Source organism: Cyrtonyx montezumae, unplaced genomic scaffold, assembly GCF_038088225.1.
Source record: "Cyrtonyx montezumae isolate F1298 unplaced genomic scaffold, pur_monq_1.0 scaffold_10, whole genome shotgun sequence".
NCBI lineage: Eukaryota > Metazoa > Chordata > Aves > Galliformes > Odontophoridae > Cyrtonyx > Cyrtonyx montezumae.
This window is the reverse complement of record NW_027071826.1, coordinates 55,071,430-55,196,556: the sequence shown is the minus strand read 5'-3', so window position 1 is coordinate 55,196,556 and position 125,127 is coordinate 55,071,430. Positions and strand designations below refer to the sequence as shown.

General features: G+C 41.5%; 3 protein-coding genes across 3 annotated transcripts; all 3 read left to right on the top strand.

Moving 5' to 3' along the window:
- The first annotated feature begins 18,355 nt into the window (after positions 1 to 18,355).
- LIN7C (lin-7 homolog C, crumbs cell polarity complex component) lies at positions 18,356 to 27,150 on the top strand. Its single transcript, XM_065755428.1, has 5 exons — positions 18,356 to 18,421; positions 22,600 to 22,718; positions 23,713 to 23,784; positions 24,165 to 24,374; positions 26,895 to 27,150. Exons 1-5 carry the CDS (start codon positions 18,385 to 18,387, stop codon positions 27,048 to 27,050), a joined length of 594 nt encoding a protein of 197 aa, XP_065611500.1. The 5' UTR covers positions 18,356 to 18,384; the 3' UTR covers positions 27,051 to 27,150.
- A 5,578-nt stretch (positions 27,151 to 32,728) lies between these two features.
- LGR4 (leucine rich repeat containing G protein-coupled receptor 4) lies at positions 32,729 to 89,200 on the top strand. The gene is made up of 18 exons (XM_065755421.1): positions 32,729 to 32,993; positions 52,730 to 52,801; positions 64,789 to 64,860; positions 66,162 to 66,233; positions 74,455 to 74,670; positions 75,569 to 75,640; positions 76,404 to 76,472; positions 77,060 to 77,131; positions 77,218 to 77,289; positions 77,964 to 78,032; positions 78,187 to 78,258; positions 78,799 to 78,864; positions 80,059 to 80,130; positions 81,053 to 81,124; positions 81,407 to 81,532; positions 82,565 to 82,686; positions 83,309 to 83,383; positions 86,283 to 89,200. The coding sequence occupies exons 1-18, from the start codon at positions 32,809 to 32,811 to the stop codon at positions 87,557 to 87,559; spliced, it is 2,853 nt and encodes a 950-aa protein (XP_065611493.1). The 5' UTR covers positions 32,729 to 32,808; the 3' UTR covers positions 87,560 to 89,200.
- A 3,675-nt stretch (positions 89,201 to 92,875) lies between these two features.
- On the top strand, positions 92,876 to 111,487 carry CCDC34 (coiled-coil domain containing 34). Its single transcript, XM_065755429.1, is given in 7 exon segments — positions 92,876 to 93,085; positions 94,937 to 95,069; positions 97,436 to 97,543; positions 107,899 to 108,057; positions 109,360 to 109,501; positions 111,122 to 111,288; positions 111,290 to 111,487. Coding segments are annotated over 7 exon segments (921 nt in total). The 5' UTR covers positions 92,876 to 92,915; the 3' UTR covers positions 111,332 to 111,487.
- The last annotated feature ends 13,640 nt before the right edge of the window (positions 111,488 to 125,127 follow it).

Here is a 125,127-nt window from a genome sequence, read left to right as displayed (position 1 = left end):
GCCTCCACTCGGGCTTGTTCATGCTTGTGCAGCGCCTGGAATGGAGGCACCGCGGCGAGGAGCAGATGTCTCCCTGAACAGCTGTTACAACATCTCCTGGGCGCTGTGTGCAAGCTGCCTGTCCCCACCCTCACCCCCACGCTGGGTGCCATCCCCAGTGTGCAGTTATGCAATGGTGTTTGCACCGCTTCTGAAAATCTGAGATATCTACAGAAACTGGGGTGGGGGGGTCGGAGAAGGTGGCTGCTGGTATAGGAGAATTGACATTTCTGGTTCTTTGGGTGCTTGGCAACATGTATTGCTTAAAAACCCAAGGTGGAGTTCCCAATGTGCTGATCTCCTGCTGGCTGGTTTCTTCTAACCTGGCTGTGGGGCTGCTTTGTAGGCTCACTCAGCTGTCCCCCTGCTGAGCACAGCACAATGAGGCATGTGCCCATATCTCTTCCCATTTCTCCCAGCCTGACCTACCTTCAGACCCAGGATGCTCAGCAACTAAAGGCATCAGGGTGGCAAAGTGACACCAGTAACATTGTTCCCTTAAGCCCTGAGCAAACGTTGCTTTCATGAGCTCTATGACCAGATATGAAAACCTTTTTGGAGGGCCCTGATGCATGCAAACAAAGGATCGATATGGCAATCAATTAAAACTGATGGTGGAGGTGTTGTACAGGTGTTATTTATGCTACATCCAGCTGCAAAGTGAAAAACCAAGCCTGTGGGGTTTAGGTGGTGCGTGCTGTAATTGATGGCTCAGTTACAGCGTACCTGAGGCATGACACTGATCTGTTCCATTTTTCTGGAAAGGTCTGTCTCAGTTTCTCATTGATCACCCAAGAATTAATGTCCTGTGTAAGCACTGTGGTACGTGGTAGGGCATTGCTTCAGCCCTAACAATGTTTTCAGGAAAATGAAGAAAAGATGCATGTTTGTTTTTCCTAATGGATTAGTTGGCCTTTTTAAGAGATTATTTTTTTCTGCTTTTCTTATTTAACTGTGTGGTCGTGTGGGATTCACTGCAGTTTCTCATGTTTTTGCCTCCAGCATTTGAGTGGGGTTGCTGGCCCTTCCTAATTGCTGCTGCAAGGTGTTGAGCAAGGAAAGAGGAAAGCCCTGCTCTCATTTTGGCAGATGTCTGCATATTGCCTAGGTTACTGCCAACTGGGAAAGGGAAGAGCTCACAGCTGTGGCATCCTAGGTCTTCCCCAGCCAGATGATGGGCTGTGGAAAGCACAAAATGCAGAGGAAAGCATCAATAAATCACAATGCTCCTCTCTGTTTGAGCAGTTGACCCCCTGCACTCCCAAATTAGTTGTTCCCAGGATACTGCTGTGGGGTTGATTGGGTGAGCTCATGTGGAGCATTGAGAGGTTTGTTCAAGTCTCACTGTGAAGCAGTGACAGAATTGTCTGTGTTCCATTTCTTTTCCAGACTGGCCTATCATCTTTAAATTTTAAATCCCATCTCCCTTTTCCTGTGTCGCAGTAAGAAAATATGGTGGCTGCAAGGGAAGTGCCACAGGCAGTCAGCACTGTCCACAGTCAGGAGTCAGTGAAAGCAATGTGGTCACCTCTGCAGAGTAGGCCAAAGCAACTTTAGCCTCCTGGTGCTCATCACAGGCATGCAGGATCCTTTCCCGCTGCGTTTAGCCCTACTGGAAGTCCCCACTGCCAATGGGATGGGAGCTACCAGCCTGGCAGAGAGAGCAGGGGAACTGGTGGGCCTGGTGCTCTAGAACTTCTGCACCATGGAGGGCCACGTGTTGTAATTCAGGCTGCATGTGGTGCCCTGTGTGTACCCGCTGTGCTGCCTGGGATGCTCTTGCAGTCCTCTCTCTCCTGATGCTGCATTAGGGTTCTCACATAAAATAGTCAACAGGGTCACAGCCCGGGCATGTGGAGAAGGCTGGGGACACCCACCTGCAGCTTGGGGCAGGGATCCCATAGGTGGGTGCTCAGGTGAAGGAGGTGAGCCCCTCAGCAAACAGCAGTATTTTCTCCCATGGTTTCTCACTTGTGGTTATGGGTGCCTGATTCATGGAGACGAATCTCCACTCTTTTTTTTTTATTATTATTATTTTTATTATTTCTTGGTGCTCAAGTATCAAAGCAAGTACCTTTGCTTCAGGAGTCTCTGGAATTGGCATTTTCTCTGTAGCCATCAGAGATGGAAACCTTTATTTCCCTAATAAAACCTGAGATTTTTACCTAATAACACGATTCTGGTAACCAGAGCTTTAAGGAAAAGGTCAGATAACATGACACTTGCAATAAAAGCTCAAGATTTGACAAAGCTGTATTTAGTGCAGTTCCCAGCTGAACGTGGTTTTGCCATTATGTGTTCAGTATAAAGTACACTTACATTTATTCCAGGAAAGTTCTAATGCAACCTGCTCCTATTAGCTAAATAAAAGATTAACTTAATGCTGCCACTTATTTTTAAATTTACTGACAGTATTGGAAGAGAAAGAAAAGTGGAGGAGATTTCTGTAGATGAGTTGCTATAGAAATACGTGATGTTGGCAAAACTACTGCTCGGTGTTATTCATTAATATTCACAGTCTACTTCACTAATTATAGTCTGAAGCCATGCTTCCTTGTCTTCTGTTTTTTTGCTTTTGGTAGTTTCATGGAATTTCTCTTGCTTTATCAGTCTGTGTGCGTGCATCTCTCTTCATCAGAGCTGCTCAGTTGATGTGCAGCATGAGCTTTGGGGTCTGGAGGGGGACATGCACCCAAGGGTCAGCAGGATCTTGACTGGCTTCTGGGGGACATTGTCTTCCCTGTGTGGGAACTTGTCAAACTCCCCTTTTCCCAGCTTGGTTCTGGCTATAGGTGGGATGCCTGCCACCAGCTTCCATGGTCTGAGTGCCACCAACACAAGCTTGCACAGAAAATGAATGCAAGTTCTGGCAAGGGACTGTCCTTGTCCCATCTTGGATTAGGAGATTTTCTGTGCTTTATAACAGATGCAAGGCTTTGGTTTCTGTGGTACAGGGCATTGATGGACATGTGGATTAAAATGGCTCAGGAATAATCCTTTTTTTTTTTTTAGCTAAACTGTAACTTTCACCTCAAAAGACTTCACAAGAGCACCAATAACTCTTTATCTAAAGAAGAGGATTCTGCTCCATGTTCCATGCCTTTAAGAAAAACAGAGAAACATGTCAAAATCAGTCAAAAATAAGATGTGCAAATCATACTAATATTGTAAATGGGAGTGCGAAACCATTTGGGACCAAATTTATGTGTGCTATATTCACAGTCTCTTCTGAGGGGATGCTTTGTTCCACTTTCCCTTATTTCACTACTGAATGAGGTCTCAGTGCTTCTTAAACCCACATGCTTGCTTTTTACCATCAGTGCTGAAATGTAATGTAATTTCACATATTCTCGCTATTGTTTACCAAAATGTCTTTAAATGATTGAATCCAGTCCTGTATTAGCCTTTCAGCGTGGGCTTCATTAGGCAGGAATATCACAGGATCTGGCTTGAGCCTCTGCTCCTTCCTTTTTGTTTGCTAATTAAGAAGTTTCATGCCATTGATCAAATTTTGATGGCGAAAGGCTGTTTTCCTGTATTCTGAAAATGCAGGAAGAAGCGTTGCTGTAAAGGTCTGGTGTGCAGGGAAGGAGTGATTAGTGGCTACAGCTAGCATCTAGAGTAGAGTAGCATCTACTGGAAATTAAATGAAATGACAGCTCAGAAATGAGAAGTGCAACCCAGTCTTGGAAGTACAGAGGTGTCTGCACCTCCTCCTAGGCCCAAGCTTTCTGCAGCCTGCAGGGCAGTGTGATGAGCTGCAAAGCAAGCTGGATCTGCTCCCCTAGCAAGTCTCTTTGGCACATTCATCAGTTACGTTTTAACGAGGTGCTCTAACGGTGGGACATGGTCTCACAGATAGGGGTAATCTCTTCTCCTACTTTGACCAAGATCTTGTGTAAGGAGGAGAAGGCTCTGCGCAGAGGTGATGTGCAGCCTGTTTCTGCTGGCACTGTTTCATATCATTTCACACAGGTAGCCCAAACCACACGAGGGAGCAAAGGAGGGAAAGTACTTCCACTAAGTGGGCTGCTATTGATTTTCAGATTTTCATTGGTATTAGGGAGGAAAAAGAGCTGTTCAATCATCTAGTCAGTATAATCAGGGCAGAACTACTCCCTGCTGGACAGTTACTAGTGGTTTGTCAACTCTAGTTCAGGAAATTGAGTTGTAGTGTTCAATATAATGGATTCTAAATTTCCATTTAATATCAGTTCTCTTTGGTTTCTGCTTTTACATTAATGCATTGATGCGCTTTATATTGATTGACTTTTCTTAGCCTAATGAGGACAAAATGCCACTTATCGTTTAAGTCATTTAACTCAAACTAGCAAGCTATCAAGCTCGCTTCTCCCAGGAGAAACCTATAATGGCTATAGCAGAGCCATGTCGATACAGAAGTGTTGGTAAGATGGATAATTCTACAAATGTTTTAATTTATTTCAAAACATGGGTAGAGTTATACAGCTGAATACAGCATCAGAAACTACTCCAGCAGTGAGTTAATTCCTTAGCACCAATCTTGTTGGTCCTAAATGCCTTCTGCTTCCTAATGATTCCATGTATCCTATGAGCTCAACTGCTTTTTCACAGGTAGAGAACCTCTTCACAAGCAGGTAAAACTATGCCAACGTAGAGTTAACTTGAGGATAGGCACTATTACTGGGTTTCATCTGCTAAACCACAGGGCTCAGCTAGAGAAGGACTGAAGGAAGAAGAGGAGCTCCATTGCCCTTCCTCCCCTCATTCAGTGAAGCAGATGCTGCTCGCAGAGGGCTTCTCAGATGCTTCAGCATCGCAGCAGACATAGCATGAGAACAAATGACAGAAGTAGGTTTTGGCCCTCGCATACGGGTTGCTGGAAAGATGCTGTGATTACTGCCGTGCTACATGAACAGAAATATATATATTGTTACTCAACATGAAAAATATTACACCTCTCTGGAACCAGGCTGTTACAACCGCGTTCTGGATTTTAAACCCCCACCAATCTGTTCTGCAAATGCTGCCAAACGGTTACCGCTGGAAGAAAGCTCTGCACTTAAACATCTGCACAGCACAGATGTGGAGCAGCATGAAGTGTAATCCAAAACTGCCAGAAGGCAATTAAAGTGTTCCTGTTCTTAGTAACACATCACTGGACTTACTTAGAGCATTAATTCTGTATACGGGGTAACAGCTTTCCCTGTGTGTTGTGGAAAAGTTGTATTCCTGCGATGCATTCCTTGCACTAGATTTGTATAAGTTTGGGGTAAAGAACTAAAGCAGATGATGGAGTGTTTTCACAGAATGATGCAGTCTTTTTTTAATTATGAATCTGTGGGGGAGATATGAGGAGGAAAAAGCATCCAGATCCTCTCTTCCTCTCTTTGGTGTGTTGTCTGCCATCACTTACTGTACGACATCTCGCCCGGAGCGTGCAATTATTGGCAGAAGCTCAGCTCTTAGGCGATGTTTCTCTGAGGTGTTCTAATCCAGCCTGAAAACAGAAAAGCCTTGAGACTGCTTTTGAATGTTAACAGATCTGTTCTCATTCTTTGCCAAGAAAAGAAAAAGGAAAAGTTAATTAGCGATAGACTGTTTGGAGAGAATCTGAAGTGCACTCAGAGAAAACAGGCTGCTGTCAGTGATGCTCTGCAGAAGGTGGAGAATCGGAAAATTTCCCATGACTTGAGGCTGTTTCCCTGGAAAGGTGACAAAGACTGAACAGAGGAGAAGGTGGTTGGGAGCACAACTAAGTCACTCTTCATTTCCAGAACTAATTATTCTGGTTGCTCATGGCTGCTCTCCAAGGAAAACAATCTATCCATGCTTTCTCCATCCGTCTTACGTCATTCCAGAAGTTGCTTTTGAATCGTCCCCCACAGTCTTATGAACAAAATTGAAAGGGAACATCAGAGCAGTCAGGAGGAGTGGCCTGACTCCAGCGATGGCATGAGCAGGCTACAAGAAATAAGAACAGAGCAAGGAAGTGTTGTTTCCACAGCGGCTTCCCTGGTAATGTCTTGTTCAGATTAGGGAGTTTCAGGAACTGGTTCTGGCTTAGCCTCCTGCTGGCCATTGATGCTGCCATCGTCCTTGGGCAGGCAGTGCTGGGGTGTTCTGGGGGCTGCCAGTTGTCTGTGCTTTGCACACTTCCGCATCCTTCTTGCCCTCTCAATGCTTTCAATAGAAGATCAGTGGCTCTGCCCTGCTCCCTGCTTCCAAGATTTGGGGCTCCTCCTTAACCATCCTGTCTCCAGATGGAATAGTCTTAGCCTATTGTATTCTTTCTTTCCCATATGTGATCATGCTTGTTGGTGCATCTTGACTTCTTTTCTCCAGAAGACCGTGCCAAATGAGAACATCTCATCCATGCTAACAGGGTAAGCTGATTAGGATAGCAGCATTAACCTCGGGACTAAGAGAGAAAATTACTTTTCTCTTCTTATTCTTTGTGAAGCAAGGACACCATCCATGCAATCAGAAGCAGCACCAGAGCTGTAGAGCAGCAGTGCTGAGAAGCAATCTTAATGTGTAGTCCTGCCCATCCATCACTGGGCTCCTTCTTAAATAACAAGGACTTTCTGCTCCCGTTTTTTCATCTTTATTCCTGTTAAGAATCTTTTTCGTGACCTTCTTTTTGGGTTAGAAACTTATTTTCTTCAATTTTGGCCTAACTTCATTTGTACTCAATCTTATGTTGCTTTTGATTAGAATGCTACACTGAATGAAGCCCTGGGCTTTCTTTTGCTGGCTGGTCAAATCCTGAGAAAAAGTTCCAACTCTCATGAAAGCACTTCAAAATATATGTAAAGTTGGCAAACTACTCTATCTTTTCTATTTGATAAGCCAAGTGTCAGTCATTCTTCCAATGGCAGGAAATCCAGTTTCGGAGTTGGTGATCTCCTGAAAAGGTTACACATTGGTTTTGCAAGAAACTCATTAGCAAGAGTGCTGTGTGTGAGCTGTCACTCTTAGATGTGGAAAAACACCAGGAAGAGTGCTGAAAATAAGTTAGTCATTTGTCTCACTGACTTGTTCTCTGCTCCTGGGTTGCTGCTTGGGTTTCGGACCTTACCACTTGGCTTGTCTACTCAAGCACGCTGACTTTATTTTTCCTTTAAAAGAGAAATAGTTTGTAGAACACTTTGGTAGGCATGATTCTTGGGGCTAAACATAAATGGTGGATTCATCTGTACACATAAATGAGAAATAAATTAATGCTTTATTGAGCTGAGCATATTTGGAGTAGGAACCTTAGAAAAGTCTTTATCACTAAGCTGCTGGGCTCAAGTGAGAATTTCCAGACAAAACGAGGTATGAGAAAGAGGGGAGATGATCAAGCCATTCCAGACCAAGCAATATCCTGCTGCTTACGTTATTCACCTGGAAATAGGTCGCTTAGAATCCTAATTTGGAACTGGAGCTGGTTGGGGGCTATAGATATTCATATGATTTATGTAACTGATGGTACACTTACTTCTTTCTTTGAATGGAACTGTTTAATTTTGCATGGGTGCATCAATATTCATTGAGCCAGAGAATGCAAGTTACTCAATCCCAGATAGTTATTTTCAAAAAAAAAAAAAAAAAGAAAAAAAAAGAAAAGAAAAAGAAACCTGAAGTTCTCATAGCTGACTTCACTGCACTGAAACTGAAGCAAACATTTAAAGGGGGAAAAACTACAAAGGGACAAAAGGAGGCGTCATTTAGGTGTTTAAAATTCCAGTTTTTCTGACTGAGCCTTCTCCTGGGCATTTACTTGTAAGTGCAACAGGCTGTTGCTGGAGTGACAGGCAGGTTCTGGTTTTACTGCTTTTTCCCTTTCACCTAGAAAATCCTTCACACTTAAGCACCATGCAACCTTTTAATCCTTCTCTTGGCATTTGAAGCATCTTACATAACCTTGAATAAAAGGTGGCTATAGAACTCCACATGGCACTGCTGTTTTTGTGGGTGACTGCATGGGCTGGGATTTCCCATGGTTCTGCTCTGCAACAGCTCTAAGGCAAGCACAACATAAAGCAAGCCTTTGCATTTGTGAGATTTCTACCAGGAAAACAGGAAAATTCAGCAAACAATTGCTACTAATTTGGCACGACAGTTCATTGGCCAGGTCAACATCAGCGAGTAGGCTGTGAACAAGGGAAATTGAATGAGTTTACATAGATAGTGTCTCTGGCTGAACATTGCCATGTAGAATGTGCTCTAAAATCAATGCTCTCCTTTAATGGCATGCATTAGCTTTAACAAGGCGTTTCTCTCAGCTGTAGAGGAAAGCAGGGGCAATTGGACACACCTAGCTGCCCCCAACTTCAAGTTCTGTGTTCTTACTTTAGTTTTCTTGTGCAGCACAGTGCAAAATCTCATTTTATTTCTGGCTGTGCCAAAGTGTCAGAGTGTGGAGGAGGGGCACTGTGTTTGTACTCTGGAGGACGAGAGCTGGCTGGACTCCTCCTGAACCACTGGCTCCATTACTGGGAGCACAGCAGTGAAGGTTACTCGTACTCCTCCCTGCACAGTTTTTATCTCTTTTTTTTTTTTTTTTTCTTTTTTACTGGGACATTAGGTCCCTGGATTTGTCATCATGATACTCATGCCACCCGAGTAAGGTGGACAAAGCCTGGATCTCATCAGGGCTTTTATATGTTCATTCAGTGTGTTTGCCAAAATAATCCTAGGGGTAGGATGTCTTTGGGCTCTGGATCCATTCAAAGTTCCAGGTCAGATCACCAACTAATTTGCTTGCATTTTTCTCTTCTGCTCTGTTTTGAATGAAAGCATTTTGCTATGATTTCTCTCTTGACTTTTAAGTGTGTTTACTAAGCATACTTTCTGAATTTGTGAGCCCAAAGCAGACAATATGACAAATTTGAACGTTAAGTCCTCATAGGTCTTCCTGAAGAATAGAAATAATTGAATTGATTTCAATATATGCCTATCTTCCAAAGTCACTGAAAGTTGTCGTGGCAGCATGAGCAGCTTTGATGTCATAAAAAAAAAAAGGAGTTAAAATGCAGACAGCAGTCCTGAAGCTCTATTTCTTGGAGGCACTGGAGCAGGTAATCCAACCTCTTGCTATTTCAGAAACAGTGTTAGAACTGCCTTCAGAAATGAGCTGCTCTTCCTTCTAAAGAACTGTTTCTGGGTGGTTTTGTGGTGATTGGTTTGTTTGTTTGTTTTCCTTGTTTTGTATGCAAAGCTTCTTCAGAATCTGATTTTGTGACTAGTGGGGAGCCTGTTCCCAGTTCCTAATTTTGCTACACTCTAAATTGTATCTAACTGTCGTCATAGTAAGGTTGCTGTCCATCAACACCCAGCATGTATTACTCAAAGAAGGTAAATCTCTTCTCCCCACTCGTTATAAGATAGGCCCTCCCCTCCCATAATCACCCAAGCAGTCTTTCTTCCCATCTGTTACAAATCACCAGTTTTAATGTTTGACAGATCAAGAGACAGTAGAGGTTGGGTTGGGTGTTGTTTTTTTTTCCCCTAAGGCAGGAGGAATCTAGTTTCCTTGCTGTTATGGAAACTCAAATCTCAGCTTCTGGCATTAGAATCTGATTTGGCAGCTTGTTAATGCAGAAACTCTTCACATAGGTGCACCTCAAAAGGTCAGTGTCATACGGATATATTTTCACTGAATTGTGAGGCTAAAACCAATGAGACAAACATCACTGAAAATGCAAAACAAAGAGGACTTAAGGAACATAGTCCCAGCCTGTAAGCAGTTACCATTCTGGCTAAAGTACTTAAGTTCAAAGGTGCAGAAAAATGCAAATGTACTTCGGAAATGCCTGAGTCACCAAATCTTACGGTCTTGCATCACGACTTAGGTTCCTCTGTCACTTATTTGCTTTTGGTTTTACCTGAAGTTCTGCACTTCATGAATTTACAACCTGCCATGGAAATTCCCTTTCTCATACGGGGAAAATAAGTAGCATTCGAATGTACTCATAAACCCCTTTTATTGGCTTCCTACACAAATTTAATTTCAGTTTTTTGGTTGAAATGTAAAACACAAGGAAGTTCACTTGAAGAAAACTAAAATCCCTTGTTAATAAAATACGCTCATACAAGCAAATAAATGTTTCAGATTTCATTCTGTACTTCACACTGAAATAGAACTTGACAAATCAGTGCAAATTCTTTTGCTTCTTCCACTTTTTAACTGTAATAATAATAATAATACAGTGTTGAATCAGACATAATCTTCTATTCCTTGAGCCTGGAGAGCGCTCTCATTACCAGTTTACCAAATATTTTCCCATGTGCATCTTGCTCTCCCCATACAGGTAACTACAAAGCAGATGAGAAGGAAACACGAAAAGAGAAGTGTCTTATTTGTCTTATTCTCCGTTGAAAATGCAATCCTAAATGCAGAATCTGGAATAATTAGCAGGCTTTTATACTAAGAAACAATTTAAATATAAATTACATTGTAACTTGGGGCCCAAGCCTGCAAGCATTAAAGAGTATGAGGTTATTTTATGCATGTGAGTAATTCCTCTTGAGAACATTTGCAAGATTAGAAACCGGAGCAACATGATAAAAGTGTATGAGAAGAGATTGTATTACATCTGTACAGGCTGTACCAGTTCAATACCACAAACATAGTCTAGTTAATATTTGTCAAATTCACTTCCTTCTTAAAGATAACAACCTAGATGGATTTTGCATGTTAAAATATCTACCTGTAGCACTATCAGGTTGGCACCTGTGACTGGGACTAGAAAGACCAGCTAAAGATTCTGTTTTGGGGCACAATCTATATATCTCATAGAATCACAGTCGTTAAGGTTAGAAAAGACCTCCAAGATCACCAAGTCCAACACCAAGCCACCCCCACCATGCCCCCATGAGTCACCTCCACATCTATTGAACATCTACAGTGATGGTGTCTCCACCTCCTCCCAGATTCCTCTCTCAATCTTTTTCTCTCTCCTCTCCTTCAATACGGAGAAAATAATCTCTCAAATTCTTTACTGATGCGGAGAAAATGCAGAATGCTGCGCACATGAAGAGGCAGCATCCTGACCTGCTGTCTGTTCAGGTTGGTCCAGTCCTGCTACTATTGCAATTAACAGAAAAACTCCTGGGATCAAAGCAACCGAACTGTGCTTACACTGCTACTACAGCAATGGGTAGCACAGAGCTAGATGCTTGGAGAAAATAGGCTTGTGTAGAGCTGCATCAGCAAGTCATCTGGTCCTACACAAGTCTACTGGAAAGTAATTGTAATGCTTTAAGATTCAAATTTTTTAAAAGGGAGTTTAACATATGCACTTGAGATGGTTTTCTCTGAGTTTAAAGTGCAATGACGTGCTGTGTGTTAGAACGATTCAGTGATGTTACTGAAAATGCAGTCAACATCTTTGGAACATGATGTACATTCTGTACAAAAGAACCTCGGATGCTGGATGCATTTCTGTAAGCATAAACAGTTTGACAGTAATTCCATTTCAGTGTTATGTTAGCAGCTTGTTTTATCACGGTCAGACCTTTGCAAAATGATACTTAGGAAACGTGTGGTCAGAAGCAATGGAGAAAAGTCTCTTTACAAAACCAGAAGGTTGTTACCCATCACACAGCCAAATCCATCTGCTCTTTAGTTCAAAAGACCTATTTTAATTGTATTCAGATTTTTTCCCTTGCACAGGAGGAGAGCAAGAGCTACCTTAATAAAGTTGAATGCTCTTCTGGGATTTAGTCCAACTCCCATGTAGGTCAATGGGACACATTTAATGACTTAAGTAGAGGAATACAAGTTTGTGCTATACTGGATGTAACAGAACAACTTCAGATCATAGTCAAACCAGTGTTTCCCAGATCCCACTGAGATTTCCTCTGAGATGGCTGATCTAAAATCATGAAATCATGCATAGCAAGAGGACAAGCCAAGGAACACTGGAGTCACTGAGCGACTCATACGTAGCCTCAGACAGCATAGAAGTTACCACAATGCAGGGGAAAGAGCCAAAAGGTGAAATTACATTCCAGGCCAAACACTTACAAGGTCCTGACCTGCACAGATGCTGGCTCTGTGCTGTGACCCTTGCTGATCATAGCAGTTCATCTGCTCAGGATAGATGAGAAATAGCAAACTTTGTATTGCCTGGTGAAGACATACAATGCAAAAGTTCATATAACTCTAATGAATTTTGGATCTTGCTCAACTGTGTTCTCTCTCACTCTTTTTTTTGTTTTTTTGTTTTTTTTGTTTTTTGTAAAAAGGAAAATCTTTCATACATTCTGTAGGAAAAAAAATACAGTAAGTCTGGCCAACATAGAGACTGTTCTGTTTTACAAAACATGAAATAATTACATATAACCAGCGACTGTCTAATAAGTAGTAAAAATATTTTGTTATGATTATTTTGCAAGTATAATTTTATTATTTTTCATGGTAATTGGGATCTGGAAAGTTTTCCTTAAGTCTCTTTAATAAAGTCTTTGCAGACATTTTTATTACGTTTTAAGGGGAAACTATGAACTACTCCCTTACAGCACGGTCTAAATTCAATAAAAACGGATCCTTGGAATGCACCGTTAACTCCTGTCTGTATGTATGCAGGGCACACAGTGAATTTTCAGCTTTCACCCCTTGCCTACTCAGAACGCCTTGCCAAGTTACAGGGAGAAGAGGAGTACACTAGTGAGGCAGAGTTTCTCCTTTTGACCACCCTCCCCCAGGCGGAGGCGCTGATATTGATGAAAGCAGAAGGAGGCTCAGCGTGTTTATTTTCCTGTATCAAAAGGCTATTCTGACAAATCCATTTTGGGTAGTTTTAGTTCAATGGTCCTTTTTTAAAGTACACTCAAACATTTAAAGGTTCAAACAACATTTTATAAAGTAAAGCGAGATTTTTCTGTCATCATATGTTTGCACATCCCTTTTTCTTTTAGGATACTTTAAAAGGACATTAAGCGAAGCACTTGAAAGGCAGGTAAGTGTTGCTAACACAGCCTTTACTCTTGGACTGCACAGAACAGCACAACTTGACAGCAGTCTTCTTAAAAACATCCCCATCCCATTCAAAGCGCTTCTTCTGAAATTCACTGATTAGCACAGTTACATTCCCTGAATGACTTCAATTGTGTACCAAGGAAAATGAGCTTGTAGGTCAGCACTCTGATAGCTTAATGATTATACCATCACCACTTGTATAGGAGAAGTGCTAAACACTGTCCTATTAGGGTTTGAAAGAGTCATTTTGTTTTGTATGAAACAACAAAGGGCTCAAAGAGCTGGAGCACCTCTCCTATGAAGAAAGGTTGAGGGAGTTGGGCTTTTTCAGCTTGGAGAAGGATGCTCAGGGGACTGACAGAGGTGACAGCCAAGCCACTTTCTGTCATCTATCAGCGTTCCTGGTCAACCAGAGAGGTCCCAGAGGGTTGGAGGCTTGCCAGCATGACTCCCTCTACAAGAAAGTTTGTTGACAAGGACGTGGGGAACTACAGACCTGTCAGCCTGAGCTCGGTGCTAGGTAAAGTTCTGGAGCCAACCTACTTGAGAAAAATCAACACAGCATGTGTGGGACAACTGGAGGATCAGGCCCAGCCAGCATGGGTTCATTAAAAGCAGGTCCTGCTTAACCAACCTGATCTCTTTCTATAATCAGGATACCTTCCTGCCTGGTGGATGAGGGAAAAGCAGTTGATTTGTCTACCTAGACTTCAGCAAAGCCTTTCACACTGTTTCCCACAGTATTCTCCTGGAGATGCTGACAGCCCATGGCTCGGACAGGTATGCTCTTCACTGGCTAAAGAACTGGCTGGATGGCCGGGCCCAGAGAGTGGTGGTGTATCAGGTTAAATCCAGCTGTTGACCTGTCATGAGTGATGCTCCCCAGGGGTTGGTATTGGGGCCTGTCCTTTTCAATATCTTTATTGATAACCTGGATGAGGGCATTGAGTGCACCCTCAATAAGTTTGTAGATGACACCAAGCTGGCAGGAAGTGTCAATCTGCCTGGGGGTAGGAAGGCCCTTCAAAGGGATCTGAACAGACTGGATAGCTGGGCTGAGGCCAGTATATATTGTCAGTAAATAGCATTTCCACCTACAGAAAATGCCAAGAGGGGAGAGGAGGATGATAATGATCATTTTTCAATACATGCAGAATAACAGGCAGTACTTTCTGCCTGTTACGTGCTCCTACATTTGTCAGGAGTGACTACAAGAATTCTGAGACTACTCACGTAGTCTAGCTTTATGTGGAAAAAATAATTGGCATGGAGGTTAGGCAGCACTTAGCAAAAATCTGGACTCTTTCTACATGTTATTCAAGCGGTGTGCGAGATAATAATCAAAATGCATAGTCTGCAATAAGTAACAAAGGAAAAATCTGTCATAGGAAGACAGAAAAAAAGTGCAAGTATGCGCATGACCAAAAATGTACCAGGTTCTTCAATATGTATAAAACCCTGAATTTTTGACAGGGACAACAGCAATCAATCACACTGTGTGGCAAACCATGAAACTCGCTCTGGACTAGCCAATGAATCAAAGTTCAGATGAAACTGCAAATACTAATGCAACTGTCAAAGATGTAAAGTGATTAAATTCAGTGGTATTAAAGCAATAAAGTTGCTTTAACGTGACAGACCTGAGGCAAAAGGATGTCTTAAAAAACATGAAAATTGAATTTGCACTTTCTTCACTGCCCTGAATCATAAACAGCAGTCATGGTTAATTCCACCTCTCTGGTTTCAAGGGCAGACATTGTTCCTTACGGACAAGAGATTCCTTTGCAAATTTTCGAAGTGTATCCTGCATCCTGATACACAGTTTTAGCCATTTTTTTTTTTCACTCCACCTTAGTCTACTGTGTTACATGATTGCTGTTTCTCCCTTAAAAGTATCTGGATGCATACATACTTCCTATAGCAACTAGCTAGGTGGCTATGTAAATTTAAAAAATCCTTTCACTTTGGACCTAATAATGCTAAATATATATATACACATATATAAATAATAGTGCTTCGAGATGATTCTGGACCACATGCATGTGAAAATGCAAATATAAATGCTGCAGGTTTGTGATGTGTATTAACTGTGTATGAAAAGAATGTGCTGCTTAGCTCTGTGACACTTTTAAAGATGCCAGGGGTACCATGAAATATTAGAAAATGGTATAACGGAGTTTTTAATATACATTTCTGTAAAGAATCTTATCATCCCTCTTTGTGACTAAATCAACGTTAGCAGGATGAGAAGGAAAATACTACCTAGCTGCAAGACCACGACTGACTAGTCCAGTTAACATGGGAACTATGTGTACATATTTGTCATACACATGAAAAGTAACTATTTAATATAAGACAGAAGTTTATATATAGAAGTGCACCTAGACAAAGCTATCTGCAATCCACGTGCATTTTCTTACTCTTCTAATGGCTATTTTTGGCTTAGTCCATCCAGGAAAGTATAAGCTGAATCAAATGAAGCTATTTTTGTGCAAAAAGGTCCACAAGAGAAGTTGATGAGTACGACTGCTTGCACAGTTGTAAATAGTGTTTCTTTCTCACAGGAATCTTCAGCCTGAACCTTGTGCCCAACAGAAAGTGAACAAAAGTTTCTTGAACCGCTCTTCTTCCTGCACTTTCCCTAGCAAGTCATAGGGTATGTCCTGTCATATTTGCATTCCCCCTCCACCTATGGCTAATGTCTAGAATAGAAGGGCTGGCTGTTAGAATCAATCTCATAAAAATATGGAGTCCTTACTAATTTATAAAGAAAGCTCATCTTATTTGGTTATGGATTAAATTCTTACAGACTGAAACCTCTGAACTGAAATAAACTGTACGTTCATTCCAAGTTAGCTTATGCTGGAGATTGATTTCCATTTTCTCTTGGACTGCCAATGCAACTGTTTTCCAATGAGGACTTAAGCTATATCACTTGATTATTGATAATCCTTCAACACTCGTGCCACTGCATACATAACAGACCTGCAGGAAGTGCTTGCTCCCAGAGGTGCTTCTGACATATACTGTGGAGTCTAGCACCATCTTTCATGTGGTGTTAAAGTGCAGCTGCTAATGCCTAGGCTAATTCATCAACAAAGACATAAGTAAAGTAAGTCTGGTACAAGCTTTCATAAGCTTGACCGATGCAGACAGTGGGGTCTAGATTAATAATTTCATTGTATTTAGCAGAATATAACATTTGAAGTTTAACGGTTAGATTTTCCATGCTCCTCAGCCACCACTGTGCACTCCATGAGTTATTTGGGAGAAGCACCCTCTACTTCTGGGACCTGTTTTTGTTCCAAACACTTACCAGAATAAGTGCTTGACTAGGATGGCACAAACAGATTATCTTGTTCATATGGAAGCTGTCAGCATGCGTTTATGCTTTTCATCTGTCTTGAGAAAACCATGCCTTGCTACAGACTCAGCAGTTCTTTTTTTTGGGGGGGTGTGGGGCAGGGGATCAGGCATTTCTAACTTACACAGCAGCTGTTTCATTGATTCAAATATGTTTTTTCTATTTTCAAAGACAAAAATGCACTAAAGTACCTCCATCATAGAAACACCTAACGTTGTAACTAAGACCTCACTGCTAAAATACAGCACTATGCTAACAGTGCTACTTCAGAAAGGAAAAATTAAGTGGGCATGCAACCTTTTTCTGTGTCATCTGTAGCCTTATTTTCTTTCTCTCCTCGGTGGTCCTGCACTGGAATTCTATTTCTTCTGCTTAATGACTTAAGTAGTTCAGGGGAACAAAAAACTGACAGGCTTGTCAGTTTTTTGTTCTCCTGAAGGACAAAGAAAAGGTGCAACATGTCATCCTCTAGGGTTTTTTTTTTTTGTGTTTTTTTTTTTTTTTCACCAGAAAGGACAGCTCTGTCAAATTCATACTGAAGTTTTCTTTCTCTCATATTTTTTCTTCCATAGGTGTTGTGAGAAAGAAAACAGTAAAAAGAATGAGCAAAAAGAGGTTGCTTCGACCCCATTTTTTTTTTTGTAAAATTATAACTCCACTACTTTTTCTGCTAAACACAGAACTTATGGTGTAGGAAAGACCAAGTTTTCTTGCATAAAACATAATCAGAGAAAGTAAGTTCCCTTCTCTCTGGTACTTCTCAGTCTTTCTTGAAACGAGGAGCCCACAAATTAACACAGTATTTGAGATCTGGCCTCACTGGGACAGACAAGTATAAATCACAGCATATTCCTGGAGCACTATAGTTTAAGCGTAACATTGTTATGAAGCAGACAGTGGAAGTACTATATCAAATTAGTTTTTCTGATTTTCTTAATCTCATCATGTCATATTTTAGAATGGAGAGAGGTCTGAGTGAAAGTCCATTGTGCAGCTCATTAGTATAAGAGGAAACTGCTCCAATTTCTGAACCTCTGCTCTTTATGGAAGTCCAAATAATACTACACTAAAGATACGTTCAAACTTGTATTCCTACCAAGGCTATATTTTTGAAATATTGCCTGATACTCTGTTTTATTTTTTTTTCCCACAGTCTCATCTGTCTGAAGTCAGGGCAGGCAACTTACAGTTTCAATCACTGGTAACAGAGCAGCCGCTCCTGCTCCAGTGCGATGGAAACATCTGGGTTTTATTCCAGAAACACTCTGTGCTTCCAGCTGCTCAAACATTTCTTCTCGCAGGAAACAAGCCCGTGAGGATTTAATTTTGTTCACCTGCGGAATTCCATTCGTATGACCTTTTCATTGAAATGCACACACGACATCCTTCAAACTGAGAGGAGCTGGCATTAAAATGAATTGCAGCGGGGAGGGAGTACATCACTGTCACCTTAGCTGACACTTGGAGGCCTGTTGAGAACCCTTCTCTTTCAGAGCTGCAAACACCAGGCACAGACAAAATCAAAGCCAAACGGGCAGACCTACCCCTTAGAATAAATTAGCGTAGAAATAAATGTGCTGGTCTCCTACTCTCTTCCAGAAAAAGCCTGAGCGCGTCATTTATCTCCAATTTAATACAGACGTTACGTGCAGTGTGAGCCCCACACGTAGATAAAGCTGGTGCCAAGCAGACACGCAAACCACATGCTCCACATTTGCCGCGGCCAGAAGCACGTTTACATCTAATTCCGTCTCCAGGGGCACTCATGGCGCATGAACAGATACACGCTCCGTAGGCGGTGCTTCTCGTGTGTTAATGGGGAGTAGGAGTGGATAGAGCGCGTCGCAGTGACAGAACACGACCAACGTCAGCTATTTCAGTCCACATTTGCTTTCTTTATCGCCCACCCTGGCGGGCCCGGGCGGGCGACACCATGGCAACAGCGGGGCCGCGCCTCGCGCCTTCTTCCGGCCGGGCCGCGCCACTTCTGGTTTGGTTGCGTCACTTCCGGCGGGGCCGCGGCGAGGACAAGATGGCGGCGTTGGGTGAGCCGGTGCGCTTGGAGCGAGGTGAGCGGGGCTGATGCTTTTGCTTTCCTTTTTCTTTTTCCCCGCGTGGACGCGCTCTTCTTCGTTTCCAGCTGTCTCAGATGCTGCTCCGCTCCCGGGGTCGGGCCCGTGTGCGGCCTCAGAGGGCCTCAGGCAGTTGTGGACAGAAGGAGTTCTTCCTCCTGGTGGGGGACACAGCGCAGTGCAGCAGGTGTTTCGTGTCCTTTTCCTTTATTTTTTACTCTTCGCCCCTGATTCTTTCAGTGCCTTAGCTGGGGTCTTTTTTTCTTCTTTTTTATTTCTTTATCGTACTGCTCGCAACATTTTTCTCGGGTTTCAGTCTGTTTCCGTGGGTGCGCCTGCCGTAGAATCAGCTCCTCGTTTCTGCCAGGAGGACGGCTAACTTCATGGCTTTACTTTGCGTTTGTTAGGCTGTGTCTTAGCAGTAGGGCCCAGTTTTGTTTTATAATTGGTGAAGGATGAGTGCAAGGGCCCCACTTTACTTGTTTGAGTTCTGTCCAGCTCCATTATCACCTCACACTCGTTTGTGTCGTTATTGTGGTGTGGCTTGTAACTACAGCCACTAGGGAGACAGGTAAGGCACAAAACCTAGTCCTGTGCTTTTTCTGCGGTGTCTTTAATCAAGGGTTTTTAAGGAAACTGGTAAACCACCTTTAGTGTCTTTGAGAAGCAATGGGGTTACATGGAGTGCAGGTAATTGGATGAGCTGAGTGTTTTCCCATTGCTGTCCCCTCTGGGCCTGCTCCTCAGAGTGTCTTTTTGTAGATGTGTAACCCATTTATACAGCATTGTCACGTGCTGTCTACCACAGAACTCGACTCTTTGTGCCCAGCCCTCCTTCCCACCCTGCAAACAAATCACTTGTGATGCGTGAGAGAAGGCCTCTAAGCAGGGTCTTATGTAAGAACTTTGCTTCCCACTCAGCAGCACATCAACCCACCCAGCTCTAGAGCTTGTTAATTAGGGCAGCTGCTTTGGCAGTGGATTAGTTGTTCTTGCTAGGTCTGCAGAGTTAAACCTCAGGCAGCATCCTCCTCCACCTCATTACCTGTCACTGTGCTCTTGCCGCAAGAACAAACAAATCTATGGAGTTACGTAAGGATCAGTGGAACAAAAGACCTATTAGTCTTAATGCATTTTTTTTCCTTTTAAGAGAAAGGGTCTGCAGTTTAATGGTCTTACAACATGAAGAGCTTTATTTACAGACCTAAACAACTGATGGATAACTATGTAGGGTTGACTGCAGGTAAGCTTAAGTCATTTTTAGCTTGAAAATGAACATCGCTAATGTTGGCATATAGTGTATAAGAAGAGAGACTAGTGTAGAAAATGTGCTGATTTAAAATGGTTACCATATGCTTACCATCAGGGCAATTGAGAATTCTTCCTGACTGTGCCTTCTTCCAAGCTTCACTGCACAAAACCATTCCCCAAATTTCCAGGATTGCAGGGATCTGAGAAGGTTGAACGTTTAGAAATCAGTCCTACAGTTTAGCAGTGATGTGTGGTAAATCTGTGTGTACCTTGGGCTATTTGAACACAAGCAGCAGAATAGGTTCCCCAGGAGTGTTTGTAAAGGACACTGTGTTTTCCTTGTGTTTTGTTTACACATCCAAGCATGGACTGGTGAAAACAACAACAGCAAAAAATAAATAAATAAAAATAAAAAATTGTGAAGAGCTGATCTACAAAGGATAAAAAGTTTAAAAGAAAAATTTTCAATTGTATGAATTCTGGTTTATAATGAGGGTTTTTTGTTGTTGTTTTTTTCTTTAATTGCTTATCTCTTGAGTTATCTATGTCGTTTCTTCTTGAAACCCATCACGGGAACAGATGTCTGTGTGTGGTTCTGATCTGTTGGCTGTACTGTAATGGTAATGCTGTGAGGACAGTGCCATTCAGCTGGTGACATTCTGAGTGCAGCTCACAAGGAAGCAGGCTGTGTCAACAGAATAGTCATCTATCTTCTTTTTTCCTTGCACAGTTGTAAGAACTGCTTTGGGTAGTTCAGTCCTTTGGTCTGACAGCTGGGTTGTTTGATTAGTAGATTGCTGTCACTTTTAATTAGAACACTAAGAAATTTTAATTGTTAGACAACTTCATACACGTTACAGCTTAACATGGTTTGTAGACTGCAGGCATGAGAGCTGCTGTGTAGAATCATGCTCTTCATGTGCCTGGAACAGTCATTTGTCTGCAAACATCTGTGAGTACTTGATAGCTGTATTGCAATTTGCATACTTAGCAGACTTTTCATGAATATATGGAGCGTTGCAGGATTGGAGCTGCTGCTATCAGCAAAGGATGTGAACAGCTTCTGTCTTCCCTTTGTTGATCGTTGTACTTCAAGCTGTTCAGTGAGAGACTTCATTAAATTAGAGAGACTTTGTACCCCTGATGTTGAACATAGGGTTTACTGGGAATGCTTGTGGATTTTCATAACTAAGTTGGAAAAATTAACAATCACACCTACGCTACGTTTCATTACACCAAATGTTTTGTGAGCTAAATACAGTACCAAATGTATGTTAGGAAATCAAAAGCTTTAGAAGTTTTTTTTTTTTCATTTTGTAATTTGTTTGTACAAATAGTGAATATGCAGCACATACTGCAGACTTGGAGCTCTCAATAGCTAGCATTTCAATTGTGGTACTTATTTACCTGATCCTCTTGAACTGTCCTCTGAAGCAATGCATGCAGCTGTGAGATTTGGGTGCTCTTCCATGATTGATTTAGGTCCAGTCCATGGTACAAATACGGTTTTAACTGTGCTAGTGGATGACCAGCTTGTGACGTTACCATGTTTAATTGACTCTACCAGCTGCTCTTAGTGTTTGTGAGATATCTGACTGATAGCTGACAGAAATGGCTAGTGTGAACTGTGGGTTGTCCTCTGTCAGCATACATTAATTTTGAAACATTACAGGATGGACATTGGTTGTTACAACCCCTCCATAAAGTTTGTGGCTGTTGCTTGTCTATTTAGTGGCATGATGGCAGCACGAAAGACATTCCTTGTGAAAAATGATCTCCTGAAGGTTAATTACAGAAAAAGAGAAATAATACATTGGGGTGTAATTGTGTTCCAGACGTCATCATCTTCTAAAATATCTATGCCTTTTTTATGCAGTATATTAATCATTGCTTCTTTGTGTCTTTGTGATAACGAAGGCCATAATGTCTGCTTTTCTGAGAGTCCGTTCTACTTCCATTCAAGGACTTGCATGATCACAAGAATAGTCACTCTAAAAATGCAAGTGAAGAATACTAATCCTTTCTGCTCTTGAGGAGCTGCCTGCAGAATGTCACTGCTTCAGTGTCATGGTTGATGCCTGAATTGATAAAACAATTGATAGCCCATTGTTAGTGGTCTGAAATCCAGTCCTTCAGATTAGATTTGGGTTTCACTGAGCAGCATGTGCATTTGTGTCAATAGTGACAGTGTGATCTTTCAGGAAATTTCAAGAAATGGGAAAAAAAAGTTGGGTTCAGAATTCTTGAATACAGAATACTCAGCAGAGATCATCGAGGAGTTTGGGTTGTTTTTCCCAGCACTTTGATAAATGAGGCACACTACAGGAAAGGAAATAAGAAGGTGTTTTTTAACTGATAAAAGCTGTAATCAAGTTTGGTGATTCCAGCTGCTGTTTGGTGTCCAATTAATACAATCACGGGCTACTGGTGCCTGAATCAGTCTTATCTGTGGGGAAAGCATTGGGTGCATTTTTGGGAAACTAGTTTTTGAATGTAACAGGAGTGTTAGCATAGTTGACAATACTATAGATGACTTTAACTACACGGTAGCCATGCCTTACATAAACTGTGAAATATAATCTGTGTAAAATGCTGCTGGTGTATATCATCCAAGAAGTATTGCAGCCTGATTTCAAGGAAAAATGAAATTATTTGAAATACAGATATGGTTGTGGTGCCTCCAGGTACTTAAAGGGCTGTATTGCTGCCCTTGACTTAAACAGTCTGAAAATAAGGTGCTTTATTGTAATGTTTTGTTAGTATGTAGTGGCATGGAGAAAGTGAAACTATGGATACAGTTTTAAGGTGTACACAAGCACACACAGACTACTCCATTAACTGAATTTAAAAACAAAGTCAAAGCTAGCAGTAAAGTCTCTTCAGGTATTGCATGTTACCATTGTTTTATTTTTTTTTTTCTTCAGACATCTGCAGAGCAATTGAGTTGCTTGAAAAATTACAGAGAAGTGGAGAAGTGCCGCCACAGAAATTACAGGCTTTGCAAAGGGTCCTTCAAAGTGAATTCTGTAATGCTGTAAGGGAGGTAAGTTAACTGCGTGCAAGCAATCAGCTTGCATTACAAATGGCACTTTTTTTTTAAGTGTTCAATGCAATAATCTGTTTTTCTTCATTAAACAGAGTTTGACTTATGAAGCTTAATAGGTGATGACATATTTTTTAAAAGACCAAAAAACTCCAATTTGGGGCAGTATAGGTGTATTGTTTTAAATGATGGCTCAGAAACAAGTTGCTCCTTGATGGTTATTTTGAAAGCTTTCTCTTGCTGGCAGACAACACCCATTATCCCATTGGAAAGTATAAACTGCTGCTGCTTTTAAGCCAGATCAGCATCATAGCTTTGCACTCATCTTCATTCCAGATGCTCTATCAGAGATCTGAGATGACCAAATGTGTCCTCTTATTGTTGCTGCTGATGGTGTTACCATTGCTGTCGACACCTGCAATAATTTGCAAGATCTGTTTGTAAACCTGGAAGTGCTCTTGATGTTTTCATCTTATGAAAGACTGCATTTGTTGGATCAGCATCACTAACCCACTTTAGCATTGGGATTCATATTGTCTGTGTGTTTTCAGTAGCCTTTGCTTGCTTTAGATATTCAGTCAGTTGCATCAGGTGAAGGAAAATATGGGTTTTGGAGGGAGGGCTTGTTTGTTGGGTGAGCTTTGAAGAGCCACCTTGTGTAATTTTTCATACATCCTTATGGAAAAGTCCCAGACTGAACCAAGTATGAGAAGGTAGTCACCCATATCTTGCTGTCAGATGTTGTGGTGAGGTCTGCATGTTCTCTGAGGAAGGAGGGTTGGAGTCGAGACCTAGGACGTGTGGAGTTAAAAGATACTGAGGAGTTAGTTCTTCATAGTGTGGTAGGTTCTCACTTAGTGCCTTGGAGTGCATCAGAGAGTCATTTGTTAGAGGTGATTTTTTTTCCTGTATGCAATTTTAAATTGTAACTGTTATTTTAGCTAAGCAGAAAAATATCTGTTTTCACCTTGCTTAAGCTGTTTTTTTGTTGAAGGTTTATGAACACGTGTATGAAACTGTGGATATCAGCAGTAGCCCAGAAGTGAGAGCTAATGCAACAGCAAAGGTAAGTGCTAAACTCAACTGAATTACAGTAGTTTGTTACTTTAGAAGCAGAGGGAAGGTATTTAAAATTCAGAAGCGTAGTATCTAGATATTAATGAAATGAAATCTGAAATGAATAATGAATGAAATCTAGAATGAAATGGATAAGTGAATGAAATCATTAAAAAGTATAACAAAAGACGTTGTTTGTAAACTTCTTCCACTTATATTTTATTCTGAGTTGTACATTTTTATAGTAATGTTGTTGTCTGGGAAATTAATCTGATTTGTCTTAATATTTTAGCACCTCGAGATAAAAATAATTTTTCAACCTGCACACCGTGTCAAGTTAAGGAGTTTGTATTTAAGTTCATGTAAATAGGAATATTTTATTTCCTACAGGCTACTGTGGCAGCATTTGCTGCTAGTGAAGGTCATTCGCATCCCAGAGTGGTTGAACTGCCAAAAACCGAAGAAGGACTCGGGTTCAACATCATGGGAGGCAAAGAACAAAATTCCCCCATCTATATCTCCCGAATTATCCCCGGTGGTGTAGCTGATAGGCATGGAGGCTTGAAACGTGGAGACCAGCTTCTTTCTGTGAACGGAGTGGTAGGAATTGATTTTCACTTTCTGTAGCAGTAACTCTTTGTCTCCACTTGGGGGCGTGCGTAGAATGTACATGGCGCAAAGCTTGAGGTTGTCTTTTGATCCCGGCAAAATTGCTTCTATTTGTCCTCCCAAGAAGATCTTCCGTAGGTTTCTGAGCCTATTTCTGTGCAGTGAACGTTCTTGGATTATGCCCTGGTTATATTTTTGAACTGGGAACAGCGCTATTTATGTCAGTGTTTCAGTTTATGAGAAGCTGGATAAATCTGGTAGGTGTTATGTTCTGAAATAGTATTAAAATGCCATTATGGCTTCCTGCTTCATCCAAGTTTTATGGTGCAGATTTTAACTTAGTTTTCTGCAGCTTCAAAGGTAAGTAGTAAATTGTGATGCATTATTGTAGACTGAGCAGGAGTTCTTTAGATGTCATTAGCCCAGTGAAATCACTGCTGTGAAATGAAAGCTGCAGTAAGATGGAAAAACAAGGAGGTGTTATCTTTACATAAGTGCTATAAGCTTCAAAACAAAGATTTGTATTTTAAAGAGTACGTATCTGAAGTTCCGTTGTAGCTACTTATTTTTAAGAGGTATCCTCTTTTGCTGAGTTGCAACACAAAAAGCAATGACTGGAAGGAGGAGGCTATGGGCAGGCTTTGATTTACAAGAGCTGCTTGTCAAATGCATGTAAATCTCAAACTTCTGGATTTATTTATAGAAGCTTCTATCATATGCTTTGCATTAATGTTCTCATAACTACATCTGCAAGCTCAGTTTTATTTTAAGACTGAGAGTTGAACTAAATCTTATGCTCTTTAGCCTGAGTGGTTTTTTGATGTATGAAGGGAATGGAGACTGGCTGGTTCTTGGTACTCCAGAAGCTGCCTGCTAGCAAAGAGCTCTATCATGCTTGGCTCCTCACTGTTATGTGGGAGATGTAGGAGAAATCATGGCCTTAGTGGTGCAGCTATCCTTGGCCTGGCCTTCCTGGTACTTGAAAGTATCAAGGGACAGGTCAGCTGTCTATGAAGTGACAGCTGTTCTCGTGTGATGCCCTCCTCACAAAGCAGAAACAACTCCACCCCCAAAACACCCTGATCGTTTGACAGTAATCCCAGCTAACAGCAGCTGTCTTTGTGCATACACGTGTAAGTATATGTAGCTAGTGTAAAAATATAGTAAATGAATAAAATACTGCAAGAAAGCAGGCTTGGAGGAAGAATATTTCGATGTTCACAGGTGAATTACTGTCATCTTGATATGTGATGAATATTCTTGTAATCTAATTGCTAATCTAATACTTAAGAAGTAATTTGCTGCTGCCAAGGTGGCAATTATTGTGTCTTAAAACATGTCTTTTTTCACACTGAGAGATTTGAAGCGTACTCAAGAATTTTAGGTGCTTTGGCACAGCTAGCAATAAAACTTCATAGATTTCTTACTACCTGTTGTTTTGGTTTTTTTTTGGATCCACCATGGCATCCACTAGAATAACAAACATGAAAACATTCAAATGTATGTGTTGTCTGAGTCTGACAGAAGAGAAATAACTTGGGTTTCTTTTTAACTGTTGTCTTTCTTTCTGTAAGTAACTTTGTAGTAACGGGGAAACCCTCCAATCAACAGGTACATCACCTGCCTTCTAGCTTCTAATAGCACCAGTGGGAGGTAGGCTTGGAGTAGTCCCATTGTTGTGTTTGCTAACCTTGGGAGAAATAAGTTGCGCTGATAAAATGTGTGCTGTTGAGCAATGTATATTTGGATAGAGTTGCTGCTTAAATGTTACAATTGGTTGAATCTAGTAATAAATCCTGAGAGTTGGTTTAGTAGAAGGTTGTTGGTTTGTTTTATAATCTGTTTTGTTGGGGGGAATGGGGCTAGACAGTTCTTGATATATTTTTTTTTTTTTACATGAAATTAATCTCAGTACTTTGCACTTCTGATAAGACATGTATGGAGTGCTGAGATAAGCAACATGCTGCATGTTACATGTTCTGTTTCAGGTGTCTATTAGACAGTGCTTTGCTTTGTCGTAGCAGAGGATAACATCAAAAAGGCAGCTATCTTGCAGTTGTCTGAGGGCTCTTGTCCTTAGCTAAATGCAAGATAACCTTAACTAGCTTATTAGGCAAGTTGTGGACAACAGTAAACTATAAAATAGGAGAATATACAATAGGAGAAAAGCAATCTCAGATGATAAGACAGTGCTCTGAATTTGTTGATGTTTGAGTGTTATTTCTAAATTGTTTTTTGTTCTTCTTATTTCCATTATACAATGTGAACGTATGTGAAGACTTAACATAAGCATAAGCACAAGTTTTACACTGCTCTTCTTAATGCTCATCAGTATGTTTACCATCAGTCTTTAGTGATTTGCTGGAGAATAAATCCCAAGCTTGGGTGGCGTCGGTCTTGTGAAGTTATCAAACTAGAATATTTTAGTTGATGATATAGACAGAAAAATGAAAGCAGTATGTTTTCAGCATGTCTTCACTAATATGATACTTAATGGCTTGTGCTTTGCAGAGCGTCGAGGGTGAACACCATGAAAAAGCAGTAGAGCTACTGAAGGCAGCCCAAGGAAAGGTAAAATTAGTTGTACGATATACACCGAAGGTCCTGGAAGAAATGGAGTCAAGATTTGAAAAAATGAGATCGATGAAACGCAGGCAGCAAAACTAACAGTGAACAGAGTAACTTCAAGAAAATACATGCCCTTTACATTTTGTGGTTTGGTTTGATTCCGTTGATGCAATGCTTGGGATAAAAAAGTTACTGTCATTTTCATCGAGTTGCGGAATGATTGAGGTTGCAAAGGATTCTTGGAGATCCTGTAGCACAAGTACCCTGCTCAGAGGATGGTCAGCTAGAGCAGGTTGCCTAGGGCTGTAACGAGTTGGGTCTTGTGCATCTCCAAGGATGAGGATTCCACATGATCTCTGGGCAACCTGTTCTAGTGTTTTGATCTCCCTCATGCTAAAAAGATAAGTTTTTCTGTTTAAATGGAGCTTTTTGTATGACAGTTTATGGCTTTTGCCTCTTAACCTGTCACTAGGTACTGCTGAGAGGAGTCTGTTTTTCTTCTTTTGTTTTAATTCTTCCAAATCGGGCATTTACACATCTTGCTGAGAACACCCCTGAGCCTTCTCCAATCTCAGTTTGTCTCAGCCTCTCCTTGTTTGTCAAATGGTGTATGAGATTGTACCTCTCCAAGTTTAGGACTTGCACTTTTCTTTTGATGAACGTTGAGCTTCTTGATTGTTCATTTCTGCAGCTTTCCAGCATTCATTGGAATGGTGCACAGGGAGTGTGTTCTGTCCCAGCACCCCCCTGTTACTAATGAATCTGTTAAGCACTGTGGACCCCAGTGCTGACCACTGGGGTATGTTAGTAGTGATGTCCAACAAGATTTTGTGCCACCTGCCACAGCCTTTGGCAGTTCAGTCCTCTTTAGAAGGCTTTCTTTTCAGTTTCCTTGCATTTTTCACTGTTTAACAAGAATGTGTCCTTTTAAAATCACCTAGGGTACCCTGAAAAAAAAAAAAACGTTGATTTTTATACTTCTTTTTTACATTTGACCTCTAAGTGTGAAAACAAATTCCCAGGTTTTTCAGAGGCATTTAATAAGAGCTATTTCTACTCTTGATGTCACTTTTTACTTATTTTTTCATTTAACATCTTCAGTTTGCTTGATGGATTATTTTGCAGAAAGGATATTGATGTAGCAGTATTTTGGCACTTCTCTTAAGAACGTGTTATAGACAAATACAAAACCTAGACATGATCTGGTAACAGTTACCAGATCTTGTATTGTTTTGGTGAGTGGGTTATTTTTACACTACTGCTAAATCGTAATTAGATACTCTGGAAATTTTTATTACCTCACCTGTAAATAATTTACAGTTGGTGTTTGTGTGTAAGGACTTTAATAACTCACATTTACAAAATTTGCAACAGTAATTCCTATAACTTCCATTGTTTTGTACTGATTTTCAAGCAAATAAGGGGTGACGACAGAACTGTTTGCAGTTCTGGGTTGACTCTGTATGGACTCTATATGTATTTTTATATTCAGAGACTGAAAATATGTGAATGCTTTCAAAAGAATTCCGGACATTTCCCTGACTTTCTGCTGTTTTTAAGAAGTTCATTTTAATGGCCGTAACTCTTGTGGTTTTAGTATGTCATATTGTAATCATACGTACAGACTAACTGTGCAGGTCTTGGAGTTAGTACTTCAAATCACAGATCATTACATCTGTGAGAGTAAACATCCTGAGGCTTATACGTCAAGGAACCCTGGGGTGAACTTGTGTGAGCTTCATCACTGAACTGCTTCTGATTTAGAGGGCTCGCAGTTGTACAAATGGTTCGGTCAACATCACTCTAAAAGTTTATATGGAATGGTGCTGGGACAGCAATAAGAAGCCTCCAGGTGGAAGTGCTTCATGTCTTTGCTCAGGCATGGTTGATGGTGGCATGCTTTTTGTGTGCTGTTTTGATAAACAGAGGTACACCTCTTGGAACCTACCAGGCTTGACACTCTATGTGTATACTTGATTTTAAAAGCTTCAGTTTTTGATATATATCTATAATTAATTTGATGGTCTACTGGAGTCTGTTCACTTGTATGGCAGCTCTGAGTGCATCCTAATTGATAATGAGCAGTTAAACTGAAAAGTGCAGTTGTGACTGTGCGACCGCTCCTTGGATTTTTCCCACAGAGCGGTGCAGTCCATAGCAAAATAAAGCAAGTGAGAGGTTATGGATCAGGTTGTGGATCTCAACGTGACAGCTTGAGGTTTGTGCATTTTCAGTTCATCTGTTGGAGAAGAAAAAATGTGATTACTACAGGCCAGTGAGAAACATATTTCCTTTCTGCATGTTTGTGAGCATGGAAAGCCTGCAACTACAAGTTGGAATTCTAAAGATACTGGTAGTTCAAAAATGCAGTATAAATATTTAACAGTTAGATGACATTGAGCACTGATTAGCGTGGTTTATTGTCTGTCAGAGGCCTCTATCTCAAGGCCTCGTGGCACCGATAGGACCACGTTGTTGAATTGTATATTTTTATGGAACAGCTAATGTTGAAAGTACTGAGACCAAAATCGCTCGATAGCGCAGTCGTGGATGTGTATTAATTTAATTGTAAAATAGTAGATATTTGTTTTAGAGCTATATAAAAAATATATATATAAATACTAAAGGTATGGATACGAGGCAGGGAGGGGTGTTTCTTTTAGAACCTGTATCCCTTGGTGTTACTGAACAAAGCAGTGGTTTCTGTTACTCTAAGGTAACTTGAGTGTAGCTTGAGCTACGGAATGCAACAGTGTTGTCATTCTGAAGTGTAGCATCTGGAGACAGTTTGACAGTCACTACAAAACCATGGGGAAGGGCACCTGGGCATACCAATTGTAGCATTTAATAAAACGCTTTTTAGTTGCAACGACAACAACAAAACCTGATAAGCAGAAAACCTGTTAACAGTCATCTTTAATACTATGAAAACCTGTAACGTTACGGGTGGATTAAAATGCACCAACGAACTTAATTTCTTTTACTACTGAGCAGTGCCTGTACTGTGATAATAATATGCAGTCCCTACACATTTGATATCTTTGGGTATGCAAACAGTTTAAAAAGAGATGATTTTTGCAGATAACTTCTGCATCTATTGCTGCTGTGAGGGATCTTCGGGTTTTATCAACAGAAAAATAAAAGTTCAATTTCATATGCATTGTTTTTGTGTATTTTTTTTCCTGAGTTTCCATGTTTGGTACTGTTCTCAGACAGCTGTAGTTGGGTGTTTATTATCTCTGGGGTGTAGTGTAAACTGTGTGTGTGGGGGCGTGCAAAGAAAACCTTCCAGTCCTGGTTTTTAAGGTGGTTTTATTTATTTATTTATTTTTGCTTATGCATCTTCCCTTTCCTGTCCTGTGTTTAGTGATTTGTTGGAGAGATGAGAAAATTAGTATGCTGTAAAGCATATGTGGTACCTATGACCTCCTGCATTTTTGAGACCTTCTTAGTTTCAACTGCATGAGTTTACGTGATGCATATTATTCCGAGTCAGATATTATCTTTTAATTGTTTGAAGCAAGTATCTCCGGTAATGAGATGTTAAATGTCTGTAATTCCTTGTGAGGTCTTTAAGAAAAATGTGCCTGAAGTTATGAGCTGAGACAAAGGCAGAAGTGCTTCAGCTGGGAACACACAGGGATTTTTTTTTTCACTTAGGTAGGCTGGACTGCAAATTGGCACTGTGCAGAATTCAAATTAAAAACATACATTTTATATATATATACATATAGGAAATTGATAATGAAACTGGAAATACAACAGCATTTTCAATTTGGTTTTAAAAATGAAATATTTCTGTGATCTGGCTAACTATGTTCTGCTTTAGTATGGTTAGTTTTCTTAGAGAAAAACTGACAAAGCCTGAGTTGTGTATCTGAGGCTGGCTATGTAGTAATGGAAGCTGAAGCAGCTTGATTGCTGTGTTCCCTTTTTTGTCCTCAGCTGTATGCTTGCTCATGCTGGCATTCACTGTTTTTTGATCATGTACGTGTTTTAGATCTAAGGATAGAAAACATCTAAGGATCTAAAACTGGTAAGTTACTCCATGTTTCTGGTTTCACCTTGGTTATCTAGAGACTAAATCTGCAGAGCAATGTGGTGGGATTGGGGGGAGGGAACCCACCACCACTGAAGCATCAGCTACCTGAACACTGTGAGGCTTTGGCTTGTGTGCATCCAAAGGTAAGTACAATACCTGCACGTGGTTCTTATCTAATCGCAGCTCTGCTTCTCTGCTGGAGCAGTGTGGTGGCATTGTCTGAACCCAATCTAATCTGTGATGGAGACAGGCTGGCTAGCAGCAGCACAGTCAGCACGGCTCCCACATGCTTCCAGTGGCAGTGAGTAAAGCATGGAAGTTGGTGATTTATTACACTAGGTGTATTTCAGTAGCATCTGGGAGTTCTGGTTTTGAATCAAGACATGATTATATTTTGCAGTGTACAGACACTGAGCGAACAGTTTGGCTCCAGAGAGCCTGTCTATTGCTGAGAAATTGTAGGGTTTTTGGCTGAAGAAAACTGAAGTGCAAAGTGATCTCAAGCACGTGCCAAATGGACCTGCTAAGAAATTGAGTTTGTGCTTTGTTATAAAGCATTACATGTGTATAATGTGTCTGTCTGAGCTACTGCTGGCACTAGATGTGCCCCACTGCCATTTGGTAACTGTGGAACAACATCTTTTGGGAAATACAGCAGCATCTTGAGAAGAAATATAGAAAACAATTCAAATTAAACAAACAATTCATCTGTGAGTGCTCCACTTATTCTTCCACTCCAAAACTGTATTTGAAGTGTGCCCAGAGCCTTTGGGGAGTGTCAGTGTCATAAGGAATCAAAATATCCATGGTGGCAGCTGTGTGCTGGATGTGGATGTGTTTGATAAAGGGTCTTATTCCTGCCTGGCTCCTTCAGGCGTGGTCCTGTCGCTGGAACGTGCTGTTGGGCCTCTGGCTTTGTGCTGGGGGATGCTTCTTGCAACTGGTGGCACTGAGGGTTATCTCAGACCTGATCTTTCCACCGTGTTCAATTCTGAATCCCTCGGAGTGCCATTTTTATTGCCATTATGTGCAGGCAGTGGAGTGAGCCCATCAGCACCGGGTAAGCACTCAACTGCTGCTGTTTTCCTGCCGGAAAACCGATTGCTTCTTCTAATCTGTTCTGGTTTGCATGTTACGTAGATAGGCGCGTAGAACGTGAGTCCTTTTAAAGCCCCCTCTCCAGTGCTGGCTGTCGGGTGCTCTCTTTTCCCCCCTCCTCCCGGGGCTGTGAACGCGGATGCGGCGCGGTGTCGCTCCGCGTCGAGGCTTTGCCCGTGCCTTGGAGCCGCCCGGCGGCGGCTAGGCCCCGCCCCCTCCCCGCCCGCCTCCGCCCATTGGCCGCTCCCGCACCTCTCTTTGCATATCCGCGGGCCCCGCGCCCTCTTCCCACCAATCGGAGCGCAGGGGCGGCTGCCTCGTTAGCATACGCACCTCGGCGCTGCGCGCAGAGCCGCAGCCGCCGCTCTCAGCGACCGAGGCCGGGAGGGGCGGGGGCGCCGAGCAGCCCCGCTCCGCTCCGCGCTCCGCTCCGTGCCCCGCTCCGTGCCGCGCTCCGCTCCGCCCCGCGGCCCGCCGGCCATGGCCGCCCCCGCGCCTTACCTGCGGCGCTGAGGAGCGGCGGGGCAGGGCGCCGGACGGGGCGGCGGCGGCGACCGGGAGGGCTTTTTGTCCGCCTCAGCGGTGCTTTTCTTTTCTTTTTTTTTTTAAAAGAAAAAATATATCGATTTCTTTTTTGTGTGTGTTTTCATTATTTTTAATTTTTATTTTTTTAATTCTTTTTGTTGGCCGCGCCGCGCTGCGGTGCGGGGCCCGGCGATGCGGTGCCTCGCGCTGCTCGGCCTCGTCGCCTGGGGCCTGGGCGGCTCGGCCGGGCCCAGCGGCGGGGCCTCTCCTTCCCCCTGCCCGGCCTCCTGCAGCTGCGACGGGGACCGAGGGGTGGACTGCTCCGGGCGGGGGCTGGCCGCCGTGCCGCCGGGACTCAGCGCCTTCACGCACGCACTGTGAGTGGGGAGCGGAGGGGGATGGGGACGGGGACGGGGACGGGGACGGGGACGGGGACGGGGTGGGGGTGGGGGTGCGGCGGGCAGCGCCTGCGGAGCTCCGCGAGCTTTCTCGCCGCACGTCCGAAGAGCCGGCAGCCGTGGCGAAAGAAGGCGAAAGTCCCTCCGGCAGCCTTCGTTAAGTTCCTATGGGAGGGCTTCGCGAGAGCGCTTTGCGATGCGTCGCTTCTTCTGCTCGCTCGGAAGCCGAGCGGGCACTGCCTGGCTGTGGTGGTCTGAAGGATGCTCTGGGTCCTCTGCTCGCTTGCTTTCTTTGCGGTTCTTTCCCCCTTATGTACAGCACAGCAGCCTTCGTGGTGTTTCTGCGCACGGAGCGAGCCTCTCGTAGTAAGGCCACTGGAAGTCCAGGACGCGCAAGCAATAGGAAGCTCGTTTCCGATCCTCGCTCCGGCTGTGCCGGGAGAGCTAGGCGAGAATACGCGGTGCGAAGAAAGCGTATGGAATCTTTCCCTCCAGCTGACGCGTCTGCGGCATGGCAAAGCGTCTTAGCGATGTGCAGCTTTTTGTGCTCCGTGTTCAGGCAGCACGGCGACGCGAGGAAATCCCCTTAGCGCTGCTACGGGGCTTGTTGCGATTACAGCAGGGTCTGTAGCACAGAGATGGCTTGGAACAGGTTGGCAGACAGCGTGCTGCGGGCGTGGAGCAAATACGTGGCTGTGTTTTGACACTGGCAGTGGAGAGGTGTTGCTGTTGGGGTGCTGTGGCCTCAGAGCAAGCAGCTCTTTGCTCCTAAGTCAGGAGAGACGGAGCTTGAATCGTGAGAGGTGGAAGGTTTGCTCCCGAATGCAGGGAGATACGAAGGTGTGTCAGCGCTGGACCTGAGCTGTCCGAAGGTCTGGAGGGGGTGGGATGGGTGGAGGAGCACGGAGGGAGTCGGGAGGGTACGGCCGGGACTAATTAGCTGATGCTTCTGCTGTGGGCGGCCATTTGTTCCGTACAATTTAGGCAGGTGTTTATGTAACTCTTAATTAGCGGCTGCTCTGTTCTGTTTAGGAAGGTTGGGATTCTGCTTTGTCGCAATGTAACTGTCACCCAGTGAGCTGATATGCCTGGGTGATAGTGCTGAGGTGTTGGTGGTTTGTCTTGTGTCGTCAGCGCAGCGCGTTGCTGAGCTTTGCTCTGACACTTCACGCCAAAGGTGCTAGAAAGCATTCGTGTTTTTGGAGAGAAGTCACGGTGGGGGCATGCTTGTGGTGCTGCTTTGAGGACTGGCATTCCAGTTTTGGGGCCTAATGCTTGTGTGAGTGTTCTGCAGGAGATAGAAAGCAGAAAGCTATGGGTAATGGCTTCAGGGACATCTGGAATTGGCCTGGCTGCTTCCAGAGGCTTGCAGGACAGCCAGTCCTGCAGTCCCTTCCACTTACATCCTCTGCTCTCCTCCTTTTGTGAACTAACCCCACCATTGCCACTTGCTTTTGATTTAAAACTGTCCAATGATGCCTTCTTCCGTCACCTCCCACAGCATCAGATCTCATTTACCCAGTTTTCTCACAGAGATGGGTGTTGAGGATGAAGCAGCCCTCTTGTCTGCTGGTCTCCATAACCCATGTACCCTACAGTCGGTTGTGGGTTATGCCTGAGCTTAGTGATATGAAGATGTCATAGTGAGGAGGGATCCTGTTTGATCCCGTTGCCATGCAGGTTGTTCCCGCAGCTGCAAAGAGCTGACTGCCTGCTTTTCAGCTCACAGGCAGTGCAGAAATACCTCCCCTGAGTTAATTTCCTGCTGTGTTTATGTATAAATGGCAAAATTATATGGTTCTGTTTGGATTCAGCAGTGTGCATGATTCTTTTCTTTTTCTGATTTCTTTTTTGGCCCTCTGGCACTTGTATTTACAGAACAGTGCAGAAATGCAGTGGGTAGCTGTGAGCTGTTTTCCTTTAACACACCAGGTACCCTCCTGCCGTGTTCCACATCCCCTGGTGTCCAATCTGCACAGTGAGGACCTGGCAGAGGCTCAGGGGATGTTGTCTAGCAGAGTTGTTATGGTGAGAAGAAAGGATGTCCAGACACAGCCCGGGGTCTGGAAAATGTAGCTTAATTGCTGTCCTCCTGAGATAGAGAGGTCTTATCTAATGAGAGGTTTGAAGGTTTTACAGTTACTCTGTTTAGTTTTTCACTTGCCTGTGCGATGTACCAGTGATACACTGGCAAGTAATAAAAAGCTTATTCTGTCTCCCAGAACCAGGGAGTGAAGCTGACCCATTCCCCATTCCTCCTTGGTGAAGTGCTGCAGACAGCCCTCTGTCTCTCTCCTGGTTATCCCTGTGGCCCCTGGTTTGCTGGGAACCCTTCCCCAGCATTCGTCATTGTGTGTCATTTCTTGCTGGCTGCTGACTGGCAGGGGCTTGTAAATGTGACTTGGGGAACAGATACCGAGATAAGTCTGTGACATGGGAAAAAAAAAAAAAAAAAGACTTTAGTGCAAGCAGGTTTGTGCTGGTAAATAATTAGCTCTTGGGTTCTCAAGAGGAATTGGCTGGTAACTCTCCGCCTGAGATGGAAAATATGGAAGCTGTAATGGAAGGGCTCAAAAACAAAACAAAACCCAAAGAAACTTCCTCCGCAAGGATCTTTATTTGTTTTGTATTGTACATCTAAGCCAGCAATTTTTGCAGGACACAGCTCTTATTTACCCAGAGAAAATTGCCGGCCTGGATTTCAGAAGAGCTGAGCACCCTTCCTCCTTTCAAAAGCAATGTGAGAACGGGAGCTCGGTGAGGGTCTCCCCGTGTCTGCTTGTGCTCTTTCCTCCTCTCTGCCGCCCTGGTGCTTGTTCCTAAAGCTCACTCTCGTGCTGAGAACGGGCACGAGCCCATGTGGTGTTTATGGTCTGGAGAATTTGCAAACAGCTCAGGTTTGCCTGCTGCTTGTTTGGCAAATAAGCGAGGCAGCGAGGTGGCTGCGGCCGGTTAGCTTCAGCATTGCTCCATTGGGAGGAGCAGGTTTTGGGCTGCAGCTTGGTGGGTTTGGGGATCTTTGGGATGGAAGAAGGTCCAGAACAGCTGGGGGAAGAGCTGGAGTCATCAGTGTCATGCTAGAAACAGAGACAGAGATGGAAGAAGATGGGCAAAGTAGGGTAAGGCAGGAGAACCGTCCCTACATTTTAAAAATAAACCTGTCAATTCAGGCACTGAAGATTTAGATGTTAGGAGAGCTGTGTAAACAGAGCTTTCAGCAGCATTTCCCACGTTGGAGGTCCTGGCTGTCCTCCCTACCTGGTTGGCTCACCGTCTGCTGCAGCGCTGACCCAGGATTTTGCTATAGGGAAATTCTCTTGGGTAGTTTTTCATACCTGCCTTTCAAGTACTGCTGCAGTTTTCTGATAAGATATTCTCTGACTGTGGTCTGAACTGAGATTTCTGGTCGTGTGATATCAGTTCTTTGCTGTTTCCCACCGTGAAGCTCCTCTACGGGTCCCTTCTGGAAACGTGGTTTGGTCAGGGGAGGGAATGCCCCATCCCTGGGCTGGCTGGAGCTCTGTGCTCCTGCTGGAGCTCTTTGTGTGTCTGTGCACTGCAGGGTGATCTAGGTGATCTCTAAAGCTCCCTTCCAACTTAAACGACTCTGTGATCAAATTGGGGGCACCTTACCTTATAGGTGTTGGTGCCTGGAAAGCATCATTGAATCCTGCAGAAATGACGTGTGATCTACCTGGCGAAAGGGCTGTCCTTGTTTCTAAAAGCACTGAGTTGCTGCAGCTGTCGTTGCCTTGCATCAAAGTAGGAAGTTGCCAGTATTTTCAAATCTTACTTACATCACGTGTTTGTAAATACATAACCAAAATAGCAGAATGTGTTTTATTGTGCTGCTGAGCCATTTGCCTGTCACAGGGCTGTGACAAGGGCACAGCTTCCTGGAAGCAAATTGCAGTGGCTGAAAGATCAAGGTGCAGAAAGGTGGATTTTGGCTTCATCCTGAATTTAGCATCACATTCTGCACGGAGTCAAACTTGATAGTTAAACACTGAATCGGGTGTTTTAAAATATTGAAGACGATTTTCTTGTAAAAAAGATAACCCAAACTATTATGAAACATAGGAAACTTACTACAATAGTGAATCTTATTCCTGTAAGCCCTGCATTAAGAATGCAGGAGGAGCCTCAAGCCACCCGTACGTGGTCTGCAGGAAGGGAGCAGAAGCTGTTCAGAAGGTGCTGTCTTCTGGTCAGGAAAGCTGTGCTAATTCTTTTCTTCTTGAGGAAAAAATGGAGAGAATTTGTGACGTTGTGAAGGGTGCCCTGAGAAATCAGGCCCTCGCAGTGAACAGCTGTGCTCACAGCATTTTCCTATTCAAATATGATGCACCTCTTCCTTTTCTCTCCCCCGACCAATCCAGGAGGAGTGCTGGGTCTCACAAGGACATTCTTCGCTCCAAAAGCTTGGAGAAAAATGCATTTGGGCTTTTAAATGGTGCACAATTAACAGTGAATCATAAATGGATGTGCAATTTCTGAAGTATGCAGGGGAGGCCTAAACCTGTTTAATTCAGCTTAATGATGCTGCAGACACGGTCGTGTATTTTATAACCTCGTCTTGTGAAAATGTGTTTTTGTTTGGGAGTTTTCCCATTACCTTCTTGACATGTGCACGGTTGCACATGAATAGCCTGACCCAGTGCCTCAGCGGGGAGAACGGCATGGCCGTGCTTTCAATAGGCCTGTTACTGACAGGGAAAACATATGGGATGTTTCAGTCCAGATCCTGTGATTCTAACTGGAACGCTTGGGTTTAAGAAGGGGAAAAAAAGCAAGAACGTGGATTTGCTAATATTGACCAAACTGTTAATATTTTACAGAACTAGTGTGACTCTTGCTAGCTGTAGAAAATCCATGTCTTTTCCAAGGGCAAATCTGCTGGTGCTGTGCTGTGTGTTAAGTGGAGACTAAATTTCTTGAATACCCAGCTTCAAGTAATGACCTATTCAGAAGGGACTTGCTCTCACTGCAAATCTCTTTTCCAGAAGTTTCGAGGAGTTTGTTTATGTGTTTGTTTGTTTCTTTTACCATCTTTCCCACAGAACCAGGTCTCCAGGCCAGAAATGTGCAGTTAGAAGTTTTAAGCAGAGTTTTGATTTGCTTTGAGGATAATAAACAGCAGTTGCTCATGGCTTCGGCCACTGCAATTTCACAGCAAAGCCAATGTTTCCTTTTTAGAAAATCTCCTGAGTAGTTGTGCCAGTAAAATAAACCTGAAGTGTGTTTGGAAGAGAACACTGTTGTTTAAACAACGGCGTGTCAGAAATCCTGCTCAAGAGTAGGACTGCCCGTACTGTTGCTGTCTCTTCATTCACACTGGACAATTTTTTGTGCCCTGATAACTAACCACATCAGTGGGAGAAATGCTGCAATGTGCTTTGGGTTGATGCATATATCTAAATACTCTGCATTTTTGTCTAACTGAGTTCATCCCACAGTTCCTTCAGGCAAAGTACATCACCGAGTCTCGGTTGATTTGGTGCCATCAGCAGTGGAAAAAAGTGGAATAATGACAGGAACATCAGAAGTACCCTCCTTAATGCCATTTTTCAGGAACCGAGCTCTGAGGATTTGGTGTCCTGTCAGTGTCTGAGAGATGTCATGTGCAAGTACCGAAGTAATCTCCAAGTTAAGGAATTCTGCCTTAGCTGGGCAATGTGAAATCATCTTCCTCTGTGAGCTTCGGTTGTGCCCAAGGGGAACACACAGTTGGGAATGTCTACACGCTGCCTTCCTCAGCATGGAGTTCCCTGTTTGGTGGGAGTGCAGCTAGCTGTACTCTGAGCTTTTTCCTGTGACCTTGGAGTAGTAGATACTGGTTGTGACTTCCTGTGACCTTGGAGTAGTAGATACTGGTTGTGACAAAAAATGGGATTGTGCTTGCCTACGTGGATCACCTGAACGGTGAACACCCAACATGTACTTTCCTAAACTTTGGGTGCCTTTTTCATCCTGTAACGTTAGTGTTGCGGCGTTCAAGGCCGTCAGCATCACTGGATTATGTGTGTTCTCCAGCTGGTGTGAGCTGAACATGAATTTCCCCATCACTCCCTGAACTTTGTAGGAGCACGTGCTCCATACATGCTTTGTTTTAAAAGAGCTTAGCACCTAGTTTATTTTCATAGAACGTACGTAGATCATCCAAGAAGCTTCAGCAAATAACAGCTGAGTGTTTGTGTAATTAAAAGGGCAAACAAACGTTCTTCGGGTACTGCCTTGCCAGACGAGGCATTGCTCATGCTTTAGAAAGGCTCTTTGCCCCAGATATGCATAGAAGGAGATTCTGTTTCAGCTTCACCATCTTCTCAGGGTTGTGCCAATGACTTTCCTTGGGTTTTTGCACAACAGCCCAAGGCTTTTGAGGAAGGGCTAGATGAGAAGCTCAACCCCCCTGCTCCCCTACATAACAGTCATTTGAACAAGACACTTTGCACCCCATAACAGTGGAAGCTCAGTGTGCACCTCAAACATTGAAAATTTTGGGCGTATTTTAAGCATATTTTTTGGCCGTTGAAAAGATGCTATCTGTGGAGAGATTAATGAGCAATAGGTAAACTATGTTGGATCTGGGCTTGCAGAATGCAGTTTAACTGCTTTAAGTTTCAGCACACTCATTTAATTACTGGGTGACTGCATGTTTTCTCTGGGGGGTGGGAGTGTGTGTGTGTGTGTGTGTGTGTGTGTGTGTGTGTGTGTACGTGTGTCTGGGGGAACCGTATACATTTATACAAAGACTGTGAATGTAGTTTGGGGATGCCGTGTTTGTGTTGCCTAAACAATCAGTCTGCCTTAATTTCCTCTCAAGAAAATTGTAGATAGGTCTTACTATCGCTTACACTTGATTACTTCAGTGTTAACTTCCCCTGTTTGATTTAACGTGCACAAGCTTAATTATTCTTTTCTGGCCTAGGGAGAGATTTCCTTCCAATAATTACCTTCACTGCTCTTTACCCTTCTGCATGATAGTCTGTTTGGAGAAATGGCATTGCTCGGTAAGCAATTCCAAACACAGCAGTGCCTGAAGCTGTCCTGGAACGTAACGTATACCTTTTAGGTTTCGTGTAAAGCTTCAGTTCACTGAAATGCAGCTGCTGGGGTGCATGAAACTACCAAATTTCTCACTTAGTTAAAGGCACTGGGTACTCAGCAGGAAAGCAGTGGTTTGCACCTCACTTTTATGCTGCATGCAAGGTGATTCAGGTAAAAAGGAAATATAAATTAGCAGGTAACTTCCATTAATTCAGCTGTTTCTTTTTATAAGCAACTGCTGTTTAGTCATATGCTATTTAAATGCCAAGAGAACGTGACTCCATATGAGATGAACGTGGTGCAATGTTGCCAGACTGATTGCTCCTCTGATAGCAAAGATATACATATTTAATTTGGTGGAAATTTTCTCAGGATTACATCTTTCTGGTTGCTTCTCATGCTACCCTTCCTAATATGTAGTATGGAGAAAATGATATGAATGGTAAAGACGAGCAAGTATGAATCACCGATTTCTTCCTTAAAATCTCTTTATTTTAAGGCAGTAGTAGCTGGAGAAGAATCATTTCAGTGGGGGAAGGAAGCACAGAATTAGTTCTAACAGCTTTGTCTTCTGCAACTCATATTAATCTGTGTGGTATACAGAATACCACCTGATGTGTCGAAGGGATGAAGATGCTGCCTCCTATGCCATGTAAACGTAATTATTTTGTGGGAAAAAGTTCAGTTTGTGTTGGACCCCTTACATACATGGTGCCTATATTAAGACAAGACAGTTATTTAACTCTGCTATTAATTATAGAACAAATATGTTTATAAAATGGACTAACTTCATATATTTGGGACAGATCAAGTGCTTTGAGTGTGACAAAGCTATGTATGGCTTATCATTGAGCTGCCTTCGTTATATACTGATGGTTGTTTGCAACCAGGCAAAACCAGAGGGATCATATTGAAAACGTTTTCTCACATTTTAAGGATGTTCTGTAAAGTTTTAGTTTCTGCTCTGTTGCAGGATTACTTGGCCCTCCCCTGTGAGTCAATTACTGCATACGCCTTATACTTGTCAGATTTGGTGGTGACTCTAGAGTTGGTGCTCATGTATCCATTAGAATCCAGGTCTTGAGGTCATAACTAGAGTCTGTTTCCTTACTCATTTGCCATCTCTGTTAAGTGAAAGTATGTCCCCTTTTTTTTATGCGGGGGTAGCTGAGGAGACAGAGGATCACAAGTCCATTGCTCTTGCTAGGATTCTTCTGTAAAATGCATGCTGCCCGGAGGATGTCGTGTCTGTCTACAGACAGGTTGGAAATGCAGGTAGATGGCTTTGATTGCCTTCTGTGGGTCTCTTGCTTTTCCTTCACAAGTACATCAGATGTGTTTATATAAAAAATTGATCCCATGTACATGATTAAACTTGACAAGCCTTAATCTCCATTGCAAAGAGTGTGGGCTAGATAGTTCATGTGGTAGGTCTTTGTTTTTCATGTAAATACTTGTGATGTTGGATTTGCATTAAGTATGCAGTTTTTCTCTTTACAGTCTAGTGATAAAAATCTACTTAGGTTTAAATAGAGTAGTCATGTGAGTACTGAAGAACGAGCTTGACCTTTTCAATAAAATTACTGGTAAGAAATGCTGCTTTGGCCTTATTTGTCTATAATGGTGAGCAGTGGCTATCAGATTTAATTTTCTCAGAGAATTTCTGTGACAGATTTCACTCAATTTCATGAATTTTCTTTTGAAGAAATAGAAAGCACATTAACTGTTCTCACTTCCTTAGATTCTTGTGTCAACAGTGGTAAGCATTATTATCTTTGGTTCACATTAGGGAAGAATCCAGAAGGCCAGAGCTCTGCCGCTGACTTTGGTTCATTATGCTATGTTGTGTTAATGGCATTGGTTACTTCCAGTGTAACTTGGAGTCTGTGGTGATAGGACAAGGGGAAACGGTTTCAAACTAAAAGAGGGGAGATTTAGGTTGGACATGAGGGTTAAAGAACCCTTATTGTTTTTTTTTTTTTACAGTAGGACTGGTGAGGCACTGGATCAGGTTGCCCAGAGAGGTGGTGGATGCCCTGTCTTTGTCGATGAGTAAGGTCAGGCTGGACAGAGCTCTGAATACCTGACGGAGCTGTAGGTGTTCCTGTTCATTGCAGGGGAGTTGGGTCAGATGGCCTTTAAGGGTTCCTTCCAGCTCAAACAGTTGTATGATTCTGTATGGTTTGGGAGTTTGTTTTGAAGGGTGTTTGTCAGGTGCTCTCATTAGGATATTTGTGTTGGCACAGCATGAATTTGGATTGTAGCTAATAACACCAAATGCACTCGAGATGACTCTTCATTTCTGAAATTCAAGTTACTTTCCAATACGACAACTTGACAGCTAATTCCTGCTTGATCAATGTTGAAATTCCTGCAAGGTCACTGCTCTAACAAGTCCTAGTGGACAGACTTCCCAGAAATGTACGCTTGGAGTTAAATAATGCATGTATTTTCTATTTATTTATATATTTCTTACGTTGTATCTACATCGTTTTTCTATGTAGCAGGAGGAGGCAAGAACACTGTGTAGAACAGGTGACGGCCCTTTGGTATTTATTGGCTATTAATTCAGTCGTCTCAGTCAAGGCTTAGAGGGATTTTGGTGCCTAATGCTGGTGGACAGTTCCTGAAAGGCTAGTTGCTTCCTGGGCCGTGTAAATACTGACACAAACAGCAGCCGAGAGGAAGCAGAGCGGGTGCCATCGCTGAGCCACTGGCAAGGCCTGGGAGCACCGTGTGCTTTCAGGAGGCCTGCTGGCACCTGCTTGTAACGAAGGGAACACCATGGCTGGTCTTTGGTGGTGCTCCTCCAGCCAGCAGGGATTACCTGAGCGTAGAGAAGTGCCATTTTCAGCCCACACCAATCCTTGGGACCGCTGTCTGACCGCATCCATCCCATCCATTCCATCCATCATCCCGCCATGGGGCTGGGTGAGCCCGTGTCCTTCTGGCACGTGAATGGCTGACTCCGTGTTATTTTTTTTCTCATTAAAATACTAAGAAACTTACAGCCAAGAGGGGACGTGGCAAACTCCTACTTGCTTTTTATTGCCGATAATATTAAAAAACTGAAACGTTAACAGTATTTCGGTGGTGAATACTGGAAATTGTGTGTACTGCTTAATGTGTTTCAGAAATCCCTGTTACTTTTCTTCCTTAAATACAAGAAAACAGGCGTGTAATGCCTCATTGAAAGGAGCCTGTAGGGGTGCTTTGTGAGGGTCTTAATTAAGGGCTTTGAAAGACTAAACAAAAGGAAAAAGAAAATGCTACAGGGTTATTGTTATTCCAGCCCATTGGCTCAGCTAGCTGCCCATCCATTGGTGCCTTCTGTCCATTTGGGAGCTGAATGACACTTTTGTTCGTGGTTAACAGAGGTGAAAGAAGCCAATTATTGGCTGTCTTTTCCACGGGGCAGCTGCAGACGGATTTAACTGCGGGCAAATATGGACTTTTCTGCCACAAGGATGGTTGTGATGACAGTTAGTTTTGTGGAATTGTATGAAAGAAAACAGATTTTTTTTTTTCCCCTCCAGTGACTTGTGTAGATGTTTATTGAAAACTACTGTGAATATGCTGGCTTGGAGTGGTACTGCCTAAGTGGCTGGGTTCCTTACGCTGAGCTTTCTCAACATTTACTCAACGTTTTCTCTGGGTATGTGACAGTGTGGGATTTTTCTAGTTGTTTTTTTTTTTTTTCCCCTCTTTAAAACAGAAAATAATGACTGTAGAGTGTTTTTTTGTTTTTTTTTTTTTATCAACCGGTTTGCAGCGTGCGTTAACCCCGATATAGCATCCAGTTCAGACTGTGCTAGCTGCTGTGTGCCATAGCTGCAGAGTGATGTTTGCAGTTACCAGGAGGGCCCACAGCTGTAAGGTTTAGGGACCTCAGAAAGCATTTGTGAGCTGGAAGCTTGCAACCTCTTCTCTCACATCGCTATGAGTTGATCCAAAACGTTATAATAGCCTTTCTTACAGCCTTTGTTTTTACTTTCCCCTAGAATTTCTTTGTTGGGACCTATGCTTTAAGTTCATGTGAGTGAAAAGGTTCAGCTGATGATGATCCAGGCTTGATCCCAGAGAATTTTGCTCCAGTTTGGCTCAGCTGTAGATAAAGAGCCCTTGTCTTCTTCAGAGGCCATCCATCGTGGTTTGTTGCACCACTGGAACAGGTTGCCCAGAGAGATTTTGGATGCCCCATCCTTGGAGGCACTCAATGCAAGGTTGGATGTGGCTCTGGGCAGCCTGATCTAGTGGTTGGCAACCCTGCCCAAGGCCGGGGGGGGTTAAAACTAGATGATCTTTGGGGTCCTTTTCAACACAGGCCATTCTATAATTCTATGAAAATCCATCTCAGCACACTGGCTGCTCATCTGATGGTGATTTCAGTAGGGTGGGGGGGTCTCTTCTCTAGCCACCCAAAATCTGCATTTAGGCATGGTTTATAATGATTGTGTGTGTGTGTGTGTGTTTATATATATTTGTCATCTGCCGGCTGCTGTCAAGGCAGGGCCCCAGCTCTGCCAAGTTCCTGAAAACATGAGCTGTGTGAGCAACACTCCAAAGTCGTTCATGCAATGTTGGCAGCAATGGCTGCGTGCACAGATGTGCTGGCAGCGAAAGGGGTGACCGGCTGAACCCGGGGCTGATCCCTGAGAGTGTCCTGGCAGGCATTTTGTGAGGCTCTCCTTTGGGTTAGGGTCTAAGGCTCCTTGGGAGGTAAGGGTGGATGTGAACGATGTCTGCGTTTTGCTGTGTGCAGCGAACTTGGCCGTACATCTCAGATCAAAAATGAGGAGCGTAGGTGAAACCAGCATAACCCAACAAGGGTGGGAGGCCTTTTGGTCAAATTGGGAATTACTTGCCTGTTGAAGTGCTGCGCAGTAGCTGGCGACTACAAATTACCAAACCAACTAGCTCACGCGCCATCAGCCAGCTCGAGATGCCTCAGAAAGTGCCATGTGAAAGCACATTTATTTCTATAAAGGCAGCTCCAGGTGCTGCCATGAAATCTATTTTGACACTAGAAAGCAGCACTGTGTGCTTTTTGTTTTCCCACAGCATACAGATAATTATAGGGCTGTACTGCACAAAATGCTTTTTTTTTTTTTTTTTTTTGCCAGAAATAATTTTTAGTTGCATCCAAGTTTTGTGTGTTATGCAAGTGAAAATATTCTCCACAGTTGGCACCATTGTGCATAGGTTTGGTCTGGTTGAAATGTTTATATTTTCTGTTCTGACTTAATCCTATCAGTGACTGTGTTCATACGCTAATTTTGTTTTGCCTTTTTGCTTTGGGCTCCTAAAAATGTCGGGCTTACCCGGAGTTTTGAGGCTCAAGTTGCTTTCTAAACATTGGGTGGGACAGACTAGTGAAACAAAAATAAACCAGCAGAAAAACGAGTAAAAATCGAAATGCTTAGAGTTACTAAAGTTGGCTTTTTTATGCCCTTGGATTCGTAGCCGTTCATGTGCTCTTTTCTAACAGAGCAAAATACGAAGTGAAGGCAGAAGACTTCTGTATGTGTATGTGTGTATAAGGACAGTGCTGCTTTTCTGTCTGTGATTTTAAGTGCCAGGCTCTGTTAGGACAGCTCGGAAACATCCATGGCTGTATCCCCATCTGCCTCGTGAGAGTCGGTGGAGCCCGGCTGTGGCTGTGGCTGGAGGCTGCCAGCTCCTCCAGCAGTGCTGGGCTGGCACTGTTTGTTGTAGGGCTGTTGCTAGGCGGAGGAGATGTGCTGTCCTGGAGTCCAAAGGGTGAGCTGAGCTCTCCAGGTCCTCAGAGGCGTTGGCACTGCGTGGAATTGCCCTTGGAGCTGTATGTGGAACACAGCGCGTGTCGTGCGTGTTTGTGGCTGAGGAGCAGGGACGTGAGAAGGGGAGGTGGGGAGGGAAAAGAAAATAAGACGGGCTTCATCAAGCTGGTTGGGTTACATAGTTCAGTGCTGCTGTTAGTATTTCAGTTCACGAAAGCTTTTGGTAAGGGAGAAGTGCTTGAGAACTCCCTCAGTAGTGGTGTACGTAGCACTGACCCTGTCACGTGTGAAGTGTCTGTGTTGCATTTAGCCTCACATTAAAACTCTGATACATATCCCTAACCTGGGACTGACTTAACTCATTAATGAAAACACAGATTTATAGAGTCGTCGCATGGTTACCTTGATGGTTTACTATGACTCCAAGTTGGTAAGGGCGATCATCCCGTCTGCCAGTACTGCCCTGTTTGAGGCGGGCTGCAAGCATAGTGTTCAACTTCATTTACTTAATGCATGAAAAATGTATTTGTCAAACTCCTTCAGTGAATGTGGTGTTTATTTTGTTGACCACGTAGCTAAGAGTATTGTCTTCTTTGCTTGCCAAGTTCTCATTGTCTTCTTTAGTACCTTCCCTCCTTCCTGTGCCCTGTAAGACCTTGCTGTAGGGAGGAAGGAAAGCAGAAGGGTTATTATTTATATCCAGATGATGGGTCTGATTTTTGTAAATAGTCTGATTACAGCATGCTGCCTGTAAGCAGTTGCACAGTGGAACATAAGCTTTTTTTGTCAGCAAGCATACCTGTAACTGCACCCTGGAGGTGCCGTAGGTTGCAGCCTAAAGCTTACAACCCATTGCTGTCTTCTCTTCTCCCCCACGACAACACTGCACTGGTCAGATCTGTGTGTGGAGGCCTACAGGTTGAGAATTCCTTCTGGTCACCTCTGCTGGCTCCTACAAATCATCCCCAGTTTTGCCAGCAGATTCTGGCTGTCGTGAATAGTTTAGATGCAAGTCCACACTAAGGTGAGTGCAGTGTCCCAGTTGCCTTGGATATTGAAGATGCTTTTTCTTGTATGGTTCTTAAAAACTTGCACGACAGAGAGTAGCTCTGCTAGAACCATGTGGGGAGCTTCCATGCCAAGAGCTGGGGCGGCAGCATGATGTGCAGGACCCCAACCCCATCCTGCAATGTGGCTGGTCCCAGCTCCTATTCTGGATGGTCAGAACTCCCATTCTGCTCTGTCCACACTTCACAGCCTCCTGTGGTCTCGACCCACTATGGATACCCATAAGTGTGTGAAGAGTGTGTTAGTGCAGGGATACCCTCGGGCTGTTTGTCTGCTGTGCCTGGTGCAGTCATGGCCCCGTTTTGATGCTCACTCCCCAGGTCAGAGAGTAAGCAAATACCAAAACCTGAATGATATGTCATTTTGCTCTCTGCTTTAAATAATTTCTACCTCTGTAAGGGAAGTACTCTTACACCAAAAGGCATTTTGTTTACCTCTCCAGCTGAAAATAAGCTCTTCCTTCAGCCCCAAACAAGCACCAAACCTGTGGCTCTTAAAAAATGACTGGAAGAGTGCAGGAACTCGTGGTGTATTTCAATTCCAAACTGCGATCCCTTTCATAATAACGCAGTGGAACTTTCTCTTGGTTAATTCCACACCATGTGTCAACACAGACCATTAATCCTACGTGTGATTGCTTAATGGCTGGCCCAGGGTGACTCAAATACCAGTCCAAAATAGGCCTTTGCATACAAGTATTGTTCCCTCCAGTATCTTGATGATGGCTTGATTGACACATGAATAGGGTACATTAGAGCTAGTTACTGTGTCTGAAAGAAAGCTAAGACATCATGTTGGAGGAAAAAAACAGGTTGATGTGACATGGGAAGGAGAAGGAAGGAGAAATTACTTACAAATATGGTGGGGAAAGAGGGGAATGTTGCTTCTGTTGCAGGAACAGACCTGTCTGGCATTTTTTAGCCTTTCTGTGGCTGTCAGTGAAAATGTTGTAGGTCCTGCTTCAGCAAAATGCCCAAGGCTGACTGGCATCAACAGAATGCATGTGCATTTGTGGTATTTTTCCTGAAGCAGGGCTGCATGTACCTCATTTCTTAGAGCTGCTGAATGCCTCTGTCCCCTCTCAAGCCAAGATTTATGGCTGTTCTGAATGGCGGTGGCTCCCTGAAAAAGAACCGTACGTGCTTCATCCACAAGCGAGCGTTGCATAAAAGCTGCTTGAGTGGCTGAACGTCCAGGTGAGCAGCAATCCTTCCAGGCATGGAATGTCTTCAGCCAAGTGTTTGTCCAGACCCAGTGCAGGGTGACACGTTGAGCCATGCTTCGTGCTGTAGAACAAACAAGAGGTGATAAGGTGCTGTGAGTCTATAGGAAGTGGTGGCGTATTTGCTGGGTGGGAATACAGTGTTGTTAATAGCAGTGCTTTGGTCAGGGAAGGGGTTGACTAAGCCTTGAAGTATTTGGATATTTCCTTTCTTACAAGAATGTTTCTTAGAAGTGGAGAAGGAAACATTTGCATCGATTACATGACTGATAGGCTTACTGTGAGTGCAGAATTAAGTTAGGTGTCCAGAACGTGTTTCTATGCTGTTCAGATGTTGGAGGTCTGTGGTCATTTTGGAGGCAATAGGACCATATATAAGATTGATGAGGGGAAACATCTATTGTAATGCAAAAAATGGCTCCAAACCTTTTGTCTCATTTTATCATTAATAACCTTGTCAGCATTAAAAGGAGTGCTAAATGAAGTCTGGAAGGAGAAAATTGTGCTGAGGCCTTGCAGTAAGGATGGGAGGCTGTGGTTATAGCTGCCCTGTCCCATGGGTGGTTGGGCTGATGCTTGCCTAGCCCTCATCGGAAGCTGGAGAACACAAGTGTTGAGTGCAGTGCCAAACATTGGTGCTGTTACTTTATGCTTGTTAACTAATACTATGGGCTGAGGTAACCAAACCTTACAGTGAGAAATGTATACTGGTGGAGTCATAATTTTTGGAGGTGTTCAAGGACTGTGTAGATTTGGCACTGAGGGACGTGCATGATCAGTGGGCATGGTGGGGGTCAGCTGATGGTTGGACTTAATGATTTTAGTGGTCTTTTCCAACCTTAGTGATTCTGTGGTTCTATTCTTTAATGTGTAAAAGATAAGAAATTAATTAGTTGACCCATGACCTCATCAGTTTTGAAATTCAGATGCTGTTGAGAGGTCACTTTCCAAATGTAGGCTTTTCTGTAAGCATCATCTTTCCTTTGCACGATGTTTGTTTGCCTTTCATTCATGACTTCATCTGCTGGGGCTGACGTGCCTGGGTGTATTAGGCCCACGTATTGTAGTTGCATTAACTGAATTCAGACTCTGGGCAACTGCTGTTCGATGTGGTGGCTGTGAAGTAATGCTTCTGGAAGGTAATTGTTAGCTTCTTGTTATCGGGAAGATTCAGTAAAACAAAACAAAACCCTAACCTTTTCTTTTTAATTGAATGAAAATAATTAAAATTTAATTGCTGACCTTCTAGGCTTTCTGCACTCATGACCTACCAGATATGAGTAAGGCATGCGACAGTGTTAATGCAAGCTTGTATGCACTGTCCCCTGAGCGTTATTATAACATCTCTGAAATTGAGATGGACTTCAGCTCTCAATCTCCACCAAGACTGCCTACTGAGATTGTGTATAAATTGGTTTCATCCGGTGAGCATGCTCCTTTGAGGGATTCAATGCTGGGCACCACAGTGCTGCTTGAACCAGCCTAGGTCACTCAGCTCAGCTTCTGCTCCAGCCCGCTGTCTCTCCGTGGAGCTCCTGACCCATTGCTGTGGATCCACCAAGCACTGATGCTGGTCCAGTGGAAAGAATCCAGTATGGAGTGTGCACAGCCCTCCTGAGAGAGTGTTTCTCTATTTTCACTTTAGAATTTTAATTGCCATTGGAGATGCACAACTAGCAGTAACAAGGTCTTGAGAGAAGTAGCCTTGGGACTTGCACTGACCTGTGCCCTCAGAGCATCAGTGCCCTTTTCAGCAGCTCTGCTGGCTGGACTTGACCTGGATTCTGTTCCAAGCGGTGACAAGTTGCCATACAGCTGCATATTGGACCAATAATTCTTTGTCTCATTATCTGAAAAGGGGGACAGAAACATTACCCCCATTTTAATGTTCCCAGTGATAATGGGCAGCTGGTTGCTGAGTGTTTTCCAGCATCGTGTTGCATTACATATTCAGTGATCTAGTTTATTTAATACTGGTGTTTTTTACAAGTGTTAACAACGGTAGCTTTTCGCAGTACTGCTGAAGCTGGAGTAGTGTTACTACCTGGGGAGTTTTACATAAGAGTAAGACCTTTTACCTAATTGTTTTTGTACAAGTAGGTGGGAGGGCTTTATTCAAATATAGATAACTCTACTTAAATCATTTTGTAAGTGTTATAATTAAATAGTTCAGTGGCAGAGGGCCCAGACCTTGGAAAAGACTGAATGGAGCCTACAGTATTACATGCTATTATCTATCAGCAAACAGGTTAAGCTTGCTCAGAGGGAGTATTTTATAGGATTTTAAAGGTGCCTTGTTGAAACACGATCTTCTTTCCTTCAACAAACACTCCTCTCCCTCCTTTCTCCTTCTAAGCTTCACAAAAGATACGTGGAGGGACAAAAAGTTAGCTGCTTATGAAGCACAGGGGAGTATTTTAGCTTTATTTTTGAAGCAGTCCATGGTGACTGGCTTTGTCTGAGATTTTCCTTTTCAGTACCTAGCTACTGCTGCAGGTCAATGTCCGTCAGTTCAGAGAGCCCAGCGATGTTCTCCTGTTCTGTCCTCATTAGCAGGTGTTGCTGCAACTGCCAGGTGGAGAATTAGGCTCTGCTGTGCCTGGGAGAGCAAAACAATACTGCCCAGTAGGTTTTTGCAAGGCGCTTGTGGTTCATCTTCCTTTTCTGTTTCCCTTCTCTGAAAAGAAGAGTGAAACTCACAGGGTAGGCCGTGGCTGTTGTTCACGTGCGAGCCTGGTTGATGGCTCAGCCACCCAGCAGTCGTGCTGTCGGAGGGAGCACCAGGCTGTTTACTGCTGTTAATCTCTTCTGCCTGCAATGGCGAAACTAATTGTAACGATAGGGCCGTGATTCACGCCATCCCCTCCGTGCAGCTTATTCTTGTGCAAGACGTTGCCACCTTGGGCTGCTCATCGTTGCAGTTTCGGTGCCAGCTCTGTGCCTGATCACGCCCCAACCTGCCCCAGCCGAAGGTGGTGAGCTAGCAGGGATTTACGTGGCTCCTCGGTACAGATAAGCCTAGTTAATCTCTAACTGCTGGGAGCTCCAGCTCCACCTGGCCACACTGCCAGCAGCGTTGGGCCCTGCGATGTGCTGCGCTGGGGAGCACTGATCCCAGCCACAGGTCTGGGGTGCAGACCCACCGCCTTTGAGATACCTAGTCTGGTTTTCAGAGTACCGCTGAACTTGAGGGCAAGCAGGGTGTTTTAATGGTGATCAAACGGTTGCTCTGCTGTTACGTGCAGGTGTTAGTCCAGTAAGAACAAATCCCAGAAGGGATACCCTACGTACCCCTGCTGTGTGTGTTTGACTGTTTGCTGCTGGAGCTTACTTCTGTCGCTTCTCATCGAGGCAACTTGATGAGAAAACCAGCTTTGCAGCAAAGCACCGGTGTAGGTGCACCCTGAGCATTCGTGTCATAGTGCTGACTTGGGAATCACAATACATCTTTTCACCTTATGGTTGGAAATGCAATTTTGCCGAATATGAGTTTTTATAGAGTTTGTAGATATTGTTGATGCTTCTCAATCTTCGTTAGTAAGGCGTTCTGGTCAGTGCTTACATCCAGAGACTCAACTCCCTGTATTGAAACGATAGATGCTAATGCTTGGAGTTACAGGCAAAACATTCTTTGCTAATTTCAGATCCCAAAGAAAGCTGAAATTAGGTAGAATTTGGTTGCCAGCCATGCAAGATGTCTATGTGATTTCCATTGACTCTTTTGACAACTGACCATGAAGTTTCTGAAGATTGGACCTTTCTGGCTCTAGAAGCTTCAAAGCTATTGCTTTCCAATGAGTGGGATTTCATATTTCTGTCCTAAAGAGCAACACATGTTGTATCCACTGTCCCTGACGAGGTGTTATGTGTCCACCTGTGAAGTGCTTTCCAGTGATACCACTACCAGGGAGCATCGCTGACTCTCTCATTAAACTCATTAAATTTATGCTTAAAAAAAGAAGTGTAAAAGTAAGAACTGGTTTTATTTTCTGATTTAGGCTGTTATTGGTTTAATGATCAAGCTGTGAATTGGTTTTGTGCTACTTCTTATACTGAGTAATGGTTTGCTTCAGGAGGAGATGATCTGTAATGGTTACGTAGATATGAACTGAGGTGATGGCACCAAGTTTGCCACTTACTGCTCATTTGGAAAGCAGAAAGTTGAACAGGTCTGCATACCTATCATGTGAGCACTTGCTGCTGGCCTGCCTCTGCTCATGGCCTGCAAGTGAAATCTGCTTAAAACTATTACCTTGAGGATGCCTATAGGTTTTGTAGGAAAAAAAAAATTACTCTGGTGGAGCTGGGACATGTTTCTGCTCTTCTTGTCGGTTGCTGTTTGCCAGAAACAAGCACTCTACCATGCATGTGCACCCTGTAGGTTTCCAGTCTTCTAGTGAGCAGGAAACAGTTTTTACCAACACCCCATGACGAAGGTTTCTGCTGCAACCTTTCTCAAGTTACTGAGCTTTGCAAGTTTAGCTTGGATGTTTCTAGAAACAGTTACTGCAGTTGGATGCTAGAAAGCTTCTGTCAGTTATCAGGCCATCTCCACCTTTTCCTAGAGTGTGAAAATCTCTTACTGTTCCCTGACAAATCTGTGTCTCTTTTTTCCACAGGGATGTCAGCATGAACAATATCACCAGGCTACCAGAGGACGCGTTCAAGAACTTTCCCTACTTGGAAGAGCTGTAAGTGTTTTTGCACGAGTTTGTTCTGCTATGACATCCCGTGGCCGTGTAAAAGTGGAAGGTGGGTAGGGAAACAGTGTTGAGAAAAGCTGTGAACAGAGAAAGCAATTACACCTTAAAAAAAAAAATAATAATAATCCTCTACATGTTTGGAAACCGGAACAGTAAATGCTACTTACAAGGGACTTTTTACAGTAATTATTTTAATCACGGCTAGAGTGATGACACATCCTAATTACAGTGTTATCCAAAGATGATATGAGAGGTGTGTAATTACCATTGTTTCCGATGGAGCTACGGTATAGCTGTTGCATAACTTCCATTAAATATATGTTGTTTCAGTTACTGAGCAGCTTGCTCCCTTTGCCCCCTGTAGGCTGCAGAGGCAGAGCTCGCAAGCACATCCTGACCTGCTTCAGAACCTCAAGTTCTGCAGTACAGGACTTTTTATGGCTCTCCAGCTCTCAGAGCCCACTTCTCGCCTGACCTGCTCTCTTCTTAGCTTTATCCCTAGGTTTTACTTAGGTGGTACCTGCCCTTCTGAACTTTAACCCTTGAGCTGTGCTAGGACTCGTGCCCAGTGTTTTGCTGAACTGAAGCCTTCACTGCTTTTGCAATCAAACCACTCCTTAACAGCATAGCACTAAATGGGATTGGATTTGAGAGCTGTTTTCAGCATTGATAAATAAGGGCAAGGCTTTGACTTACTGTTTCAGTAAGTAGTGACAAGTGACTTCTGTCTGCCTTACTTTCTTTATCTGTAAAGTAGGATAATGGTTCAACCTCTGCCAGAGAAGGCTGAGAACCTCCAACAATAAGCAGCAGGGAAGGCAAAACCACTTCTTTCTCTTGTGTTTTCACAGTGCCAAAGTACGTATTATTTCACGTCTTAAGGAACATTTAAAATGCAGAGTAAGGCTGTCCCTGTTTGTGACTTTGCAGAGACTGGAACTATGATTTTTGTGTTAAGAGATTTTATTTTCAATTAACGCATCTCAGGGAAAGAATAGGTCATTTCTTAAGAGGAGACAAACCCTTATGGAGTAGGGAAGCATTGTTCTAGCTTCTAAAGAAAAGGAAGCTGAAGCAAAAAAAAAAAAAAAAAAAAGCCATTAATAGAGGGGAGCAGGCTAAACTGATAAAACCTGGAATCTTTTGATTCTAGTTACCTGTTGTATAACTGATAGATCTATTCCATCTTATGGGACTGAAAGTCTGCAGAAGCTGAGAGAGATGGCTCTAGTAAGGCTCGTCTTCCTGAAAGTGTTTCTGTGTTTGTTCCTTGTGCTGCAACTGCACTGACGGGTCTAATAAGGAGTTCTGCCTCTGCTTAGAATTTCAGTCTGTCCTCTGTCCTGACAGTGTAGCAGCTTCTGTTGTTAATACATGTCTTAAATGTCTCTGTTTCCACTGAGCTTTAGTGGCTCTGGCTCAGTTCAGTACAGTTGTGAAGTACAGGTGAATGTCAGCTGACTTGGGCTTGTAATACTTCTATTTCCTGCTTAGCAGTTTCTTACATCTTTAAGCATAGCTTAAATTTACAATATATTCTAGTATACCTTGTGGAGAAAAGTATGTCTACCAGGATTTCAAATGGCACACGTATACAACTGACATAAGAAAGGCAGTGGTATGGCATGAATTTAAAAAAAAATGAAAAAAAAAAAAAAAAAAGAGGCCTGGGGGAAGTTTGCTTGGCTCAGGATTCATATTGGCCAATGCTCTGTGTGCTTTATAATATGTGCTACTGTGTGTCTGTATCTTGTTTTGTTAGTCTGCATTTGTAATGCTTTTTTTTCCCCCAAATGTTTAAGTCATATTTCACACCAGAAGTTGAAACAACAAACAGTGCTGTTTTCTCAACTTCATCCCCAACCTGAGATGTTTGTAGGAGCCTTCATTTTTTTTTTCCCTATAAGTAATTAAGCAATAAAACCTAACTGGTGGGTGTGCATATTGTGTAACTTCCATAAACCCAGGGGTGTGTCAGGAGGTAAAGAGAAAAGGCAGAGCCTTCAGCCACCATCTATTGTACTTATTAGCAATGAGCTGTCTGCTACATGCACCTCGTTGTCCCCTCAAATTCCAGCATGTCATTCTGCAAACAAACAGACTGGCGTTAAGCTCAGAGTTATATGTGAACACTCTTTAAATCATTCCTAGCTGGCTTTGGAGTTCAAGCAAGTTCTGAAAACAAAATTGTGCAGTAAAAATGCTAATAGTCAAGGATTTGGACATACTCAAATCAATCAAAATTACTTACACAAATGCTTATTTTTATTTTATGTTTAACTGCTACTAAGGGTAGCTGTTGGATGCTGATGGTCTACTTTTGGAAGCTCTGGGGAAGTAACCGGGTGTGTTAGTGTAGGTGAATCCATCTGTTGCCTTATCCATAGTCTCTTTTCACCTTGGAAACACCAACCAGCAGCATCATGCTGCAGAGGTAGGAGAGCCTTCAGAAAAGTAACAAAACTATTTGCACTTCAGGAGCTATCACAGATGGAGGACAACAGGACATTGACTGAGAGCAGAGCTGTAAGCTGACAATATCTCCCTCCAGCACCAGGCAGGACACGCTTTGGTTACATTCTGCTGATTCCGTTTTCTGTATGGGGCTGGGTACAGAAACACAGAAAGTTCTAGTCTTCAGTTTTCCTGGTTGCTTCTAGAACAGTCATACTTCCCACTGTGCAGCCATGGTTTTTTCTCTCCACTCACAGATGATTTTCAAACTTTCTTCCCAGATTTTGTTTACAGTCGAACAGACCCAAATTTTGGCTGCCAGGCGCTAACAAAACTGCTTTTTCAGCACACGAACCTGAGTGTGAGTCTGTACACCAAAGGAGAGACAGAGTTAAAGCAGAATGGTGTTGAAATTTGTGCTGAAAGCAACTTTTCCATCTAGAACTCTTCCCAAGAATTACACGCCTGAAGCAAGCGAGAATCCCACAAACTAATGGGAATGCAGTAAGTGCCACGCCACCATGAACACCAGTCATGCTGCTCCTCCCGGAGACAAGCTCCAGAAACCCTGCTCTTTGTACCATTCCTTAGCCCTGCTGTTTGTCAAATCCTCCAGCCTCGGAAGGGTTAGTTAATATTGCAAAATAGTATAGCAAAAATTTAATTGAATGTAAATGGAATGCAATTAAAAGTATTATGTAGGAGGTTAAGTCTTATGTAGTGCACATACGGAGAGGATCGGATTAAAAAATGCATTAGGAGTTCTTTAATATGAGGGTTGTCATTTCCTTCATGCAATTTGGTAGTCTCTGAATACTCCAGAGGATCATTTTGCAAGTCCTGAAAGGAGTGGTAGCAACTATAAGTGAGAGCAGTTGCGTACCAGGTTTGTAAAAGCTGGCTGCTTGATTTAAGGATGCCACGTCACTATTGGGGCACTGATTTGGGTGCTTAAGCTTACACATCCAGTGCTGTATTCATGTGTGTTGAGTTATCTGACTGGCAGATCCAGTACACTTGGTGACTGATGGTGTCCTGCAATGGCACTTAGAGGCCAGGTGGAAGAAGGCAGCCTGCATGATGCTAAATAGCTGTGCTTAGCGCACTGAATGCCCAGCAGAGCATCATATTTTCAGGTATAAACTGAGTTTCTGTACCACGAAGATACCAGAGTGCTGCTAGCAGGAACAAAGGCATTCCAGCTAATCTGCAAGCAGCATCAGCCTCTTGGGTTGTGCGTTCCTCATACCCATGCTCACAAGCTCATGCGTGTTGCGGCATAGTGCATTTATCGTGCATCTGTGGGATTCTTGCACTATTTATAAATGTTATAAAAATTCTCCATCTCTGTGTAACCGATACCCATCTGGAAGTAATTTGTGAATGATTGAAACAGCAATGGTCAGAGTCAGCGAGGAGCAGACCACCAAGAGCTTTGCCACAGCAGTTAAAGAAGCGTGCTCTCCCAAAGATGTTAACATAACTGTGCTGCAGCCCTCAACTTGGGATGGAAACTAAAAATCCCTGAAGAATTTGGCTGCAGTTTTCTAACCACACCTTAAAATATTTATAGAAAGCTAGAGGAGGAAAATATAGCTAGATAATGTGGTGTTTTTAGAAAGCAGAAACCATTTTGCAACGTGAATTTTTAAGTAGAGGATGCAGGCTGCGCAATGTTTTGGTGCTTTTCTGCACTGTTTTAGTTCCTTCTAACCTACAAAGTTATCTGAAGTGGTGTGAAGGGTTCTGACTGTGTGATTTCTATTCACTGCACTGGTGAAATAGCAGCTGGATTAATTAAATGGCTCTCTCTTGGGGAAGGCAAATTGCAGTGATCTTTATTCTTGGCCAGTTTTCTATTTTGACTTCAGAAACTCGTGCCACTCACACAAAGCAAATGTCTCCCTGACTTAATGACCTTTTTAACTTGTTTTGGTTTCCATTCTTTTAACCTTCTAAAACCTCTCCTTCTTCTTTGCCCTGCTCTACTGGGTAGAGCTTAAACAGTAAGGCACCTGCCCTCTGACGCTGTCGGCCTTGGACCCCTCTCCATGAGGGTAGGGAGGATGCTCACTGCCCTCTGCCTCTTGTAGCTTCCAAGAGTGTACTGCAAGAAAATAATCACTCCTGAATGCGCCGAGAGATTGCAGTGCAAGATGACCTTGCAGATGTGTGCTTTGCCAAGGTCTGTTTTGTTTCTGCTTTTGTTGGTGTGATATGAAAGAGTCTGTCTTTTGTGATGTTGTCTTCAGGTTATTATTTTATTGAGGTTTTTTATTTGCGGGTGAAAGTGGTTCCAGGGAATTAAAGCGACAAAATGAAAGTTTTAATCAATGAAAGGTTTCTCCTTTCTGAAATGCTCATCTGCTTTTTTGAGAGGTGAGTGAACAGCCAGAGAGAGAGTCAGCGTGCAACTGCAGTTTTTTAGGAAAAGAAATAGTCTAGCTGAGAACAGAGCGGCTGTTTAATTATATCCGTGCTGATTACAGCACTAAGAGGTCTTATACATCTCACCCACCCCCTCCCTCGAGCCAGAGTTTCTGATCGCGGCTTTTAATTGACAAAATATATTTTGAGAACGTAAGGATTAATTAAAACGCACTCTGGCAGTGGAAAATGAAATGTTTTTGCCATAAGGCTGTAATCAGGAAGTATCTGCAAGGGAAATGTCTAGGGTTATTTTTCCTCTTGACTGCAGCTGAAGATGACCACCTGGCTGAAATGTCACAGCTGCTTGCTTTTGTAGTATCTATTTCAGTATGTAATTTAGATGGTCCCCTTCCTTCTAATTTCTGCCTCAGCACCAAGTTGTGTTATCATTAAGGAGGGGGAGGGATCTTCTCTCTTTTATGATGTTGGTTTTGTGAATAAGACATGCCATGGAGCGAGGCCGAGGCCACTGAGGCTGAGCTGGTTGTTTGAGTTGCAGTCTTTTCTCACCTGGCTCTGGAGCATTGGGTGGAAGGAGGCTTGGGCTTCTGGGAGAGTGTTTTTGGGATGCCTGAGAACGTTGTTAAGATTTGGTAATTGATCACTCTTTCATAAGTACGGCTAACGGGAAGCTGGAGACGTTGGGTTCATTTTGAGCAGGAAAGTAAAAGTGGCTGGTATGGCTGGAGCCATTAGGCTACGCTAGATCCCATCCAGCTCCCACTGGTAGCACGTGGGACAGGCAGGGAGCTTCCTTCAGCTGCTCCCTTGGCAGGTCAGCCAGCTGGGCCATCCCTTGTTGGGATGTCAGAAATAGCAGTCTGGTGTGGGGCTGGGAGCCGACGGGCGCTCATCATCCATCTACCAGCTCTGAATATTTGAACAGCTGGAGGAGGCAATTTCTTCAGTTGCTCCCTCCAGCCTGAATTCCAAGAGGTGAAGTTCTAATGAAGAAAATGTGAGATGCAGGTTTCACGTGTGTTAGCAAGTTGAGAGCCTAGGCTTTGACTTGACCACCTAGCATACATTAGAAATGTTTGCTGCTTTGTGTGTGCTGGAGCTTTGGAAAGTGCATCAGCATGTTGTAACTTGCACTGACGAATTCTAGTCAAGACAAACCTTTAGGCAAAGACTCCCAAGTAGAATTAACCGCAGTTAGCTAAGATGCTTTTAAACATCACCTACAAACGATGTTTAAAAACACGTTGGCCGACCTGGGTTTAATTAATGCTTTCTTATCTATGTGAGCCCTAAATCAGTTTTATTCTGGATGAGTTTCAGTCCTGCTGATACAAATACAGTGTTTCTGTGGCCTAGAAAGCTCTTCCTGTACCTAACAGTGGCACATCTTTCCTGTCTGAGGGGACGAACTATAGTAAGTTAAGTAAACTCCATTATTTTTAGTGTACGTTTCCATGTAATACCTCTGAAACTTGGTGTGGTTGTATGTAAGGATCCCAAGATGCATCAGCTTGAAGTGCTTTTGAGAGGGACTGAAGCTTTCTTTTTATCTGTCACCTTCTTGTTGGTGTTTGGCAGTACTTTGACATGTGCACAGGCAGGAGCTGGCTCAGCTCAGCTGCCCGGAGGCTGAACTTTGCAGTGTTAGGCTTCAAGACCCGTCCTACAAGCCTGGCTGTATTATGCTGCCTGAGCGCCAGGTTGGGGCTGTCTGAAAGCATAAACCAGGTAAGAAGCTTCTGGAGGCCGAGTGGCACATCAAAAGCACCCAGGCTGTGGACCTCCCCTCCCCAGAGAACTCCTCTTAGGAATTCAGCCAGCTCTTCCTTTCAGCTTCTGGAACTAAGTGAGCACACGAGGCAAAATAGGAGCCTGAAGGAGTGCAGGGAGCCAGTTTCAGGTTCTAGCCTGGAAAAAAATCTTGTTGATGTTATGGTATGGTAAGAAGATGTGATTACATCACTCTTTCACCTTCTTTCTTCCCTCCTTTTGAGTGGTTGTTGATTTTGTATTTTTTTTTGTGGGTCTTGTGAGTGCTGAGGTTCTCACCTAATTAGCATCAGTAGATTTTGTCTTTGTGCTGACAAGGTAACCCATGCTGTTGTAAAGTTCTTTTTCTGCCCCTCCTTTATAAAAGTAAAATCAAAGATGATCCTGATAAAATATTTTGGGTTTCTTCAGCATTTGGAAAGCTGGTAGATAACCTTATTCTTCACTTTTACTTCAAGAACTATCATGAAAATGACTCCCATTTCTCAAAGGTTTTCATTGTGGAGATGTCTACAAAACCTGGGTTTTGTATTTACCTGGTATGTATCTGAAGTGGTTTGAAAACTGGCAGCAGGGTTCGTTGCCCCATGTACGTAGATTTATTACCCACTTCCACATTTTGTAGTGTCACCTGCTAGATGCATGGTCATTCAAATAGCCTGTGCCTGAAAGTGCAGAGTGTCTGGGCCAAAGATGGGCTGCATGGGCAGAATAAAGCAGCTTTGAGGATCTGCTGTCTCAGCTGACGTTTGAGTGGATGCTAGTGTTCAGTATAATTTACAGAGCTGCAAGTGGTAGAAAGCCTTGGGATGAGAAGTGCCTCCTCAGCCTGATGGAGTCAGTGTAGCTCCTGCACTGTTTCTAGTTAGAGATCTGCTTAGACTCCTGATGTGCTATGGCTTACATGGTTGCTGTTTTATAAATAATGGTTGAGATTGTGTAATAGTGAAACTACTGCAAGGAAAGGAGAGGGGGATGAGTGTGTTTTCCGTTACCAGGAGCAGAATAAAGTGTCTATTTAGGTTAGGCTAAATTGGCATGGAGGAATTGGAGAAATCTGTAGGTTATTGGTTTGCTTCACGGCCACGCAGCAGGCTGCAGCTGACAGAGTCCCAAAGGAGCCATTTGCTTCTCACAGATAACCAAAGTGAAGTTCTGTTCGGCAGTGAGGCTCCAATCCACGAGTGTAAATGCAGCTGCTGAGGATGGGCATTGCACGTAACTGCATCTCCAGTGCTTTCCAGTTGTTGGGAGTTAGAAGGTGTGTTTAAAATGGTTGTCTTCTGTTATTTTTTTCTCTTTGGCTTGAAAAATAATCACGTTTTATCTGTGCTTTGCTTTTAGGAAAGCTGATTTCCATTCTGATGTGGCCACTTGTCTGGGAAAGGTGGGAATAGGTTTGTGCAAAGGGCAGAGAACCCTGAAACATCTGCTGGTTGGGGTGGGGGTGAGTACGTAAGGATGGCAGAGCAGCAGGTAGGGGGAAGATGGCAGAGAAGTCAAGAGATGGCAAAAGTGCAAAAGGAGGAGCAACGGAATGTTTTCCTGTAGGTTGAAAATTGATAGAAGTTGGAGAACTAAAAGGAGATGTTGAGGGAGCAGAGAACCAATGACAAATGGTCTGTAAGGGACTGTCCAAGGGTGACAAGATCTTGAGTAGGAGGCTTGGGTCTCATCAGACAGCAGCTACGGTGGAAATAATGCATCGTGTGGTTTCTTATGACACAAAAGGATTGCATTCTGTGCAAGCATTTGGGTTTTCTGTTGAGAAAAGTAAGATTGCAGCATGTCCATAGAAAAAGTACCCTGTGTTTTATTATTGGAGACAAGTTTAGGAGGCAGAGTTAGAAGCATACCACTAGGGTGCAAGAAACAATGAAAAACTAAAGAAACCTCACATGAGAACAAACGAAAAGCCCACAGCAAAACCTCTCTCTCTCCATGTACAAGTGTGAGGCTTGCATGAGGATGGAAGGAGACCTATTCTTTCTCAGTAACCTGAGGTTCACCACCACCTGGGATGAAAGATGAGCAGAGAGGTTTCCAAGATGTTCATATTGCATCCTATCAAAATGAGAGTGATGGTTTTAATTGTTGCAGCCAAAAATGCATCTGTGGGACATCCTTCCTGATTTTGGAGTCACACCAGCGATTCACTTGGCTCAGTGAACAAGCAGCAGGGTTGCCAGACTCATAATTGCAGAACTCTTGATTTCCCAAAAGGAAGAGAACAGCTTTTGCTGCTTTCAGAAGAATTTCAATGCAAGAAGCTATGCCTACTTTGTACTCTGAGGATGAGATACTGTGGAAGACTATTCCCCAGCCAGATTGTGTCCTGATTTCTGTAATAACAACGAGGTGTCCTCTATATCTGGAGATCATTTACTGTGCCACTTAAAATAATGATTAAAGTGTACTGGTCTCCTACCAGAAATGACAGGATAGCTGAAGTATTTTGTCCTCCATATGTCCTCCTCCGATACCCTGCTACTCTGAAATAGATTTTGTCCATCAGAATTTGTCCAAATTTGCAGAAGTTTGGTCCCATTGAAGCACTTTTTTTTTTTTCCCCAGTAAGGGTAGGAGAGTGCAGTTCTCAACCCTGCACAGTTGCAAAGAGATTGCCGACCTAACATCTGGGTACCTTTCATTACAACTGTGATTCCACTGCTGCCCCACAAAACCTCCGAGGTAGCTCAGATGCACTAACACAGAATCCTTGCAGTCCTGGACAGAGGGCTGTCATTGTAGATTAATCTATCTTATAGTCCTATGCCTTTTGGAGATAGAGCTCTAAATGAATGTTGATGTCACTTGGTCAGCGAGCTGTAAATTGATGTTCAGCCTTGATCTCTTAAAATTCTACTTCTCCAAAGGAAGATTAGGATGGGTTCTCAGTTTAATGGTGGGGCTGCCTCCAGGTGTCACTTCGTAGTGGTTTGGAGTTCTCACCATAGCATGGAAGCTTCCAGGACTGGATCCAAGCAGCATAGTGAGGCCCCACCATGCCCGCTGAGCACATCCCTCAGTTCTGCATCTCCATAGCTCTTGTACACCATGTTATTTGCTCTTTGCTCTCTTGAAAATGCATCTGGTTCTGTGAAAAGAAGCTCAGCCCTGCTGCACATGGCTGCAGCAGAGACAGGCACGTTGCACAAACCAAACCATCATCTTCGCCTGCTGGAAAGCTGCACCTCAAGCTGCTAAGGAGCAGCCACACTCCCCAAGGCTAGGACACGGATGATAAATGTATATTTGGCAAACTGATTAGCAAAGCGTTTGCACACTTGGCTAGTTGTATCCTGTTTCCTGGAGGGCTGCCAGGTTTAGGAGAAACGGAAATGTAATGGATTGCAGGTTTTTTGTTGTTGGTTTTTTTGTGTTGTTTTTTTTCCTGTTGGTTGGTTGCGAAAGGCTGAATAAACAGGAGTTGCCTTGAGGTAGGCTAAGTCTTGCTGTTTGAAGTCATGCAAGCCTTGCTCTGGCTCCGCTGTGTTTAGTTTCCAGCGCTCTGTAAATTGTGTTAGTGGCGCTCCGTAGGGCTGGGGGAGGTTCTCTGACTGGCTTCAGTTTAGCTTTTTAAAACAAATCATAACCCTGGCTCTCTCTGGAGAGAGGAAGAAGTTGCTGCAAATGCCTGATAAGTTGCATGCCAGCCCCTTTCACTGGGAAGCCTGGTGGAGCTGGAGCTGCTGGGCAATGGCAGCTGACTGGTTTGAGAGCTGAAGTAGTTGGGTGCTGAAGCTTCAGTTAGGTTAATCTTGATTTGAGGATTTCTGTTTTGATGTTTTGAATACCGCATTCTGCAGTTCACTGAGAAAACACTGGTGTAGAGAACCAGCTCTTCTATTTCTTTCTCTTTGAGTCATGGGAGCCATCTTCTAAAATCAAACTATTCTGTTGACAGTGAGCGATCCTATTCTCCTTTTATAAACAAAACCTTCCACCTCTGACAAATGCATTTGATAAACAGAGCTATCATGTTCTCTATTAGGCAGCATTTGATTAGCCATTAATTCTGCTACGAGCAGATCTGTGTTGGAATCAAATGCTTCGGGCGATCTCCGTTAAGTAGTTAGAAGTAGAGAGCAAGATAAAAATGTGTTCGTGTTGCTTTGTGCTGGCAAGCTCGATGCTTCAGATGGTGCTAGTTTGTTCTCTTCCGTTTGGAAATATTATTTTCCCCTTAGTGTAGCTGGCTTGCTTCAGCTCCCTATAACAACAGTGGTGTATTTTGATATCCTGTAAAGCACAAATACTGTTTTTTAATTAATTAACGCTGCGTCGTACGTAGTATTTCCACCAGATGATTTCATTTTACAACCTCTTCCAACGCTGATTTTGCTTAGCTTGGATGTGAAACCAAGTCTGAAAGCAAATACTTTGGCTGAAATGATGGCATCTTTTGGCAGCTGTGGATTAGCAGGTGTTCTGCATTATTGTCTTCTACCCCTAAAAAATACCTCGTGTCACAGCACTGAGAGCTCAGCTAAGGTTGGACCACACAGGGTCTGCTGCTCAGGATATGGGTGAAATGTTGAAGAGCAGGGAGTGGGGGCTGGGTGGAGCTGTTAGAAAGCAGCTGTTGGGGCTGATGTTTCTGCTTTCCTGCTTTGTCTTCTCCAGTGCCTCCTGGATTTATTACTTCCAATATCACGGTTGTTTTCACAATTCAGCTTGTGCTGATGTCCAGCAGCCTGAGCTTGAAAGCAGCCACATTTTGAGATGACATGAGTATAGCTGAGGATTCTGTTTTATTCCTTTCTCTTTCCCTCTCCTCGAAACAGATTACTTTGCTGAAAAATGTGTCCGAATAACTAGCAAAAACAAAAAAAAATAAAAAAAGGTGAAAGGTTGAAATGATGTCTTGATAACGTTGTCAGGCTTTCTGGCAATTGTCAACACCATAAACATTCCGCCTCCATGTGAGTGTTGTGTTTGAGACTTCATGACAAACTTTTCCCTGCCTCTCCTCAGCATCTAGCTGGTTTTCCTTCACTGCATAGATTAAAAACACATGGATATCAGAGTGTGTGTTTCACCAAAGCACTGACAAAAGCCCGAGGGTCACGTCGACAGTGGGAAGTGCACTTTTCAAACCTAGTCCCATGAGGAGGTTCTTCCTCTTTCTGTAGTGCATTGTTTTTTTTTTTCCTAGCACGATGGCAGAAGTTGGGGCTGTGAAAGATGCGTAACGCCTGAACTACCTGTTGCAAACTTGGAAGATCAAAACTGTGGCATACTTGGATGCAAAATGCCTACTTGTTTGCAGGAATTGTTACATTGCTGCTTTTTCCTTTCACAAAATTGTAGAAGTGCTGCATTTAATGATTGAAATTATTAATACAATTTTTTTCCAGGCGACTGGCTGGCAATGACCTCTCTTTTATCCATCCGAAGGCCTTGTCTGGGTTGAAAGAACTCAAAGTCCTGTAAGTAATCGGGTTTTAGAGCTTCATATGCTTTGTTACTGCACAGTCAGCCTCTTTACTGATAGGCTGGATGAAGATTTCTTTGCTAAAACAATATTGTTATCCCCCCCCCCCAAAAAAAAAAAAAATTACAGTGCCCTACGTTTTCTTTATACGCCTCAACTGTAATTATTGCATCTGAGTGGAGCTCTTCTTTTTCTAAAGTATATCTTGTAGCAGTTGATTCTTAAGAAGGAAGAAACATTATGAAGGGACATAGAAAGCTCTTATTCTCAACCCATCGTTCTATTCCATCAGTTGCTCAAACTGTCTAGTACTTTAACAATGCTGATTGACCTTCCCATTGTCCTCTAATAGTGATAGACATCATTTTGATAGCTTGATGTTGCTTTTGGTGAAAATGACCTAATGGGAAAGAAAGTTCTCACTAAAAAAAAAAAAAGTTTGAATCCCTTTTCTCATAGCCTGTTTTTCCTTCTCAGTTGAGAACATTTGCTTCAACTGCTTTTCCATTGCTAAGGATAATTTTTTTCTGCTCTCTTGGAGGTTTTAAAAACCTCTACCCAGAAATGATAGTACTTGAGCTGCTGGAAATATTTTCAATTGCTGGTAGGGTAGTAGATAGTTAATTAAATAGATATTTAAATGACCTAATGAAGAAGGGCTCTGAGGTCGTAAAGAAAAAACGTAAACACACAGCATAAATGAGGAAATTACTGGTCTGCCATGATGTTTTGGGAACTGAATGCCCAGTGTCAAGGCCCTCAAAAGTCTTTCCATTGGGATACTCAGATCTGGAGGAGCCTGAAATTCTAGCAGGTCTTGAAAAATTGGTTATTAATTAGCAGTTAACTTACATGTCCAACAGCAGTTACCCTAATATGCATCAAAACCTAATAATACTTAATAACATGTGAGATTGCAGTTATTTGCATTCCCTTTATATATAAAGTACTCATCATGCAATAGTATGTTGTCCCACAAGAGAGTTTTTAAAAATACAGCATGACTTAATTCCTCTTGGCTCTAGTTTCATTCTGTATCTTCTTGCTGTTATGCCCAGAGGTGCTTGGTCGTGAATATTCTTTGTAAGTTGGATTCTTAATGCATTGTGTGTTGATGTGGCATAAAGAAAAATTAGAGGTTTGTGTATTTTGCAGCATACATAGGATGATTTCACCAGAAAATGAATGTGATAGCAACACATTCTCTTGAGAAGGACAGAAATGCACTGTGGGGTATTCTTTATAAACGTTATTGTCAAAGTACTGCATTGACACACTGGACTTTTTTTTTTACAGAACCCTCCAGAACAACCAGCTAAAGACTGTACCTAACGAAGCCATCAGAGGATTGAGCGGTTTACAGTCCTTGTAAGTTTTCTCACTTGGCTTTTATTCTCCAAATTCCCCTTTTGGTCACCTTGTACAAGTTTGTTTTGTTCTACAAAGTTGTGAGGGTATAGTTGTTTGAGCAATAATGGACCCAGAGTTTCTGATCTTGCAGTTTCGATTGGGGCAAAGGTTTCCTAGCAAAGCTGACAAGGAATTGTACTTGCTGTCTTTGGGGTGACCTAAACTCTTTCAAAACCCAAACCCAGGTTCACGCTTGCTGTATGAATGGTAGAAGTGGTAGAGTCAATTATTTATCATTCTTATACATGTCCTCTGGTGCTTAAGCCATTTTAAAATGTTGTGCAAGAGTGAATCATGCCCAGGTCTTTTGTATCTGGAGGAGGAGAAGGGGTTTATGGGAAGGAGTACTGCCTGAGACATGCATAGCATTGGGTTTACTGGAAGGTGTTGAAATTACATAGACAGTTAGGAGCACTCAGCCATTATTGGTCATTGCTTATAAAGTATTTCATATGTGCTTACACTATCTTCTGGCTTATTGTATTTTATAGAGGTGATTAATCAGACCTTAATAGTTAGCTACAGCCCTCTGGGTGGTAGATACTTATCTCTGTGATGGAGGAGTGGTGGGCTTTCAAACTTTTTTCTCCTTTGTCCTTGCATGCAGAGGGCAGGTTATCTGTTCCCTCTGCGCCAAAACTCAAGTTTCTGCCTAAGATCCTGTCTCTTTGCATTGCAACATATTGCAGAAGTATTGTGCAACTCTTGCAAAGGTGCTTTCTGGAGACCGCAGTAGTTTGATGCAGTCAGATCTGGGGATTCATGTGTAGGAATGTGGGCTTCTGCTTGCAGTAATTCTGCAGATTTCCTTGATGTCTGTGTTTCCTTCTTGTTTTGCTGTGTGTTGGTCTGAAGGCTGCAGTCTGCTTTGGGCAGAGGTTATGCTTTGTAATAAAACCCTTCCAGATTACATGGCATGAATGATGCTGTAGTAATTCTAATAAACAAGAGCTAGAGCACTTCTCCTTCCTTCCAACTTTATGTGATGCCAAAGAAGAAACAACTTTGGCAAATACCTATGATTCCTAGAAACAATCAGTTCACTTTTCTATGAGTATACTTTTGTCTCTACTTGATTGCAGTAATGTTTGTTCTCTGTTTAAAGCTTCAAATCTTAATCCCCAGTTGCTGGTTTGTTAATTTTATTGGCAGATAAGAAATGGTAAAATTAAGGGAAGGATAGTGAGCGTTACAGTTGAGCCAGCTTCTCATTCTCTCCCTTTCTTTAATACATGAGAAATATTGGTGGTAGGTAGACAGTTGGACTGGATAATCATAGAGGTATTTTCCAGAGTTGATGATTCTGCCAAGTTTGCTGTTCTAGGAGCTTATTGTTCATAGACAAATGATAAACTGTAGAAAGACTAGGAGAGTGAAAAAGGAGGAAAATGGGTTAATAAGTAGCAAGCTACTTGATTTTTCTTTTTCTGTGGAAGACTAGATTGAATTTTCAGAATTACTGTGAGAAATACAGTAGGCAAACCCAGCCTGGAAGTCATAAAATATCAGTGTCAGAAGATCAGAGATTTTTCTTGTGCTGCAGATCCTGCTTTGGGTTGGCTCCTGCTCTGTCCCCAAGAGGGGTAGCTATCCGCCCTGTTGGACCACCACTATTTTTTAGAGTAGGTAGCCACTGGAGGATAATTTCTTTTCTCTTGTGATGAGTATCATGAGAAATGTAAAGCGTTTGTACTGTACTATCAGTAAACTTTGCTTGAATGAATTTTCATAATTTTCAGAAGCTTCAGGAAAACTTTCAGTTTCTTACATTGCTTGTAAAAAAATTACAGTGTTGCTCTGTAATTTCCCCTACTAATGCAGAGGGCGGCATCTGGAATAGAAATGTTGGGCTGTCCTCTGAATTGGAGTAATCGTGGAAAAATAAATGCCAGCACGCAGCTTTATTGGTTAGAAAAAAAAAAACCAGACAAAAAAACAGTCTTTTTGAAAGAATGTGTCAAAATGGATTTAAGAATCCTGAGCTGCTCTGACTTCATAAAACAAATAACTCATTGCATAATCTATGCTGCTTCTATCTTTTTTAATACATAATCCCAACCCAAAACTTGCAAGTTCCAACATTGTTGGACTGACTCTCTTTTGGCAGTTGCCCAGTTTGCTCTAAAGTAGGCTTTAGGGGGATTTTTTCTTGGTGAAGACACAAATTACTCGTTCGTAAAGCTTTATAGCGTATTGATGATGACTTAGTTTGCAGCTCCTGTAGCACTGTCTCATTTCTCTCTTCATGTGCACAAGTCCTAGCTGCATAGGAAGGCAGCTGCCACACTGTGTGCGTTAATGAGCCCAGTAAACATACCTGGGTTGGAAAAAAGAAGAGACAGGAGCTTCATGATTTCTGGTGTTCGTGTTGTAGCTGGAGAGTAGCCAGTGTGGTTCAGAATACTAAATGACAGCTCTTTATTTTCTGTTTGTATTGGATATCTTCCCAGCTCTGGCCTCCTGAGGAGAGCTAGAATAGAGTTATTCTTTATGAAAGAAAAATGTACCAAAAGGAAGAGTTCTGGTGAGTTCTTTAGATCTGGAGATGGTGTTGGTGAGTTATATTGGCAATCCAGGGCTATATGGAGAGCCAGAGGTAGCAAAGCGGTGCGCTCCTAAGGTGACATATGTGAGTCCTGAAAGGAGCAGGAGGTGATGGCAGAGGGACCCTTGTTTCAGCGTCTTGGCATAAGGTGCTATTCAACTGATGGTTTTTCTTCTGACACTGCCTATTCTGGGATTTAATTCGAGAGGTTTGCACAGTGGCTCATGAAGCTACGCCATTCCTGCGATGGCTCTCACTCGCACCAGAAACCCACTTGGAAATTTTTAAGTCATAGCATGGAATTTTCTGAGTGCAATGGAGAGACTTCCACGTGCTTTACAATGGTTCTGCAGGGTGAAAACAAAATATTGCTGAATGTGATTGCTTTTCTTTTCCTTTACACAGCACTGTGAGTTAAAGATAACCAAGTCCTCTGTGTGTTATTTTCAGCACACTTTGTGTCCTCTCCGATTAGTCCCACCTTAAACATTCCAGTGGGAGAAACGTATGTGCAGGCAAATCAGCACTAGCAATGGCAATAGCTTTGGCATGGATCATTTGTTTCTGAGAGCTGCTGTAAATTTGTCTTGGAATGAAGCAAATCCTTGCAGTGATGTTCTCAAAAGGAAGGTGCGGAGAGAGCAACTGCTTGATGCAGTAAACAAACGAGCTAAGTGTGGTAAAGTGCCCCTGTTAACATGGTAGGCTTATTGCCTTACATTGTAGCAGAATTACCTATGGATCAGGCTTATCAGTACTCGACTTCAAAACCTAAAGATCTACTCCAGAGTTATTTGAGTGATCTCTCTGTGATTTTTGAAGGAGCACTTTAAAGTTCTTTAATAATTGCCACTGAGCAAAAGTGGTGCAGCACGAGAGTCAGGAGTGACTTTCCTTTTATTAACATCTCAGTTAGACTCTTGTGAGCAGTACAAGGCAGTTGCAGAGGAAAGCTGGCATGGCCAACAGCATCAGCTCAGGAACAGTTGTGCTCCACACACACTGCCATGGCCCTGGCAGGCCTGGCCTGAATCATAGAATGATAGAATGGTTTGGGTTGGAAGGGACCTTTCAGATCCCTTATTCCAACCCCCTGCTGTATGCAGGGGCACCTCCCACTAGACCAGGTTGCTCACAGCCCCATCCTTGGACACCTCCAGGGAGGAGGCATCCACAACCTTGCTGAAAAAACCTTCTCTGAGGCTTTTAGGGAAGAGTCATAGAATCATTATGGTTGAGAACGACCTTCAAGATCATCAAGTCCAACTCTAGGCCTTCCCCATCATGCCCACATATACGCACGCCCATGTGGTGGTTAGACTTTGAAACTTCATGTCCATTCCAATTAAAAAGGTGTTAGTTTTACAGTTTCCTTGAAGCAAGGTAAATAGTTTGTAGATCTTTAGTTTGCTCCATTCTTTATCTGTTTAAACAGTATGTTAAATGCTCACGGGATTGCTGCTGAATATGTCAGCTTCTGTCGTGCTCCTGCTCTTTCTTCTTGTGTAGTTTGAGTTTGTGTGAGGAGAGAATAAAAGTAAAGATGACAGCTCAGCGAGTAACCTCTGGGTTTATAGACTAAAATGGAAAGGTCTCTCACAAGGCAGTGCCTAGAGGGAAGCTGGAATTGGAGTTGCTTCTGAAGGATTAAGGAATTTAAGTATATGCTGTGAGCTCTAAGTTAAAGAACTTAGTCTTATCTTTAACGTGTTAATGGAAGAGGACAGTCTTTGCTAAAGTTCAGTCCAAACAGCAAAGAACATCTGTTGTACTTTTTAACTGGTAGTGCTAGTGGGGCCTTTCGCACGCCGGAAATGGGGTGCTTAGCTGAGTTGACTGCTTTGCAGAGGTTGTCAAATACTCTAGTTGTGCTTTTCGGTTCGTTTCCTCAAGTACACCATTCTGCACCTTCCACATGAAATGGAAGCACTACGGCTGTGATTTGCGCAGTGAACCGCAATGTAGATAAGCTTCACCTGGAAGAAAAAATCAGTAATAATGATGGCGTGTCCTATTTGCACTAAAAGGCGTACAGGAACGTGAAAAATATGAATGAGACAAAAATGGCTGAGTTAGTTAAAGATAAGTCTTGAGGTCTGATAACTAGTAACTGCTATCAGGCAGCAATAAATTATTGTTGTGTGTAATCTGGGTAGTACCCAGTTTGGTTCTTTTGATGTTATTGCCTCAGTAAATCACAGGTTTTCCCTTTAAAACTGTAAACTAGCTCTCTGCAAACCTCTGTTGTGATGTCTGGTGGCTCTGGGGAAGCTGGGAGCCAGCACAGCCATGTGCCAAGCCAGAGTTTCGGCTGTGCCAGTGAGCACTCAGCGATGCAAGCAGTCACAGCATGCTTAGATTTGGCTTTAGGATTTGGCATTCCTAATTGCTTTCACCTCTGTGCAGAAATTGTGCTTGTTTAGCTGCCAAGGAGTCACAGAGAGCAAGAAGAATGCCCTTTTCAGGTTTCTTTTTTGTTTGTTAGTTTGCTTCTGTTTGTTTTTCTTTCTTTCTTTTTTTCTCCAAAATCTGCATGAATAAGTGGAATTTAGGAAAGTGCACAATGAAAGCACTACCATAGGCGTAGGCAAGTAGTCACAAGGACTGAGAGCATTCCCTGCCTCTCAAGGTATGTTGCTTCTCTTGGAATAATAATAATAATAATAATAATAAAGGAGTTTAAGAGAAGACTCGGATATGTTTATTCCACTGGAAAGTCATTCTTTTGATCTTCATGGAGGTGTGTGAATTTAGGAGGGAGAAGAAAGACAGGTAATTTCTAATTGTTGGTTTTTTTGTTGTTGTTTTTTTTTTTTTTTTACTGAAGCACAGCCCTAGGCCTTTTTTCCTCTACCCCTTCCCCCTCCTTTTTTATTATTATCACCAGGCATTTAATTTCTCTGAAATACTCCAGCCTTGATGCAGGCTAAAAGCATTCAAACACAATAGTGTACACACCTGTCAGACCATGGGGCAACTGATAAGGGGAAGCCAGTGTATGAACCGTAGGAATTAGCTCTTTGATGTGTAGCTTTTGAGTTAATGGCACCTCGCTCATCTTAAGAGAGAGCCTTTTGGCTGCAGCTTTGTAAATTCCTACTTATATTTGTGTATTTTCTGCTTGATTTCATGCATTTCTTGACTTTTTATTATATGGAAATCCAGCTGCTGACATGCTTTCCCTAATCATTGGAAGCTGTATACATTGCAACAGCAAGACCCTCTTTCACAGCCTTAGGGATGTTGGTGAAGATTTCTTGAGACACTGTGGTCGTGCTTTTCTTATTCCTCTGAATTCACCATATATTTTAAGTTCTGGGGGGAGAATAATTTGGCTAATGCTGAGCACTGTGGTAAACCCAACATTTTAACATGGTAATCATTCAAGGTTGATTTCAGTGCAGTAAGATGTTCCCTTACAGGTATGCACAGGGCTGAAACGAGATGTCTCAGCTGGCTGCAGGTGGAGCAGCGTATAACAGTGCCTCCCTTCTGCTGACGCCCCCCCTGCCCTGCTTCCCAGTACAGCCCACTGGGACAGACTGGCTCCTGTCTTCTGCTCTGGGTGCAGTGCAGGAGGTGGAGCCCAGAAGCCTCCTTGCTGACATGGGGACAAACATGGAGCAGTCACCTGCTCTGCTGTGAGCCCTGGCAGGGACAGGGTGGATGGCTGCAGGCAGAGGCTTCTTAAACTGATCCAGCTAGATTTTCAAGAGCATGTCTGATCATGGCTTGAGGAGTGCAGCGAGTGCTTAATATAACTCAACCTGTGCTGTGCTGATCCATATCACAGTGAGCATCAATGTTAAAGGAGGGGATGTGAGTCTGTCTCCCCAGACAGCAGCATACACACCGTGACTGGTACGCAGTCACTTCAAACCAGTTATGCAAGGTGCTTTCTTCCGTGCTGGCTGTGAACCAGCATTCAGCATGGTCAGCATCCAGCTTTCAGCATGCTGCTGACCCAGAGAATGCAGCTTCTAGGGCAGAGGACAGGCACATGTAGTGTGTTGCTCTCAGCCAGATTTGTTGGCGTTTTTTGTCACCTTGTGGGCTGTCCCTCACCTTCGGTGCACTCCCTCGATGAAGGACAGCCCTTCAGTACTGCTTTTGGCTTCTTCCTGTGCCAACCCTCGCAGCTGCCCATTTATCAAGTTTCTATCTGCATAGATGCAAGCGGGAGCTTTCACTCTGGTTTGTTTTTCTGTTTTCATTCCTGGCACATCTGACCACAAGGCAGAGCGCTGGCAAACCTGAACCTCCCGACAGCTGTGATTGCCAGTGATGCTATCTGAGTCCTGGTGCTGCTGCTGTAATAACATGAAAAAACAAATAGATTCATAGAATCATAAAGGTTGGAAAAGACCTGTAGGACCATCAAGTCCAGCTGTCAGCGCGTTCCTTGCTGTGCCTGCTGACCGTTTCCCACATCTCCACGTTGCTTAAATGCCTTCCGGGGTGGTGACTCTACCACCACCCTGGGCAGCCAGAGCCTCACTAACCCTTTAAGAGAGACATTTTTCTTTAATATCCAACCTGATCCTTCCTCAGCACAAGTTGAGCCATTACCTCTGGTCCTTCAGAGCACAGGAGTTCACTACCAAAGCCAGGCATCGGGCAGTGTTGAGTCTGTCTGTTCCCTTGGATGGGGGCTCTCTGCTGGACACCACGAGTAAAACCAGCACCTCCTGTCCCTGGGGCTTCATGGCTGGGCCTTAGCTGAGGACACACATTTGGCCTCGGTTTCCAGGTGTGGAGTTATTTTTTATCTTTTTTTTTGGATGCTATGAACCATGAAGAAGATGTGAAACCCAATAGCATAGGTGAGCCAGTATTGTAGTGGACTTGTCGTGTGGTTCACCATTCTTTTGGAAAGATTGACGAGTCGTTTCCTACATGCGTTGCCTCTGCTTTTATTTGAGATCAGAGTGAATTTGGGGAAAAATGCAATGGCAAATCTAATAATATCCAACAGTGAACAGTGCTAGCGTTCTGTTTTGCATTTCTTGTGGAGTGATCAGCTGCCAGAGTGAAAGAAATGTCACAGTTTTAGCTGATGGTTTGTAGTGTTTTATGTGGCAACAGGATTTCTAACTCTGACTTTGTTCAAACACTGCTTTTAATAATCCTGTTTTCTGAAGTAGTTGCTTAAAGTGTACAGAAGTACCTAGACCAACACGGAGTTATGTGATGCTATTGACAGCGTAGCTATAGGGATAATCAGTTCAAAGCAGTAACTGCCTCTGCAGTTTCTGATACAATATCGAGGTGCCATTTGAAAGGCTTGTTCTAGAGAGGTACTTACTGGATCAGGAGGGTTCATGGGGAGGAGGTTTCTGTAGTTTCCAGTTCACTTGGTTAAGCCAACCTCAGTTAAGCATTAAAATTGGTTAAAATGTTTTAGTTGAAGTGTCTGAGAAGAAATTGTTAGGAGGCTTTCTGTTACGGGCTCTTCACGTGACTCAAAAGAGTGTTCACGTATCACTTCAGTAAACACTCAAGCTTTTTGGTATTAAGTAATTTCACTACAGTATGTTCAAGGCAACAAAATTGTTCGTGAGTAATAGGACTTCAATCTGCATTTTTTACTTACTTGATGGCTTTACTGTGCCAGTCCTTTCTGTTTTTATCTAGGCGTTTGGATGCTAACCACATCACAGCTGTTCCCAAAGACAGCTTTGAGGGACTGGTGCAGTTGCGTCACCTTTGGTTGGACGACAACAGTTTGACAGAAGTTCCCATCCATCCGCTGAGCAACCTGCCCTCCCTGCAGGCCTTGACGCTAGCCCTTAACAAAATAACACACATCCCTGACTACGCGTTCACAAACCTCTCAAGTCTTGTTGTTCTGTGAGTATTTGTAAGTTTGCTTCGTGGCTTACTTCCATTCTCCCCAGTTAGACAGCCCTGAAGATGGTGTTTTCTTGTATTTTAGTATAGTGGCCTAGTAACAGCCTCTACCACCAATGCAAGATGTTACCATTATCAAATGTACTAGTCAGTCTGCTGGAAGCTTTCTCCTAAACAGAAACTCCAAAGTGCAATGAATGAGTCATGAGAATGCTGTGTGTTCTTGTGGTGTCTTGTTTTAGTAATGAATGTTTCTAACCAGTGGCTGTCAGCTCCAAAGATATTAAATGTAATGTGCTGCAGACCATGTTGGTATCTGAATGACTGTTGACATGGGTGGACAGTGATAGGATGAGGGGGAATGGTTTTAAGCTAAGAGAGGGGAGATTTGGGTTAGATGCTAGGAGGAAGTTTTTCACTCAGAGGGCGGTGACACACCAGAACAGGTTGCCCAGAGAGGTGGTGGATGCCCCATCCCTGGAGGCACTCAAGGCAAGGCTGGATGTGACTCTGGGCAGCCTGCTCTAGTGGTTGGCAGGGGGATTGAAACTCAGTGATCTCTGAGGTCCTATTCAACTCAGGCCATTCTATAATCTAGTCTTAAATATCTCCAAAGGTGAATATTAAAGTTCTTTTTAATTGTACATTTAGATCATATTTTATCACGCTTCAGAACAGTGAGTAAAGGTCTAAAGTAGGTTATGTTGACTGCAAGCAATCTATTCTGTGCCCACACAAGTGTGGAATATTTCTGCCTTGAAGTGAAAGTCTGCATAACCCACCCCACGTAACGTCTTTTCTAAACCATTTAACTGTCTCGATTTCATAGAATTATCTGCTGATTTATTAATTTATGAGGTCATTCACTTGTTTTCATTCTTGCTTTCTCCTTTGTTAGACATCTTCATAACAATAAAATAAAAACAATAGGAAAACACTGTTTTGATGGTTTGGACAACCTCGAAACCTTGTAAGTATGCTTCTTCAAGCAATTCTTTGTTCAGTGCGATTTCTCATTCACAGCCTGCTCAAGGTTACTTTACTGTTGTGATGAAAATTTTGCAAATGAGGCATGTGTGCAGCACAGCACATAACTCCCACACTTGTGTAAGAATCAGTTTTCGGAAGTGAAGGCTAATATCAGTGCAGTGCTCCACCAAAAGTAATTAGCTCTGTTGAGAAGCAGGTAAATATTAGCCTGGGTGAAATGTCACGCTGGATGGTGTGGCTTTTAATGTTCCTAGACCTGATCTTGCCGGTGTATCTTTGCACAGCACTCCACTGACTCGGACGGATATATCAGAAGTGTTTGAGCGGCCCTGTATGTGATAAGGGACAAATATTTGTTTCTCAGATTTGCTGTGGGATTAAACTTATTTCAGATACGCTGTCAAACCCATTGTGTGACAATAGGAGGTTCCTCAGTGGGCTGTTTTTCTGCTGCTCCTTTCTTAATGGGTGGGCACTGCTGCCTACTGAGGGAACTGTCTTGCAAATGTCCCAGCAGCTCCTAAGTAGATCACTGAGATGCACTGCTCCAATGTGATGCATTTATCTATGCTTCTGTTTCATATTTAGAATTCGTTTTGCTGCATGAGATCTGCTATTGCATGATGGCTTGCTTGCTATTTCTTTTTTAAGGACTGAAAGCAAAGTTTTTAGAGTAACGTTTTAAAGAGTAATCGTAACAACAATTAAATATTTTTCTAACTTTCCTGCTTTGTTTCCTCTAGGGATTTAAATTATAATAACATGGTGGAGTTCCCCGAAGCCATAAAAGCACTCCCAAATCTAAAAGAGTTGTGAGTATTGCCTCTTACCCCTTTTTTACCTATTTTCTCTCTCCTTTCCATAAATAAAAAGGAGAAAAGAAATTCCCAGATTTAAGAATACTCATCTGATTATGCAGCAGCCCCGATCAGATTAAGTTATGCTAAGTGATGCTATAATTAAAGGCAAATATAATCAGCAGCTACAGGGGGAGCCTGCTGAAAGTGATTTTGGAGTTATATAACCGAGGAATTTATTCAGGAGTACCATTAGCATAGATCTTAATCGGGAGCTGGTTTTGGCCTCCAGTAGTAGAATTATGTATTCACTGATGGTGCACGTCTTCCTTGTCCCTTCCTTTAGAAGAGAAGCAAACAAGAGAAAGCAGAATAGTTTCTTTCTAGCAAAACACCTTCAGTTTAGCTGATGTGCCTTAGACAAAAATCATGCCTTCGGACTTGCTGCTACAGTTCTACATAGTTGTGTTGAACTGCTGCCCCAATTTTGGCAGGGCTGGGAATTGCATAGATGCAGTGTATCCACGCAGGGAAAATGACTGTTGGTTGAATCTGCTGGCAATGTATTTCTAAATGTGGGTTTTCTTTCCTAATATCTTCAGGGCATTTCACAGTAATTACATTTCCATAATCCCCGATGGTGCGTTTGCAGGAAACCCCCTTCTAAGGACGATGTAAGTAATTTTCATGCATCTATTTTTAGTCTGTAGCAGGCAGTGACTGTAAGAGCAGTGATTGAAACGTGCTTTTCATTTCCCAGACATTTGTACGATAATCCTTTGTCTTTTGTGGGGAACTCAGCGTTTCAGAACCTGTCAGATCTGCATTCCCTGTAAGTATCATCTCAATTAAATAATCCGATACATGGATATGAAATGCTGTGGCTAGCCAATCAAATGAACAGAAATTCCTGGCTGCCTCTAGCTCTTCCTGTCTAACTTCTGTAGCAGTGAGCTGTAACAAATGTTGTTAGGAAGGTGCAGTTTCAAAAGAAGCTCTGGTAAATATGTTTTACAACTTCTTTTTTTTTTTTTTTTTTCAATCTTCGTTACCTTGCGTAAGACATAACCTCAGGCCAAATGCTCAGGTTCTTACTTAAATAAACTCCAATATGGTTTTGAACAGAGGTGTACATTGTGGGAATGTTTTGCAGGTTAGTGCATGCCTGCTCTCGAATGATGACAGGTCTGGGGGTGACAAGTAACAAAATGGAGTGTGATGTCAATCTCTGAACTACAAGCAGGCTTAGAATTTATGCCCTGTGTATAGGTGTTTTTATATAAAGCTTTCCGATTTGATGAGTTCTAGTTACTTGCTAACGGAGGAAAAAATTAATAAGTTAATTATTATAGTAAAAAGCACTGAGAAGAATAGCTTAATATATAAAATTTAAACAATAATGGGGATGTTAGAACATCTTCATAGTGAAAATGTCTAGTTCAGGACTTCATGTCACAATTCATTTGCATAATTGTTGGCAACTAATTTTTGTGGGGATTTTTTTAGGGTCATTCGGGGTGCCAGCATGGTGCAGTGGTTTCCTAACTTGACAGGAACTGTTAATCTGGAGAGTTTGTAAGTATCTTCTACAACTTGGCTACACATTCTCTTATTGTCAATAAATGTCTTAATGCCTTAGTGGCTGAATCCTGCTCCTACATAGGCTTATGTTATACTGTTGTCAGTACAGTTATTTATTTATGGTGTTCTGTTGTTTTTTTCTTCATAGAACTCTAACGGGGACCAAGATAAACAGCATTCCTGTTAATTTGTGCCAAGAGCAAAAGATGCTACGAACTTTGTAAGTGTACACATTTTGTTCCTGTTTTCATCTACATCAAAATGTTTTGTTGTAGAGAATGTGGAACTAATTTAAAGGAAAAGTATTGTTCAGGTAGCGTTATGAAGGCGAGACCTAAAATATAGGAAGGTTGTGTTTAAAGTAAATGCAAAAGAGCAAACTGGAAAATGAAACCATTTGGGGATAGGTAAAGCCATGTTTACGAAGGGTATGCATGGGAAAATTTGGAGCAAAACCAGTTCCTGCAAAACAGAGAAGAAAAATATCTTTTGTTTTATAGAAGATAAATGGAGAGAGAGGATGATGATGTTGTGGGATAATTCTGGGAGATATCAGCACCCTTAATCAAAACTTGCACTAGATTTCTGCATTGTGTACCCTTTGGGCACTTCAATCTAAGAATGATTTTATATTGCAGCTCTCAGAATTCAGGGAGCTTGCCTAGTATGATTTTTTGCTAGGCATAAAGTCCAGTGATGAGATGTTCCAGGTTAGAACAGAGTTAAACTAAGCATCCCCTTCCCATTTCCTGTTTTGAAGGGACTTGTCTTATAACAATATAAAGGACCTCCCAAGTTTTACGGGCTGCCACTCCTTGGAAGAAATGTGAGTAGAAATGCACGGTGGTTATCTTTATTACCTCTTTAGTGCACTGAGTCCCAATCTTCAGAAATGCTTTTGCTTCACTTTTGATCATAAGTACACTTTTGAGATGAAGGCCATGTGGTTGTGTTGTGTGAAGATGGCTGGGCAGAGCATTCAAGCAGCTCAGGTTTAATTGTTCCTGTAGTGCAAAAAGGAGTGAAGGACACATGAATCCTGAATTTTGTAGGAGCGTTGCTATATGCATAAATGTAATGAGCACTTAGGTGTTTTCTTTCCTGCCTTTGATTTCTTGCATACTTAATTTATCTTCAACCAACAGCTCAGGTGCTCAGGTAAAATACCTTTTCCTGTAGTTTCTGTGAGGTGCATTCTCTTTCTCAAAACCTGTCTTTGTTTTTCCTCGTTTCATTGTTTTGAAGCTTCTTAAGCTTTATTTTGAGGCCCCATGCAATTTTTTTCACCTATCAGTGTTCACACTTCTCCCTAAACCTCCCTTGCTCTCAAGCTTCTTTACGCTTAATGAGATAGGGAATAATGGGCTACACACTTTGCTACTGCACTCTGACAACTTTGGGCTCATAGTACCTGTTTTTCACTGTAAAACATCTGGCAAAGCATCTTCAGAGCTTGTGGTGTGTGAGGAGAGCTTATTACTCTCCAACAAAGGCACCATTGATGTAATGTTTGTTAGAACAAGTTGTTGCTGTATGCACAAGGGAGCCTAATGGCATTTGTCGGAAAGGGACATAGAGAGCAAATGAACTGGAACTATAATTTGCCCATTAGTTCTTGAAGCATTTCTCAGCATTTTCCTTTCATAAATCTCTATGTGAGAATTGAGAGTGCACCCGGGGTTAGCGCATCCTAAAAATTCCTTGAAGAATTGAATAGGTTTGTGTTAAATCTCAGTGACTCTTGAAAGTTTGTCAAGTGTTACTTTTTGCTCGGAAGTAATTTACTTCACGCTCGGTGCTCTCCTTTAAGTTATAAGGTTTGTGAATTAAGATTGGGCCAAGCTGCCACAAAGGAGCATCGTAGTTACATTACTGTAGCTAATGTGAAATGTTGTTAGTGTAGGGGCAAGGCAGAAAACATCTGTCCATTGGAAAGGCTGTATTTTCCTATCAGCAGCCAGTGAGCTATCCCCTGGTTTGAAGTTAGCCTGTTTGTCAGTGAAGTTTTGTTTCTTCACAGTTCCTTACAGCATAATCAAATCCATGAAATCACAGATGATACCTTTCAAGGACTGTCTTCCCTTCGTATACTGTAAGTGAACATCGACACATACAGAATAAAATAAAACTGTTTTTGACTCCAGTGTAAAATGACATCGGGTTTGAGGTTAAAAATCTAGTTAATGTCAAAAGGCCAAGTATGCTGGATCCTAAAGTGAAGCAAACAACAGGCAAGAGATACTCTACTAGCAGCTGCCAGTTTCAGCCCCATTCTTTTTTATACTCCATTTTGCTTTTGTAGACATTCACATGTATATGTATCTAAAGATAATTTTTCTGGTAGTCTACTGTTTTGCATTATGCTATCTATCGGAGCATTCTATCTGCTTTCCTGGAGAGGAGCAGACCAGTAATCAGAATTATCTCCTACCTTCACATGTCTAGCTGTATGAAGATTACATAGAAACAGTGAAGGTATCAGGGAAAAGAAAGTCCAGAAGTTGACAGGTGTTTTGAAAGAAGAACCTTAATATAAATCACAGTGATCCAGCGGGAGCTGCGTCTGGATTTTGAAATCCAACAAAGTAGATGCCCTTTTCTTTGTTCTCTTCCCCCACCCCTTCTGACTTGCCCTGCTGCATGTGTGGTTGTCACCAAAAAAGATCTTCCTGGCACCTTCAGCCTGGGAGTGGGTGACACCAGAGCCTGCCTCTGCCTTGAGCGTACACGCTGAGCTGCTGCAGCCAAGGAAGAAAAGGGAAAAGGGAGTTCTATTGGGATGCAGCTGCTACCTTGGGAATGGGTGAAGCTGGTTATGGCTGCCTGTCCTAGAGGTTCAGCTGCTGCTACTGCACCTGTCTGACTGGGAGGAGAAGAGAAATGGGAGGGTTGTTTGGTTTTTCTGTCGAAGGTATAATGGATGTGCCATTATATATAACTTTTTCTCTGAAGAATGGTTGTTGCAAAGGTTAGGTGAAACTGCTAAAATAAATCATATTTGGCTTTCATTGCAGTGACCTCAGTAGAAATCGGATCTGTAAGATCCACAAGGAAGCTTTCGCCACCATTGGAGCTATTGTTAATCTGTAAGTAGGCTATTCTGCTCAGTAACCTCCTATCTCTGTTATTAAATGGCTGAGATAGAAGAATACATTGAGCTTAAAACTGGCATGTGTCTATCATCTGTTTCATCTCTGTGGATCACAAAACCACTTGGTAGCTGAATCTATGCAGGGCACAGCAGAAGGAGGCATACTCTAAATACCTGCAGCACTGACAGTCCTTTTCCAGAGCACAGCTTTCGTGTGAGACCTTAAAGACTTCAAAGATAAAGTCATTGTAACGCTGTCTTATCATTCACATTCCAGAGACCTAAGTTTCAATGAACTCACCTCAGTTCCAACAGAAGGATTGAGTGGATTGAACCAACTTAAACTTGCAGGAAATTCTGAGCTGAAAGAAGCTTTGGCAGCAAAGAACTTTGCAAAGCTCCGGTACGTTGGTTAAATAGCACTGCAGTACCTCGCTTACTTAGCCAATAGCAAGCAACTTGACAATAAATGAAGCCAACTTAGCTAATATGACAAATGATCAGGCCCTTCAGCAAGTCCCGTAGTGCCTCCGTGTTAAAATTTTGACTATTCTGACAGAAATGCCACTTGCAGACTTTTTTCCTGGAACCTGTTATATTTTTTCCTCCACTACTTTTCAGGCAGATATAATCATCTGACTTTATAGCAGTGGTTTGGATAGATTCCATTTGTTACTGAACTGAGCACATCTGTGTTTCAGTGTGTGGGAAATAGGAACAGACTTGCAGGTGCCGATTCCATGATCACCATGCTTGATACATATGCTATTTATTCTTGGAGGCAAATGATAAGAGTAACAGTAATCATTCAAAGGGCAACCTGTTACTGATTGTGATAGGTGGTGGATGGAAAGTGGTGAACTGGTTTTGAGAGATCTTTGTACGCATGGATATTTCACTCTTCAAGAAGCAGTTAAAAATTGTTTCCTTTCGTGTCCAATGGAAAAAAAAATGGAGGTGAAAATACTGTGAATTTGTGACTAGCAGAGGACTCTGTCAGTCTGAGAATCAAGCCTCAGCAATCCCATGGAAATAACAGTTTGGTTTTTTTGTGGTTTAGGAATTAACTTTCTTACAGAACAACTCTGTATAAACTAACTTGATTGATTTACAATTTTATCTCGTATGGTAGCACTACAAGCATTGATCAGAATTTGTTCTGTATAAGGAGGAAAAGGAGAAGTGAAGAGAGCAAAATGTCACAGAACTGTCCCAGTACTCCTTGCTGCCATCAAGACTTGGGTGCATCACCAGTCCATTCTCTTGTGGAGAAAAATCATCAGAAATGGTTACAGCTGATCCAATTTGATTTTTTTTTTTCTTAATTACCAGGACAAAGAACTTCAGTTTTAGTGTGCCCCTTAATGTTTTTAATAGGTGATAAACCTTAAAGACATGTCAGGTAACAGTCTTCATTGTTTCGCCTGTATTGCAGGTCTCTCTCTGTACCATATGCTTACCAGTGCTGTGCGTTTTGGGGCTGTGATTCTTACTTAAACTCAAATGCTGAAGATTCCAGTCACCAAGCTCAAGATGCCTTGGGGGATCGTGAAAAGGGTAAGTGCTCTTGCCCTAATGGGGAACATGCAGGACCAAGTAACAATGTATGCTGTCTTTGAATAAGCAAACATGGAAAAGCTGGCTCTGAAAGAGCTTAGCGACTGCTTGCAGATAAACAGAGCCATGTTCTTCCTAAAACCGTGAAGGGGCTTTATCTGATAGCATGAGATTTGCCTGTTTTTTTTTTTCTTTTTTGTTTTTTCTTTTTATTAAAACTATATTAAACTGCCAGGATTGTTTCTGTCATTTTCTGCCAGGGCATAACTGTTCTAATGATCTCAGTATTTCAGCTTTTGTGTTCAGAAAGCTTGTCCTTGCACTGTCTAGTTCAAGGCTGGTAGATCTTTCCCCTGGTGATGATAGATGTTGCTTCTCTGTTACAAAGCACCATGAGCAGCTACCACAGGCAGCAGTAAACTTAAACTGCTGCTGCAATTTCTGCACTGAGTGTTCAACCTTATGGGGCAAACCAGAACTGCTCCACTTGTTGGAGGCTTGAAAGCTGGTGAAGTGTTAGGTCTTTGATCTTTCAAAGCTGTGCTTCCATCCTGGGCAGCTTCACTGCGTTTCCTTTTTTTCTTTCTACAACTAAACTGTTTTTCATTTTACTTGGATACAGCTGATGCAGATGGCCTAAGCAACGAGGAAAATGCGGAACTGGGTCAGACTATTATTCACTGTACACCAGCAGCAGGTAAATCTAATACAGTGCTTTAGCCACATATTGAACTTCATGTGCGGTGTTATGCAAACAGCTGTCTGCAGAAATGTGCTTCGTTCCTCATTCACTCCATACAGAAAAGGTTACATTCTGTAGCACTTGGGAAACTTCATTTGATGCTGATGTTGGTTAGGATGAGCAGTCAACAAAGATCTGGCTCAGCTTTACACACAGCACTATACGGGAGAGCTACGTTACCAAAATTCTGAAGTTAGTTTCCATAAGTAGAACATACCAGACTGTGATACTTACATTTGGAGCTTGCTGTGTTCAATGCACTGCCCCCTAATTCTGTGTTACTCTTGTCAACAAAGTATCTGCAGAGCAGATGGTATGAATGCTCATCTGTTTTAGCAAGAAGTCAGCCTGTGCTGTTAGAAGCTTAAACTACTGTCACTGGGGTTTAAACTTAGCCTGACAGCATTCTCCTAGCCCTGCCAGGGCAGCACTAACCATCAGAAGAGGGCTGTTGTAAGCAGCTGGTGTAACATCTTACACCACTGTGGATGTTGGTACAATGAGTACCCTTATTGGTGTACCAGAACTGCTTCAATTCGGGCTTGGATGGTTCAGGAGTGTAGAAAGTCTTTGATCTTGCAGATGAATATTTCTAGACAGTTTCATTGCTGCCCTTCCTATCTTCCTTGCACTGTGTGTTTCCACACATGGTTCTGCTCAGTTCCTGAAATGCTGGCTGTGGTGCCTCCTACTTCCTCACCCTTGCCATGGGCTGTTGAGAGGAGCACCTACACATCTTGTGTCCTGCTGGCATGGACAGGGGTACACAGATTAGGGTAGAAGTGTGCTTCCAGCAAAGCTGATTCTGGATCAACAGTGTTCCAAGTTTCATTCTTTTTTTCCTACACTGGTATTTTACATCCACTGTGAAAACTCACCTGTTTGCTCTTCATCTTCTGGGATAGCTCCAGCTTTAGTGTACAGAAATATTACAAAGATTTTTCAATCACAGTAAAAAAGAGAACTGTGGTCAGAAAGTCAAATTCACTAGTAATGTAACTGTGCACGACCTGAGGAGTGATTTGACCAATGCTGCTTATTTGCTTTGAGCTCCCATTCACAGAATGTGAGTTCAGATGATGTGTTATGTGTGTTAAATCTTTAAAGCCTTTAGCTCCCTTTTTGCTCATAGCAGAGATGCTGTAGCTCTACCAGGAACAAAGAGCTTGTTTTACAAGCTCACAATTTGCCTTGTTTTTCACCTGTCCCACCCATGCGAACAACTTATTTTCCCTGCTGTGCTGTTGTCTGGTCATAAGTAGGACACTCCACCCACCACCTAAGTTCTGAATCATTGCTCATCCCGTAGATCCACTTTCCACTTTGCCTAATGGCAGGAAAGGATTGCTGAACTCGAGCAGCAGAATTCATCTTCCCTAGTGTGAATTTTCCCAATGGCTTCAGAACGTCTGTGTTCTTTGTCTAAAGTGCACCATGAGGCAGCGATTAGAGAACAGACTTCAAATTGATTTTGGAAACACAACTCACATTTTTAAATTTTCTGTGCAGGAAGTTGTTTTTATTCTCAAGTATGTTCAGTTCAGATTCTGTGAGGACCTCCTGCTCAGGAGTACCTGCAGAAAGGAGGGAGGAGAAGGAGTGGGATTTACTGCTTGTTCTGCTGGTCTTATAATCCAATTAGCAGCATTATTTCGTGCTCAGAAATGAAGTTTGCTCATTCAGACGAACAGAAAGATTCTTTCCTGACCTGTCACCTCAGTTATTTCTGCAAGTTGCTCGAGGCTTGGGAGATGTCTGCGCTGGCGTTGAATCTCTCTCTGCAGCATTACGACTGGGTTTTGCTCACCTTTTGCTTGCTTGAAAGGGGAGTGGGAGCTAGACAGCTCAGGAGCTGTTCTATGAGCCCAGTTTGGCAGCGGGGTTTGGTGGTTTTTTGCTTTGCCTTCAGCTCACAGAGGGCCTGACTGCATGAAGAGATCCCTTGGTATTGTGTTTAGGACAATTAGCAGAGCCTAATGGGGATAAAGGAGAGGTTAAATTCTTCTAATTGTTACTTGAAATCAGTGGGATTTCCCTATGGAATAAATAGCAATTAGAAGGATTAGGAGGGTAAGCAGAAACAGTGACCTTTTTTGCTGGTCTCGCCTCATGTTGTTCTGCTTGTTAGGTGTTATTATTTAAACTTTTCTTCTTTTACCACTTAGTTCTTCACCTCAGTGGCAAAAGAAGAAAATCCCATTCTTTGTATATGGCTTTCCGATTCTTTGTATATGGCTTTCCAAGCTCGAAAAGCCTTCCAGGAAGATGGAGTGGGGGAGACGGACTCATGGTGAATTCCTGTCCCTATTAGAGCTGATAAATTGAATTTGTCGACTGTTTTATGTGTGTTTCCTTGTGACCAAAAGCAACTCCAGAAGGCGTGTTGGTGAAGCATGTTTTCAGAGAGCATGTTAATTCAAAACGCGAAATCCTTACCCCTTATAAATTGGTTTTGAACTTCTGACTTTGTACAGTTGCCAACTTTTTTGTCAAGTATGAAATCCCCCCCCCAAAAAAAAGACAAAAAACCCAAGAAGGATGTAGCTGACGCTAACAAAAGCTATTTTGAGGAGCTAAAAGGTAGTTAAGTTTGTTTACGTAGCTTGTTTATTCAAAGTACTCCCAAGTGACCATTCATCACAGTAATTTCTATTTCAGGCATAATTAATTAGTAAACAGCTTCAGCAGAACAGCCTACTTTCAAGCGCCCTATTTAGCAGTTAAGCTGGGTACTCTGTTCATGAATTAATGAACGAGCAGTGCTCTTGTAAAACATGTGGAGATCTTGCTTATTAAGACACAGGTGTTTTTCTTTTCCCTAAATTGATGGTCCTTCTGCTTTTTTTTTTTCTAGGTGCTTTTAAGCCTTGTGAATATTTACTGGGAAGCTGGATGATTCGACTTACTGTCTGGTTTATTTTTTTGGTCGCTTTGTTCTTCAACCTGCTTGTCATGTTAACAATATTTGCATCCTGTGCTCCATTGCCATCTTCCAAACTGTTTATAGGTCTGATCTCTGTCTCTAACTTATTTATGGGAGTCTATACTGGTATTTTAACTTTCTTGGATGCTGTCTCTTGGGGAAGATTTGCTGAATTTGGCATATGGTGGGAGACAGGCAGTGGCTGCAGAGTCGCTGGCTTTCTTGCAGTGTTTTCATCAGAAAGTGCCATTTTTTTCCTGATGTTGGCGGCTGTTGAACGGAGCTTCTCTGCAAAGGAGATCCTTAAAAAGGGGAAAAGCAATCGCCAAAAACAGTTTCAAATTGCAGCAGTTCTTGCTTTCCTATGTGCTGTGGTAGCAGGATGCTTACCGCTCTTCCATACAGCGGAGTATTCGGCGTCGCCCCTTTGCTTGCCCTTCCCCACTGGAGAGACACCTTCACTGGGCTTCACAGTAACTTTAGTGCTCCTGAATTCATTGGCGTTTTTGCTGATGGCTATTATCTACACTAAACTTTATTGCAACTTGGAAAAAGAAGACCTCTCTGAAAACTCGCAGTCCAGCATGATTAAGCATGTTGCTTGGCTAATCTTCACGAACTGCATCTTTTTCTGCCCTGTTGCGTTTTTCTCGTTTGCACCGTTGATCACTGCGATTTCTATCAGCCCTGAGATAATGAAGTCTGTTACCTTGATATTTTTTCCGTTACCCGCGTGCCTGAACCCTGTCCTCTACGTCTTCTTCAACCCAAAGTTCAAGGAGGACTGGAAGTTACTCAGGCGCCACGTCACCAGGAAGAACGGAGCGGTCGCCATCTCCGTCAGCGCTCAAGGGGGCTGCGCAACGCAGGATTTTTACTATGACTGTGGCATGTACACACACCTGCAGGGTAACGTCACTGTGTGCGAGTGCTGTGAATCGCTCCTCCTGTCCAAGCCCGTGCCATGCAAACACTTGATCAAATCCCACAGCTGCCCTGCGCTGGCAGTGGTGCCTTGCCAGAGGCCGGATGGCTACTGGTCGGACTGCGGCACCCAGTCGGCTCACTCTGACTATGCGGATGAAGACGACTCCTTCGTGTCGGACAGCTCAGACCAAGTGCAGGCCTGCGGCCGGGCCTGCTTCTACCAAAGCCGAGGCTTCCCTCTGGTTCGCTACGCCTACAACATACCAAGAATTAAAGACTGAGAGGCTTGGCTGCCGGCTCTCCAATTGTGGAGGTACCGCACTTCACAGACCGTTGCCTCTTTCGGCCTTTCCGAGCAGGAAGCACTTTTGCAATCGTTGTTTAGTGTCATTTGTAAAAGAAGGGAAGTGGGCAGTCATTTCTTTGAGCCATACGTTGAAAAACAATTAAACAAATAAATAAATTGCCCTGACTGTAAATAATTGGTCAACCCAATTTGTTACCCGATGTTTTTACTCTGTCCAAGCAATAGCGGTTCCTTTTATACCGTTTTTACGTGCTGATGTCTGTTTCCATGTTGTGCTCCAGCTGTGTTGTACTTCTGCTGTCGGTAAGTTCTGAGGATTTATTTTTTTCTCCTGCCAAAGCACAATATAAGGGACAGCTGTTAATATTAAACAAATTATTTTTGAATGTGTCTTTTCTATAATTAAGCGACAATTCTCTTGCTAGCTTTGTATAGTGTATTCAGCATTGAATCTCAGGATGAATTTTACTGCAGGGCCAAAAAAAGGGATTAATTCTCCCATGCGTAACTGTGAGAGCAATATGGAAATACTGTGTTTGTTTTGTATTTCAAGCCAACGTTCAAACTTTTTCTTCTTGAAAAAGATTGTTGTAATAAAAGCACTCGTAATCCACAATATCTGCAGATGACAAAATAGGAATATTAACAGCTGTCAGGAATAATAGGGCTGAAGGCGTTTTTCAGTGAGGATGCCTTACTTCAGGTGAACCACAGCCATCTCCTTCAGTATTACACAGTAGGGTCACACCTGTAGAAGGAACTTGGATGCGCTGGGCAGAGTGTTGGTACAAAGAGACTGACTCTGCAGCCTGCTGAATGCTAGTGCTTCCCAATAATGCCTGTGGGCAGGTTTAGATTTGAGCAAACACGGAGGAAACAGGAATTTCTGAAATATAAGAAAAGCATTTTTGCCAGTTCTTTCTTAGTAAGTGTGAAGTACAGTGTGCAAAGTTGCTGATTTTCATGTAAATCAGTGCATTATTTTAAAACCATTTATGTCCTGAGATCCGAGTGATTTAACTGATCTATGTTTAGTTTGAGATCTTAATATCTGATCGATATAAAATTAGGAATGCACAATTAAGTAATGATGTTGTTTGGACAATATGATAAGAGCGAATTCACTGCCATCCCAGTCACTCTGGAGTCATTCTTCTTAAGATTTAAAGCTATATTGCAGTTTTGAGAATGAACCTGTACATACTGTTCATACAATGAATTTTTATCTTTGTATTGTAAATTATTTGATAGAACACACGATGGGAAATGTGGCTTGACTTCATTTTGTTAATTAAAGCTACCTCCTAAACAATAGTGGCTGCCAGTAGCAGAATGTGGTTTATATACTTTTTTTTGCATTGTAAATAGACATGGTTGTATATTGTCACTGTAATAAAAACAGAATCCTTGTATATCGAAATCATGTAGTTTGTACAAAATATGGGAGGATTATTTACTGTATGCTGTTAATTTTGTAAGCCAAAATATTCACATGTAAAAACAGAAGAAAAACGACCCAGAGCTGTTAGTTCTTATATTTACACTCATGAATATTACATCTGCAATTAGCATGGAATGTTACACTGAACACAAATAAAGGGTACATGAACACTGATTGCTATTTATCTCTGTTTTTCAAAGGCTTTGGCTGAAAATGGTGTGCAGGCATAAAACTAGACAACCAGCAGAATTAACGTGGTTAGGGTCTGGGGAAGGAAAAGCCAGCAAAATAAGAAAGTTGCCAGTTTACTGCAGATTCATCATGTCTAATTAATGCAGCCTCATGAGCTGCAAGAGGTTAAAACCTTCAGAGAAGCACTCGCCCTCTTGCAAAGCAGGCTCTTTAATGTAGACATCATGTATTGTACTAAAGCTCAAGTGTTTTTAGTATGGTTTGGAAGATGTACAGATGCTGATTGTTTTTGTTGCATTTCCATTGTTTGAAACCATCATTTTGGAAGAGTTGGTTTGCTGACACGCTCCCTCTGTTGGCCAGCTACTCACAGGTGACAAGAATATCTGGGAAAATGAAAACAAATTTCAGACTCCATTTTATAATCAGTAGGAAGGAAATCCAGTGATCAAGCCTCCAAAAAGCCAACTGCCTTTTCCACAATGCTCTTCAGTAAGGATATGTGTTGTCTTCTGTTTTACAAATGAGTCTTCGCTGAAATGCTTTTTAAATGGTCAAATGTTTTTCATTTGGAGTTCCAGTATTCCAGCATTATGGTTTTGAGTTGCTGCACTAGTGATCCAGTGTTTTGCAGTGTGCACAGGTTTTAACAGCTGGTAGAGAAGGAATGCAGGCCATAGCTACTAAAGGCAATCCTTTAAGAAGCAGTGCTGCAGAACTTGCCTGTTTCAGCATCACCAAATGCCCAGAACCTATGGACCACCGCTTGAGAATGCAGTGAAATGCAGCCACCAGGTACTGAATCCCTCCTTTGTCATATGTCTGCTGAATGGGCAAAGCAACCCTAAGCAACTGTTGTGCTGAGGTTCAGCACCAGGTGTAGCAGGCAAAAAGAAGTTGCTGTTGACTTCAAACAAGTGAAAGCTTTTGAGCGATGAGAGGATTCGCTTTTTCTTCCTCCTGTTGTTGTGAGGAAGCTTTCTGCAGTTGTGCAGAGGGAAAAACTAAAGGTACCAGAAGTTGTTGCTGAGATATTCCACACCTTCTCCGCCAGTAAGTAGTTTACGGACAGCTGTTAACTTGCTCTAAGAATGTATCCTGGAGAGATCCCTTGAACTGAAGTTACATAAATAGTGTATCTACTTGACAACTGTTGGGTGTAGATCCTTCTGCCCTTTTCTGTCATGGTAGAAATTCCTGAGTTTAATCACAAATTTACTCAGAAATTTCAATTTTACTGGGATACTTCTAACATTGATTATAGTTGTTAAGCCTTTGGTTTTAATTACCAGGGTAATATTTTTAATGAAAAGCACAACATACAGTTCATATGTACTTTCAATTTAATAACTCTTAATTACATAGATATTTTTGATCTTTTACTGCAGATATAATAAGATTATTTTTAGCTAGTGATTTTTAATACTGCCTTTCATATACACTGCTGCAGAATCTGAGCTATTTACTCTCAAGCTTGACTTCAGCTGAATATGATTCAGAAAATAAGGAAACGAAGGAAAGGTGGAATGGGATAATGTATCATAAGTTACTGTGTTTTGTTTATTGCTTGTTGTGCTTGGAGGATGAATGGGCACATTCCACATTGTTGCAGTTGTGGCACTGCAGTAGCAGGAAAAAAATCATTATTTAGGTTTTACTTAAATATACTAGTTAATGGTGAACCTGGCTATATTTGCTACAAGGAAATTGTTTAGATTTGAGGGTAACAAGAGATGAGTTTTATCACTGTGTCACGGTGTTATCCGTGACAGTAACCCAAGGGAAACCGAGAAGGGAGAGAGGAGAGAAAAAGAAACTGCGTCAGCGGCCGCCCGAGCAGAGCCGCGCTCCAGGGGGGGAGGGGGAAACAGCGGGAAGAGATGGGTCTACAAGAAAACAACGGCACGACCTGAGAAGGAACGGTAACTTTACTAAATCTAATAAAATTGAACAATTGAGAGAGAGAGAAAATTTCCAAACCAAAAGCTGTGAGCTTACGTTAAGGAGGACCTGCAGGGGAAGCACACGTGCTGAACCTCCACGGCAGCCCAGAGCAACGCGCCCAGGCAGAGCGCCGCCTGGCATCCTGTGCGGAGCTCCGCCCCTCTGCTGCTCCCCCAGCATTAACTCCTTCACTGCTGCGTGATGCTCTGATGTGGAATACCGGCATCAACACCGCAACACCACAACACACTGGATTCCAGTAATAAAGGAATGCATAACCTACTAATGTCTTCTCAAGCGTCAGTCCCAAAGTGAATAAATCTGCTAATAACTGAAGTTTTAAATGAGGACTGAGGTAAAGATTTTGCATAAATAACAGTGGAATGGTGTACTGCAAGGTTCGGAATGGGCCAGAAAATGAAGGAAAGCTGAAGCATTACAAGACCGCTTTAATCAAGCAGAATTACAGACTCAGGCATAAAAAAATAGCTGGTGCACAGGCAGACAGCTCAGTCAGCTCTGATTGTGAGTATGGAGCTAAGCAGTTTTGTGCTGTGCCATTTTTCCCCACACGAGAAAGTGCAAAGACCTGATCTTAAATTGAACTACATTTATTCAAATTATTCTGTATTTTTTCAGTTCTCGAGTAAGTAGACATAAATTCTTCCTGAGCGTCTGGTTGTTTGGTATCAGCTAACTTAAGGTATGTAGCCTAAGCCTTAGTTTATGCCTCAATTTAGTTTGCTTATTTATTTTTTAGTGGGATTGTTTTATGTTCTCTCTATGTTCCTGAATGCAAGTGCGGAATTAGACATTACTTCTGAGAGCAATCTCATTTGATTATTTTCGTTAAATCTGACGACTAGCGTTTAATTAAATTCAGCTGAGAGGTCCCTGTGTTCTCCGAGGCTGAGCTGATCAGATTACAGTTGAATTTACAAAACTATTTCATAGGAGCTGTTGGCAAATTTGCACATTTCATAGAGTTGTAAAATGAGGATTGTTAATCGCTCGAAGTAGTTGATTAATATGTAGAAGTGAATTTGTTTATGTGTTTCAGTCACATGTAAAATTAGTTCCTAGGAACATTTTGTTTGGGAAATGGTATTTTTTTTTTCAGGTACTGGGTGTGGCATTTAGGAATTGCGTGAGCACGTTGTTGGAATCATCTGGAAGTGCAGGCATATCAACTGTCATCAAACAGACACAAGTGATGGGTGTGTGAGGATGGGCATAAACTCCCTGTCACTGTATAGCTGAAAGCATCCAGTCTCTGATGTTTAGATAGCTCTGAAAGACTGAGCTTTGATTTCTGAGGTGAATGCTTGAGCAGATATAACACAGCAGAAACAACTGTCGGGGTGTGTGGGTGTGTGCACACGTGTGTATATGAATACAGATACTTAATACATCCATTCTCTACGTTCAGTTGTTTGTGTCAACTTTTGTTCCTCGTGTCAGCCTGGCTGTAGGCTTCAGTAGTAACCATGCTTAATTTTTGCCATGGCAGTACGCTCCATCCTTCTAGAGTGCCGCTTCTAGTCAGGCGACCGTCCCCCTCAGCGCTGTGAGGCCCCATCTGGAGCGCTGTGTCCAGAGCGCGCATGCGCGGGGCGGTGCTGCGTGCCGGTCTCCAAGGCGGCGGCGCGCTGCCCACCGGGAGCTCCGCTCGTGGGGGCCGAGGGGGCGGGGGCTGCGGTGCTGCGCGGGAACGGCTCCCGCTGGTCCCCTGACGCAGGTGTCCGCCGCCGCCATGAGGAGGGCCGCGCGCCCGTCGTCCTTTGGCAGCTCGGAGGGCGAGGAGCCGCTCAGCTCCTCCAGCTGCTCCTTCCCCGCTTCCCGGCGCGGCTCCCGCGGGGGCGAGGAGGAGGAGGAGAGGCCTGGTTCGCTGCCGAGCGCGGCATCCCGGTGCGGAGCGAGCAGGTCGGTGTGGGCGCTGCGCGGGGTCCCGCAGCTCGGCTCCATCGCGGGGTGAGAGAGCGTGGGCCGAGACAGAGCGGTGACGTGCTGGCACAGGCTGCCCACAGGGCTGTGGGCACTCCGACCCTGGAGGTGTTCAAAGCCCTGGGCTCACTACTTCATCCAGCAGCCCTGCCTGTGGTGGGGAGTTGTACTGTGATGATCCCCTCCAACCTGACCCATGTTCCGTGAATCTAATGAGTTTCGACCAAGTGTTCGCACAGTCACGTCCCTGTATAACTGCTTAGATTGCAGGTATAATAATAGCGTTTCTTACACAAAATGCTCCCCCTCCCCACTGTTTCTCAAAGAGCATTCTTGTCTTGAAACTACATAAAAATTAGCCAGAGGCAGACAGTTTAGCATGGGAAAATCAGTACTTGTAGAAGAGGAAAGCTGAAAATGAGGTGTTGTGCAATGGTGTTAGGTGTTTTCACAATTCCAGTACCACTATTAACATCCGATGGTGTGACTTCGATGAATGTGTGCTGGATTCAGCCCATCGGACTTCAATCTAATGCCAAACCAATTTAAGAGACTTATTTTAATACAAATGCGTGCTTGGGAGTGTGGTGCTTTATGAACTCTGTTACTCATGGTCTTCCCCAGAGTCATTAAAATATGGTTCTTGCGTGGGGTCCTACAAAATTCAGCCTTTGTGTGGATCATAATGCATTGCAGCAGGCGGACAGCTATGTGCCAGGAGTGCCTCGCCCGCCGTGCTCTTCTCTACAGATTGTCTGTGTGCATTCTGTCACTTCCATCACATTTCCAATATCTCTAATTCCTTGCGAATATGCCAGACTTTTACACATATACGTATGTAAAATATAAATGCATGTATATATATGCTTAGAAGATTAGTTTTGGGAACGTTAATGTAATGCTTCTTTGGTTGCCTCTTTCATAGCCTGAGTTAAGCAAACAGGGTTACTCACTGCAGCAAAGTGTGTAGGCAGGTGTTCCCAGAGTGCGCGTGTCCATATAAAATATGAGCATGAAGTCTAATTTCATTGTTTTGTTGTTAAGAAAAACTTCTGTATAAAGTAGGGGAAAGCATAAAGAAATCTTCTGGCACGTTTTCAACTGAATTAAAGCCTATTGTACTCTCTTACTTAGGAGTACAGAATATTATAAAATATATTTCTGGCCTGGAGGTAGGATCACTGCATTACTCGTGACTGAAGTTATAAGTGAGTTATGCAAGGTGTTCTGCTAAAAGTCTCACCTTGTATGACATCACTAAGTGTTGTGCACAAGCTGTGTTTTTTAAGGTGTGTTTCCTGTGAATGTGTTTTAAGGAGGAACGTTTTAGCTTGGAATGAATGGATTCTGAGTGCTGAAGCTATTTGATATCTTCCAGTTCTATAGGACTTGAAAGACTGAAAGTAATCTTGATTGTACTTTGCTGTTGTGAAACGCTGCTTGCTACTCTGAGCATCTCAGTGACAGTATGTTAATGTAAAACCTGTGATTTCCATGATCTCCATGCATTAGAAGAGAGGTGACACTTCCATGTTTCTGGTGTTAGATTTTGGTTAGTTCATAAAAGATAATGTTCAGACCTGTTCCACAGTCTGGAACAGAAAGAAAAATCACAAGCTGGATTTTGGTAAGTAGAATGTAAGGGGGTGATGAGGAGCACAAAATGAATGCTGTTTATCCATCCTGGAGGTTACTACACAAGTAGAAAAATAATGCAATTTTTGACACAATAAAGAGCAGTGTGATTATTTTGAGACAACAGCACTGGATAGATTTTCAAGCAAACTTCTGACAGATAGTGTTATTTTGCATTTCTCATTTTTTACTCAGGGTAGTTGGTGACTCTGAAATAACAGAAGGAAACGAGCAGTCTCCTTTGAAAGATAATCTTTCGCCGTGGGAAGAATGGTTCATTGGAAAAGAGAAGGAACTGCGTGCCCGCTTACAGGCTAGGGCTGCAGAGGTGAGTTTATCTTAGCTTGACATCAGATAGCAAGCACCGAGTACCAGGATTTTATTTTCTATTGGTTTTAGGAAAAACTAGCCATTTTGTCCATTATTTTCAGTTTCTTTAGACCTGTGGAGTGTTAGTGTTTGGTGGTTCCACTGTGATTTTATGCTGTGTGCATTCTCTTTTGCTAAATGTTACGCATCATTGAAAAGGTGCTCTATAATATTTTGCTTTTCCTACCGACATGTAATGGTTTGTGTTTAAAAGTGTGTAATATATTGATGTAATTGGTACCTTGATTTTCATCACGGTTACTCATGCCTGTGTGTAGGTAGTAAAACAACCAGGGTGTGTGCTGGGTGTAAGCATTGCAGGCTGCTTGGTTATACATGAGACACAGTGTTGTTACCTGCTCAGTGGGTAATTGCACGACTGCATGGTGTCATTTCCCAGACTGCTTCTCTAGTCCAGGGTTACTTTCCCTCCTTCCATCTCTTGCCCCCCTTGCAAACCATGAGTTCTTGAACACTGAGACTGGGGCAGAAGTAAGTGAGAGCGCTCTATCTTTTCTTGATTAATGTATTTGTAGTTGCAATTGATTGAATGATACTATTGTTTAAAGTCAATTTGGAAGAATTGGGTAGTGGTTAGAATAATCACATCAAAGGTAGATAATTTCCCACCGTAGTTACTGATTTACCATTTGACCTTGAACAATGGCCTAACTTCTCTGTGATTTACTTCATCTGTAAAGTGGATGAAACATACAGATTATTTTAATGTGAGTTACCTCACTCTGTTTCTGAAACTTCTAACACTGGAATGTTTTAGAACAGTGTTTTAGAGATCAGCGTAACACCAAAATAGTTTGCCAAACTTGAGCAATATTTTCTGATCTATTAATATTCTCCACACATTTCACATCTTTCCCTTGAAGCTCTAGTTTGGTAACTGTCCCTTCATTTGATTTGTAAGCACGAAAAAAGAGCCAGAGTAATTTCTGCTGTCATACCACAAATATGGTTTGTGCATGGACTTCTCATGTGGTCTTGATGAGGAACTAAAGCCATTTATTCTTACATCTCACATAAGGGTGCTCTCTTAAATATGTATTAGAAGTAGTTATAAGACAGGTAGAAATCAGTGGTAAATGTTTTCATTTGGGGGAATGAATGCAGTCAACTTTTTGGTAAGATAACAGAACAGGACGTAGTGTATGATGGTGATACAAAAATACGTTACTACGTATTAAAAGTATTCCAAACTAGCATCTTAAGGAACAAGTTTGAAGTCCTATAGCTTTTGCTGATGACAATGCTGAGTCTACCCTGAATGTAGGAAATGTGGATAAATGTTTGGAGTGGATAGTGAGTACAGTCTTAAAGATATTTGTGGTACCATTCTATCAAAACCAGATCTCTGCAATAGGAGTGTCTCTGAACCCAGAAGAGGTGTTAGTTGTTTAAACTTTGCCTCAGCAACAGCTATATTTTCAAATATCGTCTGGATTTTAAGTGCTCTCCATGAGTTGCCTGCAGTCTCCTAGTTTTTCTTGCTGTCTTACTGAATTCAAATCCAGTGTTATAGGAGAAGAGGTTATCTGTGAAACCAACTGCACTTTAGGGGTTGTGCCCTAAGTTTAATGGAAGTAATTCCATCTGGAGTTAGAGGGTATGAATTCTTATTGACAAATAATACTCTGCTCAAACGTTACTCTTAGAGATACTAGATGTCTGAAGTTATCTTAATCATGATTTTTCTTTATTGATTAGTTTCCTCAGAGTCATAAGCAGTTGTGTATTTACTGTGTGTCATGCAAAGATGACATACTTCAGAATTTCTTCAGAAATTAAATTCACATTTAAAATAAATATCTTATTTTGAAATTTGATTAAATCCTTAAAAATTCTGGCTTCAATAAACTTGGACTTCAGCCCTAGCATTCCTGTAGTTTCTATGTTAAATGTCACAGGTGAGTAATATTTCACTTAACTTTGATGCCTTCCTAGATGCACGGCAGTAAACCATCTAAATTTTAAGTACTGCAGAAAAGTAGTAATACCAATTGAGATCCCCTTGACTGAGGACATTTAAATAAGCCAAGGAGGGATTTGTTGTGTTGAAATATTTCCAGAGCCCAACAAAAATATCTGTTTCCAGTTCATACTGTAAAAGTTATTTATTCGTGTTGATTGCATTTCATACTGTTTCTGTGTTAACTGTATTCATTTTTTCTAAAATCTTTGTGAAGAAGAGTGTTCCAAAAGTAATGCTTTATATTTTTTTTTAACTGCAGAACTCTTTCCAGTATTGAGCATACTGCTGTATGTGGTCATGATGTATTAAAGATATGTGTTTTGTTTTTTTCTTTTAATTAGGAAATTAATATGCAGCTTGAGAAAATGAAGCAAAAGGAAGAATTAGAGAGAAGGAAAAGGATAGCTGAAGAGAAGCACAGGGAATGGATGCAAAAAAAAAGAGAAGAGGTAAATAATACTTCAGCTACAAGTATTCTGGTGCATGCTGTGCTTAAGTAAACTTGTGTAAACTTGAGGCTGTTTGGACAACCATGTTTTTAGTTTGCTGAAAGAACGATTGAACTGAAAATTACAAAAACATGCAAAGACAGTTTACCAGTTTTCCAAGACTGATTTGTGTGGGTTTTTTTTTTTTCCCATGAAAAAAAGAGATATAAGAGGTATAAAGAGATTTGCTTTCTGAATAGTCAGATAACTGATAATTGTCCTACATCTTGTGCAGTAGCCTCCTGCTAATTACAGCTGGGGTTCTGATCTTTGGTGTGCCCTAGTCTTTTTGACTTCCTAGGTTCAATGCCTGAACATATCGATTATAGTCTGCAACTTAACTGCAACGTCTTGTACACCAAGTGGAGCCAAAAAAAGGATTTAGTTAAGTACCACTGTGGACAGGAAAATAGTACGGTCGAGTTTAGAGAGATAATTGAGGTGTGAGGCCAGATTCAGGAAATTCTCGGTAGCCCACAGCTTGCAACTGGGAATTTCTTCATCTAAAAAGTCATTTCAGAATGGGATCAGGAAATCTTTTTCAGTTCTCTGGAGAGAATACCAAAGTCCCATGTCAGAAGCAGACAGAATCTTGATCTCAGCAGGGCACTGTATAGCTCTCTGTCATACAAACAGTGTGTTTGCTGAGAGGCAAAATTAGAGAAGTTTGGGAGATGGTGTTTTGTTTAGTCCCTGGCAGTTCATGGGCATATTTGTCCACTGTCTTGTGGTCTGTAGCAGTTCCAATTTCTTACTGTTCCATACTGCTGGTTCTCAGTAAAATCGGATGAAAAATTTCACAGTAGCACTGCTTTGGCTAGATATCGAAGCCTAATATCTTTATCTTCACCATTCATCTTCCAATTTAGTCTAGGATCCCTAGAAAAACTTGTTTGAACCTAGCTTCTTAATTTCTCTTGGCTTCAATGCTGACTGGATGATTAGCATAACCTCAAACCTCAGCAATCCTGCTTTAATCACTTATTATGATGTAGAAAGGGACCTTATTGAAGTACACAGCAAAAAGCAGAAGACTGATTATTCATCACAAACAATGACATTTTCCCCTTTTAAAACAGCAATTAACAGCTTCCTGCAACTGTTCCTTGGCTTGAACAGTGTGTTACATTTTAAAACTGTTCACAGTTCAAAACAGTGTATGTTCTCTTTGGGTGTCTGTCTATCTCAGTCACCTTCTGTACATCTCTACCTATTTGTGTTCTCCTCGTGTCTTTATCTTTGTAGATTTGCTGATAACTTCTTCCTTTCTGTTGTCACTGGGACTAGGAGGTATTTTTGAGGGTAGCATCAGCTCAGAGAACAGTGGGGGGGAAAAAAGTATTTGTGTCTGGACTTCTACATGTTATGTTTTGGAAGCTTATGGTCATTCTTAGGCCATGTCCCATGCACTTAACGAGAGCAATCTGTTTTTCATTTGAATCAGATGATTCATTGGCTTGTCTTTTCTGTAAACCACACTCTGATCAAGAAAAAACTGATCTTGGAAGCTTAGCTTTCTTTAGGATTTTAACATTGGTGCTGCATAGTCCTCCGCACTGCATGAGGTTATCTGTGGGTAACACATACTGAATGCTAAGGATGCCAATTCAGTGGCTGAATCTGCGTTTGTGAAAGATTTCACATGAAGTTTAAGGTTGGATTCATGCATAATTGCTATGTTTTTTCTCAGAGAATGTGTGTACATGTGCAAAAGGTCTTGTTATTTTCTTCTATCAGCATGAGAAGATGCTCCTTGAGGGCAAAACTCAGTTTTCCTCATTAAAATAAATATTAAGCACTTGCTCTGTTCATGTCAAGTTGTTGCTTCTCACCTCTTGTAGACAGTACAAAAAATGCTTTTCCGGAGACAGTCCTTTCAGGGATGTAACCTTTGTGATTTCCACAAATGTGAATCCTTCCCCTTGGCTGAGTACTGCACTGATGAAAGAAGTGAGGGATGTTTGAACATACGTGAAACTTTTTCCTTCACCTTGAACACAAAGTCTATAAGCAGCTCCAGGACACTGCTGGAAGAATCTTTTTAACATGACTGTAAGACATACCCACGCCAGAATGAGAATAGCTGTGTATGCCTGAAAGAATTCTGCTCTTTTTTTAAGGTATCAAGCCAGTAGCATTTGATTACGTGGCAATGTCAGTTGTAGTGCTCTTCTTTCATACCATCTGTTAGGGTCAAGTTAGGAAGAAGTACCTGAGGATGATTTTTGTTCGTTTAATATCTATTTAAAACCACACAATGAGAAGTTTTTTGCATGCTTCCAGCCATTCTGCATAAATTATTTGTGAAAATCAAGATGTCATCACCGTTTAATGAATTTTGATATAAATAGGCTTTTGTGATTTCAGAGGTTGAAAGTGAACTAGTAATACTTGGAAATCTGAACTATCAGTGTGTTGTAAGCTGTGAAAGATGTATGGAAATAGAAAAAATGTACAGCTCACAGGGAAGGAAAAACTTAATACAGTCAGCTGTCAGGTGCTGTTGTGGTTCTATTCATGCCTTCAAAATTTACAAATCATTAAGATCTCTGCTGGACAAAAAATGATTTTACTTTCTCTGTCTCCAAAGGTTGAGTCATCTGTGGGCAGACAGTAAATTGTCTGCCTGGTATGTTCTGTTTTAGATGTAATAGAGCTGTGTTACAAGTCACGGGAATACTGGGCAAAAGATTTTAACTCTAACACACATGGATTTAGATTCCAGAAGAAAATTTGAAACCAAAGATAAAATCTTTTTCTGCATTACTGTTAGATTTCTGGGCAAAAATGAGGTTAAAGAAGCCTTATTTTGAGATGGATTTGACCTCAAGCAAAACCATTAGAACATGTCTTACTGTTTCTGGTATGCTAAAATGGTTGTTCGATTGCTAATTGCTGTACTTAAGACTCCAGTTCGGTGGTGAACCCTTTGTAGACAACCTGTGGCTGAACTGTGAAGCTTAAAAAGAAAGGAATTGACATCCTGGATCCCCCCGGCCCCCAATCATAGATCTAAATCTAGAATAGGCATTGAAAACTAACTGCTGTCTCATTTATTCAGATTAGAATTAGTGGTTGTGAAAGCTTATTTTCTTCATGGCTGTTCATTCTGAGCCTTTTGTTGTTGTCAGATTTTTTAATTCCTGTTTTTGTACTAGATTTTGTTAACATTGAACGGATAGATCTGTTAATGTTATGTGGAGTAAAGCTGTAGGAGATAAAAATTGACACGTGTAAGTGTTGTTTATTTTGGGTTGAAGCAATGCAACTCTACAGAAAACTGATAAATCTTAATACTGTAGGTAGAGTTTAATGTCTTCAAAATATTTGGGAATTCCATCTCTGCTTCCTTCCAAGGATTTTTCTCTCATGTCTGAATTCTGATGAATGAATATGCGATTAGAAAATTTGGTGGTGGATATAAAATGAGCAGCAAAAGTTTCATAGGTGAGGTTGTGGATGTTCAGAGCTGATCTCTCATTCATACTTTCTTCTGTACTGACTTCTTCAGAGACCACAGCTTCTGAGAGTTTGTCCAAAACAATCTAGTTCCAACTCCCTTCGCAGTGTGAGCAGACACTTGTTCTGCTGCCTCATTACTTCTTGTGTTCATTTGGGTATTTTGGCCTTGTTTTATTCCCTCATCTGCCTAGGAGTTTATGAATTAAAACACACGTAGCCTTCTTCCAAGAAGTCTTAATTCTCAGAACCTTATCCTTCATGGGTGAGGAGCAGTACACAGAACTGATTGGTTTATAAAAACATTGTCTTTCCAAGCTCCTTTTCTTCTTTACATCGTCTTCCATATACCTCTGGAAAGAACTGAGGATGGTTTCAATTATGGACTTCTATACAATCTCACACTAATTGTTCTTACCTTCATGCAAACAGGGTCCCAGCTCCTACCGTTGTAGTTCCTAAACGTAATCTGGGCTTAAGATTTCAAGTGTGCTTTGCTTACAAGTCTGTATCTGAAGAACCCTGAAGAATGCAAGCTATATATGAGCAGTTCCCTATTGTTTTGCCATAGAATAGGAAGCTTGTTGACAGTAGCAAGTTTCTTTTTCTTCTTTATATAACTGTTGATCCACAGATGTGAAGTCCCTTTGTTTCCTATCAACAGCTGTGGGATTAAATGCTCAAATTAGCACTACATTTAAGTAGTGATATAGTGATTAATTACTATCAAATCACAGTCCCAGAGGCTTTGAGCAATGCATTGTGGGCACATGGACTGTGAAATAATGATCACATTGTTCTACAGACAGTTCTTTAGAGTAGTATATTCTTGTAAATTTCTTATGGAAATGTCTTATGAATTAATGCAGAATAAAATATTTGGATTAAAGGTAAGGGCTGATGGCAACAGGTTTTGATTAAACTTAAATTGATGCTGATGCAGTTCTTTTCACCCTCTATGTCTTTTCCAATTCTGTGAAATCCACCTTTATTAACTACAGAACTACTTCATTTTTAGAATACTGATAGAATATAAACTTAGAAAGATCAAGAGAATTCAATTCATGGTATATACTTAGGTGTATGTGTAGAAACTTCCATTCTGAATTGTTGGCTTGCCCTGGTGGGCAGCTCAGCACCGTGCAGCTGTTCTCTCACTTCCCTCTCTAACTTCCCATGCAACAGCAAGATGGGGAGGAGAGCTGGAAGCGTGAATGAGAAAAGCTCAGGAGTTGAGATAAAGACAGTTTAATAGGCAGAGCAAAAGGTTAATGTGCATGCAAAGTAAAATACTCTCCCACTTATGGGGAGACATTTAGTCATTTCCAGGCAAGAGGGGCTTCATCATGTCTAATGGTTACTTTGTAAGTGCTGTAATTCCAAATGTCTCCCTCCCTCTCCTCCTTCTTTCTCCCTGCTTTTGTTGCTGAGCACGATGTCCTGTTCCATGCTGTATCTCTGGTCATTTTGGGTCAGCTGTCCTGGATGCATGTTCTCAAGCGAGAGCCCCCAGCCTACTTGATGGTCGGGCATTGTGAACAACAGAAGACTTTGAGACCGTTCAGCCGTATAGAAAGCACTGGTGTATTACCAGCATTGTTTTGGTTTTATTCCTCTTCGTTGTCTTTCAGCAAGGCTTGCTGAAAAACACCATTCTAATGTGCAAAATTATAGGACAGGAGAATTTGCTATTGTTGTTTTTTCGTTGAAAGTTGCATCTTTTTATCATCTATTTTGCTTTTGGCTGACAGTCCTTATAAGGAGGAAGCAGTAGGAAATATGAAAGCTAGAAACATGAAATAATGAATGACAGTATCCTGGAGACAACTTCTCTTTCTTGGTATGCTGCCTTATCCCTCCCAGAAGAGGAACTTAAATCACAGTCCTTTTTCCAAAGACTTTGCTGAATGCATATTACCTGTCACTATTGTTAATACAGCATACAGATTGTTTGACATGACTTTCAAGCTAAAAAGTCATGTTCCTGCTGTCTTTTTTCCACTTAATGAATATTTAATTATTAATTATATTTATGAGGTAGTTGTATTTTTCAGCATCTAAACCTGGAATGTGGAATACATTACAAAATAGTCTCTTTTATTTAAAGTACAACGTTCGATGTCTCTTCACATGGAACAGATCTTTTGAGGTTGAACAAGGCCAAGGCTATGGATATAATTTTAGTTTGTTCCAGGATTTTATTTGTGTAAAGCCTACCTTTAGATTTCTGTAGTAGAATGAACTAATTTCTCATGTTCGGTGTGAAAATGAATTGTGGGTAGTCCTGCAGAGGTTAAATTCAGAGTGGCAGATGATTAAAATAAGAGTGCTTGTTTTTTCTGGAAACTTTCATGGAGTCTGCATTCTTCTGAACACCCTGAGAGTATTCATGGTCCAAATACACTACGACATTCTGCTTGTCACTTATATCAAATACCCACATGATAATAATTCTTTAAAGAAACACAGTTCAGGCAAACGATTCTGTAACTGTCTTATAACTCTCCAAGTTCTAGACTGCAACATTGACTTTGTGTGCATCGTTGTAAGCCTGCCTGTTTGTAGTGTTGGTGTACTGACCTCCTTTCTCTTGTGTGGTTTTTTTGCTTGCCAGTTCTGGAGAGGTTATAGAAGTATTGATGTGAGCCAAGGTTGGTGATTGAGCTGAGTAACAGGACTAATCTGAGCAGACAATAACAATTGGCTGAATGACCTACATTTCTGAAATTGTTAAATGTAATTGGCATTTTAGATTGCTGTGAAAGATATATGAGGAAATTGGCATATACGTTCTGATGTTGACAGTGTGGTTTATTCTGTAGGGTGGAAAACAGGAAAACAATTGCTGTCGGAAGCACCTTAAAAAATAAAACATGAATTTCTGGAAGACTTTCTATTCATAGCATCGTGACATGGTTTGAGTTGGAAGGAACCTTTAAAGATCAACCCTTCTGTCTTGAGACGGTGTATAGAAAATACAGAACATAAAGCAGCTCTGCAGCCTCTCATTTAATTATTAATGTGAAAATACAGGATTGTATGTTTTATTAATTTTCTTCTGGATGGATGTGTTGTCTCAGTCTCAGTGGTAATTGGGCTATTTTCTGCCTTAGAAATTCCTTCTGACAGAAGGCAGAAATGCCGAGTGAGGTGGGATGCCTCATCAAATTTAAAATTCCTTTGACAAGTCTCAACGTATCCATAGGTCTGATTTTTCTTGACAGGTTAATAGTTCTGTTGATGAGGCATTGGTTTGGTACTGACTCAGTAAGGCACATGCTTTGTGCCATGGCTGGGTTTGTTCTGGGTGGGGGATTTCCAAGTATGGACCCAGCCCAGTCTTCGTTAGGTTCTGAGGCCTGATAGGATCGCAGCCCATAGCAGCAAACCTTCGGGCCAGATTTGTATCCTTTCTGCTTAATAATGTGTTTGGGTGGGGTGGCAGGAGAACAGGCTCTTCCTGCAATCAGTAATGGGATGTTTTACAATCAATACCTTAATTTATGTAACACGTGTAATCATATTTTAAAGTATATGTAAATGTACTAGTGGTTTGATGAATAGGTATGTCTGTTTGCAACACAAGATCAAAGAGAATTTTTAAAGCCTGATCTGACCGTGCCACACATAAACAAATTATATAATTTCCCTCTCCCTGATATATGTGGAAGGAGTGTGAAGGAAGGACTGAAGAACATGTACCTTCATATGCACGTTCCTAGCCTTTTTGATAGACTTGTATAGGAAAAAGTAATGAGAATGGGAGGAAGCTGGGACGGCTGGAGTGACAGGAGCTTGACATGAACCAGATTATTAAAGCAGCTGGGAGTGTGATGTAAACCACCTTTCTGAAGGAGTTGTTTTGTGCTGGAGAGAAAAAGGAAGCATTTCTGATTTACTTGCAGAATAATTCCTGGGCAGCTGCCAAGTCTGCAGTTTTGTAGGGGCTCTCCCAGTCCTTGTGCTATCTCATTGGAAGTAAAACTGAAGCAATAGCTTTGACTTTCGTGGTAGTATGCATGGCATTTTGTTCTTTACATAGGGCCTTATTTAAGCTTGGGCCAGTGTAGATAGTAGCTAATGTGGTCCCCCACAAAATCCTCCTCTCTAAATTATGGATTTGGTGGGTGAACTGTTCAGTGAACAAGAAGCTGGTTGCAAGATCATACCCAGAGTCAGTGGTTCAACATCTGGATGGAGAACACTGACAAATGGTGTACCGTAGGGGACAGCACTGAGGCTGATGTTCTTTAACATCTTTATCAGTGGACATTGACAGTGGTAGCCTGGGCTGCCAGCAAGGTGAGGAAGGTGATCCTGCCCATCCACTCTGCCCTGGTGAGACTTCACCTGGAGTACTGCATCCAGATGTGCAGTCCTCAGTACAGGAAAGGCACGGACCTGTCAGAGTGCATCCGGAGGAGGGCCACAAAAATGATCCAAGGGGTGAAACACCTCCCCTTTGAAGATGGGCTGAGAGCTGGGGCTGTGCAGAGATGAGAAGGCTCTGGGCAGTCATGAGAGAGGCTTTTCAGTGTCTGAAGTGTGGGGCTATGAGAAAAGAGGGGATGGACTCTTTATCAGGGTCTGTTGTGATAGGACAAGTTAAAATGGCTTCAAACTAAAAGAGGTGAGGATGGATATTAAAAAAAAAAAAGCTTTTTACTATAAGGGTAAGGAGGCACAGGCTGCTCGGAGTGGTGAAAGATGGCCCATCCTTGTAGACATTCAGGGTCAGGCTGGAGGAGAAGACAGATGATTACTTGTTTTTCATGCAGATGATACTTCAGATCTGCATACAGAATGCGGTTCTTTTTATCTTGTTGTAAGCGGTAATTGTGAGGGCTGCTCCAAAAGTAATGCCTCCTATTTTGTTCTGTTGGCCCACTATGTCAGAGGTGAATGCTGATGGTACATCAGTAGAGGTTGAAGCCTCCCACCAATATTGTTGCACGTTGCTGCTGTGTGACAGATGGCAGCAGAGGGACAGTCTGACAAAATGCTGTGTGATGTGGAAGGGCATTTGGAGCAAAGGTGTGTTGTTGAATTTCTCCACGCAGAAAAAAAGTCCCCATCAACATTCACTGACACAAACTCATACCTTGCAGATTATGGCAAATGAAATTAATGAAGCGTTTTAAAAAAATCATAACATAGCTGCAGATGTTAAAATTGTATTATCACTTCTAATATTGCCAAACAGATAGGAACACAGTAATGCAAATAATTTTGTAAGCTATCTTCTTCAGATAAGAAGAGAGCAATTTAGCATTGTGACATATTGCAATGAAAGGAATGCCAAGAGTGAGCTAAGTTTATGCTTAAAATGACTTCTTCAGCAAAACAGTTTCATGAACTATGGGTAAGAATTCAAACTTGAAATTGTTATCCAGTACAAGCTTACAATAAAAACAGCAAACGTTTTAAACAGAAAATCCATTACTTCCAGGTTATTCGGCCTTATTTTTGCACCTCGTGCAATAAGTGGCAGAAGTGAGTTAAGTATTTTGCAGAGCTAGTGTAAGCTCATGTTTTTGTCCTGTATGATGATGCTTTATTGGATTGCTGATGGGTATTATCACAAAGGACGAGCAAATATTCTTTTTAGATCAAATCAAGATAATGGTGCTCTTTCTCAGCTCCACTATTATGTTTTCCAGTTCTTTGTGCATAATTGGATGTTCCAGAAGTGTAATAAATCTCAAAGTAAAGGGGAGGGAGGAGGTAGGTTCATAGGTTCATAAGGTTGGAAAGGACCTACAAGATCATCTAGTCCAACCATCCTCCTATCACTATCCCTACCCAACTACTAAATCAAATCCCTTAGCACCTCATCTAAACGCTTCTTGAACAGCGCTAGGGATGGTGCCTCAACCACCTCCCTAGGCAGGCCATTCCAGTGCCTGACCACTCTTTCAGAGAAAAAATGTTTCCTCAGGTCTAATCTAAATCTTCCCCGGTGCAACTTCTGGCCTCAACCAGGGTAGACCTAGCTTTCTGGAAGGTAAGAACATTCCTGTTCATATTGTAAATATGTTTTTCCTCTTCTCGCTGAACAAAGTAGCCAGTTTATTTTTCTTTATGGTTGTAGTTCTAGGTGTTAGATATCCATATTGGCAGCTGCAGTAATTCTGGGGTGGTGTATTTTCCTGCTAAGCTGCAGATCTCCTCTGTTCAAGTGGTATAGTAAAAATTTGTTGTAGTGCCTAGAATTAGATTCTTCTAATTAGTAACTAATCACCTCTAAAAAGAGAGGTGAGGGGTACTGTTCATCTTCAAATGAGTATGCTTCCTTCTCCAGATCAAGAAAAGCCCTTGGGTATGTGTTTGTTAGCTTAGACAATGGCTCTCAAAACACTGTATTCACTTGGGAAAGACAAAGAAGTGATTAGACCTCTGTGTATTGTATCTCAGAGAGCTGATGTACATGTCAATAACTGGGAAGGGAACAGATTGACTTCCCTTTAGAACTGTGGCTTGCTCTAGTTTCACTGAAAAGTAGATTTCTTAGTTTAAAAACATGCTTGTCAAGAATTGCAGTGTAGATCTCTTTCCCAGAAAGAATTGAGAAGTGTTTGAAGTCTGTGGAGAGGTTTCTAAATAATCATCAGAGTAAGCATAATAGCGTAGAAAGTCCTGAAAGTAAATCTTTATCAAGATTTATGACAAGTGTATGTTTTCAAAACTGTCTACTGTGAATGATGAGTAGGTTTTGTTTTCAGGGATTGCAGTGTGGTTTTTTTCAGGGTTATGATGATTTTCTTTCTAATTATGTAATAGAAGTATTCCTCAAAATAATTACCCATTGAAATATATTGCATTCTTTTAATTCTGTTTCTTTGATCTATTTTGTCTAGGAAAGGAGGGAAAGAGAACGAAAATTAAGCAGAGAAATGGCAGAAAAGGCCACAAGGGAACTAGAAAAAATGCAGTTACAAGAAAAGGCCAAAGTGAAGTACAATGAATGGTTAAAGAAGAAGAGAGCTGAAGAGTCAGAAAAGAGGAAGAAAGAGAAGGTATCGATTACGTATTTGGATGAGTTTACCTAACCTATCAAGTACATTGCCTGATTAAATTAATTGGATTTTATCAGGTAGTGTGATGTTTGTTAAGAATGGTTTAAAAAGTTATGCTGTAGATGCATGTTTGGCCAGAGTAGGAAGGTGTGTATTAAGTAGATATTTGTTACTAGTTTTATTGCAAAGCCAGGCAAACCTACTGCAGTCGTGATGTGATAAGAGAAGCAGAAATACAAACCACAAACTGTATCTTTATTTTGCAACCCAGGCAGAAAATAGGTATCCTTATAGACATTTTTCTCTTTATACCGCTACTGTCACAGTCCTTATATTTACATGTATTTCAAATTGAAAGTATTTTTCTTTCTATTTGTGTGAACCAGTCTGATGCTAGGAGTCCTAATGTTAATGTTAATTCAGATGGAGTAATTAGCTGGCTAGTTATTTTTATAGCATGCTCCAGAACACCTCTTATTTGTTGTAAGCTTCCTAAAACACAGACTGTGAGGTCCTAGGGCATACATATATATATATAAAATAGTAATGCTTGTGCCTGAAAACTAGAAAGTGGTCAACTACAACTATTATACATGAAGTTGATTGATTGTAATTAAATTTAATTGGTGTTAACAATGTTATTTTTCAGTTGTATTGTAATTTGTATTACACTACTGCTGAGTGTTTGGGGGAATTGTGGTTAGAAGAATGTGTCTGTGTTCCTGCTGTAATTATAGCAGTCGTTCTTAGTGTGCAAAGAAGATTAATAAGTGTTTCTTAAGTGTATATAGTAATTCCTTCGGATTATCTTAAAAATACCCTAAGTTGTACCAGACCAATTTAGAGCCCTCACAGACCTTAATTTTGATGATTTTCCAAATTTTTTGTGTAACTGAAACACACTTAAATATTCTGTACCGGTTGTGTTTTATGTCTTGCATCAACCTCTAAATTGTGCAGCACAAGGAACTTGAAACCAAAGTAAACTGGAGTCTTAAGACAGATTTAAGCCAGCATACTTTCCCTTTAGTCCTCTCTTTGTTAATGTAGGTTCATGTAAGTTGTGCTCACAATATCAATTAAACTTGATTTAAGTCCAATTGCAATGCCTATACATACTGTTTTTACTCTCAGTACTGACTGATTGTCTTGTGCAGCCTTGTGGGCAATACAGTCTAGGCTGATTTAGGACTATGAATATGGGCCATAAACGGAGTGAATGGCTGTCTCAGATGCAGTGGTCTCTTTAGGCTAACTGCACAGGGCTTTGTCTGTAGGCATCTTGAATTATTTTATTTTCAGGTAAAAGAAAAAGAAAGGCAAGCTGAGCTGGAGGAGAAGAAGGAGAGAGCAGAGAAGATCTTTAACGAATGGCTACGTAGTGCTAGAAATAAACCACGCCCTGTCTTAAATGATTATGCCTTTCCACATGGGCAGTCTACAGGTTTGTATTCTTACTATGCATATACAATGACTTAGCATGTGGTTCCTTCCCTCTAATCTTTGAATGTAAAATGAAGCATGTTTGAGATTTTCATCCAGTATTTTGTTTGGGCGCATGAGAATGAATATCCCATATGGTATAAGTTGGAAAAGGATTTACTGTCAGACATTTGTGCATTTTTCATAGATTGTTTGATTCTATGATTTATGTTATTTAGGAGGAAAAGAATGTTACTTGAGAATAATGTGACATACCAAATTATAATTGATTCTGATCTCATTATGGTCCTTATCAGGCCAATTACTGGTTCCTGTGAAGCATATCAGCTGTGTTGACATTCTCATAAAGTTAGTGGTTGTGTTATGGAAAATGTGTGCCCTCTTATTGCATCAGAATCCATGTTAGAAAAGAGGCAGCTTTTGAGATGCAGAGATTAATAGAAGTCTGGCAGAAGTTCTGTTTGAAAAGGGTTACATGGGAATTATCCTCTATTCAGCCTATTAAGCTAGAGTTTCCATTTAGCATTGCAATTGCATCACACCTTCTCACATCTGTTGTCATATTCTTTTTTCACTTTAAGGGGACGTGTTAAACAGAATGCCAAGGACAGTGTGGAGTTTTGAGTCTCACTTTGATGTGTTATTTTTCTTTGCAATTCCACGTGGTACAAAAGCTGAAGAGCAGTAAAAAATATTCATCTTACATTTCAGTGCTTAATTAGATGTCCTTTAAGAAAAAGATCTATGTTTCCATCTTTATTTTTTTTACAGAATTAAATCATTACTATAATTTGTATTTTTGACATAAAATATCCTAGAACCTAAATCCTAGAGTTTGAATGCTTAGGAAAATCTACGTAGCAGATGAGCAACGAGTTACTCTTTTGCTTACATCTGTTTATAGATGGTGATACACTTTGCTTTCATGTTTTGCATTGGTAGCTGATTACTTCCTGACAGCTGCAATCACTTAAATGTTTGTTTTTTTTTATGAAGTATTTCTATACTCGGTAGTGTGCATGAAATAGAATGTCTTATAGACTTTGTTTTACCCAACCTCATGATGTATGCACTGGAATTTCATTACAGACAAGTGTGGCTGATAGAACAGCATGTTCCTTCTGCTGCATTTTAGGCTCTCTAATACTGGTCTTAGGCCCCTGGGTTAATAATTGCAGACAATTAATTAAAATGTGGAAAACTGATGTATTTTTCTCCTCAGTAAAATGAAGAGAAGTAGTTAAGCAAAGATGGAAAAAATATGTGTATTTTACACACGTGGCAACAGGAAGTATTATTTATAAATGCTTTGAAGTAATGTGAAGTGGCCAATTCATATACATACACATCTTTTAAGTGTACAAAAGACTGAGCATTTTGAATGTTGCATAGAATTCAGCCTGCTTTTTTTTAACACAGATGAGGAATATGCTAGTCATTGGTAATAGAGAGGTAGATTTTATCACTTTGAATCCTTTGCATTGTCACGTGCACTTACTATATTTGTCTGAAGACATTGTTCTCTCTTTGTTAGTCTGGGTGATTATTATAACTACATGCAGTAGAAAGCCTGTACTGTATGTATTCCTTTTCAGTTAAATATATTTTCTAAATGTTTTAGGGCATCCTGATGGAAATTCATATCCAGTTCCAACATATTGCAACCCCATTCCTTGGAAACCAGTACACGTTCCTCCTCCAAAGGAAGAAAGTGTTCTTACCATAAAGAACAGTAAGAAACCTGTGTCTTGTCGGTCACATAAGTACTCATCTGCAGTAATATATAAACCCAAAGAATAACCTTTGTGTAGGGTCCTTGCATAGAAAGTAGTTACAGTACTGAAAGCAAAATCATTCTTATGAGCTTGAATGAGCTGGGATGTAAATATACAGTTAAATGTACCAACTTATCTGCTTTTCTTTTTTTGTGACCAGGTTTTGTATTTATAGGTAACTGACCCATCACATCGTTATTCATGGGCTTTTGTATATTGAATTTCAGTGTTTTGTTGTTGTTGTTCGTTTTTTTAAAGTGATAATTAGCCAATATTAATGGGACCGTACTTCAATATCAATAAAGTCTACAGGATTGTTTGTTGCTTTCCTCGTTTTTTGTCATTTAAAGACTTATTTTGTGCATGTGATTATTATTTTGGGCAACAATTTTACTGGGTTATTTTAAATATGCTAGTTATAACAAACTTTAAAACAGTTCTTAGCTTTATGCGCAAGAAACTCAAGGTCTGCATGCAGCTACAGAACAGTGGTGACATTGGGACCACGGAAATATGTATTTGGACAGCTTACACTGCTGGAGCACTGCTATGGATGTGATACAGGCCCTTTGGGACAGGAAGGATGGGCCAGCAAGGAGAGAGCTGCAGCAACAACTCATGAAGCTTTACCTGAGGACTGATGATTAGCCAGACGAGACCTTATGAGTTAGGTTTAAGAAGAGACCAAGGTGAGTGGATACTGCAGTGGGCATTTGCTGCAGACTTAAACCACCATGAAATCTGGAAGGGCAATACAGCAGAGTACAAGCAACCGAGGGCATTTCTGGAGGGTACTGATGACTTCCTTCCATTTGACAAGGAAAAGTTCTCTTAAAGTAATCTGGGTTGGAAGAAATCTCTCAAGATATGTGATCAAGCCTCCTGTTGAAATTGAGCCTAAGAATGCATTATCAGGTGTCCAATTAATCTGAATCTTGTGAATTTTCAATCAGTAAGACTCCACCTCTTCTCTGGGCTGTTGTTTCCTGATGTTTAGTTTTTCTTTTGTTGATTTCTTTTTCTTACGTGCAGATGGAACTTCTTCTGGAGCAACTTGTATCCATTGTCTCTCTCTGTTACCGTGTGGTGAAGAGATTATCTTCTCTGTAGCTATCTTTTAGATATTGGAATATAGGTTAAATCTCCACTGAGCCTTCCTTTTGCTAAGCTGATCTGAGCACTGTTTCCTCAAATATTCTTCATATGGCACTTTGCAAGTCTCTAACTACAATACATGAAACAGTTAGGAAGGAAAAAAGTACAGGAATTACATAGACTTAATCAAACAGAGTGAGATCTGATGAAGTTACAGTTTTTTTTTTGCTGTTGTTTTGATCCTCATCTTTGAGGGGAAAATAAAAAAAGAAAAAACTAACCTATTTGTACGTATTAACATTCTTATCCTTTTGTGAAATCTGCTTTTTTAATTCAGTCTTGCCTGGCGTTACATTGACTTGTGAGCACTCCGTTATTGAACAGTTGTCATTACAGATGATGACTCTAATCAAGTCTGAGCATGGTGGGATTTTGCTAAATTTCACTGTCTTCCTGGAAGAGGATTAGTGTATGGAGTTTGCTTCTCCAATTGGATGTATAGAAGTTCATGGGATCCAATAAGATTTATCCCAGATTACTCAGAGACCTGCTTAATGTCACTGCAAGATCTTTCTCCATTATTTTTCAATGTCTGGAAGCTGTCAAAAAATGTTCAAATTTTCAAGTTGGGCAAGAGATCCCTCTTTGGTGACTGGTCACTGTCACAGTTCCCAGAGCTAGTTCTCCTTAATGTTTTCATAAATTATTTGGAAGTAGGACTTGAAGGTGTTTTGAGCAAGTTTGTTGATTATGTTAAATTCGGAGGAGCTGTTGACTCTGTCGAGGGTGGAGAAACCTAGAGATCTAGACAAATTAGAATGCTGGGCAGTCACCAACCGCATGAAGCTTAACAAGTGTTGGATTCTTCACCTGGGAAGGGTCAGCCCTGGTTATGCATACAGACTGGAGGATGAGACACTGGAGAGCAGCTCTGCTGAAAGAGATTGGGGGATCTTGGTCAACAGCAAGTAGAACATGAGTCAGCAGTGTGCCCAGGCAGCCAAGAAGGCCAACCATATCCTGGGGCATATTGAACATGGCATTGCTAGCTGGTGGAGGAAAGTGTTTGTCCTGCTCTATGCTGCCGAGGTGCAACCTCACATTGCATACTGTGCCAACACTGGACATCACAGCAAAAAAAAAAAAAAAAGATATAAAACTATCCAGGAGTGTCCAAAGGAGGGCTACAAGCATGGAGAACGATCTAGAGGGACAAGACTTACGAGGATCACCTGAAATGCCTTGGTTTGTTTAGCTCAGAGAAGAGGAGGTTGAGGGGAGACATCATAGCCATACAACTTCCTCAGGAGAGGGGCTAGAGAGGAATGGCATGGATCAGGTTGGAGATCAGGAAAAGGTTCTTAGAGGATGGGTGGGCACTGGAACAGCCTCTCTGGAGAAGTGGTTGAGGTGCTGAGCTTGACAGAGTTCATGAAGCATGTGGACAGCACACTCAGACATATGATCTGATTTTTGGGTGGTCCTGTGTGAAGGCAGGAGTGGGACTCAACAGTCCTTATATGTCTCTTCCCATTTGGGATATTCTGTTATTCTGTGAATGTACTTAAGAGCGCATGGATCATGACATGCCAGTTTTGATAACAGTGGTTGATGAGAGCCTTTGTATGTCTTAGAAATGTTTCTTACTGGATCTCTGACTTTGCCTTAAGTCATCTGTATAACTTGAGAATAATTATCTTCTGTTAGCATATAGCGTAACTACGAGGTGCAGTTCTGAGAAATGGCAAGCTTCAAGCAGTCAGAATTGTGGATTAGAGTGCAATTATTCTTGCATAGAGAAAGCTTTTATCATGCAGGAGACGGAGGTTCTGCAGCCAGCAGCACTGTTCATTTAGTTCTCAGTGACAGTAGTACAAAAATGGGAATTAGCCTGATTCACTACTGGTAAAAACTCAGACCTTGTTCAGTAGACCTGTATCTGAGAGCTTTAACTGCTTCCACGTGGACTTGTGTTGTAACATCATACTATATATATACACGTATGTATAAATGGATATATGCATAGGTTTACCGTGTACTTTTGGTACACAGGCTGATCTAATGCGTTTTGCTTCTACTATCTCTTAAGATATTTAGTCTCCATGGTGTCCATGATGGATCTGTTCATTTTTTTCCCTTTTACAGTGTCTAAATAAAATGTAAAATATTTATGAATATGTAATATACAATATAGGTTATCATAATACATAATATACATATGCAATATAGGTTAACGCTGTATCATTATGTTAGTTATTGAATGTGTGCTAAGAGTGCATGAGTTTCTGCTGTCTAGTATTTGTCATAGGGAATACAGTGTTACAAATACATCAACAGAAATTAGTCTTTTTATGCTGTATTTATTTACCAATTTATTTTCTTGTTTATTCTAGTGTGTAAGCAAAATGAAGACTCCTCACGAAGCTTTTAAGAAAGGCAGTAAGAACTAGCAAGGTCTCTTCTCTTACTTACTACAGTGTTCTCTTAGTCTTGTTTGTAATCTGTTGCCACATTTTTAAGTATGTAAAGCTTTTGGTTCACAGCAGGTTGCTTTTGTTTAAAGGCAAAATATTAAGCTTAATTGTTCATGCACTCCTGTGTATCTATTTAATTTGACTATAAAAAGAGAAATCTGGATGTGGAGTGCCGAGCTCTTTCTGTAAATTAGGAGTACGGGGGCTTCTCAGAAATCTGTGTAATACCATCGAGATGCAGAACTGTGTCTGGCTTTCTCCGTAAGGGATCTGTGATGAATGGGTTATGAAACCAGTGCATGAGGGTATTAATTATCAGTATCTTGAGCTGACCTTCCCATGTGAAGATGTGTGAGTAAGAAGCTGGACAGCTGTGGAAGCTACCCAATGCTTATCAGTGTTCAGATGAAGGGACGGCATTTTACCATTATTTAAATAACGGATTTTAGATTAACAATTCAAGATTTCTTAGGACACTGATTTAGAGAAGCCCTGCACTGTCATGCTAATGTCTTCTGTGACAATCTTTCTGGCCACCAGTAAGGTGTAATGATGCTATAATAAGTAATTCTAGTTTCTCTTTAGTGTGAAGTCACCTATCGTATGAATATAGACATTGGTAGTATTTATATTAACAGATCTTGAAAGCACCTCTGATTATTCTGCCATAGCACTTAGTTGACAGGATTTCTCTTAGCTTATATGGTAAAGAAAAGCAGCTTAATAGAGCTTCCTACACTGAATTTAATAGAGGAGACCTTCAGGATTTCATGTCTGCACCCAGGTGGAAGAGCTCAAGGAATCTTAAATGCATATTTGGTTCAGGAATAGGGATAATTCAGTAATAATTGGAGTCTAGTAGCTTTCGTTCAGATGACTCAGCCAAAATAATTTAGCTGAATACTTACTGGAATTCTAGTTTAGAGATTTTAGAAAACACTAATAAATATCTAAAGCTGTTGTTCCGTTTCTTTCTCATCCATAGGTGGTTTTATTTTTTTCTCCACCAAATTTTCCGTGGAAAAGTTTATCCTGCCTTCTGAATCAAACAACCTGTTTTACTTGGAGAGAGATCTGTAAGTGGACTTTTAACACCCAAAAATACCAACTTTAAAATGAGACCCTTGCTGTACCTCATTTATAGCATCGTAAATACTATTCGGTCCTAATTAGATTATAAATAAGGATAAGGCAAGATGAATGTATGTATTGGCTCTAATTCAGTCTACATCATATCTTTGCTGAGCAAAGAAGCGAAGTATTGTTTGGATGTTTTCCAGCAGTATGTCAACCACAAAATCAAATGTCATGACGTTATGCCTTAATTTAAGACTATGTCCTGCATGGTCATGCCATTGTGGCAGGTAATTAGTTTATCCCATTCTTCTCAGGTGTTAGGAAGATAAGATCTTAACACTTTGAAGCTTTAAACTGCATTCTATATTCTCTTAAATTCTCTCCCAGATTTCTCAACTTGTGAAATTTCACAGTACAAGTTGTGGAATCTTTAATTACTCATTAAAACAACTCAAGATCTTGTTTATCAGCATCCATGCTGCTGAAATAACATGTCTGAAGCTCACCTTATTTTCATTCACTTGTTTTTGTGGAACTTTTGTTTCTAAGAATTCATAGACTGTTTCCAAATCTATGTGTCCTGGGATGCAGTCTCTTTCCTCCTCTCGGTCTGTTGGTAACCAATAGACTATTATATTTAGCTGTACTTTGAAGGATCACATCTCCTACATGTCTTTGCTGTGTTTCAAAAGTTACTGCGTAGGTGCTCCATAAAACAGCATGACTTCCTAGTACTTGACAGTGGATCTGCACAGGGCTGGAAGTCTACGAGCAGTAAAGTGGATCAAGAGAAGTCAAATTAAAATATGATCAATAAGAGATCACTGTTATTCTAGACAACATTACATTCTTAGAAAGTTATGTCACGTAATATAGCTATGCTGCTGGAATTCTCGTTAGTGATTCTGATGGGTAGCCAAAGTTTCATATCAAGACAGATAATGCATCAACTTCTAATTATGACTTTGCCAGTGTAATGATTAATTGTAAAATTAATTTCTTAATTTGCTGTTCTGGAATCCAGTTGGAAGAGCAGTCAGTACTCCTGATAACAATTTTCACTGCGAGATTTTTGTGAGTTAATGTGAAAGATTCCACGCTTTATTGTTGTGGTCAAAAGGTGAGTGTTCCAGACTGCTGTCCCCTGGGCAACGTGGTGAACTTGGTTTAAACTCAGTAAAGAAAAGGAAATCTGAGCACCCTAATCTAGTAAAGCTTATAAACACTTGATTAACTTGAAAAGTGCTCGAGAGATCATTGATAAAGCATAGCTAAAGCTGCCATGCATTCTGTTTCATATGTAAGGTTATGCCCTTGTTTTTATATGAGTAACTCATTTTACAGTGACTTATTATACCATTTGCTATAGCTAGTTATGGGCATAAAATATTGCAAGATTAGAAGAGTTTTTTGTACTATCTGAACTTAAATGTTTGTTCGGTCAAACTTAGTGAATTAATCAGAGACTGCAAATATTTAATTTGAAGGCAAGTTGGCATTCATGGAAAAGTGGCCAGATGGCTGATTTGAAAATTCTAGATACTCTTCATGGCAGAATCTGCTGAACTATGAAGATTCCATGGCAGATTTGGTTGTTCATAGTATTGTTACACAGACTTCATTTCACTGAAGTCAGAGCTGCAGTGCTTTTAGTATTACTAGCACCAAACGTTTTAAGTGGTTACCCCACCCAGAGAAATATCTAGTTGATGCTTTTGTGTATAGATTCAGTGGAAGGTAGGTCTTTGACTTTCACAGGTAATTCATTTAAACAGTGCAGTGTTACATGTTTTGGCATTGAGGCAACAAGTTTTTAATAAGTAATCCAGCAATGTGAGAAGTTAAAATATGCTCACATGTTTTCTCTGTAGCTGAGCCCAACTCCCCTTTATACTTGTACATTTATAATGTTGCTGGGGCAGAATGTTCTCTACTTTGTTGTACCTCAACAATGACGCTCAACTCTCAGTACTTCCTTAAAAGAAAACAGGAAGGAGAATGTAGTGTAGCAGCCTTTCTGGAGCTCTGTGGGTCTGTCATTTTCAGAATTTGAGTGGGCTGGTAGGGAAGGTGCTTGGTGTTGGAGTGGACTGCAAGACTTGAACTTAACCTGTGGACTGTGTATGCAGGTTGGCAGGAGGACGTTTTCATTGAGTAGAGTTTATTTTCATAGCTTTTCACACTTTGCTTGATACTATTTAGCCAGTATTAAAAAACAGCATTACAAAAATAAATAAATAAAAACCTTTAACTTTTATAGTGCTGCACATATATAATTGGGCTGGCGTGAAATCTTCAAGTTGGTTTAGTTAAGAAGATGGTCAGGGTGAAAACATACCTCTTCAGTTTTCCCTTTACTTGACACGCATTCATGAAAGCTATGTAACAAAGTATAGAAGGACACCTAATTTTTGCAAAAACCTTCCATACTAGATATAACTGCTAGGAAACAAAGATGGAAGACAGAATGTAACTGAGGGGACAGCTGTGAAAGGCCAGAAAAAATGGTGTCCATGCTGCACTGTTTGTGTCTCATGGCATAAAAGTGTGCTCACTGTCTAATTGGAACAAATTCTCATGTTTATCCAGCTTTCCTTCTGTGCCACCTTACCCATGGTTTGTCAGGGGTATATAAAAAATGATCCCAAGCCAAGTGTGGATGGCAACAGCTAAAATAACCATCAGTAGAATCTAGGCAGTTTGATATTTATTAAATGAAGGCCAAAGCTGCTGCACTGATCTGCTAGCATTTGGCTAGCGCTTGCCCATAGTGTTTCAGGCCGTCCTAGCTGGTGTTAACTACATGAAAACTCCCAAGTTTTCTTGTGTGAACCTTAACCTCACCTTGTTTTTCCCAATTTACTACTATTTCATGTTCTCAGGGTAGAAAATGACAGTTTTAATGGTTTAATGGTACTAAAATAATTTGTGTAGGGAAAGTAAGTAATACAATCCCAACAAATTTAGCGTGGGAAGTATTCTCATACTAGTTTAATCTGCTAGTAAAACAAAAGATATGTGAATCACAGTTAGGAGAAACTCTTAAGATCCAAGTGCCACCAATGGTATTTTCCTTTGTCTTCAGGCTGAAGTTTTTACTCAACTTTCTTAAACGCTGACTGTGGATCTATTTTTGCTTCACTATTGGTTAAGATGATGGACTTCGATAATTGGTAAGATTATATGTAATCTCCTGAATGCAGTGGATATGCTGGTCATGTTTCATGAGATTCCAACACAAACCTTTTGAAGAAAAAAAAAAACACCATCCTACTTTTTTTTTCTGTTATTTCAGGTGGTCTGGGTATGCTGCTCATACATAAAATGGTTAGAGTTTTTCTAAGACTGCTTCAAAGGTATAAGATTTCAGGATTAAGATGCTTAAATAGAATTATGCTCAACATTATGCCTTTTAAAACTATAGAAAAATGGAATCACACCTTCAAACTTAACCGTAAATCTTTGATATTTTTGAACTATACTCCTGTGTAACTGTTAAAATGTTTGATATGATCGGTTCTAGTTATATATTTCAGTGCTGTTCTATCACTAATTTATTGTCTTTACTAATAAATGCACAGCATTTGATCTCCTTCAGACATTGCTGTTGAAACATTTTTCAAAACAAAAATAACTTATAAACGATTTACAAGTAATAATGATTCTATAGCCACTGGCTTGGAAGGTAGGATATGTGGGTTTCACTCTCTGATCCATGAACGTTTACTGAAATATGCATACTGAAATACTTGCAACAGAAAGGATTAGACATCTCCATGTGATATATTCTCATTTGGTCCCCAGGTATATCTGAATATACAAGGGAGAAATTAATGCAAATCACTGATACTCTTGATAATTGTTGTTGTTGTGGTTTTGTGGTTTTGATGCCGGTATTCCACAACAGAGCATCACGCAGCAGTGAAGGAATTAATGCTGGGGGAGCAGCAGAGGGGAGGGGCGGAGCTCCGCACCGGATGCCAGGCGGCGCTCGGTCTGGGCGCGTTCCTCCGGGCTGCTGTGGAGGTTCAGCACGTGTGCTTCCCCTGCAGTTTCCTGCTTAACGTAAGCTCACAGCTTTTGGTTTGGAAATTTTCTCTCTCTCTCAATTTTCAATTTTATTAGATTTAGTAAAGTCACCGTTCCTTCTCAGATCGTGCCGTTGTTTTTGTAGACCCATCTCTTCCCGCTGTTTTCTCCCCTCCCCCCCTGGAGCAAGGCTCTGCTCGGGCGGCCGCGCGGCCACTGACGCAGTTTCTTTTTCTCTCCTGTGTCCCTTCTCGGTTTCCCTTGGGTCACTGTCACGGATAACACCGTGACAGTTGTCTATTGGAAATAATGTATTTTGTTTTTTTTTTCATGAGTTAGGGTAAAAGTCTGTCTTTTATTAATCTTATGTTCTGTTTACAGCTAACAATACAAAATGTTTTATGTCAAAATTCTGATGATGAGTGAGCAATACTTTACACTTTTTATCCTGATATGGACAGTTTGAGTTTGGATACAGTTTGAATGATACCCTGGGGAGACATTTGCTTATGGAAAACATATTTCTTTAATTGATGCTAGAAACCTAATTATTTTTACAATTTTACTCCTTAGCCTATGCTGCAGTTAAGATTTGGCTGCATGCAGCTAGTTGGCAGAGTAGGTATGCATGGATGTCCACTCATGTTTGTGCACTGCAAGTTTTATTTCCTTGTAAGAGACTAGCTGGGAAGAGAAATTACTCAGCATTTTGTCTTTAATTGTAATACAAGTATTGCAGTAGTGTGCTACTTGTTCTTTTAAATTTTGCACATATTCAGCGGTAAATTGTGTCTAGGCTCTGTATTATAAGAGCTTGTTATCTAGACTTTCTAGACAAAATCATCGGCAAACAAAAGACATGCATCACAAGTCAATGATAAAATCTACAAAGTGTGTCCAAGGCTTGGTTTGTTTTCCTCTTCCTTATAACACTATGAAACACTTGTTTTTTATCTGGGAACTTTTTAAAGAGTAGAAACATATATGAAACTATTTTGATTTGCATAAGGATTTCAAGTGCAGTTCTTTGGAGTCTTATATGTCCTGTATTTTTATATATATGAAAAACATCTGGCTGAGTTTCAGTGTCACTTCAGCTTTGTAAAGAGGAAGTAAAATGAATAATCATATGCTCTTTAATCACGATCTCAAAACATAATTCTTGTCTAGCTCTGTATAGTTTGTGGAGTTCCAAAATAAACTCTTTAATTAATGTTGAGACAGTATAGTGGGTAAGAACACTGTCTAAATGAAATTAAAGAATTCTCTTTAAACCTCCTGAGTTATACATTTGACTTTGCCTCTGACTCTTTGTTAGATCTAAGACAAGCAAAGTAACTTCTCCTTGCCAATGTTACAACATCTGAAAGCTAGCAGCATTCATAAATCAGCACTTCTGGTTGCCATGAAAAAATACAGATGAAACAGGGTGTAGTAGGCTCAGTTACACAGAACAGCTGAATGATTAGAGAGAACTGTGTTGTCTTTTTTTTTTTTTTTTTTGTAATGGCTAGCATTTACAGTACTACTTCAACTGCACTGATGATCTGCTGCTCCTATACGAGGCACTGTCTCAAACAGATACTATGAAATGTTATCACTATGTTTTCCACCACTTCTAGGTTGGTTTCTATCTTCACCACCACAACATTGTTTTTGATTATGAGTTTAAAAGTCATGCTGTGGTAAGCTGCTAAATGTACTTTGGTAATGATTTTTTTCAAAAGCTAAAAAATATAAGGAAAGCTTACTGTAGGGCATAAACAAAAGTCCAAGAATGTCTGGAACTAACATTGTAAGCCAAAAAATGCCCAAAAATAAAATAAAAATGTTTGCCAATAGAGATTATAACCAGCTGTAAATCTGATACTGTGCTCTTAATTAGGATCTACACGTACTGAGTACCTATTGCTTATACACTTTTTCCTCTCTTATCAATTAGAAAACATGATAATTTTTCTGCATGTGAAGTCCACTCCAAATCCCTTTAGTAGTCTTTTTTAGGAAAAAAAAAACAACAAACACAAGCCAAAAATAAACAGTCATTCAACCAGTTGCACACAAAACCTTGACTCACTGCAGCCTGAAGGGTAGTTTGGAATCCAGCTTTTTGGAAGGACAAGTTTTTCCTGTTGCTGGAGAAGGCAGTGAGAGTCTGTGTCTTTTATTTTAAACAAAACATAATTTGCACCATGAAGAATTGGTAGTATTGCAGTATACTTTTAAGAGTGGTCTTCAGTGCTGTTTTACCCTAGCTGAGCAACTTTTGGTATGCCTGAAAGAAGGTGAATTTTGAAAAGCTGCTGATCACTTTAAGTTGGATATTACTTTCCTTAAATTTATTGCAAATAATTTGAAAGAAAAGTGGATTAGGTTTCATCTCTCCTAACTTATATTTGGTATTTTTTCATTACAATCCTGGATTCAATGATAAAAACAAATAAATAAGTAAATAAAAAAAATATATAAAGCTCCTCAAAGTACTATTAAAACAAGAATTGGTGTTGTGATTTGTAAGCCAGTCCTCCAGTAATTTCCTGATCGTCAACTCATGCTTTTTTGCACTTTTGGGTACTGGTCAATCCAAACTAAATTACTATTTGCTTGGGTTCCAGTTATTCCTGAACAACAAGTGAAGACAGACAGCTTAGTAGTTTGTCAGTTGCAGACCTTCATATTTAAGTTACACTTGTGTATTGCATTTTAAGTGTACTGTGTCTGATCAGAAACTTAATTTGCACTGTAATATGGAGAAAGGCAAGATGCAGGTTTTAGAAATATAGAGATGTATTTTGTATATACGCTTGTGCAGGTCTTGGTAGGCCCGTCACAAGCAGCCTGAGAATCCTTAATCCAGCATCACTTGGAGCAGGACACAAATGTATCATAGATAAGTGAATAGTACAGGTAGTGCTTCTGGTGCATAGCAGCATTGCATGTTGCAGAAAAAGCATTACAAATAGGGAAAGGAAAAATAATGCTTCTATTTTTTTGACTGTAAAAGTGAACACCGTGCAAGTTGCAGGATGAATCTGGAAGATTTTTGGGAAGAAACCTGTGTGAGACTGCGTAAAATGATAACATGTAGGTTTAAACTCTGGGGGGTCTGATTTCAAGGAGTTCTGACCACAAGAAAATCCCATTAAATTTTCCTGCCCTGTGAACGAAACCAGTCTCAAGTTGTGTATATATAAATATACAGGCACTGTTATAAAATTATATATATATGTACTATACAGGCATTTAATATATATATTATATATATATATATATATTATACAGGCATAAATACAGGCACTGTTATAAAATTATATATATAAAAGAAAGAAAAAGATGAAATTATATAAATAAGAGACTGTGACTTAATGTCTAATTTCAAAGAATCCAACGCTGTCTCGTTATTACCAACTCTTAAATTTACAGTGATCCTATTATAAGGCATGTTTTTTAAACCTATTTTTTGGTTGTGATTATTTGATAATTTCATGGCAGGTTTTTGTTATGCTTCATCATGTCAATTTTGGTGTGGGAATCTCATGTTTCTTTTGGAAATAAAGGAGGATTCACATCTTGCACGATGTGCTTCATCGGCATTTCTGAATTTTATGTAAATATGATCTGTATTGATAAACACACTAGGTATCAATTTAATGGTTAGGACCTAATGCCACTGTTGCACATTATTGCTCCGAGTTTCAAAGGCTTTAAATGACAGTCAGATAAACAGATTAAAGAACTTGTCCAAGCATTTTTAAGGGGAGCAGGAAATGGCAACAGCAAAAGTGTACCAGCTGAGATGTTTCTTTACTACCTGGAATAAAACTTGAGGTTTTTCTATTTATTGAGAATGAAAATGGAATTTGAATAAACTTGGGTGTCAGAGATCATCTTTACACTCCTTTTCCTTGAAGCTGTAAGAAGTGTAGAATGTTATAGTGATGGTGACTCCCTAGCAGAGACTCCATACGCTTCTTATATCTAAGGAGTAAAAACAATACAGTTTTGTTTCTTTATATTTGAAGGCTACTCTGTTAACAGTGTCTCCTATTTTATGATGTTTGTTGTGTGGCAGTGGAAGTTGAACCTTCCCACCAATATTCTGTTACATATTCCTGTTGTATGACAGCTGGCAGCAGAGGGGCACTGTGACAGAATGGTGTCTGACATGGAAGTGTGTATAGAGTAAAGGTGTGTCACTGAATTCCTCCGTGCAATAAACATTACACCCACTGGCATTCATTGAAGCTTGCTGAATGGTTCTGGAGACTGAACGTGGACGTGAGCACAGCGTGGTGATGCATTTCAGCAGTCAGAGATAGTGAAAGGGATGTGACGTTCTGGTTGGCCACACACAGCTGTCACACCATGAAAAGAAAAGCATCTCGGTCTGCTCACCCACAGGTTATGATCAGTATATCTGTACTTTTTAAATGGAAATGTTACTTTCTGAATCTGTCAACGCTTCTGTTTAACCAAAGCAAGTTCATATTCATGGAAGGTTTGCAGTATTTGTCAATAATGAACCCAGATGAAAATGAATATTACTGCTCCCATGAACTTTTGTTTTTCATAATATGGAATCATTCAGCTTGATTTAAATAAATAATCATTTTTAAAAGTTTGCAAGCTACCAATTCCAAGAAAATGAGTTAATGAGTGCAGTAGGTAGCTGGCAAGGAGTTTGACTCTAAAACCATTTTCAATATATTCTGTTTAGATGAAAGTATTGATAGAAATGAGTGGGATTTTTCTTTTATCTAGCTAAACTCAAAGCCTTAATGAATCTGTAGGTTATTTTCCATTGTTGGAAGCTCCTTCTCTTCAGTTGCTTTGAAAAACAAATATTTCATCTTGAGGACGCAGCATGTTGCATGCCTTGCAGGCATTCTCTGGTGTAGCTGGCTTCTTAACCCTATAATCATTTTCTTTCTCTCTTACTTCTTCTCCTGGTCTTGATATCACAGGCTGGCTACAGAAACGCAGAAGAATACAAAGTCTTAACTTATAGACCAATATAAGGGAGGTGTTAGAACAAATAATGCACCATCACTTATGAGATACAAACTAGTTTGTCATGGCCATAATTACCTGTTTCATTTATACAGTCATGGATTTCCTTTTTGTTTATTCAGAAGGTAGTTTACTTCTCACAAACATTACATATTAAGTTTTTTTGT

What these genes read in the sequence shown, in the direction of transcription:
- LIN7C (XM_065755428.1), top strand. Translation starts at nt 18,385, where the DNA reads ATGGCGGCGTTGGGTGAGCCGGTGCGCTTGGAGCGAG. An exon ending in GCCGGTGCGCTTGGAGCGAG is followed by an intron (nt 18,422 to 22,599) that starts GTGAGCGGGGCT and finishes TTTTTTCTTCAG; the next exon opens with ACATCTGCAGAGCAATTGAG. An exon ending in GAGCTAATGCAACAGCAAAG is followed by an intron (nt 23,785 to 24,164) that starts GTAAGTGCTAAA and finishes TATTTCCTACAG; the next exon opens with GCTACTGTGGCAGCATTTGC.
- LGR4 (XM_065755421.1), top strand. Translation starts at nt 32,809, where the DNA reads ATGCGGTGCCTCGCGCTGCTCGGCCTCGTCGCCTGGGGCCTGGGCGGC. An exon ending in CTCTCAAGTCTTGTTGTTCT is followed by an intron (nt 74,671 to 75,568) that starts GTGAGTATTTGT and finishes CTCCTTTGTTAG; the next exon opens with ACATCTTCATAACAATAAAA. An exon ending in AAGAACTTTGCAAAGCTCCG is followed by an intron (nt 81,533 to 82,564) that starts GTACGTTGGTTA and finishes CCTGTATTGCAG; the next exon opens with GTCTCTCTCTGTACCATATG.